Raw genomic sequence first — 121,896 nt, forward strand, 5'->3', positions numbered from 1 at the left:
CAACGCAGGAGTCAGATACACGGCAGTGTTATATTCTGTGCTACGTTCCCAGAACAATCAGTGCACCACATTCACCCCTGTTTGTTGCAAGAATATTAATGTAGTTGTTTAAAGGGATTTTCATGGCTCTGTGGCCCCTGAGCTAATGTTGGTACGGGCAGTGGTGGGATTCATCTGGTTCGTGGGAAGCGGTTCTTGGAATTTAACGACCTAAGCGAACCGTTTGTTAACAAGCGTATGTGTAGGCCTATGTTTCACTTCAGCATTGTAATCCCACGGTTACTACGACATGCTTTTAGTGAGAGAACCGGATGCTAAAGTATTTAAAACCCACCACTGGTCTGGAGGGGGGGGGGGGGGGGGTTCATTGGAACATTTTTCGTCTCATGACCCTTGGGTTTGTTAAACTTGGATAATTTAATAGTTTGAAACTTTTTTCTAAAAACTCTTATTTTGTTGCTGAAAATGTTAAGAATATACCGTATTTCATTCTCTGTTTGACATACAAAATAGAAAACACAACTAATGCTTTCATGTTCTGCACGCAACTGATAAACATACTTGAACAAGCAAAAAACTGACCTGGCAGGTTTCCCACCAACAATCCCAAGTTATAAACAATATGTAACTTGCTTGTTTCTTACAAAGGAAAATAATCTTATTCACTTTTTCCCAACAAAATTAATGTATTCCCATTCTCAAACGATATCACAACAATTTTCATTATTTACAAATCATTGCAAGGATAAAATTCACATTTAGTGACACAATATTTACGCAAATCATCAATATTTGTTTTGCTTTGAGTAAAATTGTACAAAGTTATGTGACGTCACAATGCCCACTGTTGTAACAATCCTGTAACTTCTTGCAAATTGTTTTCACTTATTTCAATCCACTCCTCTCTTTCCTTTTCAGTTATGTCTGTTGCCATTCTGTAAGCCTGGATTGCTTGTTGATAAAAATTCATGCTTTCATTCAGTCGATGTGTTTCCTTGCAAACAACACCAAGGTTGTTTAACAAGTGTCCGAACACTTCATACTTTGCTGAGTTTTCACCAAACTGTTTCCTCATCATTTCAAGTCCAAGTTTAATTGTTGATTCCATCGACGAATAATCTCCAATTGAAAGTTGACTCACATCAATCTCATGCAAACACTGCACTTCAAAAATGCATTTTATTTCATCTTCCACGTTTTGATTATTTTGTATTTTGAGTCTCATCTTTTCCATGAGCGGTATCGCATGATCATGAATCATTCGTTTGTTTCCAAGTTTTTGATTCGAATCCGATGTTTTCATCAAATCTTCGCATGTCAGTCTCAAACCCCTAACGCAATCCCAAACACCATTCACCCCTCTCACGTTATCGTAATGCCTTGCATAAAATTCACCTCCAAGGTCGCACAATAAAATCGATTCAAAAAATTTTCCATCTTCTCTCTTTTTATTTCCAGTTGTTTCCAAATCTTCTGCAGTTGCCCCACGACCTTCAAGTGACCTTGAAAGTTGGTTTCTTGTTTCATTTGCTTCAGGATATTTTTGCTTTTCCAACAAATCCGCGTATTTTTTTGTCAGGGAATTAAGGTTGATATTTTCATCTGAAACAGAAACAATTAAATTAAACAACGCGAAACAATTCAATTCCCAACATAAAAATATTTTTTGCAACTTGTTTCTCGTTATGGCGAAAACATTAGTGGCGCAAGAGAGCTGTAAAATATACATACTTTAAATGTGGGGTTTTCATTCAATTTAACGTCTAACTTATGTTGGTAATAACTGGTAGATTACCGTTTTCGTTTGCACCCATTTTTTTTTCACTAACGCACCATAGACATATCACTTGAGTAGGTTTACCAAATAACCTGCATCAAAACACTGAAGGTTGAAGTATTTGTTTCATGTTGATGCGGTAATTGTATTTTTATCAATAAAACGATGCTGCATAATCTGTAATATTACATGGCAAGAATGTTTTAAATGGGAGGTTGTTTAGAAACACTACGGTATCTATGGTTTGTATTTAATGTAATTGTCACGGAATCATTTCGGCAGCGCAGGAATTGAGCCTAGTGTTCTTCTCCCCTCGCTTATAATACATGGGATGGACTTGGGACAAAGCATGAATTACTTTATTTACATATTTGGACATTTTATTGTCCATACACTTTTTTTACGGCGCCACTCATTTTGATTTGTTTACCACTAGTGTCTAGAGTGGCTGTCACTGATTTAAGGCAAGCTTGAGGTGATGAACCAAATTTAAATGCACGAAGTCAGTATTATAACATTTTACCTCATAATAGGAATCTCTGGGTACCTGATTGGTGAACCGTTCTCTGCACGATCTGCTCGTTTGTTTCACCGCTAGATGGCCGAAGGTGAGTGACGTCATGGGAGGTGGTTGCAAGCTCGTCAGTACCTCGAATTGCTGCAACAACAAATTATTACCTATAATAGGACAACTTTCATCATATGAAGTTATGTCATAGTTACAACACCATACCAAATATATTAAATCAACTCCTGTTTACGCCGTTCAACAGATCAATAAATTCTTGTGGCAAATTTTCGGGCATGAAAATTACTGTGGAGGACAATGTTAGACTTGACAAGAAAACTTTATGTATCCCTGTCTCACAGCATGTTTAAAAATCCCCACATTGTTAACAAAAAGTATTCATGTACTGAAAAAGAAATTAGCAAGCGAATATACAAACTAACGATTTAGTAATTCCCAATAAAATATATCAATAATTGCACTGACTCAACACTGTTTTAACTCCTATCCAAAATTTTTCATTGCGTTGAATCCACTCTTTCCTTTTCTCTTCAGTTATGTCTGTTGCCATTCTGTAAGCTTGAGTTGATTTTTGAAAAAAATCCACGCTTTTATTCAGTCGATTTGTTTCAAGGCAAACAACACCAAGGTAGTTTAACAAGTGTCCGAACACTCGATGCTTTGCTGAGTTTTCACCAAACTCTTTCCTCATCATTTCAAGTCCAAGTTTAATTGTTGATTCCTTCGACGAATATTCCCCGATTAAAGATTGACTCGATTGAATCTCGCACAAACACTTTACTTCATGCAGAGATTTTATTTTATCTTCCACGTTTTTAATATTTTGTATTTTGAGTCTCATCGTTTCCATGAGCGGTATCACGTGATCACGAATTATACGCTTGTTTTCAAGTTTTTGATTCAAATCCGATGTTTTCATCAAGTCTTTGCATGTCAGTCTCAAACCCCAAACACAATCCTTTACACCTTCCACCCCTCTCACGTGATCGTGATGCCTTGAAAAAAATTCACCTCCAACGTCGTACAATAAAATCGATTCCAAACATTTTCCCTCTTCTCTCTTTTTATCTCCAGTTGTTTCCAAATCTACTGCAGTTGTCCCAAGACCTTCAAGTGACCTTGAAAGTTGTTTTTTTGTTTTATTTGCTTCGGAATATTTTCGCTTTTTCAACAAATCCACATAAATTTTGGTGCTTTCATCTGAAATTAAAACATTTGAAATTATGAAAAGAGAAAAATATTCTCATTATTTCTAAATATTCTGATGCGACACTACGTCACTACAGTGCTATACGTCACTACAAATAATACTTTTAACTTTGGGCTCATGTGTTGTAAATATCGGTGACAATTTGTACGAAATGTTAATTTTTCATGGCAGTCTTACATTACTCATGAAGGCACTGTTATTACGCCAGTTTTTAAATATTTAATCTAGGCGTGTTGATGAAACTTTGACGTGGCAAAACTTATGTATGAAGTTATCTTCAACTACTTTCATGTGTAATTGTTTTGTTAATGTTAACGGTATATATTTCGCCTATTCACATACATCGTCTGATGACGCACGAAAAAATACTTGCAGACAGTTTTGGAAAGTTCATGGTCGTTAAAAACGTACACACACCTTGTAAAATCACCTTGACATGCAGCAACCACTGTTTTCTCTGAGCTTAGGTGTGCCTTAACGTTAATTCACAACATGCTATCAGTGTAAAAAGTGTTTTCTTTGTTAAATTTAACGTCAGTAGTATATAGGTGACAGAGGAGAGAATCCCAGAGACTTCCTTCCTGTCTCTGAGATTCTCTTTCCGATTGGGAGACATAAAAGAGTACACTCTAAGTTTCTTACGTATGTATTGTAGAGGGTGAAATGTCTCAGGGAGACACTCACAGATACTCTATGTTTTCCAGTCTTGATTGGGAGTACGATACAATTCTCCCTGAAGCGGAATGAGAGCGCAGAGAGAGAGAGAGACTCTATTTTTAGTCATGACCCCGGTTTGACCCTTCGAGTTGTTTTTTTCGAGTCCATCGAGTTGTTAGCCGTTTTTGTCTCGGTGTGCTTAGGTTTTTTTGATTTCGGCCATTGCAAAGCTAAATCGTTTTAATGGCGGTTGAATTTGCTTCCTGTATAATTCGGACGACGTCTAAAATTCTTGTGCACCGATCCGATGACGTCGGGCGAACAGGAAATTGCAACTTGTACATTAGAGTGTGATGAGCGGTAAGTGTGTTTTTACCGAACGACAAGCGATCCCGTTTGATTAAAAACCACATCTTCGCGCATCCCCAACCAAAACACGACTTTGCCGAATTTACAACCGGTCAACGGCGAAAGTAGGTGCGTTTGTAAAATTAACTCTTGCGTGCTACGGACTGACATCGTTTTCTCATTGGTAGATGTTTGCAAACAGACGGCGGTGCGAACCGACAATTATATGTTTCCGGTGAGCAACCGCCGGCAGACCGCTTAATGGCCCAGCGCTGGTACGCAGTCCGCACCAACGCACGAATTGGACGTGTGACGTCATTGTACAATTGTTCGCTGCGGATCGTTTGGTCACGTGTCGACCATATGGTCCACGCAATATCAGGCGACGGCCAGAGAATCTACAAAATTAATTGCAGTTTCAGTTTCACGTCAGAAACCATTCTGGGGAACGACGATATTTCACGAGTCATACAACAATGCAATACTTTTCCCCACGCCTTTTCTGATCCGCTCGCAGTCCGTTTACCGAGGTGTCTCACTCGCAACACGGGTCTCATCATATTTCATAAAACGATTGACGGTCGACCGATCACAGACAACCTATGTGTTTTTCGATGTATCGCACCTAAAGATGCCACAGGGCGGTGGCCTTGGTCGCATCGTCACCGAGTTATGTCGGAAATTCACAGGCGGAAAATGTGTTGATAACTTCCGAAGTGTACGCTTGGGTGCTCTACCTTAAATCGAAGCGTGCTTTGTTTAAAAAATCAACCTCTTCAGGCTATAAGTGCTGGGGGCGTGCGAAATTTTATACCGTTATTTTCAACGGCTTAAGAATAAGCGCACCACGATCATGAACCTGGATTTAACAAGCAATCATTTCTGTCCCATCGCGATTTTCCTACCTACGCATCGAACTTTGCTTGCTCGATGAGCAAAGTAACTCGGGAGCGGTTTGTCGAATATATGACGTCACAAGGGGATTTCGTGCAAGGTGACTGCTGGCGCGCGCGCGAGCGCCACTGCCAACGCGAACCGGGAAAGTTTGAAGTTGAATTTTCTGGTCATTCCCTAGTGGCGCTGTCCGCCAAAACATATAACTGCGAAGTTGATACCGTTAAACGAGCCGCCAAGGGTTTGCCCAAGGCTCAGAACCCGCTCGCCATGACTGATTGCACGGATGTGTTGAAAACAGACCGACCACGCAAAGGGTCAATGCAAATTTTCAAGTCGTCAATCAAAACGTGTTTACACGCCGTGGGGAACGTACAGGCCTAAATTACTTCTATGCTAAGCCTAGAAAACGCTAAAGTTCGAGAGCCCCGTGGTGGCCATTTTCCCCAAGAAATAGTGATGACGGCTTCGAGCGTTTATTGCTTATTTACTACGCCACTTAGGACGAGGACTGCGATTGTCTTATTGCATCGCGTATTCGCCAAAAAAACGCCGAACTTTTGCACAATGGTTTTGCTGTTTTCTTAGCCGATAAATATTTGTCCCTCATTGTGGTAGATAGCCAGTATTATAAATGATTCGGCTCCGGAGTGCTCGCCGACACTATCACAATTCAACCTTGTATAACGTGGGAGACTTACCACTAGTGGTTTCAGTGGCTGCCACTGATTTAAGACAAGCTTGAGGTGATGAGACAAATTTAAATGCACGGAGTCAGTATTATAACATTTTACTTCATAATAGGAATCTCTGGTTACCTGTTTGGTGAACCGTTCTCTGCACGATCTGCTCGTTTGTTTCACCACTAGATGGCTGAAGGTGAGTGACGTCATGGGAGGTGGTTGCAAGCTCTTCAGTACCTCGAATTGCTGCAACAACAAATTATTTTACCTATAATAGGACAACTTTCATCATGTGAAGTTATGTCATAGTTAAAACACCACACCAAATATATTAAATCAACCCCTGTTTATGCCGTTCAACAGATCAATAAATTCTTGTGGCAAATTATCGGGAATGGAAATTACTGTGGAGGACAATGTTGGACTTTATGTATTTGACAAATCCCTGTCTCAAAGCATGTTTAAAAATTCCAAACCACACTTTCTTAACATAAAGCATTCATGTACTGAAAAAGCACTCCGGACGAGGACGGAGATTGTCCTATTGCATCGCGAATTCGCAAAAAAAACGCCGAGCTCTTGCATAATAGTGTTGCAATGTGCTTCAAACCGAAAGCTGTTTGCTCAGTCGGTAAATATTTGGCCCCCATTGTAGTAGATTGCCAGTATTATACATGTTTCGGCTCCCAGAGTGCTCGCTGACACTATATCTCATCACAGGTGGACACAGTTGAAAAAAAATTGTTCGTCGTTCGGTGCAATTCGTATGATGGATGAAGACGAACTCATGTTTAGCCGTATTTTCTCCCACCCACAACCCCAATTTTTTTTAATTCGATTTTTTCACGCCTCGTGGGCCGGAATAAAGACGGTATGGCGCAGAACGGACGCAGATAATTTCCCTTTATCTCAGAATTAACTTTCGCGCCCTGTTTTTGTGTGCTCGTGTTTTTTCGTGGCAAATGGCCTCGAGGGCGGGAATGAAATGCGCAGAACGGAAAACCTTTTTTCGGGTATTGTTTATGTGTTCTGTTTTCTCGCTTCTTTCTTATGCATGTGTTTTTCGGCAGATCGCACTTTTTTTTGCCAGGAATAAAAAGATCGCCTGTCCAGGCGTATTAGCCGCAAAGCACTTCTCGAATAAATCTTTCACTACAGGTTAGCCACAAAACGCTCCACAAACAGATCATTTCCATATAAGAACTCTTGAAAGTAGGGCGGTCTCGCGAAAGTGTCAAACATCTCACTATGCCCGAGAGCATCAAATTAAATTACAAGCCAATGGGTTCCGGGTCGTTAAAAACAAGTCGCTGTGAACAATATGCAAAGCCGGCGATTGCTGTCAAATCGATATGTTACGCTTCTTAAATAAACGCTTTCCAAGGTCCTTAGGACGCTGCATTAATGGCCAACCACAAGCCTGTTCCAGCAAAACGGTTAAACCATTCAATTCAGTCTTGTTCATAAAAACTCTAAAAATGCCACAGACGAATCACAATCTGCCAAAAACGGTCTGTCTCGCGATTTTCTCTTAGAGTCTCGTGTTAGCCCGGTTTATCTTTTGTCTCCCCCGTCATTGGCCCAACCGTGTCTCGTGAGAGGAAGGGAGCTAGCGCTGCGATATAAAATCAATGTGCGGTGACTGGTGCGTTCGAGACACTTCGTAAATAAAAATATAAATGAACACAAAACATTTAAATGAACAGGTGGAAGGTGAAATAACAAAAGGTGAAAAAGAACGTGGCGTAAAAGAATACGTGATATAACAAAGCGTGCAACTTGAAAATGAAACGGAACAAGTGGGCAAATTATTTTGCGCTACAGATGCATCACATCACGTGCGTAAACACCGCGAAACACGCGTGATGCTGCAGGGTCACTTGCCAGCAAGCCGCCGATTCTCAATTCGTCCGTCCGTTCACGAGAGGAAATCCGTAATTACGTTTCGAAAGCGGTCCAACTCAATGAGTGTCAAATTCGCATTTTTTTATGAAGCAATTGCAGCCACTGGTGTTGCTGCGTTCGCACTTCCAAGCACAAAGAACCGGAATGTCGGAGGTCAAACATTGCCAAGTCACTGTGATCAGGCGTCAAATACACACAGAAAAGGCAGTATCCGCGCGGGTATGAGCGGTATGTTATTCCTGATTTGATTCGTGTAATGAGTGTTTGTCCTTATAAACAGCGAAAAATAGCTTCACTGTATCGGCCGTTTTAAAAATCCGGTTGGAATGCTTTTGCCGGATGTGTACGTCCGCCCACGTGCAACGATAAGTAATTAAAGTTCATAAGCTTGAACTCGAATGGATTTTGTTCCCAAGCGCCGTTGTAAGCAGCGCCGTCCACAAAGCCCAAGACAACTCTGACCGGAACCTGCACGGTCACGAATGTATCGCACACGGTCGTTAAACTCCCGCCGGCGATTGTGAATACGCGAACTTCCGAACGACGCAGTGGGTATACACGGCCTAGTGAGATTGGAGCGTTTTCTGATGCGCCAAAGTGATGGCGGCGGAGGGCTTCATTTTGCGAAGGAATAATCGGACATCGACAACTTTTATTTTTAGATCGGCGTCGGCGGCCGCCATGACGACGAATTGATCTTTGCCACGCATGAGACGAAGGCGTTCGTCAATAACGTTTAACACATAACGCTGCTGCTGACATATATCGCAATGAAGTTTAGACAGCATTTCGATGGGGCGACTCTCTGCCGCCTACGCGCGATGTATTTGAAACCTGCTATTGCAACGCGTCAGGGCGCTCATTTGTCCCGCGTCAACCGCGTACCAAACCGACGTGGTCAGCTGCGTGTTCTTCGCTTCGGATCCAAAAGATAAGAGGGTTTCGATGTACGCTTGGCATGCATAATTTTTGCTGGCTGGAGTCACTGTCTTATTATTGAGAGACAGTTCTATTTGACTGATTTCTATTTGTACCATCTGCTTTGACCGTACAAGATAATAGCGTGTCGTTCAAGTCGATGTAGTGATCCCCGTCGGCGGCAATGTACAAAATTATACAGTCCAATGTCTGTTACCGTGGCTAAAGGAGGATATTTGACCAGGAGCGACGACGAAACACTAGTCTGGGTGGGCTTCATCGAATAAATCCAACTCACGCACAGCTCATCGAGCACTCGTTGATCAGAGCCATCTTTCAAGCGTTAAGTATCGCCACGGGTGCGCTTGCGTTAGCCAGCCGCCTTCTTGCGTTTGCGATTCTTGACCGGTTCACCGGGTCGACTTTAGGCTGCGACTCGCGGTGGCTAATAAACGACGACCCGCCTGACGCAATCTCTTTATAGCGGCTTCCCGCGGTGGGCGACCCGCCAAGAAGTCGTCTGCAAAGCCCAAAACCGAATTTAAAACCTGTTTTTCTACGTGTCGTGCGTTCTACTTCAGAACAGGCAACACGGAACGCCCCAAAGTCGCGAACAACCCGCCCAGTCCATGGCCGCGTTGCAAATGCGAAGAACCGGCTTAATGAGGCAAGCCGCCGCCCACCTTGCGGCGGTAATAGTTCTCACGTGTGCATAGGTTGCTCACAACGTGTGCAGATGTGCGTTGCGTTGATTCATTCAACGTACGTAAATACACCGTGACCGGTCAGATCTTGAAATCATCCTGCTTTCGCATTCGTTGCACCAGAATCCCACCCGTTTTGTGTTGGCCGGCTTCGAGCGTGTATCGAATCGTGCTTCCACTGTTCGAAATATCAAACCAGCCCCCAAATTCGTGTATATTCCATGAACTTGGGAATATTATTTCGCTGAGGCCGATCTCTCATTTACCGGGCACCAAGGAAGAGACCGTCGGTAGTTTCTTTGTGAAATTGGACGGGCTATTGTTCGGGAAGTGTTCTGGGGGGTTATTAGACGGAAGGGTAAGGTACATTGCGCATTTTCTTCAATTTAGGTGCCGGTAATATGTAACCCACCGAGCTGGAAAGCTGGGCGGTCCACAGGGTTTGGTAAGGCCTCCCCACCGCTAATAAGCAAGCTCGTCACAACCACGGAATATATTATGATAATCTGAAACACAAACACCACCTCCGATCGAGGAACGTCCCTGCCTAAAAATCACCACTCAACGCGTCTTCTTGGGTTTACTTCTGAAAGCTTGTCCATCGATCCAGGAATTAAACTACTCGCAGTAATGTCGTCACTTCACCAGGTATTGTTGACGCCACGCCTTTTACTTGTTCGTAAAATTTTCTCCATCTCGAATGTATGTCTCCTTTCCACACGCTGTAATTTTTGCTCGTAAAACGTCCCCTTTATAAATGTCATCGCTGTAATCACGCATATTGTAAATCGGTGGGCGCCCACCACGCCGCTAATAGATAAAAATAGTTCCTGACTCCACTGGACCACGTAGCCCTTTTTAATGTGAGTTGTGGCAGAAGTAACGCGAACAGGTGCATCGATCGGAAGCTCACAGATATCCGGACATGACTGCTCGCCGTACAAATTATTCCAAACTTCTTCCTCGTTCGCATGACTGACCGCGACCAGGGTCATGCCAATGGTACGATGATGGATATGATTGTAACTCGTCACTATTTGCGGCAATTTCAAAAACTCACGACCCGCATCGCTTTGCAGCTGATCTGGTCAACGTCCGCGCTCGCAGCACGTGATCGAGCTTCAATACCCGATACAATAACGCGCGAACGTTTGAAATGCTTACGACGCGCGGGATGTGCGGAGTGGAGGGGATCGGCGCCGGCGCAGATGTTTTACCCAAAAGCGTCATGCCTGTGCGCGTTCGCGTTGTTTAGTGCTGCGATAAATTCAGCCTCACCGGTCGGTTTCAAGTCTTGCGGTGCCCTTTTGCGCAGCACACTGTGTATCAGGTTCTCGATATTACTATTATCGACGCGTTGTCCTTTCACAACTAGTTAGCCCGACGACAAACAATCAATAACGGGCGCTTTGCGAAGAAACGAAACTACGACCCACATCCGTAAAAAACTTACGACCCACATCCGTAAAAAACCGCTCCACAGGTGTCATAGCCATGGGCGCCCTGTCACGCATTGTCTTTAAAACATTGGGATCAACCAGAGCAGTTTTTAGCATGGATTCCATCAGCGAGGAGCGAATAAATCCGCTAGAGCAGGGACCGCTGTTCCAATGAGAGGCCCCAGGAGTGCGGACAGGAATCCACAGAGTTGAATCAACTTCCGCTTCCGTGCCATTGTTGTCTTTTTCTTCACCTATTCACGCAGAGCGTGCTTATGCCGCAGCAACTTCTGTCATCGATCAAAGTTGCCTTTCAAAACGTTATGGCTGCATTCGGAAATTCACTTCATCAAATCGGGTCCGGCCGCGTTTATGATCGCGCGCGCGACTTTTGGTTGAGCCTTGCAGAGCGTATTTGAAACAGGCGCGTGTTTGTCGAGACGACGGGACATTTCAAAAGATTTTCGGAACGTAAGCGAACGAAGTTTCGACCACAAACACTCCGGCTCGCATTCGACGCTTGTCAGGTGTTTGCTGCCGACAATAGAACACCAAATAATCATGCGGCGACGGCGTCTATATACGCCTCTTGCACGGCTTTCACGTGAGAGGGGAATACTTGCCTCGCGAGATGTGCGATTTGGAAAGAATCTCGGAGATTCTTAAACACAACAAAATAATGCGCATTCTAACTGATTGTGCGATGCTCGTTGCCCTTTAGAAAAAGGTTCTGCACGATGTAAATTATACTCGTATCTTTATGATGACTGCCCTGGGTGAACAAACGCGAAACGATTTTGCTTCTTTCACACATCAAGTCATCTGTATCAAAAGGGTTCCCACGCCTGTCTCGACAGAGGCAATAGCGCCCGGCACGAATTTAATTCTGTCCGGTAGGGTCTTGTACGCAGACCCCACCTGCCATTGACCATAGTACCAAATAATGCGACAAAACAAGTCTTTCCACTCACTGTTGGTCCAGAAATAAGGCATGTAAACGGGTGCGCATATTAATGCAAAAACGAACAAGGCAAATCGAATGATTTCCACCTGTCGTCGCATTTTTAAAAATTCACGCCCGTAACCCGCACACGACAAGGCCAAACTGATAATGGTACGAATCGGTAATTGAGCCCAATCATACCAACATTAATTTCAAACGCAATGCCAAAAAACCCACACCGTGATCAGCTTCAAAAAGCGATACATAAAATAAATTTAATTTACGCATGGGACATCAAAAACATTGACGAATCACACTTTTTATTGCCACTGAGCGGTGAACATAATTCACGCAATTATTTAACTCGCCCGCCTGCACGCGACGTTTGTAATGACATAATCATGACGCCGTTTAGACGTCGTCCGAATCATACAGAAAGCAAATTTAAGCCATTAAAACGATTTGGCTTTGCAATGGCCGAAATCAATCAAGCTTAGGTCAAACCGGGGTCATGACTAAAATAGAGTCTCCTCTCTCTCTCTCTCTGCGCTCTCATGCCGGTTCAGGGTCTCACCTATATACTACTGACGTCTAACTGAGGTTGGTAAAATTGGTAGATTGATGTTTTCTTTTGCAGACCTACTGTTTTTACTAACATACCAAAGATACACAAGCAGCGCTCCAGGACCGTTTATGTCCCCTCCACAACATGCAATAATGCAGTTGACCTTGGAAACTGAATTTTATAGATTTAATTGCCATAAACATACATGTTATAATGACTTGGCCATCAGCCAATAATAGATTAGAATTACCATTCAGTGTAGAGTGGCCATTCTTAATGTTGCCAGGGTAGTTGGGGGAGTCTTTCTTTCCAAACCGAGGGATGATCTTTCTCAAAAAGCTAGACCTGGATCTAGTTGAGCCTGAACAATTGCCAAAGTTACAGATTAATTATCTCAAAGTTTAGTTTTGTAAATAATTTTATTTAAACCGTTAAACCTGTGTTTGTTGACCCTTGGTCTATGGTGAAAATAGTTTCATTTTCTACAGCTCACATGTGGGAGTTTGTTATTGCTCCAATATTTTTATGACACCAAGATTTTGTTACTTTGTATTTTGTAACAAATAAATATTCCACAAAAAGTTCCAATAAGAACAAAACCAGGAATGCAAGTTTACAAAATTTAATTTGGTAAACAAACTGTTTTTCATAAAGTTTTGCTTCACTTGTGATGAGTCAGAATATGTTTAAAAGCGTTAGGATAAATTGACCAGCTTGATTGACACATTACATTGTACCATGAAATGCAGACACTAGTGCACACTGCTTGACATGATAGGTCTCATCACTGCAGCTAATGACTGTAACAGAAAACTAGCTTTTAAACTAGCGGAGAATTTTCCACTTGTCCTTGGTCAAACAGCTCCAATGGTCTACTGTCTGAAGCTTAATTGTTATTATTGCTCTTTTGCTACTGTTATGTACCTTGTTCTTGTTGACGATTCTCTTTAGCATGGGATTGTTGTTGCACTTTAACACCAGATGAACTTTGACCTCCATCAGCACCTAGTGAAGAAAAAATGTTAGAATAAACGTTTGAAGACAATTATTTTCTGGCATAAGTCTGTTTTAAGTTTAAGTAGAGACTGCAAGCATGATAATCTGAAGGCCACAAAGGGTAGATATTGACTCTTACATGAATGTATTTCCTATAAAATGGATTGCCATTAGCCAATAATAGATTAGAATTACCATTCAGTGTAGAGTGGTCATTCTTAATGTTGCCTGGGTAGTTCGAGGAGTCATTCTTTCCAAACCGAAGGAAGATCTTTCTCAAAAAACTGGGCTTGGATTTTGTTGCTGTGTTAAAAAAAAAATGTTAAACTAATGTTACACTTGGGGTTAAAGTTAATAGTAAACTAAAATAAGTGTGTAAACTATGTTTACAAAAAGCCAATAATGTGAATTCGATGCAGTAGCCATCTGTATGCAGCTTACACAATTCATATTAATGGCTCTACTTTGCTTATCATATGATTATTGTGACACGGTGCCTGACCGTCGGTAGTTTCTTTGTGAAATTGGACGGGCTATTGTTCGGGAAGTGTTCTGGGGGGTTATTAGACGGAAGGGTAAGGTACACCGCGCATTTTCTTCAATTTAGGTGCCGGTAATATGTAACCCACCGAGCTGGAAAGCTGGAAAATTTACGCATGGGACATCAAAAACATTGACGAATCACACTTTTTATTGCCACTGAGCGGTGAACATAATTCACGCAATTATTTAACTCGCCCGCCTGCACGCGACGTTTGTAATGACATAATCATGACGCCGTTTAGACGTCGTCCGAATCATACAGAAAGCAAATTTAAGCCATTAAAACGATTTGGCTTTGCAATGGCCGAAATCAATCAAGCTTAGGTCAAACCGGGGTCATGACTAAAATAGAGTCTCCTCTCTCTCTCTCTCTGCGCTCTCATGCCGGTTCAGGGTCTCACCTATATACTACTGACGTCTAACTGAGGTTGGTAAAATTGGTAGATTGATGTTTTCTTTTGCAGACCTACTGTTTTTACTAACATACCAAAGATACACAAGCAGCGCTCCAGGACCGTTTATGTCCCCTCCACAACATGCAATAATGCAGTTGACCTTGGAAACTGAATTTTATAGATTTAATTGCCATAAACATACATGTTATAATGACTTGGCCATCAGCCAATAATAGATTAGAATTACCATTCAGTGTAGAGTGGCCATTCTTAATGTTGCCAGGGTAGTTGGGGGAGTCTTTCTTTCCAAACCGAGGGATGATCTTTCTCAAAAAGCTAGACCTGGATCTAGTTGAGCCTGAACAATTGCCAAAGTTACAGATTAATTATCTCGAAGTTTAGTTTTGTAAATAATTTCATTTAAACCTGTAAACCTGTGTTTGTTGACCCTTGGTCTATGGTGAAAATAGTTTCATTTTTTATAGCTCACATGTGAGAGTTTGTTATTGCTCCAATATTTTTATGACAGCAAAGATTTTGTTACTTTGTATTTTGTAACAAATAAATATTCCGCAAAAAGTTCCAATAAGAACAAAAACAGGAATGCAAGTTTACAAAATTTAATTTGGTAAACAAACTGTTTTTCATAAAGTTTTGTCTCACTTGTAATAAGTCACAATATGTTTAAAAGCATTAGGATAAATTGACCAGCTTGATTGACACATTACATTACATTGTATCATGAGATGCAGACAGTAGTGCACACTGCTTGACATGTTAGGTCTCATCACTGCAGCTAATGACTGTAACAGAAAACTAGCTTTTAAACTAGCGGAGAATTTTCCACTTGTTCTTGCAGGTCAAAACAGCTCCAATGGACTACTGTCTGAAGCTTAATTGTTATTATTGCTCTTTTGCTACTGTTATGTACCTTGTTCTTGTTGTCGATTCTCTGTAGCATGGGATTGTTGTTGCACTTTAACACCAGATGAACTTTGACCTCCATCAGCACCTAGTGAAGAAAAAATGTTAGAATAAACGTTTGAAGACAAATATTTTCTGGCACAAGTCTGTTTTAAGTTTAAACTGCAGTAGAGACTGCAAGCATGATAATGTGAAGGCCACAAAGGGTAGATATTGACTCTTACATGAATCTATTCCCTATAAAATGGATTGCCATTAGCCAATAATAGATTAGAATTACCATTCAGTGTAGAGTTGTCATTCTTAATGTTGCCTGGGTAGTTCGAGGAGTCATTCTTTCCAAACCGAGGGAAGATCTTTCTCAAAAAACTGGGCTTGGATTTTGTTTCTTCTACACAAATGTTAAACTAATGTTACAGTTGGGGTTAAAGTTAATAGTAAACTAAAATAAGTGTGTAAATTATGTTTACAAAGTTTACAAAAAGCCAATAACATGAATTCGATACAGTAGCCATCTGTATGCAGCTTACACAATTCATATTATTGGCTCTACTTTGCTTATCATATGATTATTGTGACACGGTGCCTGACGACACTATTGGTTGAGCTTTGCTTGGCCATAGTGTTTCCACCTTGTTTTCTCCGTAAGGTTGCACCTAGTTTGGTGCCCAACGGATGGCAGTGATTGTATAGTCACCACAAAGTGGAAGTCTTTGCTTTCGTCGGCAAAGTCGTCTGACAGTCACACCAGTTACACTAATAAGACATTGTAGGTCGAAACAGTGGCCATCTGTATGCAGCTTACGTCAGTCATGAACATCACAGTAGCCACCCTACCCCATTCCAGGGTTGTTTATACCCCACCCCCCTCCTTGTTGGTCACAAGATCTTCCAGGAGGCTCAACAAATTTTTGCTGTGTGCTGTCCCATCCAGGTGCAAATTTTATTTTTTAAACTCTGAAGAATATTAGATCCCTATATAAGTCACAAGACCAGTCAACGGCTATTGGGAAATAAGCGAACAGTCGTCAGTTGCATTATTGCAGAGGGCCTTGAAAACAGGATTTCCATTGGTTTAATTGGCATATAGGTCCTTCAGATAAATGTTGTAGTGTTTTGTTTCATAATCTTTGTGTTTTCAATATATACTGCAAGTAGTTGAATTTTCATTTAAATTCTAGCTCGCCATGTCCTAGCTCGCCAAGCAGGCAAGTAAACACTTACACTATGTGGTAATTATACAATCACTGTCATCCGTTGGGCACCAAATGAAATACCTCAATGGTTTCCTAACCTTTGTGTTGGAGATGATCTGTTTGTCCCAATGCAGAATTAGAACTCAATTGGTTGTCGGTGACATCATGAAGTGCTGAGGATCGATCCCTCCCACTTGTTCCTTTAAAAACACAATTGTTGTCAATAAAATCAGCGACTTGATGCAACACCAACACATGCTGGTAATAAATACTTCAAGGGAATGTTGGGTCAGTGCTTCCACAAGGTGGAGCTATGGAGCAGTATCATCAACCAGTGAAAGCAATAAAAGCATTTTTTTTAAAGCACAGTTTTTTTTTAAAGCACAATTTTTTTTAATTTTAAAAGATAATATCATTATATTTATATGTTTGTACTGAGTGTGCAAACACCCCTACCCCCAACTCCATGATTGAGACTTTGTGATGGGCCTGACCATAAACTTTTTGTAGCAAAAAGTAGATGTTTTAACCAGTGACTTTTAACAAGGGCAGTTGGAGGAGTGCGGTCCAGGACAACCAAACCAGTTTATTCATCCACCAATTAACACGATTTGGTCATGACTAAACAAATATGTATGATGACAATGGTGTTACATACAATTGTGTGTGTGACATCATAGGCTTTCTATAAGTTCCCTCAGTAAGTACAATTATCCTGGCTTGTACGACTGCAACATGCAACAAATTTATGTGTACCTGGTTGTTGTTGATCTTCCTCTTCAAGGTGCGGATGTTGTTCTGTTGTTAAACCAGATGAAGATGCACTTTGTCCACCTGGTTGTTGACGGTCTTCCTCTTCAAGATGAGGATGTTGTTCTGTTGTTAAACCAGATGAAAAGGCACTTTGTGTACCTGGTTGTTGTTGATCTTCCTCTTCAAGGTGCGGATGTTGTTCTGTTGTTAAACCAGATGAAGATGCACTTTGTGTACCTGGTTGTTGTTGATCCTCCTCTTCAAGGTGCGGATGTTGTTCTGTTGGTAAACCAGATGAAAAGGCACTTTGTCTACCTGGTTGTTGACGGTCTTCCTCTTCAAGATGAGGGTGTTGTTCTGTTGTTAAACCAGATGAAGATGCACTTTGTCTACCTGGTTGTTGCTGATCTTCCTCTGCAAGATGCGGATGATGTTCTGTTGTTAAACCAGATGAAAAGGCACTTTGTCTACCTGGTTGTTGACGGTCTTCCTCTTCAAGATGAGGATGTTGTTCTGTTGTTAAACCAGATGAAGATGCACTTTGTGCACCTGGTTGTTGTTGATCTTCCTCTTTAAGGTGCGGATGTTGTTCTGTTGTTAAACCAGATGAAGATGCACTTTGTGCACCTGGTTGTTGTTGATCTTCCTCTTCAAGGTGCGGATGTTGTTCTGTTGTTAAACCAGATGAAAATGCACTTTGTGTACCTGGTTGTTGTTGATCTTCCTCTTCAAGGTGCGGATGTTGTTCTGTTGTGAAACCAGATGAATATGCACTTTGTCTACCTGGTTGTTGACGGTCTTCCTCTTTAAGATGAGGATGTTGTTCTGTTGTTAAACCAGATGAAGATGCACTTTGTCTACCTGGTTGTTGCTGATCTTCCTCTGCAAGATGCGGATGATGTTCTGTTGTTAAACCAGATGAAGAGGCACTTTGTCTACCTGGTTGTTGACGGTCTTCCTCTTCAAGATGAGGATGTTGTTCTGTTGTTAAACCAGATGAAGATGCACTTTGTGCACCTGGTTGTTGTTGATATTCCTCTTCAAGGTGTGGATGTTGTTCTGTTGTTAAACCAGATGAAGATGCACTTTGTGTACCTGGTTGTTGGTGATCTTCCTCTTCAAGATGCGGATGTTGTTCTGTTGTACCTGGTTGTTGCAACAAAAATTTGAACAAAATTGTTGAAGCATAAGGCACTATTTAAGGAAGCCAATATGTCTGTTTATTCAGATCAATGATAATCATAATAAAACAAAATCTAACTAAGAATATGAAGTGCAATCAAATGGCACTACATAGATACACATACAAGGAAATTAGATTTTCTTTATGAGCAATGCCTTCCAACCAGTGGTCTGCAAATTTCTTTCGGGTGGGCAGTAAAGCATGGAGCAAGTTACCACACAAATAGACCAAGTTCACAATTAATATGAACACATTTTCGGTATAAGTGTTTAAACCATGCTCCCAAAGTGGGTAAACCACCAAAATACACCGCCATAAAAGTCGAGACAAGCCGTACAAACACACAATCAATGACGTCATTGTGACATCACAGACTGAGGTTGTGCGCAGAGGCATGTCGGCAAAAAGTACACAGAAATGAAAAACTATTTTAGAGATGGAGTTAATAGTAAACTAACCCCCTAAAAACAATTTAGTATCTGCTCAGTTTGTATAAAACTACACTTCTTGAGTGTTAAACCATTGAGTTGTTATTTCATTGCTGTTGTGCCGTACGCCACCATATGCTCTTACATGAGAACCATTAACAGGCCAGGGTAAGTATGTTTTTCCGATAGCTGGTAACTCTGCTTCATGAAGTGATGTTAAATGTAATTTAAGATTTGATATCATAATTTCACCATGACCAATTATCAACTAGACCCATCATTTTTGCATGTACAAATACAAACTACTTAAGTTTAGTTACACTATTTTACCTGTTTCCTGCGGTGAACTTTGCACAACATTTCCTTGCTGTTGTACGTTAACAAAAGTGGTTGTTTCGGGCGATGCGTCAACAACTGCTGGAATTTCACCCTCCCCACTTCTTGCTGTCACCTCTAAAATTTAATCCGGTTTTTTATTTCGGCAAATGTAAGATTTAGTGGTGCAAGTCAAAGAAATAGAAATATTGAATCATGGTTCACTGTGGATAGTTTTACAGAAGCAACACACAGTGATATCCAAACTTTACCATTGCCTTCTGATCCATTCACTTGTTTATGTTCGCCAAACTCGTCCGACTGAAGCTTCGGATTCTGCACAGAAATAAATACAACATCAAAACAAATTATATTTCACTTTAAAGTGCATGCAACACCGAAAAATAAAACATGTTAATAATTAAACTAAGAGATAGTCATAACTGTACGACGACTGGTTTCTGAGATACAGCTGATCAAAGTCTCATTTTTACCGTTGCGAACGAAATCGTGCGAAAGCGCGATTAGTGTTGCGTGACGTCATAGAAGGCGCTTTGGTCGTGCGAGTGCTGGCAGCAAGCCTTATGCGCAGGTATGGAAAACATTGTAAAACTGGTTTAGTATAGTATTGCAGTAAACAGGAGCACAACAAGTGCAACAAACTGATTTTGATGTTAATTTGAGCTGTATAGACAGGTGGTCTCTGTTTCGACCTATTATGTCCTATTTAGTTTTGGAATAATACAACAGTTACTGGGACAGGGTGTTCTTGTTGTTACAGCATTTATGATCGCTAACGTGATACATGAACTTTTGGAAACACGACAGGGACAAACCGTCAATATAGCATTGTCGTTTAGTCAACTGACAGCAAAAATAGAAGTAGTTTAATTGAATTTTGTCCGACAATGACCAACGAGACGCTAGTCGACAAAACTCTGAACGCCCATAACTTTGCCGTTTCTCAATAGATTTCGATGATTTTCGTACAGGTTGCATGGATGGCACGTAGGTTTAAAAGATATAAAAAATAAAAAAATTCAACGATTTATGGGACGAATATTAATGTACATTGTCATAAATCGGTCATAGCAACCTTATTTGAACCGCGGCCACGACCATTCATACACCGTTGGAAACTACATTAAAAACCCTTTCCAACCATACCAAACTTGTCTAATTATCGCATCTGAATGTTAAAGACTTAATAACGAAAATCTGTATTTTTTTATGACGGTTATGAATAATATTCGGTCAGTATAGGCGTTCAATAATGCCTCCGGCTTGTTGCTCGTTGTTGCTGCTGCTTCCCTTAATTCTGCCTTTCAGTCCCTTATTAACTCGACGCTTTTCTGCAACCTGCTGTAGTAGTATTGATGATGAACCAAGTATAAGTTCGAAACGTTTACTGAAAATGATTAACAGCATCTTAGCTTTGGCTTTTTTATTCGAAGTTATTAACTCCACTTATTTTGCACCCAAGTATTCTGTCATACTTTTCCTGATTTTGCGTTGTAGCCTACATATTAAGATGTAAAATAAATTATGAAAAGCATTAGGCTAAGTAACTAACATAAATTCTCGAATTCAAAAAATGTACTTACCTCTGATTGATTGTCCATTGTTATGTGAGCAAAGCAGTCTGGTTACAAATGTTCAGCTTTAACTTTCAGGCTTCGCATCAGCAATGATATTAACATTTAAGCTGTACCAGCTTTGTAGCGAAACTTTGTTTGACTTTCGTTGCTGTGTTAAAGGCTGATGCCCACTGCCGTCGTAAGCGCGTCGTAAAGGCCTTACGATACGACGGTTACGACCGTCGGAGCAGTTGTATGCCCACTGCGTCGGAGCGCCGTCGGAGAAGCAATCGGCGGCGCCGCTTACGACGAAAGACGCTACAATCAAGTAGAATTTCGCGTCGTAGCGAAAATGGTTTATTGTAGAGTTGAAAATATGATTCGCTGTGCTGTTCAGAAGTGTTTTAGGATTGTTTTAATGCTCACTACTGGTGAATAATAATTAAAGTTTGTATATAAAAAAAAATTGTTCCTGTTTTTTTTTATAATATTTACAGCAAATTTGTAATGATTCATGTGTGATTAGTGAATATTTGTCACATTAAATAAATTATCATTATAACAATTGTAATAGCTTACAAATAAATGCAAGTTTAGGAGTGAATATATGTAAGAGTGAATATGTACAAGATGTAAGCATGTAGCAGCAGTAGTTTATCAAAAAGTGCTTTTGTTTTATTACATATACATCCTATCACATAGGACCAGGAATTTGACAGGGCATCAACTGCATATACCTGTAATTGAATTTTTGACACGGAATGTGAGTATAATTTGCTTAAGTTATATAAAGTTTAGTATTGTAGTGTCAGTAGCTGTTTGTGGTTTTGGCACGAAGCTGCGTTTTGTCAGTAATAATTAAACACTGTCACTTCAAAAAAATAAATCATCTTGTGGCACAGTGATTGCTTGCAGAATACTTATAATTTAGATTGTACTTGATGCTTAAGCACTTATATTGTCGGATATTCATAACAAATTCCTGATAACACCTTTAGTTCTTTATTGAATTGACATATTTATTGTGTACAGAAGAGAAAAAGCAAAATATTTTATTTTCAAGCAGTTGGCAATGAAGTGACCCACTTTATAGTCTGGAAATTGGGTTGTTTTTCACATAATGTATGTTCTGTGTGAGAAAAGTTATGTCATATCTCTTAATTTTATTAGAACTCACATTCGAAAACCAACAAATTGTTTTTTGTGAAAATAATAGGAGCAAACTATTTGTAATTGTTTCATGTTGTTGATCATGTGTTTTGAAAAGGTGAATAAATTTTGAATGCATCAACATTGTGGTTTTGGAGCTCTATCAAATATTTCTCTATAAACAAGATGGTTTAAGGTAGGTTTGCACGCGAACTTTTAACGTTACTGGAACTACACAAAACACACCGAAGCACTTGCGTAACATACGATCGTTCCAGTGTGCATGCGCCGTCGCAGCGTCGTATCAGAGACGGTTTGCGAAATTGGGCGAGGCGCGGGTATTTCCCGATCGTTGTCGTATCTGACACGCAAACGCATTATCACCCTTCAATAAAATGGTTGACGCTTTCAACAGTTATGTTACAAATTTACAATGCATATTAACAGAGAGTGTCCTGATAAAATGTAGTTGTGTAAAGTCATAATTATTGATACGCGTGTTTCAGGTCAAGTCGGTGCCTGAATGTTGCGGGACATAATTCCTACCGAAAAAACAGATGATTTTATTTAATGGAAGGAAGAGTTTTACTACTAAACATTTCGCAGCAAGGTTATAGGGGCTTTAAGCTTGACAAACACATCTTGATTACTTTGTTAGCTTCCCAAACAAGGCTCAGCCGATCCAAGAGATGGTAAAATGACACTGGTTCATATTAGGCTAGGTCGACACGCGCCGACGGAATATTGGTTTGTTTCTTCGTACGTCCACCCGCAGCTGATTTGCACCAAGCACTGCTTGATTACTGAAACTGGTATTTCGATAGTTCTAAAACTGTCGCAACAGTCGTTGACAATTTCAACAAAATATTGGAGTTTAACTGCTACACAAAACATAAATACAGTCAATTTGTGAGGTAAAGTAATGTAAAACATACAAATTGGCGAATATGAGAGGATTTGAACACAATTAAATGTAATTTAGCTGATGTGTTTGGAACATGAGTCAACGCAGCATGGTCTTCGTTTACACGGACGTTGTTAGCACACGTTGCTATGTTGCGAACAAACATGCATTGTTATTGTAGAATGCAACAATCCAGAAATCGCTGCAGAATGCAACGATCCACAAAACGCTGCAGAATGCAAAAATCCACAAAACGCTGCAGAATGCAACAATCCACAAATCGCTGCGGAATGCAACCATCCAGAAATCTCTGCAGAATGCAACGATCCACAAATCGCTGCAGAATGCAACAATCCACAAATCGCTGCAGAATGCAACCATCCACAAATCGCTGCAAAATGCAACGATCCACAAATCGCTGCAGAATGCAACCATCCACAAATCTCTGCAAAATGCAACGATCCAGAAATCTCTGCAGAATGCAACGATCCAGAAATCGCTGCAGAATGCAACAATCCACAAATCTCTGCAGAATGCAACGATCCACAAATCGCTTGGAAAAACAATTTTCCAAAGCAAATTCCAACAAAACGTAAACGGTTGGAAACATTGGCGGAGTTGGCCGACCTCCATATATCAAGCGGAAATTAACTTATTTACACTTGCATTAAATATTTGTTTCGTGGGTTGGGGTAAGCGGCCAGGGTTAAGTCAGTGAATAAGTTTCTCAACCACACCTGGATTCGAACCCTCGATATTCTGGCCACGAATCCTGATCAAGTATTCTTCATACATGTGTCGGGCGCTTAACCGAGGTTGCGGATCGAATTCCCAATATACAGTTTAACAGCGAGATCTTGTGGTTGTCGGTTACCCGAGCGCATACACCGAGAAAACCATTATCACATTCCACCAAATGCTCACAACGTTCCACGTTAAACCATGGTCCAGGATTCTCCACACATAAGAAGCGCTGACTTGTTGTTCAGTTTCGACAAACATTGCTATGAGAACTTTGTACAAGCAAACACGGTCGACGCGGTAATGGATTCAGGCACGTACGCTTTATTTACTCAGGTTAAACGTAGGCAACCAGTGTGCGATATCACTTGCCGTATTGAAAACGATCAATGGATTTGTTGAAAACATTAAAGTGTTCAGAGCAAGCTAACGGTGTTTCTTGGTGAACTGCAGACTGGGCCACTGTTTCGACTTAATACATATGTGTTACTCGTGCAATTTTGTTGACTTGCATTAATCTTGTTGCCAAATTCACGAGCAAACGTGGGCTAAGGCAACGAACCCTCCCACGGTTTTAAACCAGGCTATGGGAAGATGATACAAATATACCAGGTCTCATCAGTGCAGCTATGGTGTGACTTATCTTGCCAGCTAAATAGCAAAGCAAGACTGTTACTTTGTGGTAGCTATACAGTCTCCGTCAACCGTTGAATACCAACTCCATGGCACCACCTCGTGGCATAGATTGATATGACGCACACACAGATTACAAGTAAATCAGTAACCTTAATTCGAGCGGTTCAAGGCAAAGCGGCCGGATTTAGCGGCAACGAAGTCAACGTTTGTTCGCCGAGAAAAGTTTGAACAAACACAGCTCTTTGGCGCCCACTGCCTACGAATAATGACTATTCATACACCGTTGGAAACTACATTAAAAACCCTTCCCAACCATACCAACCTTGTTAATTATCGCATCTGAATGTTAAAGACTTAATAACGAAAATTTGTATTTTTTTATGACGGTTATGAATAATATTCGGTCAGTATAATAGGCGTTCATTATAGGCGTTCAATAATGCCTCCGGCTTGTTGCTCGCTGTTTTGCTGCTGTTTCCCTTCTGCCTTTCAATCCCTTATTAACTCGACGCTTTTCTGCAACCTGCTGTAGTAGTACTGATGATGAACCAAGTATAGGTTCGAAACGTTTACTGAAAATGATTAACAGCATCTTAGCTTTGACTTTTTTATTCAAAGTTATTAACTCCACTTATTTTGCACCCAAGTATTCGGTAATAATTTTCCTGATTTTGCGTTGTAGCCTACATATTAAGATGTAAAATAAATTATGAAAAGCATTAGGCTAAGTAACTAACATAAACATTCTCGAATTCGAAAAATGTACTTACCTCTGATTGATTGTCCATTGTTATGTGAGCAAAGCAGTCTGGTTACAAATGTTCAGCTTTAACTTTCAGGCTTCGAGTCAGCAATGATATTAACATTTAACCTGTGCCAGCTTTGTAGCGAAACTTTGTTTGACTTTCGTTGCTGTGTAAGCAACACCTGGTATAATGTGGATTATGACACGCAAACGCATTACCACCCTTCAATAAAATGGTTGACGCTTTCAAAAGTTATGTTACAAATTTACAATGCAAATTAACGGAGAGTGTCCTGATAAAATGTAGTTATTTTTATTCAGTGAATGTTTATTAATTGATGTCACACTACTTAGTGTAAAGTCACAATTATTGATACGCGTGTTTCAGGTCAAGTCGGTGCCTGAATGTTGCGGGACATAATTCCTACCGAAAAAACAGAGGATTTTATTTAATGGAAGGAAGAGTTTTACTACTAAACATTTCGCAGCAAGGTTATAGGGGCTTAAGCTTGGCAAACACATCTTGATTACTTTGTTTGCTTCCCAAACAAGGCTCAGCCGATCCAACAGATGGTAAAATTACACTTGTTCATATTAGGCTGGGTCGACACGCGCTTGGCGCCGATAGAATTTTGGTTTGTTTCTTCGTACGTCCACCCGCAGCTGATTTGCACCAAGCACTGCTTGATTACTGAAACTGGTATTTCGATAGTTCTAAAACTGTCGCAACAGGCGTTGACAATTTCAACAAAATATTGGAGTTTAACTGCTACACATAACATAAATGCAGTCAATTTGTGAGGTAAAGTAATGTGAAACATACAAATTGGCGAATATGAGAGGATTTGAACACAATTAAATGTAATTTAGCTGGTGTGTTTGGAACATGAGTCAGCGCAGCTTGGACTTCGTTTACACGGACGTTGTTAACACACGTTGCTATGTTGCGAACAAACATGCATTGTAGTTGTAGAATGCAACAATCCGCAAATCGCTGCAGAATGCAACGATCCACAAATCGCTGCAGAACACAACAAACCACAAAACGCTGCAGAATGCAACAATCCAGAAATCGCTGCAGAATGCAACCATCCACAAATCGCTGCAAAATGCAACGATCCAGAAATCGCTGCAGAATGCAACGATCCAGAAATCGCTGCAGAATGCAACCATCCAGAAATCGCTGCAAAATGCAACGATCCAGAAATCGCTGCAGAATGCAACGATCCTGAAATCGCTGCAGAATGCAACGATCCAGAAATCGCTGCAGAATGCAACGATCCTGAAATCGCTGCAGAATGCAACCATCCAGAAAACGCTGCGGAATGCAACCATCCAGAAATCGCTGCAGAATGCAACGATCCTGAAATCGCTGCAGAATGCAACGATCCAGAAATCGTTGCAGAATGCAACGATCCTGAAATCGCTGCAGAATGCAACGATCCAGAAATCGTTGCAGAATGCAACGATCCTGAAATCGCTGCAGAATGCAACCATCCAGAAAACGCTGCGGAATGCAACCATCCAGAAATCGCTTGGAACAACAATTTGCCAAAGCAAATTCCAACAAAACGTAAACGGTTGGAAACATTGGCGGAGTTGGCCGACCTCCATATCAAGCGGAAACCTAACTTATTTACACTTGCATTAAATATTTGTTTCGTGGGTTGGGGTAAGCAGTCAGGGTTAAGCCAGTGAATAAGTTTCTTAACCACACCTGGATTCGAACCCTCGATATTCTGGCCACGAATCCTGATCAAGTATTCTTCATACATGTGTCGGGCGCTTAACCGAGGTTGCGGATCGAATTCCCAATATACAGTTTAACAGCGAGATCTTGTGGTTGTCGGTTACCCGAGCGCATACGCCGAGAAAACCATTATCACATTCCACCAAATGCTCACAACGTTTCACGTTAAACCATGGTCCAGGATTCTCCACACATAGGAAGCGCTGACTTGTTGTTCAGTTTCGACAAACATTGCTATGAGAACTTTGTACAAGCAAACACGGTCGACGCGATAATCGATTCAGGCACGTACGGCTTTTACTCAGGTTAAACGTAGGCAACCAGTGTGCGATATCACTTGCCGTATTGAAAACGATCAATGGATTTGTTGAAAACATTAAAGTGTTCAAAGCAAGCTAACGGTGTTTCTTGGTGAACTGCAGACTGGGCCACTGTTTCGACTTAATATATATGTGTTACTCGTGCAGATTTGATGACTTGCATTAATCTTGTTGCCAAATTCACGAGCAAACGTGGGCTAAGGCAAGGAACCCTCCCACGGTTTTAAACCAGGCTATGGGAAGATGATACAAATATACCAGGTCTTATCAGTGCAGCTATGGTGTGACTTATCTTGCCAGCTAAATAGCAAAGCAAGACTGTTACTTTGTGGTAACTGTACAGTCTCCGTCAACCGTTGAATACCAACTCCATGGCACCACCTCGTGGCATACATTGATATGACGCACACACAGAATACAAGTATATCAGTATACTTGATTCGAGCGGTTCAAGGAAAAGCGGCAGGATTTAGTGGCAACGAAGTCAACGTTTGTTCGCCCAGAAAAGTTTGAACAAACACAGCTCTTTGGCGCCCACTGCCTACGAAAAAAAATTGTTTGCAAAAACCAATGTAAATGTTGCTTGAATTTAAAGATACGTCACACATCCTCAGTGTGTAAACATCAACGGATGAGCGGAAAGTTGTCGGAAATTGATATAAGTACTATCAATACTGAAAAAAACTAAACACAATTAATTTAAGATTATTACGTAGTAAATGCAAGCAAGATTTCTCGTTTTCCTTTTTGGGTGATCAGTTGTTAATTTGAAAGTTTAAAACCTGGTGTTGTGATTGCCAGGTGGCGTTAAATGTGAAAAACCTCACTCTCGGAACAACGCGGGTTGGCAAATCATATTGGCAAATTTGGCGAATAATCTGCTTTCAAGTGCATTACACCATAGATTTTTGAATACGGTAAGTGTTATGTCCAGATGCCATGTTTCTAATATTTTCTTATTATTTCGGTTTCACGTCGATGTCGGCCCTTGTTCAAAACCAACAAGTAAACTAGAGGTTTATAACGTTCCGCTAGACGTCGCTCATGAGTTAAGGATGTTTGTCACGAACCACGTCGTCTCACTGTCAGGTGAACCCTCACCTAAATCCTTGAGTGATTTTATCGAATGACGTGACGTCATCGGAATTGTAGATTGGCAGTTCGTTCGGTTTGCTAACACACATCTGTGCTCGCATTTAACCTTTACCTTTGTTGTTTTTTTGTTTACAAACAATGTAAAGATATGTTATGTCATAATGTTATGACGTGAGGGATTTTTCCTTGATATCCGAAAATGATTCGAATCCCGCACTGGTTTGCATCAACTTGTAGGACAATGAGCTAATATTAGTTGATAGTCGGCAATATTTGTGAACTAAAACAAGAACCAACGTCCAATACTGGTTTTATTTTTGATATTTTAAAAAGTATACTATTGCAGCAGTGGTTAAATCGTATTGTACCAGTAAATAAAACTTTCCGCTAGACGTCGCATACGAGTAGAACCAGATCGCAGCCGGGTTGATGGTTAACTTTGCGGCTAACTTTAACCTACACACAACCAATTACAAGACCGGGTTTCAGTTTATGTGACAAACTGCATTCACATGTTTGAAAAGTGTATCTGCGCGATTCTGGTCTGACCAGCGTTGGCGCCAAACACCCATCTAAGTAGATTAAACTCCGAAAGAAGCCAGTAAGCGACTTGATGGAAATCAATAAAACAAAGGAAACGTTGCAAATTTTACAATTCTAACTTCTGTTGTGGGTTGAGAGAAGTATTTGCTTAGATTTCGTTGCCATGACAACTGAGTTTTATATCATTTTGTTGTTTAAATGGAGCTTCTCAGTCTTTCCGACAACCGCCTGACGGATAAAAATGCTGAATCATTGGCTGACTGTGTTCACAACATTAAAGTGTTGGAGGCAGTTGGATTCGGTTTCACTCAAGCAGGGAAAAATCGCATCGAATCCAAAACAAGGGTAAAAGTTTACCTTTTAGCTACAAATTGAGGGAAGAGTGAGAAAAAGAATCATTTCATGAACAGTTGAGCGACTGCATCATCGATGTTCCACAATGCAGCGTTCTAGTGTTATTGTGACGTCACAACTTTGCTTAACATGTCTCTGTGTCAAATTACTTGGCATTTGAGATTGATGACCTATCGTTTTGCTCAAGCGCATTAAAAATAAGTTCAAATTTGTTGTGTGACCTCATAATATTGGTGATGCTGTGCCTCTAGTTCATGTTGCAAGAGTTACTGTTCTGGATGAATATATCGGCTTAACACATTGATTATAAAACCAGATCCTGTGGATTATGTATTCGGCAATCTTGTTTTTACAAGTTCGTTTATGATTTTTTGTTTCATGATTAATAGTGTGTTGAAAAGGTAAATACATGGATGCAGTCCAACAAACTAACAGTTAATTGCCAGAAAACCAAGTTCATGCTCTTCTCCAGATGTAAAAAATTAAACAACAAGTCATTTCACCTGAAAATCAATGACATCACACTTGAACAAGTTGAGACAGCGAAATACCTTGGCATAGAGTTTGATAGCCAACTTTTATGGGGTCCGCACATTAGCATGGTCTGTATAAAAATAGCTAAAAGCATCGCTATCATGTAAAAGCATAAGCACCACATAGGCCAAGACACACTACGAACTGTGTATCATGCGCTAATACACTCTCGCTTAATATATAGTCTTCTTGCATGGGGTTTTGCTAGTCCATCACTGCTACATCCTCTAGTACAGTGCTTTTCAACCTTTTCACAGACTGTCCTCACTTTTTTGTGGCACGAAAGTTTTATCCGCACAACTAGCCAAGCATTAACATTTTTTAATTTTTAAACCTCTTGTTAAGGAAAAACGAATAATAACAGACAAGAAATAACAAAATATTTTGAAAACGTTTTGAAAAAAGGAGCATACATCGACATTTATTTATTCAAAATGTTTAATCAAATCAATGACTAGCCTCCTGCTGAATACTTGTCGCTATTTCAGTCCAATTTGGGACAATGTCTTGCTCCAATGCTCCGCTCATTAAGTCATCTAGTGTCCAACCAAGAAGGCAACTCCTCAGTTTGGCCTTGTCGTGTGCGGGTTACAGGCGTGAATTTTTATAATTACAACTTCCGTAAGCAGTGTTTCTGCCCTCTCTGCAAGACGAAGATGTACAAAGATTGCAGAGTAAGTGTCGCGTCTGACCCTAGACTGTTTTTCTTGGGCGACGCTGTCGGGTTAGTTTAATTGGCGTGTTTTTGAAACTGGCTTTACTGCTGCAGAATACTCGGTTGACAGTCTGCTCACTTTTTTAACAAAGATTCCGTTACCACTGTGCAGTAATTAACACATCACATTTACACTATGACGTCACAATATAACGTAACTTGACGTGTAACCACGTAATTTGTGACAGTAGAATCTAAAAACATTTGCAAGCAATTTAATTGTGTAGCGGATGAACATTACTCTGCGCTAAAGACTGAGTCATCAACGCAGAAATATGTGCGAATGCGCACTAGCTTTGTGACATCAAACCGCAATAATAGGGGATTATCTCAAGTGAATTGCGATTATGACGCACGAATAATAATAGTTGGCGTTATAGAAAAGTGTGGATAGTTGTGATTGTCTCAACTTTCCAACTTCTGCCGCATGGGCTAAAATGAACCAAAATATTAATAACAAGAAACAGACGAGCTACAAGATACCAACAAGGTTGGACACATACGTGGCTGCACGAGCTTACATCATTGCATCAAATAATTTGCACACAACATACCCAACGAGAATGAGTGTATATTTGTTAGTGATGTGTTGCGCCGGATCCGGGTACCCGGACCCGGCCGGATATTGACCAATTTTCAATACCCGGACCCGGCCGGATAATACACTTAATTTAACCGGATAGTTGGGAAAGCATTTTTGTCCTAAAAGCGGACAAACATTTCGCAAATTACTCGTTTTTGGGACCCAGTCTGTTATACTCGCCGACGTAAGATTTTTCTGTTATTTGTTATTAAGGTTTTTCGTGACGTGTTATACCTTATTAATAAACACCCACGTTTATTTGTTCCACTCATGACAGGCTAACCTTAACATAGCATTCTGTTTGGCAATCAAACATTTTTGCCGTAATACACGAATCGGTGTTAACAAACTGCCGGATCCAAATTATCCGGCCGGATTTGATTAATAACTATCTGAATCCGGCCGGGTCGGATAATTTGGAACTGGGAACATCACTAATATTTGTTAACATACGAGCAATTGTGATTGATTGTCATGTTAGTTAAAGTATTTAGTTTTATTATTCACCAACATATTTTACATTAAGTCACGTGTTAAAGGGTGCAAGGAACATATTCCGAACCTTTGTTTAGTGGGTTCCGTCTGGAGGGAATGACGTAACAATGCCGCGGTTTCCCACAGGAGATACCACTTGATTCGGCATTCCATAACAGCAAGTGGCGTTAAGTTTAATGCAGTTGCAAGCATGTTGATGTGGAGTAGTTATCAGGTGTTCGAATGAAGGCAGGAAGATATTATTAAAAACGGTTGTTGTGTCTTACGTCATGTTTAAAACCGGGGGTTTCTAGTGTAAGTGTAGAGTGGGTGCGTATTCCCCTGTTTTGCAAGAACACTCGTGTTTAAATGAATGGTTACATAGCGACGTTGGATTAGCTTATTGCCTGACATACGAACGACTGCTTCTATGCTTGTTGCAAAATGTGTATCTAATGAATATCTAAAACATGGGATGAACCTCCCCTACGTGAATGTTTCAAACTTAAAATGCAAATATTGATATAAATCGAGTTTAACTAAAAACATTGTTGAGGTTAAGGGATAGCGTCCGAGGTGTCAATATGGCACTACAGGGATTTGGACGGCAGCTTTCCAATAATATGGATAAAAGACAGTCAGTTACGTGAACAAACCTTTCTGTGACGTTGTTTGAACGACGCCCTATTTGATCAGTTGTGAAACATATGTCTCCAAATCATTATGTAGTTGCAGGCGGTGGTAGTGCTGTGTACGCCCTGAAGTTGAAGGTCAGCTGTTGTTGTGATTAACAAACGTCTGTTCTGGCATGCTGGTATCACTGTATGGTACCAAGTGTTCTATAACTAAATGTGAGAAGAACTAAACATTTGGGTGCAAAATATTTGGAGTTGATAACTTTGAAAATGAAAGCCAAAGCTAAAATGCTGTTAATCATTAGTAAACGTTTCGAACACTAACTGCGTTCATCATCAGTACTACCATGAGCGCATGGAAGAAAAGCGTCGGGGTGACATGCCTCAAGCCTGTTGCTCGTTGTTGCTGCTGCTGTTTCCCTTCTGCCTGCTCTGTCCTTTATTACCCCGACGCTTTTCTTGCATGCGCTCATTGTAGTACTGATGATGAACCCAGTAAGTGTTCGAAACGTTTACTAATGATTACCAGCATTTTAGCTTTGGCTTTCATTTTCAAACTGAACACTGTTTTCAAACTTGGCCATTGTTTGTCGTAAGCTATTGTTTGTAAAGGAAAGCCAAAGCTAAAATGCTGTTAATCATTAGTAAACGTTTCGAACACTAACTGGGTTCATCATCAGTACTACAATGAGCGCATGCAAGCGCATGCCGAAACAAACGTTTCAAACACCACTGTGTTCAAGACCGCACACCTAACCAGTAAGCTGCTGTGCTGTAACCACGTTTGTACACTTCGATAAACGCTTTATTCCGGGGCCAATCAAAACGATCATAAACAATACAAACCTCTTTCTAAAACAGAGCAAACTATTTTTACCTCACAGAGAATCAGCAACAAAATGGAACAGAAAATCAATGTGACGCGAAATATAACACAGATAAATATGTACAAATGTCCTCAGAGGGATAATGCACTGAATACGGAATCTCATAGCAAGTGCAAAGCAGCGTTGGAGCAACGCGACCAATAAAATCTTTGTCAACATCTATCCTAGGGATCAATGTCCACTCAGAAAACCGGATCGAGACAAAGGAAACGGACTTGGAAGTCTCCGCATCGCCTTCCGTCAGGTTGATGTTTATTAATACATATAAGTCCCTCCTCAGCACTTATCGTTACGTTGTTACCAGACATGGTTGACGGTCTGCAAGAAAAATTCCTAGTTTAAAATAGGCTTTTGCGTTGTACAGTGAGTGTAAACACTGTTTTAATCAAATCGTCCTTCAGTATTTTTTTTCTAGAATGGTTTGATGAATGAATTTGTGACATCTAAAATGCCGCTGACTATTGTTTCTAGATTTATAAGGGAAGTCCCAAGAGGAACAACTGATACTCCTGTACATCAAGTTGTGTACGACTCGTATTAAGTGTAAGTTTATGGATCATGAATCATAATACTCATAAGAATATACCGTATTTCATTCTCTGTTTGACAAACAAAATAGAAAACACAACTAATGCTTTCATGTTCTGCACGCAACTGATAAAAAGATACTTGAACAAGCAAAAAACTGACCTGGCAGGTTTCCCACCAACAATCCCAAGTTATAAACAATATGTAACTTGCTTGTTTCTTACAAAGGAAAATAATCTTATTCACTTTTTCCCAACAAAATTAATGTATTCCGATTCTCAAACGCTATCACAACAATTTTCATTATTTACAAATCATTGCATGGATAAAATTCACATTTAGTGACACAATATTTACGCAAATCATCAATATTTGTTTTGCTTTGAGTAAAATTGTACAAAGTTATGTGACGTCACAATGCCTACTGTTGTAACAATCCTGTAACTTCTTGCAAATTGTTTTCACCTATTTCAATCCACTCCTCTCTTTCCTTTTCAGTTATGTCTGTTGCCATTCTGTAAGCCTGGATTGCTTGTTGATAAAAATTCATGCTTTCATTCAGTCGATGTGTTTCCTTGCAAACAACACCAAGGTTGTATAACAACTGTCCGAACACTTCATACTTTGCTGAGTTTTCACCAAACTGTTTCCTCATCATTTCAAGTCCAAGTTTAATTGTTGATTCCATCGACGAATAATCTCCAATTGAAAGTTGACTCACTCCAATCTCATGCAAACACTGCACTTCATAAATGCATTTTATTTCATCTTCCACGTTATGAATATTTTGTATTTTGAGTCTCATCGTTTCCATGAGCGGTATCGCATGATCATGAATCATTCGTTTGTTTTCAAGTTTTTGATTCGAATCCGATGTTTTCATCAAATCTTCGCATGTCAGTCTCAAAACCCTAACGCAATCCCAAACACCATTCACCCCTCTCACGTTATCGTAATGCCTTGCATAAAATTCACCTCCAAGGTCGTACAATAAAATCGATTCAAAAAATTTTCCATCTTCTCTCTTTTTATCTCCAGTTGTTTCCAAATCTTCTGCAGTTGCCCCACGACCTTCAAGTGACCTTGAAAGTTGGTTTCTTGTTTCATTTGCTTCAGGATATTTTTGCTTTTCCAACAAATCCGCGTATTTTTTTGTCAGGGAATTAAGGTTGATATTTTCATCTGAAACAGAAACAATTAAATTAAACAACGCGAAACAATTCAATTCCCAACATAAAAATATTTTTTGCAACTTGTTTCTCGTTATGGCGAAAACATTAGTGGCGCAAGAAAGCTGTAAAATATACATACTTTAAATGTGGGGATTTCATTCAATTTAACGTCTAACTTATGTTGGTAATAACTGGTAGATTACCGTTTTCGTTTGCACCCATTTTTTTTTTCACTAAAGCACCATAGACATATCACTTGAGTAGGTTTACCAAATAACCCGCATCAAAACACTGAAGGTTGAAGTATTTGTTTCATGTTGCTGCGGTAATTGTATTTTTATCAATAAAACGGTGCTGCATAATCTGTAATATTACATGGCAAGAATCTTTAAATGGGAGGTTGTTTAGAAACACTACGATATCTATGGTTTGTATTTAATGTAATCGTCACGGAATTATTTCGGCAGCGCAGGAATTGAGCCTAGTGTTCTTCTCCCCTGGCTTATAATACATGGGATGGACTTGGGACAAAGCATGAATTACTTTATTTACATATTTGGACATTTTATTGTCCATACACTTTTTTTACGGCGCCACTCATTTTGATTTGTTTACCACTAGTGTCTAGAGTGGCTGTCACTGATTTAAGGCAAGCTTGAGGTGATGAACCTATATTAAATGCACGGAGTCAGTATTATAACATTTTACCTCATTATAGGAATCTCTGGTTACCTGTTTGCTGACCGGTTCTCTGCACGATCTGCTCATTTGTTTCACCGCTAGATGGCCGAAGGTGAGTGACGTAATGGGAGGTGGTTGCAAGCTCTTCAGTACCTCGAATTGCTGCAAAAACAAATTTTTACCTATAATAGGACAAGTTTTATCATATGAAGTTATGTCATAGTTACAACACCATACCAAATATATTAAATCAACCCCTGTTTACGCCGTTCAACAGATCAACAAATTCTTGTGGCAAATTATCGGGCATGAAAATTACTGTGGAGGACAACGTTGGACTTGACAAGAAAACTTTATGTATTTGACAAATCCATGTCTCACAGCATGTTTAAAAATCCCCACATTGTTAACATAAAGTATTCATGTACTGAAAAAGAAATTAGTAAGTGAATATACAAACTAACGATTCAGTAATTCCCAATAAAATGTATCAAAAATTGCACTGACTCAACAATGGTTTAATTCCTCTACAAGATTCTTCATTTATTTTAATCCACTCTTTCCTTTCCTCTTCAGTTATGTCTGTTGCCATTCTGGAAGCTTGAATTGATTTTTGAAGAAAATCCACGCTTTCATTCAGTCGATTTGTTTGATGGCAAACAACACCAAGGTTGTTTAACAAGTGTCCGAACACTCCATACTTTGCTGAGTTTTCACCAAACTCTTTCCTCATCATTTCAAGTCCAAGTTTAATTGTTGATTCTATCGACGAATAATCCCCGATTGAATGTTGACACATTTGAATCCCGCACAAACAATTCACTTCATTCAGAGATTTTATTTTATCTTCCACGTTTTTAATATTTTGTATTTTGAGTCTCATCGTTTCCATGAGCGGTATCACGTGATCACGAATTATACGCTTGTTTTCAAGTTTTTGATTCAAATCCGATGTTTTCATCAAGTCTTTGCATGTCAGTCTCAAACCCCAAACACAATCCTTTACACCTTCCACCCCTCTCACGTGATCGTGATGCCTTGAAAAAAATTCACCTCCAACGTCGTACAATAAAATCGATTCCAAACATTTTCCCTCTTCTCTCTTTTTATCTCCAGTTATTTTCAAATCTACTGCAGTTGTCCCAAGACCTTCAAGTGACCTAGAAAGTTGTTTTTTTGTTTTATTTGCTTCGGAATATTTTCGCTTTTTCAACAAATCCACATAAATTTTGGTGCTTTCATCTGAAATCAAAACATTTGAAATTATGAAAAGAGAAAAAAATTCTCATTATTTCTAAATATTCTGATGCGACACTACGTCACTACAGTACTATACGTCACTACAAATAATACTTTTAACTTGGGGCTCATGTGTTGTAAATATCGGTGACAATTTGTACGAAATGTTAATTTTTCATGGCAGTCTTACATTACTCATGAAGGCACTGATATTACGCCAGTTTTTAAATATTTAATCTAGGCGTGTTGATAAAACTTTGACGTGGCAAAACTTATGTATGAAGTTATCTTCAACTACTTTCATGTGTATTTGTTTTGTTAATGTTAACGGTATATATTTCGCCTATTCACATACATCGTCTGATGACGCACGAAAAAATACTTGCAGACAGTTTTGGAAAGTTCATGGTCGTTAAAAACGTACACACACCTTGTAAATCACCTTGACATGCAGCAACCACTGTTTTCTCTGAGCTTAGGTGTGCCTTAACGTTAATTCACAACATGCTATCAGGGTAAAAAGTGTTTTTCTTTGTTAAATTTAACGTCAGTAGTATATAGGTGACAGAGGAGAGAATCCCAGAGACTTCCTTCCTGTCTCTGAGATTCTCTTTCCGATTGGGAGACATAAAAGAGTACACTCTAAGTTTCTTACGCATGTATTATCGAGGGTGAAATGTCTCAGGGAGACACTCACAGATACTCTATGTTTTCCAGTCTTGATTGGGAGTACGATACAATTCTCCCTGAAGCGGAATGAGAGCGCAGAGAGGAAGAGAGACTCTATTTTTAGTCATGAGGTGTGCTTAGGCTTTTTTGATTTCGGCCATTGCAAAGCTAAATCGTTTTAATGGCGGTTGAATTTGCTTCCTGTATGATTCCGACGACGTCAAAAATCACAGTGCACCGATCCGATGACGTCGGGCGAACAGGAAATTGCAACTTGTACATTAGAGTGTGATGAGCGGTAAGTGTGTTTTTACCGAGCGACAAGCGATCCCGTTTGGTTAAAAACCACATTCTCGCGCATCCCCAACCAAAACACGACTTTGCCGAATTTACAACCGGTCAACGGCGAAAGTAGGTGCGTTTGTAAAATTAACTCTTGCGTGCTACTGACTGACATCGTTTTCTCATTGGTAGATGTTTGCAAACAGACGGCGGTGGGAACCGACAATTATATGTTTCCGGTGAGCAACCGCCGGCAGACCGCTTAATGGCCCAGCGCTGGTCCGCAGTCCGCACTAACGCACGAATTGGACGTGTGACGTCATTGTACAATTTTTCGCTGCCGATCGTTTGGTCACGTGTCGACCATATGGTCCACGCAATATCAGGCGATGGGCAGAGAACCTTCAAAATTAATTGCAGTTTCAGTTTCACATTAGAAACCATTCTGGGGAACGACGATATTTCACGAGTCAGATAACAATGCAATACTTTTCCCCACGCCTTTTCTGATCCGCTCGCAGTCCGTTTACCGAGGTGTGTCACGCTCAACACGGGTCTCATCACATTTCATAAAACGATTGACGGTCGACCGATCACAGACAACCTATGTGTTTTTCGATGTATCGCACCTAAAGATGCCACAGGGCGGTGGCCTTGGTCGCATCGTCACCGAGTTATGTCGGAAATTCACAGGCGGAAAATGTGTTGATAACTTCCGAAGTGTACGCTTGGGTGCTCTACCTTAAAACGAAGCGTGCTTTGTTTAAAAAATCAACCTCTTCAGGCTATAAGTGCTGGGGGCGTGCGAAATTTTATACCGTTATTTTCAACGGCTTAAGAATAAGCGCACCACGATCATGAACCTGGATTTAACAAGCAATCATTTCTGTCCCATCGCGATTTTCCTACCTACGCATCGAACTTTGCTTGCTCGATGTGCAAAGTAACTCGGGAGCGGTTTGTCGAATATATGACGTCACAAGGGGATTTCGTGCAAGGTGACTGCTGGCGCGCGCGCGAGCGCCACTGCCAACGCGAACCGGGAAAGTTTGAAGTTGAATTTTCTGGTCATTCCCTAGTGGCGCTGTCCGCCAAAACATATAACTGCGAAGTTGATACCGTTAAACGAGCCGCCAAGGGTTTGCCCAAGGCTCAGAACCCGCTCGCCATGACTGATTGCACGGATGTGTTGAAAACAGACCGACCACGCAAAGGGGTCAATGTAAATTTTCAAGTCGTCAATCAAAACGTGTTTACACGCCGTGGGGAACGTACAGGCCTAAATTACTTCTATGCTAAGCCTAGAAAACGCTTAAGTTCGAGAGCCCCGTGGTGGCCATTTTCCCCAAGAAATACTGATGACGGCTTCGAGCGTTTATTGCTTATTTACTACGCCACTTAGGACGAGGACTGCGATTGTCTTATTGCATCGCGTATTCGCCAAAAAAACGCCGAACTTTTGCACAATGGTTTTGCTGTTTTCTTAGCCGATAAATATTTGTCCCTCATTGTGGTAGATAGCCAGTATTATAAATGATTCGGCTCCTGAGTGCTCGCCGACACTATCACAATTCAACCTTGTATAACGTGGAAGACATACCACTAGTGGTTTGAGTGGCTGCCACTGATTTAAGACAAGCTTGAGGTGATGAGACAAATTTAAATGCACGGAGTCAGTATTATAACATTTTACTTCATAATAGGAATCTCTGGTTACCTGTTTGGTGAACCGTTCTCTGCACGATCTGCTCGTTTGTTTCACCACTAGATGGCTGAAGGTGAGTGACGTCATGGGAGGTGGTTGCAAGCTCTTCAGTACCTCGAATTGCTGCAACAACAAATTATTTTACCTATAATAGGACAACTTTCATCATGTGAAGTTATGTCATAGTTAAAACACCACACCAAATATATTAAATCAACCCCTGTTTATGCCGTTCAACAGATCAATAAATTCTTGTGGCAAATTATCGGGAATGGAAATTACTGTGGAGGAAAATGTTGGACTTTATGTATTTGACAAATCCCTGTCTCAAAGCATGTTTAAAAATTGCAAACCACACTTTCTTAACATAAAGCGTTCATGTACTGAAAAAGCACTCCGGACGAGGACGGAGATTGTCCTATTGCATCGCGAATTCGCAAAAAAAACGCCGAGCTCTTGCATAATAGTGTTGCAATGTGCTTCAAACCGAAAGCTGTTTGCTCAGTCGGTAAATATTTGGCCCCCATTGTAGTAGATTGCCAGTATTATACATGTTTCGGCTCCCAGAGTGCTCGCTGACACTATATCTCATCACAGGTGGCCACAGTTGAAAAAAAATTGTTCGTCGTTCGGTGCAATTCGTATGATGGATGAAGACGAACTCATGTTTAGCTGTATTTTCTCCCACCCGCAACCCCATTTTTATAAATTCGATTTTTTTGACGCCTCGTGGGCCGGAATAAAGACGTTATGGCGCAGAACGGACGCAGATAATTTCCCTTTATCTCAGAATTAACTTTCGCGGCCTGTTTTTGAGTGCTCGTGTTTTTTCGTGGCAAAAGGCCTCGAGGGCGGGAATGAAATGCGCAGAACGGAAAGCCTTTTTTCGGGTATTGTTTATGTGTTCTGTTTTCTCGCTTCTTTCTTACGCATGTGTTTTTCGGCAGATCGCACTTTTTTCTGCCAGGAATAAAAAGATCGCCTGTCCAGGCGTATTAGCCGCAAAGCAATCTTCGAATAAATCTTTCACTACAGGTTAGCCACAAAACGCTCCACAAACAGATCATTTCCATATAAGAACTCTTGAAAGTAGGGCGGTCTCGCGAAAGTGTCAAACATCTCACTATGCCCGAGAGCATCAAAATAAAATACAAGCCAATGGGTTCCGGGTCGTTAAAGACAAGTCGCTGTGAACAATATACAAAGCCGGCGATTGCGGTCAAATCGATGCAACATCACGTGCGTAAACACCGCGAAACACGCGTGATGCTGCAGGGTCACGTGCCAGCAAGCCGCCGATTCTCAATTCGTCCGTCCGTTCACGAGAGGAAATCCGTAATTACGTTTCGAAAGCGGTCCAACTCAATGAGTGTCAAATTCGCATTGTTTTATGAAGCAATTGCAGCCACTGGTGTTGCTGCGTTCGCACATCGAAGCACAAAGAACCGGAATGTCGGAGGTCAAACATTGCTAAGTCACTGTGATCAGGCGTCAAATACACACAGAAAAGGCAGTATCCGCGCGGGTATGAGCGGTATGTTATCCCTGATTTGATGCGTGTAATAAGTGTTCGTCCTTATAAACAGCGAAAAATAGCTTCACTGTATCGACCGTTTTGAAAATCCGGTTGGAATGCTTTTGCCGGACGTGTACGTCCGCCCACTTGTAACGATAAGTAATTAAAGTTCATATGCTTAAACTCGAATGGATTATGTTCCCAAGCGCCGTTGTAAGCGGCGGCGTCCACAAAGCCCAAGACAACTCTGACCGGAACCTGCACGGTCACGAATGTATCGCACACGGTCGTTAAACTCCTGCCGGCGAATGTGAATACGCGAACTTCCGAACGACGCAGTGGGTACACGGCCGAGTGAGATTGGAGCGTTTTCTGATGCGCCAAAGTGATGGCGGCGGAGGGCTTCATTTTGCGAAGGAATAATCGGACATCGACAACTTTTATTTTGAGATCGGCGTCGGCGGCCGCCACGACGACGAATTGATATTTGCCACGCAAAGGACGAAGGCGTTCGTCAATAACGTTTGACACATAACGCTAATGCTGACATATATCGCAATGAAGTTTAGACAGCATTTCGATGGGGCGACTCTCTGCCGCCCGCGATTTGAAACCTGCTATTGCAACGCGTCAAGGCGCTCATTTGTCCCGCGTCAACCGCGTACTAAACCGACGTGGTTAGCTGCGTGTTCTTCGCTTCGGATCCAAAAGATAAGAGGGTTTCGATGTATGCTTGGCATGCATAATTGTTGCTGGCTGGAGTCACTGTCTTATTATTGAGAGACAGTTCTATTTGACTGATTTCTATTTGTACCATCTGCTTTGGCAATGTGCACCGTACAAGATAATAGCGTGTCGTTCAAGTCGATGTAGTGATCTCCGTCGGCGGCAATGTACAAATCATACAGTCCAATGTCTGTTACCGTGGCTAAAGGAGGATATTTGACCAGGAGCGACGACGAAACACTAGTCTGGGTGGGCTTCATCGAATAAATCCAACTCACGCACAGCTCATCGAGCACTCGTTGATCAGAGCCATCTTTTAGGCGTTAAGTATCGCCACGCGTGCGCTTGCGTTAGCCAGCCGCCTTCTTGCGTTTGCGATTCTTGACCGGTTCACCGGGTCGACTTTAGGCTGCGACTCGCGGTGGCTAATAAACGACGACCCGCCTGACGCAATCTCTTTATAGCGGCTTTCCGCGGTGGGCGACCCGCCAAGAAGTCGTCTGCAAAGCCCACAACCGAATTTAAAAACTGTTTTTCTACGTGTCGCGCGTTCTACTTCAGAACAGGCAACACGGAGCGCCCCAAAGTCGCGAACAACCCGCCCAGTCCATGGCCGCGTTGCAAATGCGAACAACCGGCTTAATGAGGCAAGCCGCCGCCCACCTGGCGGCGGTAATAGTTCTCACGTGTGCATAGGTTGCTCACAACGTGTGCAGATGTGCGTTGCGTTGATTCATTCAACGTACGTAAATACACCGTGACCGGTCAGGCGCCTGATATTGAAATCATCCTTCTTTCGCATTCGTTGCACCAGAATCCGACCCGTTTTGTGTTGGCCGGCTTCGAGCGTGTATCGAATCGGGCTTCCACTGTGCGAAATATCAAACCAGCCCCCGAATTCGTGTTTATTCTATGAACTTGGGAATATTATTTTGCTGAGGCCGATCTCCCATTTACCGGGCTCCAAGGAAGTGACCGTCGGTAGTTTCTTTGTGAAATTGGACGGGCTATGGTTCGGAAAGTGTTCTGGGGGGGTTATTAGACGGAAGGGTAAGGTACATCGCGCATTTTCTCCAATTTAGGGGCCGGTAATATGTAACCCACCGAGCTGGAAAGCTTGGCGGTCCACAGGGTTTGGTAAGGCCTCCCCACCGCTAGGTTAAGCAAGCTCGTCACAACCACGGAACATATTATGATAATCTGAAACACAAACACCACCTCCGATCGAGGAACGTCCCTGCCTAAAAATCACCACTCAACGCGTCTTCTTGGGTTTCCTTCTGAAAGCTCGTCCATCGATCCAGGAACTCGCCGTAATGTCGTCACTTCACCAGGTATTGTTTGACGCAACGCCTTTTACTTGTTCGTAAAATTTTCTCCATCTCGAATGTATGTCTCCTTTCCACACGCTGTAATTTTTGCTCGTAAAACGTCCCCTTTATAATGTCATCGCTGTAATCACGCATATTGTAAGTCGGTGGGCGCTCACCACGCAGCTAATAGATAAAAAATATATCCTGACTCCACTGGACCACGTAGCTCTTTTTAATGTGAGTGCATCGATCGGAAGCTCACAGGTATCCGGACATGACTGCTCGCCGTACAAATTATTCCAAACTTCTTCCTCGTTCGCATGACTGACCGCGACCAGGGTCATGCCAATGCTACGATGATGGATATGATTGTAACTCGCCACTATAGGGCAGCACTTCGATAAACTATTCACTGTCGACACTCACCAAACACTCGATCTTTCTGCGTGCGATTAAATCGTTCCACGACCGACGCTTATGTTTCCTGATTGTAAGTGACGTAAAATCGAATTCGACGCCTGGAAAGCTATTTCTGATAGACCCCGTACAAAAACTCACGACCCGCATCGCTTTGTAGCTGATCCGGTCAACGTCCGCGCTCGCAGCACGTGATCGAGCTTCAATACCCGATACAATAACGCGCGAACGTTGGAAATGCTTACGACGCGCGGGATGTGCGGAGTGGAGGGATCGGCGCCGGCGCAGATGTCCAAAAGCGTCATGCTTGTGCGCGTTCGCGTTATTTAGTGCTGCGATAAATTCAGCCTCACCGGTCGGTTTCAAGTCTCGCGGTGCCCTTTTGCGCAGCACACTGTGTATCAGGTTCTCGATATTACTATTATCGACGCGTTGTCCTTTCACAACTAGTTAGCCCGACGACAAACAATCAATAACGGGCGCTTTGCGAAGAAACGAAACTAAAGAATCCGCTTTAACTTGAAGTGTTTTGGGCATCGTCCGGATGACGCGTTGTGCAATCACATGCTTTCCAACGGTCGCGTTGTCCGCTGTGCGCTCGATTTATCTCCATGGGTTTATTCGCCTGCTCTTTGCTGATGTATCGATAGCGCTGCAGGGCTTGAACATAAAGCTTTACCTTTTCCTGATATAGCTCCGTGTCATTTGGGATATTCGATATTTTTCGACCCACATCCGTAAAAGGTGTCATAGCCATGGGCGCCCTGTCACGCATTGTCTTTAAAACATTGGGATCAACCACAGCAGTTTTTAGCATGGATTCCATCAGCGAGGAGCGAATAAATCCGCTAGAGCAGGGACCACTGTTCCAATGAGAGGCCCCAGGAGTGCGGACAGGAATCCACAGAGTTGAATCAACTTCCGCTTCCGTGCCATTGTTGTCTTTTTCTTCACCTATTCACGCAGAGCGTGCTTATGCCGCAGCAACTTCTGTCATCGATCAAAGTTGCCTTTCAAAACGTTATGGCTGCATTCGGAAATTCACTTCATCAAATCGGGTCCGGCCGCGTTTATGATCGCGCGCGACTTTTGGTTGAGCCTTGCAGAGCGTATTTGAAACAGGCGCGTGTTTGTCGAGACGACGGGACATTTCAAAAGATTTTCGGAACGTAAGCGAACGAAGTTTCGACCACAAACACTTCGGCTCGCATACGACGCTTGTCAGGCGTCTATATACGCCTCTTGCACGACTTTCACGTGAGAGGGGAATACTTGCTTCGCGAGATGTGCGATTTGGGAAGAATCTCGGAGATTCTTAAACACAACCAAATAATGCTCATTCTAACTGATTGTGCGATGCTCGCTGACCTTTGGAAAAAGGTTCTGCACGATGTAAATTATACTCGTGTCTTTATGATCACTGCCCTGGGTGAACAAACGCGAAACGATTTTACTTCTTTCACACATCCAGTTATCAAGTATCAAAAGGGTTCCCACGCCTGTCTCGACAGAGGTAGGAGCGCCCTGCACGAATTTAATTCTGTCCGGTAGGGTCTTGTACGTTGACCCCACCTGTCATTCACCATAGTACCAAATAATGCGACAAAACAAGTCTTTCCACTCACGGTTGGTCCAGAAATAAGGCATGTAAACGGGTGCGCACAGTAATGCAAAAACGAACAAGGCAAGTCGAATGATTTCCAGCTGTCGTCGCATTTTTAAAAATTCACGCCCGTAACCCGCACACGACAAGGCCAAACTGATAATGGTACGAATCGGTAATTGATCTCAATCATACCAACCTTAATTTCAAACGCAATGCCAAAAAAACCCACACCGTGATCAGCTTCAAAAAGCGATACATAAAATAAATTTAATTTACACATGGGACATGAAAAACATTGACGAATCACACTTTTTATTGCCACTGAGCGGTGAACATAATTCACGCAATTATTTAACTCGCCCGCCTGCACGCGACGTTTGTAAAGGAAGCAAATTTAAGCCATAAAAACGATTTAACTTTGCAATGGCCGAAATCAATCAAGCTTAGGTCAAACCGGGGTCATGACTAAAATCGAGTCTCTCTCTCTCTCTCTCTCTCTGCGCTCTCATTCCGGTTCAGGGTCTCACCTATACACTACTGACGTCTAACTGAGGTTGGTAAAAATTGGTAGATTGATGTTTTCTTTTGCAGACCTACTGTTTTGCTAGAGACAGGAAGGAAGTCTCTGAGATTCTCTCCTTTGTCACCTATATACTACTAACGTCTTGCTGTTTTCTTTTGCAGACCTACTGTTTTCACAAATATACCAAAGATACATAAGCAGCGCTCCAGGACCGTTTATGTCCTCCACAACATGCAATAATGCAGTTGACCTTGGAAACTGAATTTTATAGATTTTAATTGCCATAAACATACATGTTATAATGACTTGGCCATCAGCCAATAATAGATTAGAGTTACCATTCTGTGTAGAGTGGCCATTCTTACTGTTGTCTGGGTAGTTGGGGGAGTCTTTCTTTCCAAACCGAGGGAAGATCTTTCTCAAAAAGCTAGACCTGGATCTAGTTGAGCCTGAACAATTGCCAAAGTTACAGATTAATTATCTCAAAGTTTAGTTTTGTAAATAATTTTATTTAAACCGTTAAACCTGTGTTTGTCGACCCTTGGTCTATGGTGAAAATAGCTTCATTTTCTACAGCTCACATATGGGAGTTTGTTATTGCTCCAATATTTTTATGACACCAAGATTTTGTTACTTTGTATTTGTAACAAATAAATATTCCACAAAAAGTTCCAATAAGAACAAAAACAGTAATGCAAGTTTACAAAATTTAATTTGGTAAACAAACTGTTTTTCATAAAGTTTTGCCTCACTTGTAATAAGTCACAATATGTTTAAAAGCATTAGGATAAATTGACCAGACACATTACATTACATCGTACTATGAGATGCAGACAGTAGTGCACACTGCTTGACATGTTAGGTCTCATCACTGCAGCTAATGACTGTAACAGAAAACCAGCTTTTAAACTAGCGGAGAATTTTCCACTTGTCCTTGCAGGTCAAAACAGCTCTAATGGACTACTGTCTGCAATTAAATTGGTATTATTGCTCTTTTGCTACTGTTATGTACCTTGTTCTTGTTGATGATTCTCTGTAGCATGGGATTGTTGTTGCACTTTAACACCAGATGAACTTTGAGGTCCATCAGCACCTAGTGAGGAAAAAATGTTAGAATAAACGTTTGAAGACAAATATTTTCTGGCATAAGTCTGTTTTAGGTTTAAACTGCAGTAGAGACTGCAAGCATGATAATCTGAAGGCCACAAAGGGTAGATATTGACTCTTACATGAATCTATTTCCTATAAAATGGATTGCCATTAGCCAATAATAGATTAGAATTACCATTCATTGTAGAGTGGTCATTCTTAATGTTGCCTGGGTAGTTGGGGGAGTCTTTCTTTCCAAACCGAGGGAAGATCTTTCTCAAAAAACTGGGCTTGGATTTTGTTGCTTCTACACAAATGTTAAACTAATGTTACAGTTGGGGTTTTAAGTTAAAGTAAACTAAAATAAGTAAAATAACTATGTTTACAAAGTTTACAAAAAGCCAATAATATGAATTCGATACAGTAGCCATCTGTATGCAGCTTACACAATTCATATTATTGGCTCTACTTTGCTTATCATATGATTATTGTGACACGGTGCCTAACGACACTATTGCTTGAGCTTTGCTTGGCTATAGTGTTTCCACCTTGTTTTCTCCATAAGGTTGCACCTAGTTTGGTGCCCAACGGATGACGGTGATTGTGTAGTCACCACAAAATGGAAGTCTTTGCTTTCGTCGGCAAAGTCGTATAAGAGTCACACCAGCTACACTAATGAGACATTATAGGTCGAAACAGTGGCCATCTGTATGCAGCTTACGTCAGCCATGAACATCACAGTAGCTACCCTACCCCATTCCAGGGTTGTTTATACCCCGCCCCCCTCCTTGTTGGTCACAAGATCTTCCAGGAGGCTCAACAAATCTTAGCTGTGTGCTGTCCCATCCATGTGCAAATTTTATTTTTTAAACTCTGAAGAATATTAGATCCCTATATAAGTCACAAGACCCGTCAACGGCTATCGGGAAATAAGCAAACAGTCGTCAGTTGCATTATTGCATAGGGCCTTGAAAACAGGATTTCCATTTGTTTAATTGGCATATAGGTCCTTCAGATAAATGTTGTGGTGTTTTGTTTCATAATCTTTATGTTTTCAATATATACTGCAAGTAGTTGAATTTTCATTTAAATGTCTTTTTGTGACAGTTACAAAATTATTATTTGCATCTTATTTTTACATTTCAGATCAAGAAAATTGACAATCAAAACAACTATATCTAAATGGATTCTGTGTGGTGCAGACAAATAGGAACTGTTTTAATTTACTTGGTCACTTTAGTGCAGCTTGGTGATTGTAAATGTTCTAGCTCGCCAAGCAGGCAAGTCGCCGAGCAGGTATACAATCACTGTCATCCGTTGGGTACCAAATGAAATACCTCAATGGTTTCCTAACCTTTGTGTTGGAGATGATCTGTTTGTCCCAATGTAGAATCAGAACTCAATTGGTTGTCGGTGACATCATGAAGTGCTGAGGATCGATCTCTCCCACTTGTTCCTTTAAAAACACAATTGTTGTCAATAAAATCATGGACTTGATGCAACACCAACATATGCTTTACTTTAACATACTTTAAGGGAATGTTGGGGCAGTGCTTCCACAAGGTGGAGCTATGGAGCAGTATCATTAACCAGTGAAAGCATCAAAAGCATTTTTTTTAAAGCACAGAACAAATTTTTTAAACTTTAAAACATAATATCATTAGATTTATATGTTTGTACTGAGTGTACACATCCCTACCCCTAACTCCATGATTGTGACTTTATGCCTGACCTGACCATAAACTTTTTGTAGCAAAAGTAGATGTTTTAACCAGTGACTTTTAACAAGGGCAGTTGGAGGAGTGCGGTCCAGGACAACCAAACCAGATTATTCATCCACCAATTAACACGATTTGGCCATGACTAAACAAATATGTATGATGACAATGGTGTTACATAAAAATTTGTGTGTGACATCATAGGTTTTCTATAAGTTCCCCCAGTAACTACAATAACCCTGGCTTGTACGACTGCAACACGCAACAAATTTATGTGTACCTGGTTGTTGTTGATCTTCCTCTTCAAGGTGTTGATGTTGTTCTGTTGTTAAACCAGATGAAGATGCACTTTGTCTACCTGGTTGTTGACAGTCTTCCTCTTCAAGATGAGGATGTTGTTCTGTTGTTAAACCAGATGAAGATGCACTTTGTCTACCTGGTTGTTGCTGATCTTCCTCTACGAGATGAGGATGTTGTTCTGTTGTTAAACCAGATGAAGATGCACTTTGTGTACCTGGTTGTTGCTGATCTTCCTCTTCAAGATACGGATGTTGTTCTGTTGTTAAACCAGATGAAGATGCACTTTGTGTACCTGGTTGTTTCTGATCTTCCTCTACAAGATGCGGATGTTGTTCTGTTGTTAAACCAGAGGAAGATGCACTTTGTGTACCTGGTTGTTGGTGATCTTCCTCTTCAAGATACGGATGTTGTTCTGTTGTTAAACCAGATGAAGATGCACTTTGTATACCTGGTTGTTGCTGATCTTCCTCTACAAGATGCGGATGTTGTTCTGTTGTAAAACCAGATGAAGATGCACTTTGTGTACCTGGTTGTTGGTGATCTTCCTCTTCAAGATACGGATGTTGTTCTGTTGTACCTGGTTGTTGCAACAAAATTTGAACAAGATTGTTGAAGCATAAGGCACTATTTAAGGAAGCCAACATGTCTGTTTATTCAGATAAATGATTATCATAATAAAACAAAGTCTAACTTAAGGCCCGTTTACACTACAGACGATTCCGTGTTTGTTTTATTGTGCGCGCGTGCTGAGTTGTGTTGGGATGGGATGTGCCGGTCTGTGCTAGGATGTGCTCGCTTTTGCTCGACGAGCATAAATTCGGGCACAGTTGGGCACATTTCGGCACACATTGATGCGAGAGTGCAAGGCGACTGCTTGAAAGGAGAGGACATATATTATTTTAGTGGTGGTTGTGTGATGCGGCCGCGTTTGACATATGAGCGATTGTTTTTAAGAGTATGAAATGGTGCCGTAACTGAATTACAAAGTGGTGTGTGGAACGGCGTCTCAGCGGGATGCTGCTGTGGAACCTTTGTCTTGTTTCAATTATAGGCTACCATCTTGTTTTTTATAATCTGTGATGTTTGGTTCAGCATATTGTAGTGTTACCTTGCGTCGTAAAAAATTATGCAAAACATTACATGCCTTAACTGTGTAAAACAGTACATGCTTTTTGTTGAAGAATATGTACAGCCAATAGCAACAACTTCAATTTGTACTTATAATAACGCTGGCGGGGCCGAGAAATGCAAGGCAAGACTGACATCCTTCAAAAATTATCAACGTAACTTGTCACTTGCACTTGCCAGTTTCGTGGTTATTACAGGGAAATCCCTGTAGTCGTGTTCGATTATTCCAGTAGTGTAAACGCCGTGTGTGCCATACTGTGCTGTGCTGTGCCGTGCCAAACTGTGTTCGTGTGTAAACGGGCCTTAAGAATATGAAGTGCAATCAAATGGCACTACACAGATACACATACAAGGAAATTAGATTTTCTCTGAGAGAAATGCCTTTCAACCAGTGGTCTGCAAATTTCTTTCAGGTGGGCAGTAAAGCATGAAGCAAGTCACCACACTAATAGGCCAAGTTCACAGTTAATATGAACACATTTTGGGTATAGGTGTTTAAACTATGCTCCCAAAGTGGGTAAACCACCAAAATACATCGCCATAAAAGTCGGGACAAGCTGTACAAACACACAATCAATGACGTCATTGTGACATCACAGACTGAGGTTGTGCGCAGAGACATGTCGGCACAATGTAAACAGATATGAATAACTATTTTAGAGATGGAGTTAATAGTAAACTAACCCCCTAAAAACAATTTAGTGTTTGCTCAGTTTGTATTAAACTACACTTCTTGAGTGTTAAAGGCCGCATCTCTCAATTAAATCCCAAAAATTGAGTTTTAGAAGTCATTTGTTATTGTGCACCTGGTTACAGTTTCTCTTGTTTGCCAAAAACAATTGCCGGGTCTGATGACTCATGAAGGGTTACTACTATTGCTGAACAGAAAAAAATTGATTGCAGCTGCATTAAGACAGCACATTGGGGGGTTTTGCAAAGGCTAACTGCTAAATTGTCAGTCCTAGGGGGTGTACAAACAGCCCCGGTGGGGCCCCAAGACAATTACAAAACATCTAATTCTTCATGAATTGTGTAGAGGAGGGTTGGTGGCTTCACTTAATCGCAAATGGAGGTGACTTTCTGTGATTCATTTTTTCACAAAACAAACCTACACTTTTTTCTGCTTTTTTGACCAAAATAATGGCCAACAGAGGGTCAAAATGCCCCCGGGGGAGCAGTTTAAGTAGTTATTTCGATTATAAATTTGGCCACAATTCCTTGCCAAGGGTCCGCACTGACAGAAAATCACAAATTGAACATACTTTCTGTGATTCATTTTTTCACAAAATCAACCTCAATATTTGGGTAGTTTTTCAGCTACATGTACAACAGCACCCTCTACCAATTTACTGCCTGACTAATAACCCTGAAAAACAAACTAAAACTGCCCCAAACACGCTGAAAATCGCCCTGGCAACAGCCTGTTCATCTGCGCTCATTCAACCAAAACACTGGCGCCCATGCATGACCCATTGCATTGTTACACATAATTTTACACTGTTACGCAGGACAGAGTTCGAGAAGGGCAATTCCCAACCGGGAAAGTCTTTTCCATAGAAATACAGAGATGCGGCCTAAAACATAGTTGTTATTTCATTGCTGTTGTGTCATACGCCACCTTATGCTCTCACATGAGAACCATTAACAGGCCAGGGTAGGTATGTTTTTCCGACAGCTGGTAACTCTGCTTCATGAAGTCATGTTAATGTAATTTAAGGTTTGATATCATAATTTGACCATAACCAATTATCAACTAGACCCAACATTTTTGCATGTACAAACTACTTAAGGTTTAGTTACACTATTTTACCTGTTTCCTGTGGTGAACTTTGCACAACATTTCCTTGCTGTTGTACATTAACAACACTGGTTGTTTCGGGCGATGCGTCAACAACTGCTGGAATTTCACCCTCACCACTTCTTGCTGTCACCTCTAAAATTTAATCAGGTTTTTAATATTTTTCGGCAAATATAAGATTTAGTGGTGCAAGTCAAATAAAATAGAAATATTGAATCACGGTCCATTGTGGTCAGTTTTACAGAAACAACACACAGTGGTATCCAAACTTCACCATTGCCTTCTGATCCATCCACTTGTTCATGTTCGCCAAACTCGTCCGACTGAAGCTTCGGATTCTGCACAGAAATAAATACAACATCAACACAAATTATATTTCACATTAAAGTGCATGTGACACGGAAACATAAAATATGTTAATAATTAAACTAAGAGATGGTCATAACTTTAAAACATTTTTGGCGTAAAAAGTAGCTTGATACGACGACTGGTTTCTGAGATACAGCTTATCAAAGTCTCATTTTTACCGCTGCGAACGAAATCGTGCGAAAGCGCGATTATTGTTGTGTGACGTCATAGAAGGCGCTTTGGTCGTGAATCGTGCGAGTGCTGGCAGCAAGCCTTTGCGTAGGAGTGGAAAACATTGTAAAACTGGTTTAGTATAGTATTGCATTAAACAGGAGCACAACAAGTAAACAAGTGCAACAAACGGATTTTAATGTTAATTTGAGCTGTAGACAGGTGGCCGCTGTTTCGACCTATTATGTCTTATTTAGTTGTGGAATAATACAACAGTTACTGGGACAGGGTGTTCTTGTTGTTACAACATTTATTATCGCTAACGTGATACATGAACTTTTGAAAACACGACAGAGACAAACCGTCAATTTAGCATTGTCGTTTTGTCAACTAACAGCAAAAAACAGTTTAATTGAATTTTGAGGCTGGCAAAGACCGCCGAAAAAAACCGACCAAATTAGCTGATTATGCATCACAACGTAATTCTGTCGTAGTACCACTTTTTGTCCGACAATGACCAACGACACGCTGGTCGACAAAACTTTTTTTTTAGTCGACAAAACTCTGAAGGCCTATAACTTTGCCGTTTCTCAATGGATTTCGATGATTTTTAAACAGGTTGCATGGAATGGCATGTAGGTTTAAAAGATATAAAAAATAAAAAAATTCAACGATTTATGGGACGAATATTAATGTACATTGTCATAAATCGGTCATAGCAACCTTATTTGAACCGCGGCCACGACCATTCATACACCGTTGGAAACTACATTAAAAACCCTTTCCAACCATACCAAACTTGTCTAATTATCGCATCTGAATGTTAAAGACTTAATAACGAAAATCTGTATTTTTTTATGACGGTTATGAATAATATTCGGTCAGTATAGGCGTTCATTATAGGCGTTCAATAATGCCTCCGGCTTGTTGCTCGTTGTTGCTGCTGCTTCCCTTAATTCTGCCTTTCAGTCCCTTGTTAACTCGACGCTTTTCTGCAACCTGCTGTAGTAGTACTGATGATGAACCAAGTATAAGTTCGAAACGTTTACTGAAAATGATTAACAGCATCTTAGCTTTGGCTTTTTTATTCAAAGTTGTTAACTCCACTTATTTTGCACCCAAGTATTCTGTAATACTTTTCCTGATTTTGCGTTGTAGCCTACATATTAGGCTAAGTAACTAACATAAACATTCTCGAATTCAAAAAATGTACTTACCTCTGATTGATTGTCCATTGTTATGTGAGCAAAGCAGTCTGGTTACAAATGTTCAGCTTTAACTTTCAGGCTTCGCATCAGCAATGATATTAACATTTAATCTGTACCAGCTTTGTAGCGAAACTTTGTTTGACTTTCGTTGCTGTGTAAAAGGCTGATGCCCACTGCCGTCGTAAGCGCGTCGTAAGCGCGTCGTAAAGGCCTTACGATACGACGGTTACGACCGCAGCAGTTGTATGCCCACTGCGTCGGAGCGCCGTCGGAGAAGCAATCGGCGGCGCCGCTTACGACGAAAGAAGTCGATCTAACGACGCTACATCAATCAAGTAGAATTGAGTTCTACTTCGTCGTGCGTCGTAAGCGCGTCGTAGCGAAAATGGTTTATTGTAGAGTTGAAAATATGATTCGCTGTGCTGTTCAGAAGTGTTTTAGGATTGTTTTAATGCTCACTACTGGTGAATAATAATTAAAGTTTATATAAAAAAAAATTGTTCCTTTTTTTTTATAATATTTACAGCAAATTTGTAATGATTCATGTGTGATTAGTGAATATTTGTCATATTAAATAAATTATCATTATAACAATTGTAATAGCTTACAAATAAATGCAAGTTTAGGAGTGAATATATGTAAGAGTGAATATGTACAAGATGTAAGCATGTAGCAGCAGTAGTTTATCAAAAAGTGCTTTTGTTTTATTACATATACATCCTATCACATAGGACCAGGAATTTGACTGGGCATCAACTGCATATACCTGTAATTGAATTTTTGACACGGAATGTGAGTATAATTTGCTTAAGTTATATAAAGCTTAGTATTGTAGTGTCAGTAGCTGTTTGTGGCTTGCCACGAAGCTGAGTTTTGTCAGTAATAATTAAACACTGTCACTTCAAAAAAATAAATCATCTTATGGCACAGTGATTGCTTGCAGAATACTTATAATTTAGATTGTACTTGATGCTTAAGCACTTATATTGTCGGATATTCATAACAAATTCCTGATAACACCTTTAGTTCTTTATTGAATTGACATATTTATTGTTTACAGAAGAGAAAAAGCAAAATATTTTATTTTCAAGCAGTTGGCAATGAAGTGACCCACTTTATAGTCTGGAAATTGGGTTGTTTTTCACATAATGTATGTTCTGTGTGAGAAAAGTTATGTCATATCTCTTAATTTTATTAGAACTCACATTCGAAAACCAACAAATTGTTTTTTGTGAAAATAATAGGAGCAAACTATTTGTAATTGTTTCATGTTGTTGATCATGTGTTTTGAAAAGTTGAATAAATTTTGAATGCATCAACATTGTGGTTTTGGAGCTCTATCAAATATTTCTCTATAAACAAGATGGTTTAAGGTAGGTTTGCACGCGAACTTTTAACGTTACTGGAACTACACAAAACACACCGAAGCACTTGCGTAACATACGATCGTACCAGTGTGCATGCGCCGTCGCAGCGACGGTTTGCGAAATCGGGCGAGGCGCGGGTATTTCCCGATCGTTGTCGTTATATCGTTAGCCAGTGGGAATCAGCCTTAAGCAACACCTGGTAATGTGGATTATGACACGCAAACGCATTATCACCCTTCAATAAAATGGTTGACGCTTTCAACAGTTATGTTACAAATTTACAATGCATATTAACAGAGAGTGTCCTGATAAAATGTAGTTATTTTTATTCAGTGAATGTTTATTAATTGATGTCACACTACTTAGTGTAAAGTCATAATTATTGATACGCGTGTTTCAGGTCAAGTCGGTGCCTGAATGTTGCGGGACATAATTCCTACCGAAAAAACAGAGGATTTTATTTAATGGAAGGAAGAGTTTTACTACTAAACATTTCGCAGCAAGGTTATAGGGGCTTTAAGCTTGACAAACACATCTTGATTACTTTGTTAGCTTCCCAAACAAGGCTCAGCCGATCCAAGAGATGGTAAAATGACACTCGTTCATATTAGGCTAGGTCGACACGCGCCGACAGAATATTGGTTTGTTTCTTCGTTCGTCCACCCGGAAGCTGATTTGCACCAAGCACTGCTTGATTACTGAAACTGGTATTTCAGTAGTTCTAAAACTGTCGCAACAGTCGTTGACAATTTCAACAAAATATTGGAGTTTAACTGCTACACATAACATAAAGGCAGTCAATTTGTGAGGTAAAGTAATGTAAAACATACAAATTGGCGAATATGAGAGGATTTGAACACAATTAAATGTAGTTTAGCTGATGTGTTTGGAACATGAGTCAGCGCAGCATGGACTTCGTTTAAACGGACGTTGTTAGCACACGTTGCTATGTTGCGAACAAACATGCATTGTAGTTGCAGAATGCAACAATCCACAAATCGCTGCAGAATGCAACTATCCAGAAATCGCTGCAGAATACAACAAACCACAAAACGCTGCAGAATGCAAAAATCCACAAAACGCTGCAGAATGCAACAATCCAGAAATCGCTGCAGAATGCAACCATCCACAAATCGCTGCAAAATGCAACGATCCAGAAATCTCTGCAGAATGCAACGATCCATAAATCGCTGCGGAATGCAACGATCCATAAATCGCTGCAGAATGCAACGATCCATAAATCGCTGCAGAATGCAACGATCCACAAATCGCTGCAGAATGCAACGATCCAGAAATCTCTGCAGAATGCAACGATCCAGAAATCGCTGCGGAATGCAACGATCCATAAATCGCTGCAGAAGGCAACGATCCACAAATCGCTGCAGAATGCAACGATCCATAAATCGCTGCAGAAGGCAACGATCCACAAATCGCTGCAGAATGCAACGATCCACAAATCGCTGCAGAATGCAACGATCCAGAAATCGCTTGGAAAAACAATTTGCCAAAGCAAATCCTAACAAAACGTAAACGGTTGGAAACATTGGCGGAGTTGGCCGACCTCCATATCAAGCGGAAATTAACTTATTTACACTTGCATTAAATATTTGTTTCGTGGGTTGGGGTAAGCAGCCAGGGTTAAGTCAGTGAATAAGTTTCTTAACCACACCTGGATTCGAACCCGCGATATTCTGGCCACGAATCCTGATCAAGTATTCTTCATACATGTGTAGGGCGCTTAACCGAGGTTCGAATTCCAGATATACAGTTTAACAGCGAGATCTTGAGGTTGTCCGTTACCCGAGCGCATACACCGAGAAAACCATAATCACATTCCACCAAATGCTCACAACGTTCCACGTTAAACCATGGTCCAGGATTCTCCACACATAGGAAGCGCTGACTTGTTGTTCAGTTTCGACAAACATTGCTATGAGAACTTTGTACAAGCAAACACGGTCGACGCGGTAATGTATTGACGCACGTACGCCTTTATTTACTCAGGTTAAACGTAGGCAACCAGTGTGCGATATCACTTGCGGTATTGAAAACGATCAATGGATTTGTTGAAAACATTAAAGTGTTCAAAGCAAGCTAACTGTGTTTCTTGGTGAACTGCAGACTGGGCCACTGTTTCGACTTAATACATATGTGTTATTCGTGCAGATTTGATGACTTGCATTAATCTTGTTGCCAAATTCACGAGCAAACGTGGGCTAAGGCAAGGAACCCTCCCACGGTTTTAAACCAGGCTATGGGAAGATGATACAAATATACCAGGTCTCATCAGTGCAGCTATGGTGTGACTTATCTTGCCAGCTAAATAGCAAAGCAAGACTGTTACTTTGTGGTAACTGTACAGTCTCCGTCAACCGTTGAATACCAACTCCATGGCACCACCTCGTGGCATAGATTGATATGACGCACACACAGATTACAAGTATATCAGTAAACTTGATTCGAGCGGTTCAAGGCAAAGCGGCAGGATTTGGCGGCAACGAAGTCAACGTTTGTTCGCCCAGAAAAGTTTGAACAAACACAGCTCTTTGGCGCTCACTGCCTACGAATAAAATTCGTTTGCAAAAACCAATGTAAATGTTGCTTGAATATAAAGATTCGTCACATATCCTCAGTGTGTAAACATCAACGGATGAGCGGAAAGTTGTCTGAAATTGATATAAGTACTATCAACACTGAAAAAACTAGACACAATTAGTTCAAGATTATTACGTAATAAATGCGAGCAAGATTTCTCGTTTTCTTTTTTGGGGGATCAGTTTTTAATTTGAAAGTTTAAAACCTGGTGTTGCGATTGCCAGGTGGCGTTAAATGTGAAAAACCTCACTCTCGGAACAACGCGGGTTGGCAAATCATATTGGCAAATTTGGCAAATAATCTGCTTTCAAGTGCATTCCACCATAGATTTTTGAATACGGTAAGTGTTATGTCCAGATGCCATGTTTCTAATATTTTCTTATTATTTCGGTTTCACGTCGATGTCGGCCCTTGTTTAAAACCAACAAGTAAACTAGAGGTTTATAACGTTCCGCTAGACGTCGCTCATGAGTAAAGGATGTTTGTCACGAACCACGTCGTCTCACTGTCAGGTCCTTGAGTGATTTTATCGAATGACGTGACGTCATCGGTATTGTAGATTGACAGTTTGTTCGGTTTGCAAACACACATCTGTGCTCGCATTTAACCTTAACCTTTGTTGTTTTTTTGTTTACAAACAATGTAAAGATATGTTATGTCATAATGTTATGACGTGAGGGATTTTTCCTTGATATCCGAAAATGATTCGAATCCCGCACTGGTTTCCATCAACTTGTAGGACAATGAGCTGATATTAGTTGATAGTCGGCAATATTTGTTAACTAAAACAAGAATCAACGTCCAATATTGGTTTTATTTTTGATATTTTACTCTTTCGCAATAAAAAGTATAAATTACCTTCATATGCAATAGTGAACAGACATTATTAGTTGGTAATGCTGTTATATATATATATTCCACAGTTTAACATTTACTATTGCAGCAGTGTTTAAATCGTATTGTACCAGTAAATAAAACTTTCCGCTAGACGTCGCATACGAGTTGAACCAGATCGCAGCCGGGTTGATGTCAGGCGAGAACCACATCGTATGACTTTGCGGCTAACTTTAACCTACACACAACCAAATACAAGACCGGGTTTCAGTTTATGTGACAAACTGCATTCACATGTTTAAAAAGTGTATCTGCGCGATTCTGGTCTGACCAGCGTTGGCGCCAAACACCTATCTAAGTAGATCAAACTCCGAAAGAAGCCGGTAAGCGACTTGATGGAAATCAATAAAACAAGGAAACGTTGCAAATTTTACAATTCCAACTTCTGTTGTGGGTTGAGAGAAGTATTTGCTTAGATTTCGTTGCCATGACAACTAAGTTTTATATCATTTTGTTGTTTAAATGGAGCTTCTCAGTCTTTCCGACAACCGCCTGACGGATAAAAATGCTGAATCATTGGCTGACTGTGTTCACAACATTAAAGTGTTGGAGGCAGTTGGATTCGGTTTCACTCAAGCAGGGAAAAATCGCATCGAATCCAAAACAAGGGTAAAAGTTTACCTTTTAGCTACAAATTGAGGGAAGACTGTGAAAAAGAATCATTTCATGAACAGTTGAGCGACTGCATCATCGATGTTCCACATTGCAGCGTTCTAGTGTTATTGTGACGTCACAACTTTGCTTAACATGTCTCTGTGTCAAATTACTTGGCATTTGAGATTGATGACCTATCGTTTTGCTCAAGCGCATTAAAAATAAGTTCAAATTTGTTGTGTGACCTCATAATATTTGTGATGCTGTGCCTCTAGTTCATGTTACAAGAGTTACTGTTCTGGATGAATATATCGGCTTCACACATGGATTATAAAACCAGCAGATCCTGTCGATTATGTATTAGGCAATCTTGTTTTATCAAGTTCGTTTATGATTTTTTGTTTCATGATTAATAGTGTGTTGAAAAGGTCAATACATGGATGCAATCCAACAAACCAACAGTTAATTGCCAGAAAACCAAGTTCATGCTCTTCTCCAGATGTAAAAAATTAAACAACAAGTCATTTCACCTGAAAATCAATGGCATCGCGCTTGAACAGGTGGAGACAGCTAAATATCTTGGCATAGTGTTGGATAGCCAACTTTTATGGGATCCGCACATTAGCATGGTCTGTAAAAAAATAGCTAAAAGCATCGCTATCATGTAAAAGCATAAGCACCACATAGGCCAAGACACACTACGAACTGTGTATCATGCGCTAATACACTCTCGCTTAATATATGGTCTTCTAGCATGGGGTTTTGCTAGTCCATCACTGCTACATCCTCTAGTGCAGTGCTTTTCAACCTTTTCACAGACTGTCCTCACTTTTTTGTGGCACGAAAGTTTTATCCGCACAACTGGCCAAGCATTAACATTTTTTAATTTTTAAACTCCAAGTTAAGGAAAAACGAATATTAACAGACAAGAAATAACACAAAATTTAAAAACGTTTTGAAAAAAGGAACATACGTCGACATTTATTTATTCAAAATGTTTAATCAAATCAATGACTATCCTCCTGCTGAATACTTGTCGCTATTTCAGTCCAATTTGGGACAATGTCTTGCTCCAATGCTCCGCTCATTAAGTCATCTATAGTCCCACCAAGAAGGCAACTCCTTAGTTTGGCCTTGTCGTGTGCGGGTAACAGGCGTGAATTTTTAAAATATAATTACAACTTCCGTAAGCAGTGTTTCTGCCATCTCTGCAAGACGAAGATGTACAAAGATTGCAGAGTAAGTGTCGCGTCTGACCCTAGACTGTTTTTCTTGGGCGACGCTGTCGGGTTAGTTTAATTGGCGTGTTTTTGAAACTGGCTTTACTGCTGCAGAATACGCGGCTGACAGTCTGCTCACTTTTTTAATAATGATTCCGTTACCACTGTGCAGTAATTAACACATCACATTTACACTATGACGTCACAATATAACGTAACTTGACGTGTAACCACGTAATTTGTGACAGTAGAATCTAAAAACATTTGCAAGCAATTTAATTGTGTAGCGGGTGAACATTACTCTGCGCTAAAGACTGAGTCATCAACGCAGAAATATGTGCGAATGCGCACTCGCTTTGTGACATTAAACCGCAATAATAGGGTATTATCTCAAGTGAATTGCGATTATGACGCACGAATAATAACAGTTGGCGTTATAGAACAGTGTGGATAGTTGTGATTGTCTCAACTTTCCAACCTCTGCCGCATGGGCTAAAATGAACCAACATATTAATAACAAGAAACAGACGAGCTACAAGATACCAACAAGGTTGGACACATACGTGGCTGCACGAGCTTACATCAGTGCATCAAATAATTTGCACACAACATACCCAACGAGAATGAGTGTCTATTTGTTAACATACGAGCAATTGTGATTGCTTGTCATGTTAGTTAAAGTGTTTAGTTTTATTATTCACCAACATATTTTACATTAAGTCACGTGTTTAAGGGTGCAAGGAACATATTCCGAACCTTTGTTAAGTGGGTTCCGTCTGGAGGGAATGACGTAACAATGCCGCGGTTTTCCACAGGAGATACCACTTGATACGGCATTCCATAACAGTCAGTGGCGTTAAGTTTAATGCAGTTGTAAGCATGTTGATGTGGAGTAGTGATCAGGTGTTCGAATGAAGGCAGGAAGACATTATTAAAAAACGGTTTTGAAACCGGGGGTTTCTAGTTTAAGTGTAGAGTGGGTGCGTATTCCCCTGTTTTGCAAGAACACTCGTGTTTAAATGAATGGTTACATAGCGACGTTGGATTAGCTTATTGCCTGACATACGAACAACTGCTTCTATGCTTGTTGCAAAATGTGTATCTAATGAATATCTAAAACGTGGGATGAACCTCCCCTACGTGAATGTTTCAAACTTAAAATGCAAATATTGACATAAATCGAGTTTAACTAAAAACGTTGTTGAGGTTAAGGGATACCGTCCGAGGTGTCAATATGGCACTACAGGGATTTGGACGGCACCTTTCCAGTAATATGGATAAAAGACAGTCAGTTACGTGAACAAACCTTTCTGTGACGTTGTTTGAACGACGCCCTATTTGATCAGTTGTAAAACGTATGTCTCCAAATCATTATGTAGTTGCAGGCGGTGGTAGTGCTGTGTACGCCCTGAAGTTGAAGGTCAGCTGTTGTTGTGATTAACAAACGTCTGTTCTGGAATGCTGGTATCACTGTATGGTACAAAGTGTTCTATAACTATATGTGAGAAGAACTGAACATTGTTTCAAACTTGGCCATTGTTTGTCGTAAGCTATTGTTTGTGAAGGAAAGCCAAAGCTAATATGCTACGCATGCCGAAACAAACGGTTCAAACACCCCTGTGTTCAAGATCACACACCTAACCAGTAAGCTGCTGTGCTGTAACCACGTTCGTACACTTCGATAAACGCTTTATTCCGGGGCCAATCATAACGATCATAATCAATACAAACCTCTTTCTAAAACAGAGCAATTATTTTTACCTCACAGAGAATCAGCAACAAAATGGAACAAAAAATCAATGTGACGCGAAATATAACACAGATAAATATGTACAAATGTCCTCAGAGGGATAATGCACTGAATACAGAATCTCATAGCAAGTGCAAAGCAGCGGTGGAGCAACGCGACCAATAAAATCTTTGTCAACATCTATCCTAGGGATCAATTTCCACTCAGAAAACCGGATCGAGACAAAGGAAACGGACTTGGAAGTCTCCGCATCGCCTTCCGTCGGGTTGATGTTTATTAATACATATAAGTCCCTCCTCAGCACTTATCGTTACGTTGTTACCAGACATGGTCGACGGTCTGCAAGAAAAGTTCATAGTTTAAAATAGGCTTTTGCGTTGTGCAGTGAATGTAAACACTGTTTTAATCAAATCGTTCTCCTGTATTTTTTCTAGAATGGTTTGATGAATGAATTTGTGACATCTCCATGCAGTGCACTGATTGGATCCTGTATATAGTCGAGATTCAACCACCAACCTTCCATCCGCCATTCGCGATTCTATAGCAACTGGATTAGCGCATAGGAGATGTGGATATTCGCGACGAAGTTGGACGAATGTCTCCTCGTCTCCCAGGCCACCGGGACCGTCTCTATCCAACCACGGTGTCCATTGTGATCCGCACACTTCAAATACAAGTCGACATGTTTTTTCTAAGTACAGTCTGGCTTCTGTGAGATACTTACACAATAAGCGGCTGACATACACCTCCTTTAACTGTTCTAAAGCTTATAACAGAGAATCATTTAATTGTTGCTCTGTTGGTCATAAATTTACTATAGATTTTACAAAGAAAACGACGTTTCGTTAACAACAACAAACGTTATTAAACTGCAAGTCACTAATAAACCTTATTTAAATTGGACTAATTGTTCTAGTAGACCTTTTCAACACATTGCATGGAGGAAAAATTTGGGTAATTAACGGTACTACAAAATTTTATCAATTAAGACTATAAACGACATCGTCTGTGTCCAAATCAAATACAATACATCTCTCTCTCAGCAATTCCGGCTAAATTTTCTGTTTCTTTTATGAATATGTCACACTTTACACTTACTTGATGATATGGTCGCGCCGTTCGCGTTATTTTGTACAAGAACCATATACTTTTCCAGTTTCATCATCCATTCTCTAATCGCCCTCTCTCGCCAAGTGGAGTATCGTTGCTCCTCAGTTTGCCCGTCTTCGCAAAATATGTCCACAGAGGCTAACAAAAAGTTGCGGAAAATAAAAATGTTGCAGACAACGCCTAAGCATGTAGGAAATCATTCGATAAAATTTTGAACAAACTTTTGCTATTGGTGCCTGCAGTAAACTGCTTTGTACAGAAAAGACATAAATTAACTCATAGTCATGTCTTGCTTGGCTATTTAGTTGTGAATAAGTCACAGCGATGAGACTTATTACATCGAAACAGAGGCCATGTCTACAGCCCACTATAAAAACATTATTGACACAGTTGCTTGGAGAAAGTTATGTGTTAGGTTTGCTGCATACCTTCCGGTAAGTTGCACGTTTTACCGTCATCGCTCATAGTGTAACCGTTCGGACAATTGCACACTGTCGTGTTGCCTTCCATCTCACAAGTATGACTGCAACCCCCGTTGTTGTACTCGCATTCATCTGCAAGGCAGTAAAAAGTTACTTCAAGTTGTAAAGGCAGGTAAGAACATAATCTTTACTTTTTTTGGTTGCAGTAAATATGGCTACGTACGCTAAAAGGTGTTCATTGCAGTAATTGGCCTACCTTTTTCAGTGTGAAAATTAATAAAGTTTGCCTTTACGCCGCATTGAGCTTTACATATACGTTTTTTTACGATATCCAATAAAGCAGAAACCGTAGAAAGAATTGTCACCTATCCAATGACATCCGTGCACGTCATCTCTGATTCCGCAATACTGGTCGTCATAACAAGATGATGACGAACAAGTTAGAATACCCATGATGCAATCGCACATTTTTGAACACGAATTAATGTAACCAGTGCCGTTCGCCTGCAATGAAAGACCAGTTCATCCACAATGTTTACCACTCCGTTTTTCCGCGGCACCACCAAAACCATTTCAATTGCGGAGTTGGTCATATTGTGGTCATTTGACAGTTTAGGATGCGTACAATTTGTTGCAGTTAAGTTTAGCATTCTTGTGGTAGAAATGTTCATATCCTATATGAATTTGTGCATTTTGATCTATGGAAATGGCTTTTCCAATAAAACAATCCTTCGCGGCAATTTTGCCTTTACTTTGATGTCACATCAAGGGAAAAATGGGAGAAGACAGTATTGATTACTGCTTACCGGTATGTAAATATCGCCTGGAGCCAGACATCCACATTCTTGCATAGGAATACATTCCTTTCCATCTCTCACGTAACCATCGATACACTGACAACCTGTATGTCACAAAACCAATTTAAAGTACAGAACAGTTGCGATGAATACATAGAGATTTAAAGTGCTTCGCGTCCGTTTTAGTGTTTAGTTATGTGATGGTGGTTGCCGTATTAGAAAATTTTCTGTTTGAATGATGTGTGACATTTCCAAGGCAGCAGTCTCAACCGTTTTGTCACAAACGGCAACATCAACACGGAAAAAACGCCTTTTCAGGCTCTTTAATCCTCATGCAACTCTACTTGGTTTGTACGAACATTTACAAACCAGCTAACCGCCATTACACTAAAACACATTCAAACAAAGAACAGAAAAAAGATACACAGCACCTTCTACACATTCCTCGCCAAGCAGGGTGATTGCCTGACACGAGGTGGCGCCACGGTCCGAGCACATCGGCTGACATTGAGACATGCAGTTGTTGTAGAAACTGTGCGCGGGACAGTCAAGCACTGCGCACATGAAAGTAAGGTAATGTGGATACCCAAAGGGGCGAATTCCACACCCATGGCTACACACTCTGTAGCGAATTTCATATTGCTTCGCACAGTATGATCTCATTTTGTTGTTACTCAATGAGGTTTGAAAGTTAATGCAAACACTACTCTACAGGACATAACGCGCAGTGAGGCTTGATTGCTATTTCAAATAAAGCCTTAAACTGGCGTTACGCCACGACATACGCATGCAACGAACATTATCTACTCTCATTTAACAACATGCACCTCTATCTTCAACGTCATTTCGCCACTTGACAACGTCACTGCTTTCTTCGCGGCAATCTTGGGCGTACGCTTCCATCACCCTGTTCTCTTCCGTCGAATCTAAATCACTTGCGCAAGAATCGAATACGCAGTCATTGTAAGCTTGATGAAGGTCAACATGTTGGTGGCAATCTTCAAACGGCCCTTCTCGATCGAGCAAAATATTGCAGCGGGTCCTGGCAGTCGCTAAATCGTCATGCGTCGGACACGGTGGCGGCTCTAGGCCCTTGACGCGGTCATGGCACCTATAGGTTACCAAAATGATGTTTGACATAGTTGAAAATTTGGTAAGACAAAAAACTGTAAAGTGCAATAGTGAAGCCTGGGAGACAGGCACAATTTACACAGTACGCAATTTTCTGCAACCAACACTTTAGCTACAACAAATTCAGCTCCGTCACTGCGTCTAAAACCTTTTCTTTAGATAACTTTGTGCAAAAATTGTTTTTACCCATTAGCGCATCGATCATTAAATTTCAAGTGACCTTTTAAAAGATTGGTCGTCACCTACCCGGTGTTATTGTGATCTGTGATTTTCCAATCATTGAAGAAAGATGCCACGTCGTCACTGATGGTTCCATCTTGCAACACGAAATCATTCAGTGGAAGATCGTCGAAATCTCCACATAAACCTTCCACCTTGCTGTGCAGTTGTCTCCAAGCGTCGATACGCAGACTTTAAAAGTGATTCAGGTTTTAATAATTTTGGATTCAATTTCAATTAAATGAATTTAAGGCCAAGACAGCATTGGAGATTGTTATGTTGCTCATAATAAAGTCACGTTTACCATCAGGCAAATAACAAAAAGACTAGATTAACTTTGTTCCCAAAGAACAGAAACAAGATACACAGCACCTTCTCATATATCTTATTGAATTATGTTGTTGCTTACACTCTGTGCCCGTTCCAGCGTATCACCAAACCGAAGTCGAATGCAGCTACCAGGTACTCGCCAACGTGAGTTATAGCGACGCCATGCAGAGATGTTCCGGCTATCACCAGTAAGCCATCGATCTGCAATTACACACAACCTTGTATCTTGCGACAAACCGCATGGCTGAATCATATAAAACTTTTCAGTTTTTAAACGATTTGTCCAATCAAATAGTTTTTAAACAATTACCCAATCATCTTCTTGTAACGCATTAATTTTTTTTTAGATTTTTTATGATGATTGCATAGTTTCATTGACAAAAGATCACTGTAAGAACATTTTAGACTTTCGCTGAAAATACAAGCACAGTGGTGCTGAAAGAAGTTTAGAAGGTTACCAAGGTAAAGTGTAACGCGTCGAATAAATAGTTTTTATTTGAAAGACTTCTTTAGAAAGGATAAACAAATACAAACAACTCCATTTTTCGAAATGGTAACAACCTGCATTCGGATTAAATCGGGACGGTTTATGATAATGCTGTAAAGTCAATGTGATTAGTAAATCAAATCTGGATCCAAAAAAAACCAAAGGCCCCTCGATCGCACACCGTATCAATAATAATATATTAAAATCCAAACACAGCGATCTTCAAACAGCTCAGATCGATTTATTTAGAGAAAAATATATTTCGCCTAAAACGGCATCATCAGTTTCTCCATTTACCAAAAGCTGTAAAGTCAACGTTTTTGTTTTTCCAAACTCACCCTCACTACAACGCCCGGTTTCATCACAAGTTCATGTCGTCCTCCGTCGTAAATGACCTTTATTTCAGTGATGGTGGATCTATGAGCGTGAGTGTCCATACGTTGTTGCATAACGACAACACTAAATGGCTCCACATCTTTCGCGTTTAGAATTGACCTGAAATGTTGTCAAAATATGGCGTATGGAAGAAATTCAAGACACTTCATCAGATCATTTACAGAATGTATTGACGCATGAGGGTGGTTCAAAAATAGAAAAGGTACATGCTGGGCAAAAGAAACTTATTAGAAATTACATTGAAATGAGATTATCAATATAAAGCAGAAAAAGGATGAATGATAAACAATTAAACAAGATTAAAAGTTAAATTTTGTACTCGAACAAAGCACAGTTTAGTTTACAGGGAGAAAGAAGAAGTAGGTTTTGCCAACCCACTCCTATTGCCACTCTGGTTGATTTTTATGATATATGGAGGTGCAAAGATGTATCAAAATGTTTGGAAGTCTTACCTGACCATCGTGTAGGCACAAGTTGTTTGTGCGCGATACGACGTGTCGTCAAACGTTCTGTACCGAAGCCCGTTCACTACTTTGCATGAAACACGTCTCTGAAAAATTTATTCGAAACATTTTATTGCACAGAAGTTTTATTTCATATATGTTTGGTACAAAATGCTGAAACTTGACAAATATATTTGTGAAGAAACGAATTTGCATTTCTTTTTTGAGAAAAATGTTGAATAACATAACATTATGACAAATATCATTATAACATCATTATCTGTGCGTAATATGAGCAACAAACATAAGCGTTCCTTGCAACTGTTCCTTAATTTTCAGCAAAACTCACCCGTGGCTTTCGGACGCATGTGTAATTTCCAGTCCGCACGAGAGCGCAAATTTCGCTTTCCAAACATCCGGTCGTGTTCTCGCATCTTATCTTTCCGTCTCCATAGCAAGTGCAAGTATGCTCGCACCCATCCGGAGTGTACGACTCGCCTGGAAGGAAAATGCGTTTTGAACAGGTGTTTTACCACATCTTGTATTATAGAAAAGTATTGTGTAAAGGCTTTCAAATCACATCGAACAATGTGTCGTGGCGATACATTACACCCGAAATCTAGTGTTGCTCAATTACAGTAAAGTCTTTTCCTGAGGGTATCAAAATACGCAAGGTTATTTTAAACAGAACTTCTCAAACAAATTACATCTGCTCAAGTCTTGGTTGAGCGACTCTGAATTATATTTGGTGACTCCAGGGTCGCGACCCATAGTAGTTGATGGTGTAGAAGTTCAGAACAAGCTATTCACATACCGTATGACCACATTCGACCATTAGCTTGGCAACCGCAAGCCTCTACTGGCATACATTCTCCATCCTTCAGTACGTAACCGTCGTTGCAAGCGCAATATTCCGCGAAAGTGCAGCTGAAAAAGTTTTTCAGTCAATCTAAACCGATACTAAATTGAGGTAAAACAGAACAACATACTGCTATACTAAGGAACCTAAATACTTTCATGTATTTAACAAGGACTTAAATAAATAAGTGCTCACTCGTCATCATCTACATCTGGGATGTTGCCGCAAGTCGGAGGACATGCGGGTCCGCAACCTTGGTAGTGGGTGTTTGGAGGACACAGGTCATAGGTGTTGTTGAGATTCTGGCGCCAATCGCAGATTTGAATGCCTCCACTCAAACATTCGTAGGAGAACGAGTCCAGAGTCTGTGGTATTAAAAGTAATCGTTTAAATCCGCAGATAATTCACCACTCGTATAGGATTTCCTTGGTAATAAATAACGAGGATGTGTTGCTTGGGATTTGTTAAAAAAACAAAGCGAAACCTGCGCGATTTAAGTTTTTTAGTCATGTTTGTTACTAGCCTGTTAAAACAAAAATGAAAATGGGAAGACACCCTTTTATTTTGCGAGGCCATTTTTATTTTATGTTTTTTGCCTTCTTACCAATCTCACATCATTTGTGATGTAAAAATATGTTGCATAAAACACACAGATTTTCCCATTCTTTTTGCAACAAAACACTATCGTATTCACTATTTATGACCACATTGCTCTTGTGATCATGATACAACGGAGGCACAAGTGTTTCAATTGAAATTAAATTTTTGCTTAGGAAATCCTACTCCCACATAACTACAAGAACAAAAATATAATTACTTGTTGGAGAACAAGGTTAGCCCCGCTGGTGTCGCACAAATCCTGTACACATTGTTCCTCATAACGTCTAGTCACTGAGGTCCTAAGGACGGTGTTGCATGGACCCAGAGGACCGTGAATGTCGCTGATCACCGCGCACTGATCGGTCTGACGCCTGTAATGGACACAAATGTAGCGAAATTATGTGAGAATAAAGCAGTTTGGGAATATTCTGCTCACTCTTATAAATACCCAGATTAAACGATAAATCATTTGTATTTTAGGAGAATGACACACTTAGCACCGCAGAGGTAAAACAACGTATTTTTCATCACGTTTTAAAGACATGAGCACTTATTGAAAGAACATGAAGCTTGTTATCTTGGTGAATTATAACAATTACCATTACCACTATTCGAAAGTTACAATAGACACATACCTTACAATTCATCTTAGCCTAAACTCCTGATGTACTTACCACATGTTCAGTTGATCGTCAGTGCAAATGTTGTACACAATCGGTGTATCGCAATCCTTGGTCCTGTAGCTGGCAGCAAACGCTTCCACATCGGTGGTAATGTATTTGCCTATCGTGCTCATATCGTCACTGGGGTCACCATTAAAGTTTCCGCAAAGCCCATGGATCTAAGGGAACGTTATGTTGGTTGATGAAAAGTCTTTTTCTACAATGCTAAATGTGAAGCACACTCCGTATCAGCTTTTTACAGTAAATTAATATTTTGCTTTGGTGAATCAACGAACGCCTCAACCGATGTAGCGAATATATTCGACTTTGAAGACGTATCGAAAAATACATTTGTTGCACATTTTAACATTTCAAAACGTTCCGTGTACAAAATCTCAAATACAGTTCTACAAAGGTTGACGCCATTTATTTTGCAACGACAGTTACGCTTTGACTAATTCGAATGGACCTTTGCATGTTATTTTTTTCGTGTAAGCCGCAGTACTTTCAACAAATGCGCTTATGTGCACCAAAAGCAGTACATTTTCAAATTCTTACCAGCCCAAAATACGTGACGGGAAGTTTCAGGAGCAGCTGAACACCATCGAACTCCACACGGTGACCTTTGCTCGTTACCACGACAACGAAACGACCTCTATGACGCGCTACCATCCTCTGGTTCATGTTGTTTACCTCCTTCCACTTTTTGTCATACACAACTCCATTCACCTAAACAACAACAAATGTAACAAATATCAAACGTCAATTTCAAATTAACAAAGCTTTTTTTACTCTTTCTATAAGATATAAAAACTTACAGTCGAATAATAGTTTTTAAATAGAGAACTACTTTCTGTTCATTCAAAGTTGAAATTATTAGCACAAAAAGTTGCTGTGTAAAATTCAGATATTTAAGGAGGGTTTCAAACGAAGACCCATCAGTGTTACTTTGGAACCGTAATTAAAGCGCTATATTAAGTAAGCAAAATCTGGGGCAAGTTTGCATTTCTATCGTCACCGCACGTCACATCTGTGCACGTAACCACTGTTTCACTACAGGTACAACGTGATTTGCATCCGTCAGTCATAAACCTTTCGCTATCCTGAGAGATAAAGGTGTTTTTTACACAAACCAATATATAACCTTTTGTTATGACTACTTTGTGTTAATATTTATCATTAGAACATACATTATAGGACAGACCTAACATGTCAGTTTTCACGCAGTAAATATTTTTAAATTTACACATTTTGAAATGCACGTTTACCAGACGACGTGTGTGCATATGAAACTGCCATCATTAAACAGTCGATAGCACATCTTTTCTAGGTGCATTAAACACAACAGCTTCTAAATATGATAACATGTAACCAACCAGGTAATATTTTCCTTCGTACATGCAACCGCAGTGATTGAGCTTCACAAATCGATCCCCAGACAAAACGTATCCAACATTGGCTTCACAACCTACGAATCAATAATACGACATTTGTTCAGACTATTTTGAACTGTTTGAAACCACGAGTCGTTTTTCAACAACAAGGCGTGGCCCTGTTAAATAGGATGACGCACTGATGTGCAACTACTGACTAAGATATCACTTTAGTAATAACGAACAATAACTTGTAAGAGTATACATATATGAATACCTTCGCCAATTTATACAAATATTTAATATAGATTTTTATGTGAAAACAATATCAAACAAATTTCACCTTCTACGCATTCGTTAGTTGTGTGGGGATTGCTCCGACATATTTCTCCGAACGGATCGTCGCATGTTGGTTGACATTGAGTCAAACAGGTCACAAAGTGACTGTGAGGTGGACATTCGGGGTTGGCTGGAACAATAGAGCATTATGTAGCTTTTAGTAACTTTTTTATCAATGTATTTCTCTTGTTGGTTTTTGTAAAAAGTGGTTGTGATGATAAACGCATTAAGCAAGCAACAGCGGTACCCGAGAGAAGATTTTAAACTTGGTCGGTTGAACGAGCATAAACAATGTGTGGTTACAGTGGATGGTATAAAATATGCCCTTGCTGCACAGAAAAACGTTGCACCTGAGCAAAGATTAGATGCAAAGCAATTATTAGCACTCACAAGCAATATGCATTTTTTAGTTAGCAATACTTACTTACGTTGTCAACTGGCCTCCATTCTGGAACCTTAACAGTTGTGTTGCCGTCGTTTTCCTCCTCGTCCTCATCCAGACACGATGTTATGTAAGAAGACATCAGTCGATCCTTCTGATCCGGAGCGCCACCGTAAGCACACTGGTCGTACACGCATGCTTGGAAAGCGGATTCAGCTTCTATAATCGACTGGCAATCCTTCATCGGACCATTGGGATCGATTATGATGTAACAAGCGTTTCTGTGGCTCTCCAGAATATCTTTATCAGTGCAGGGTGGAGGAACGATATCGGATTTAAGGCCTTCCGGACATCTAAACAAATACAGTCATTTTATTTTGCCGATAAAACTACAAAGGTAATGGTATGAAAGGTCCAGTTCAGAAAGATATTTCTTCACATAGAATCACACGTCTTCTGTATAATCGCAGCCTGTCGCACTATGAGGTACTATGGGCTTGGTGGTTACTGACGATATAAAATCACACAAAATCAAACCAAAACCTACTTGTACAAACTACAAGTAGAATTTCAAATGGAATCTACCGTAGACATGAACATGCCTAATCATTGTACCTTAAACAGTACGATACAAGAAACAGGTTCACACATATCCCATTGCTTTTTAATTCAACGCCTGCTTGCGGAAGTATATTTCTATCCAGAAATAACAACTAAAGTTTTAAAGTAAGCAAATGCCAGCTTATTGCGTTCAAAGTACAAGGAGAGATGTAATCACTCGTCTGGTTATATTCCAGCTTACCCTTCTGCTCCATAACCTTCAATAATCCAAGAGTTGACGAATGAATTGATATTACTGATGATCGTCCCGTTAGGAGCCGTCAGATCATTTGAATTGTTGTCGTCGAAATTACCGCATAATCCTTCCACCTGGTATCGCAAAGGACTCCAAGCCGATATTCGGAGTCTATATAAATTATATCTTAAAAACTGTTCGGTAAACGGAAAGTTCTTTAGATGTAGATTAACTTTTTTAAAATGGTAAGGTTTTTTCTTTCGTAAGAAAACATTGGGTCAGAATATGCTGTACATTCAGATGCAGCATATTTTTGAACTATTGTAAACATTTCCCACCTGTCATCTCCGTCCCATCTCACCATCAAGCCGAAATCCCAGTCAACTACAGTAAATCTTCCAGCTTTCCTCACCACTATTCCATCCCGTTTATAACCAGGATTTACCGTAACGCCGTTTAACTAAAGACAAATAACGAAATGTAAACAGCGACGAATGTGGATAATGTTCCTGTTTTAATGCTATGGCGGTGCACGAGGCCTCTTTTTGTATTAGTGCAACAAAGAGACACTTTTGGACAACAATATACATACCCCTCGAGAGGGAGGGTGCTGCACAGCGGCCTTAATACTAATCTAAGGGTCCCATAAATTGTTTGCCTCAAAACAAAAAGATTTCTATCGTAAAGGCTGGGTTTTCGCTATAAAAATTTAAAACAAAAATGTCTTCACGCCAGAACATTTTTTCTCTCTAAGGACCCCGCAGAAATAATCCCAGCAAAATTATAGGAAAGAAAAAGCAGTGGGAAACCCACATGAGGCATAAACTGTGTGCAAATTGCTGACCCCTTGTGTATCTATTTTCCCACCTGTACAACAGGACCCTGCATAAACCTCATAGTGTTGCCGGCGAAATGCACGTAGACTTCCTTCACGTGGGAAACTATCCGGTGTGCTTCGGGCTGTTGATTGACGGCAACCACCGTAAACTCTGCTCCCGTGTAGTTTGCTTTGTTTCTGTGTGAATAAGAGGGTTGTAGTATTCTATAGTGTGATATACAACACGGAAACAATCGCCGAAATCCCATGATTTATCAATATTTGTTCGTCACATGAGTAATCGTGAATATTGTTTACCTGACCATGATGTAAGAGCACATGCCCATTGAATCGTATGCCGTGCCATCAAAAGTCATGTAATGGGGATCCGTTACAGCTTTGCATGTTGCACGCCGCTAAATACAATTATGTAAATGCAGATACAACGGCAAATATTTTTTAATAGGTGATCATCTTTTAACTTAAACGACATTCAGTTCAGCACAAAGTACAAAAAAATTCGAAACGTTTAATCAGTTTGCATGTCTACACTTTTACCAGTTTATTGAAACTTTATTTTTACATATAAATAGGCATGCACATGTGTCCCTTTACATTAAAATGTTTTTAAAAAAGTTTTACTGAATACATTCGTTTGTTAAGTAATTGGATCAAGTAGACTACTAGTGTGAGTGTATAAATCGTTTTAATTTATGCCAAGCAAAACTATTTACCCTCAGTCGTTTGACGCAGCGTTTGAAACCGTCTGAATCCAACATGCACTTGGATCGTACCGGACACGGAGGAGCATCGTAGCAAGTCACGTTGTTGCCTCCAAGACACGTGCACTCTGTGTCGCACCCCCGATTTCGATACACGAAACCTTTTAAGATGGTTGTAAGTACATTGGTTAATTGAACTTAATTTTTTAATTAAAATTTAGCGAATATAAAATTCACTATCACGATGCTGTAACTAATTTGCATTAAACAACTCCAAGAGTGTAGCGTCCACTACCAACGCATTAAAAAATTAAAAATGTCTGGCGTCAGACTCGCTGCACTTGATCTGGGCATATCGAAAACGATGCGTATTTACTTTTTCAGCAAAGTAAAATCATTTGATTGCGAAACACTCACCTTTCTGGTGATATCTGCCATCAATGATGCAGCCACAGTCACTGACAGGTACGCAGTCATTTCCAGACAGAATGAAACCCGCATTGCAAACACAACCTAATAAAGAATAGGAAAAATAATGGCAATTGGCAAAAGCACTAGATTTTAAAATCATGTGCCATCGGATGTTTGCGTGTCATATCTAAAATATTTAACTTATATCTGGTGGTTTTATGAGAAATGAACAACTTGTGCTTTCAATATTCCACCTTCTCTGCTATGTTTTAGGATTAAATAATGACACTGTTGACGTCACAGTTGGCACATCAAGAGCCCTATATTGAAGAAAAGCTTGTACATTTCACAAACAACTTCCCGTGATAAATCATTTTCGTGAGCATCAACCACAGGAAATGCTGACGAAACATAAAATTGCGACCTACCGTCAACTAAGGTGTTGTTCTCGTCGGTGTTGGGACTCCCGAGACATTTACTGCCATCAGGATCTGTACAAGTGCTTGGACATTCGGTTGCCTGCGGGTCGTAATGCTGGTTTGCTTTGCATTCGGTTGCTGAATAAAACAGTTAAAACAGAGTATGGTGAAGTCATGGCTACACATAGTAGGTTTAGTTTTACACATGCATCAGGAAAGTCAATTTTTTTGTGTTGGTGCTTCAAACGACGATATCATGCAGGTGTTCCTTATTTTCATTTATTGAGTAATACGTTGGTGTGCGTTTTATTCCCCCAAAAACAGCACATTTCAAGGTTATACAGTTTTTCTCCAAACCCATTGGTTTGAACATATAAAAGAGCACGCGGCGACTGCTGGCCATACAACTTGTCCACTTACATATGTTGAAGATGTCGCGCCACCTTCTCTCCGGGGGAATACCCGCCTCCAGGCACTCAGCACTGTAGGTTTCAACGATTCGTGACATCATCTCGGTGCTGCCGTTATACGCGCACAAGTCGTACACACAGTCCCGGAAACTTTCCACCGGTGACACAACACTGTGGCATTCGGCAAAAGGGCCGTTGGGGTCCAAGATGCCTGAGCACTCGTCGCCGTACACTGCTACTGCGTGCTCATCAACGCAAACGTCAGACGCGTTGGCGGGGGGCGGTAAAACACATCTGCAATGAGAGATGAAATTCAATGTGACGTTGGGTGTTTAAATTTTACTTCCGGGCGTTGTTTTGTGAGTTTGCCGCACCTTAAAAGGGCAGATTAGGAGTGAAGCGAGTCATAGTTTTCTGCCATGACGAAGGTGATTATGTGAGGTTGGCTGATTTTTTTTCTGGCTGTACAGTTTGTTTTTCGACTTGAAAAGTCCGCGATAGCACACAATAAAAAAGCTGAAGATGTTGTTTCCAATTGCATTTTCACATGACAAAAAAACTCTTACACTGCGTACTATTAGCCTGACCGCCAAAAAAACTGCCCAATACAAATTTCTTCAACCAGTTAAATTTTTCTCACCCTTCAGTTCCATATCCGGGAATCTCCCAACTTCGAACGAACGTTGTGAGATCGTTGGTAATTTGACCCCAGCTCGTGCGGAAGTCGTTGCTTCCGTCGTCATCAAAATCACCGCATAAACCCTCAACCATATTACGCAACGGTTGCCAGGCAGTCACACGCAGTCTGTAACATTAATTAAATATTGTTGGATTGTTGAACCGCCATATATAGATCATAACGCAAGATATTAATATCGTGTGATGTTACCTGTCTTGTCCGTCCCATCTAACAACGATGCGAAAGTCGAAATCAACAACTATAAAATTACCAGCTGTTCTCACAACAAATCCAAGCATTTCGGTTCCAGGAAGTATTTCAACACCATCCAACTGCAACACACATGTACCATTGTGAAAACGGTGTGTAAGTGATTATTATGACATAGGGAATGTATGTTGCTGTGAAAAGCAATCAACATGGTTATTATGTTCAAGGTATGCGGGATTTACTATATTTAATTAAGAAGAAGTCTAAAGATAAACGAATATTACAAGTTGCCAACCACGGAAGTTTTTATTGTTTTGTTACCACATCCACAGATGCAGCAAATTCACATCCGCAGAGAAGACAGCTAAGCATTAAATGTTGACAACGCCTTGAGATTTATGTAGAATCGAAACAAAACAAATAAACCGAGCGCTTACAGTGACAGATGGACCTTTGCGGAAAATCATGGTCTTGTTGCCAAAATGCACGTGAACTTCTTTGACGTGCGAAATTCGGTATCCTGGGACAGGGTTTTCGTTTACTGCCACCACGCGGAAGTTTGGAGCCGACGTTCCCGCACGATTCCTGCGTTCCAAAAATAACTCTTCGTAACTCTAGTCACGTTTTCTTGTTTCGGTAGCAGTTTTTGCGATTTTGACAAGTACTTACTGGACCATGATATACGCACAAGTTCCCATAGAGTCGAATGCGATGTTGTCGAACGTTTTGTAATGGGGATCGGTGACAGCTTTGCAGGTAGCTCTCCTCTGAAAAATGGGTAGTAAAAATACATCAGAAGAGATTGGTAAGATATTATTAAGGCATGTGAAGTAAGTATGTAGGGTGTGAACATATTAATCACAAAACTGGTCACCCAGCATTGGCGATTGAAATGCTAAGATATAAGCTTAATCTCATTTCATAACTAGGATTTTAAAATATAACCAAATGTTTTGTTTACGTGATTATTTAATCATTTTTGCAACTGGCATATTACTGTGGATTTATAAATATAACAAATATAACTGGATATGTTTTTAATCCAAAAGCTGTTAGACTTCATCCAAAAGCGTTTTTAACACATACCCGAAGTCTCCCCGCGCAGGTTTGGTATCCGGCCCCATCCTCTTCGCACTTCAGGTTGATTTTACATTTAGGAACAGTTGAACATTCAACGACATTGTCACCGATACATACACACTCTTCAGTGCAATAAAATTTATTATCTTGGGTTTATGGTATGCAGCTATTATGAACAATACAAGAGTTGGAAAAAAAAGTGTATATAACTGAGTTATACACCTTAGCACAGAGTTGCCAATACTTTTGAAGGATTTGTTTATTTTGAATCATAAAAGTAAAAAATTTTAAAGGTAGCACATGCACCATTGTACACATGATTCCTACAAAAAACTTGAATGTAGTTACTATACCTGTTTTAGGCTTTGAGAATGAAGAGTTTGTACTTTCGAAAAACCAGAATTCAGTAAAAATGATGCTAAAGAGTTGAATTGCTTGCATACCTGCAATAAACAAGAAATGCTTTAATTTTGAGCAAGCATACCTAGTTAGTTTGTGAATATGAATCACTCTGAAAAATAAATTTGTTCCTGTCAATTGCATTCTATGGTGTAGTGGGACAAAAGAGCCATATTAAAAAATTTAAAAAATCCTTCAATTACAAACTTGAGAATATACACTACATGCCGGTTTGGAAAGTTTTTGATTTGCGTGAAAGATTTTATTGAGGGTAAACGTTGATTGTGCAGAAAAAGTGTTGTTTTGCACATGTTTTTTGCATTAGCTAATTGTTTTTGTGCAGATTTCCCATAAAATTCCGAAAAATTTAAATTCCCGTGCATGGCATTCTTTCCAATCAGGTATACCTCTCTATATATAGCCTACATCAATACATGCATCGTACCTACCGATCTAAGCTTGCTGATGTCATCATAGGTGGTATATAAAAATATTTTATACAGGATTTCTGATGGCAAGTTAATTTGCATGCTGTTTTCATCAAGGACATTATCACTCATTTTTGCAGTTGAATTACTCTTTTTAATCAGTAATTAAAACAAATAACACCTGGAACGTGGAAATTTTCAGATGTTAGACACATTATTTGTAACGATACATTGTCACCACGAGGTGGTCATACATACTCGCTCCAAAAATAACGAAAACCTTGCATCTGCGCTTTTTGTTTTCTGTGCTAGCATTAGAGTACTTTCTCCAAACTAGAAATTCGTCATGCGTAAAGCCAAAACATATTGGATAGAAATAGTACCTGCTTTATATTATTCTGATCAATGATCAATGTTTCAACTGACTTGTGAAATAATTTGCAGTTGCAGATGCATATATTCAGTCCATTTATTGTAGGCTATCAGAGAAATGTTTTAAGACCAATATTTACGTTTTTCCATTATTTGCGAAAAATATTTACGAAGGTTTAGCATAAACGGACGCTTCTTTAATTTTCCCAATTCTTGTGAATATTATGTGTAGGCCTTATGTACTGAATATAAGTAAGTACCAGAAGAAATAAACTACATACTACTTACATATGGAAGGGCTGTCAAATATTTTTCAATTTGGGACAATTTTCGTTAGGTAAACGATGCCTGGACACGCGCTTTTTTCTGATTCCTTGACCGCAAAGTAATATTTACAATTACGTTTATTTACAAAATTTCATACCTTGTGTTCAGCTTTTTGGATTTGTGTTAGGTCAGTACCATATGCTTCACTTTCTTCTGGCCAATAAATAAAGCTGCATGAATAAACTAGTTTGTGAAATCGCTTGACTCCCAACATTTTAATCCGAACTTAGACGCGCCATGTGCAACACAATTTCAAATCACAGCCACTCGTCACGTGAAATGCCGCTGCGGGCCATATTTGGCCCAAAAGCTTTTGGAAATTTCTGGTAATATGGTTTGTAGGTATTATAATAATTTTTCCAACAATTACGGCTACATTTCCACATTTCCACGTATTAAATAAATTTCATGTCGATGTATGCATGCACTTAAATTTTTCTACCGAAATGCATATCAATAACTTTGCTAGTTCATGTACACGAGAGTGCGCTAATGTGTAGGAAATTTTTGTGAGGCGGGTGATTGGCAGCATTGGTCAAGCGCCCGACCCATATACCAAAAGTATAAAGCCTGATCGAGATTCGTGCCCAGGATATCCTGAATTCAAATACCGGTGTGGTAAAAAAAAATCTGATTCGACTTGGAATTTGCTTATTTGACAGGGATGCGTTTAAATTAAATTAAATTGAAGGAAATTTATAGTTGCCAAAAATGTCGTTGTGTATTACAAATGTACTACGATTTTAATCGAGAAAAATGGAATGCTTTTAAAATCTATTTTCTTTATATTTTAGGGGCGCAAATAAAAATTCAATAGGATTATAAGCACTACATTTTCAGTTTATGCTTTCTTTCTTCTTTGCTGGGATTTTGGCTTCTTGCTTCAGGTAGTTCTTGTGTTGGTTTAAATGTTTTTTCCCACAATTGTGTTCTAACTTCAAATGCTAGATTTTGTACAGATTTTAATACTAATTGTTTTGATTTGCCAATTGTATGGATTTCTGGGGATATATGCGTTGTCCAGTGCTATGAAACGAGTATGAGTTAAATTATTAACATTTTTTGTGTTTAAACTTTATTTTACCTGTGTACCGAAAACCCGTGTTGTTTTCCCAGTTGACTGCAGACAAAAATATTGCATCTATGGCCACTGCGTGCGGTATTACGGTGGACGACACGGTTGCAAGTAAGTAACTCCTGTAAAAGAAGACCATTAATTTCGGTAATGATTATATAGGTTACATTAATTGCAAAGTGTACATGACAAAACAGTCACCCAAATCGTCCGAAGCTTCTGTTTTCGAGTATTATCCCACAAATCAGAGCGAAAAATTTCGTAAAAAGCGTCGCGAAAACTCAGTAAAACTTAACGAAGATTTTGCTGGTCGGCGATGTGAAAAATTCGTGGGAGTGGAATGTCCAACAAATCCTGCAACGGCGGCATCTGCAAGAAAACAAACACAACCCGGGAATTTTTCTGTTACTGTACAGTTTAAGTTAGAGGTTAACCCTTTTAGCTTTAAAACAGCTACTCACTCAATATGTAGTTTGTTCCAAAAATAACTTTTTGCCTAATTGCGTTGTTAATTTACTTTACTTTAACGTTGCATTGTTTTCAGGCTCCAATTGCCTTGTGGGCATTGACGAATGCGCAGTTGGTCTTCACGCGTGCGAGAATGGCGGAATGTGCTTGAACACATATGGTAGGTGGTTTCTATAGTTATGATGGCGGCTTCTGCATTAACTTCTCACAAATCAAATGTCTCAAATGTTACAGGTCGTTGTTTTTCATAGTCAGGGGCCACCAAACTACGCCCAGCGGACCGGGTTCGGACCCCACGGCTACTTTACCAGACCCACCAAACAGTTATTTACACAGCTTTTCACATTAGATATCGATTTATTTTGTTCATCTCTCCATGTGTTTTGTTTGTTTAGATCCCGTTTTTTCAGACACTGAAATTAAGAAATATTGCTTATAAATCCCCGGAACATGAAGATCATTTTGGTAAAAATTTTGTGGAAAAGTTTTGTAACCCCAGATGATAATCATCAGTCAGTTGCTACAAAATTTTCACGAAATGTAATTATTCATTGACACAAAAGGCATTGCCAAATAAATAAACACAAGCAAAAAGTGAATTTACGATTCGTGCTTTTTTTTGTTTCTCTGGTTTTTACCGCTGTGTTTGTGTGGGAGGTTGAACAGGTGACCATTGTTCCGACAAACTAGACGCATGTGAGAACAACTTATGCTTTGTATGCTTTGTATGCTTTGTAGGTGCCACGTATATCAAGGAGATTGGCACGTTTCGTTGCATATGCCCACGTGGCAAAACTGGTAAGCATTTCGAATCCAAACTGCCAACCTTCTCAACCCACTGGATTTGGGAATATATCTGACTAACTTGAAACACACACTTCTTTCGTGGATGTGTATTTATTTTCAAATGCTTTATTCCCACAAAATCTATACGTGTCTACTGCAAAACAACGTGGCTTACAAACCTCTTTTTTGTCATAGTTTTTTCAATTTGTGTACGTGACTTCAACTGTTATGGATTGCTCGCAAAGTTGTGTAGGTAAAACTCAAAAGGGCCCTAAAAAGCAAAGTGCCGCGGGCCTAAAATACTGCCATCTCTTTGAGGTCCGAGTCCTAGAGATGGAGGAGGACCACACAAAATATATATTTCTGTAAACGCTCCACATTCACAAGAACAACCATTGTGTGAATGACAAGGAGCAATGCGTCTACTTTCCAGCTGTTTGCAACAACTTGTTGTAATTGTTACGCTTCGTTACATATCCGGTCACGTGACGACACAAGCGGTCCCATTGTTATCGATTCCCCCTTTTCTTTTCTTTCCTTGTGTTTTTCTTGCGTTTTTAGTTTTTAATGCGCTTGATGCATTATCGTTGTGACATAATCTTGAGGAAGTCTCGCCGGATGGTGAACGAAACGTTGGTTACAATAAACACTTTCGAAACTTAAGTGCCAGAAGAGGAATTCCTATTAACTACTATGCCTGGCAGCAAGAAAAGCACTGGAAATATACTTTCTTTAAACAAAAGGGGATGTTGCCTTGATTGAAAGCTGCGTCGACTATCTGGGCATGGTCAGTCCATTAAAATAATTTAAAACAACAACTGCATACCCACATTTCCTGTCTTTAAATGTACGCTGACCAAAAAAAGTCTGGCATTGGCTAACGCTATTGAAATTGAGATTCCAGAATCTATTTAATCTTTTCAAATCGTGAAGCTAATTAAAGATGGCCTTGAACATGTATAGATTTAAATAGCACAGAAACTGAAGATGTCATTTCTAGGAAAATTTATTATTTCTGTTTATCAAAATAAATAATGAAAAGTATCGTATATTTTATTTGGCGGTTATTCTTTTTGAAAATTTTTTTATATTTGACAAGTCAAAAGAGACCCGACGGCCACCACCGAACAGAACCGGTCTTGATAACATTTTTTCTTGATTTTGTGCAAAGCTTTAAATGAAATTCAAGCAGTTCCGTCCTTAATGTTTCAAAATATGTGGATGGTTTCAAATATAACGAGCCACAATGAACTTTTTCACCGTGTATCACCTTACGGGTGAAAAATTGACAATAAGTCATGTGAAAAATTCGTGGGAGTGGAATGTCAAACAAATCCCTGCAACGGTGGCATCTGCGAGAAAACAAACACCACTCGTGGATATTTCTGTTACTGCCCAGTTGGATTTAGAGGTTAACCCTTTCAGCTATAAAACACATTTAGGTACAAAATTTAGAAGCAGTCTCAACTGGTTGGATAGAAAAGCAGTTACTCACTCACTATGTTCTATTTAGATCTTTTTGCTTTGTGTTTCATTTAAAATACACCAGAACACATATAACAAACAATATCAGGTGGTTGATCACGCCTAACCGTTAACATTCGCACAGATTTCTATATTACACAGTCTTGTGGTTCAAGTTTGCTGACGAATTTGTGTCCCAATGTAATAATATTTTTCTTGTATTTCTTCTTGTATTCACTCAGCATCGAGAGTTGTATCATTGCGACAAAGAAACCATCGAAGAAGCTGCCGCGAGACATAACGGTGATTCCCCTTCATTATTCCACTATTTGAAACGAGTCGCTGTTAAAAACTGTTAATTTATTTACGTCACTTCCCGCACAAAATCGATAAAAATACAACCTTAGTTTATATAATTTCTATGCCATCGAACCATAACATAAAAAGAATTAGGAGGGAATTCCCTATCCAAGACATGAAAACTGGGATCGAAGGTTACTCCAGGTCACTTTGGATGGGGTTTATCTAAAGTTCATCAACAGTCAGGTAACTTAAGGTCATTTAATCCAATGGTGCCTCTGCATTTAGTCACTGGAGTTACCACGTTCAAGTTCTCACATAATTATCTTAGTGTATTTAAATTATGTTTAGAGCAGTGTCTGTAGTTGTACGCCGCTACAAACCAGTATATGATAATTGTGTTCCGAATCTATAACATTACATCCGAAAAGTGTTAAAAAACCTGTTGTAGCTTCTAGCTTTGTGGTTAAATTATTACAAGTTAAACTGCTTCAATTGTGAGTGATTCGCTTTTTATTGTTAAATTTCCCGACTTTTTTGTATTTCAGGAAGTTAACGCGGTATAGCATGACATGACTCTATTATTCCTGTTGTTATTGTTGTTGTGTCTTTTTGTTTGTTGTTTGCGATAATAATGGGTGGACAGAAGTTTATATTTTTATGCTGATGATATTCTTTTTTTACAAATCAATGTTTGCATGTTGTTGTGACATCACTGCATATTTTCTTATTTTTTCTTAGTTTTTAATCCTGTGGAATCAGCTCATATTTGTTTTGAGTTCTTTAAAGTTGTGGTAATTAACCTTGAGATAAATGACTTTGAAAACCACGTGGACTGACATAGAAATCGTATTTTTTTCCATGTTTTTCCCGGGTTGAAAACGATCCCCAAATGCAACACAGTAAAGGTAATATTTTCTTGAAGAATGCAGTAGGAATCCTTTGTTGCATCATAAGGTTTTATTCAATCGCTAAATGTGTTGTTGTTACGTCACAGACCGCAACACCTACGAGGTGACGATACACAAATTCAAGACGTCGCTCGCAGATGCGATTTGTTACTGAGCTGTGCCTCTTCTCTTACGTTGCTGCTGCGAGACGCGCGGACAGATGAAGCCTTACCATGCGGTTGGCTTGATACGATTACGCCTACCGCTGGATAGTGCTATTGATCTTGCCACTGAGTATACTCGTGTAGATTGGTGCAAGGTTTGCGTTTTGTTGGAAATCTGTTTATGTGAAGACAGTTTGTTAAACTTCACCAACTTATTGTTGTTGACGTGCCGGTTTTTAAAGTAACTTGTTGTTGATTTTGTAAAAGATTTCGTGGAGTTTCTGTTTTGTAAACTCGAGATAACAGTTGAAACTTTGTTGAATCTGCTTCTACCCCAACTCTTTACATAGTTTCTTTGTTCATGTGTAATTTCATCACTGTGTATTCTGTGTTCAACCAACATGTTGTAACATCAAGGTTCCTGTCGATCTGTGTGAGTAACACAGGGTAGTTCGGTGGGAATAAATACACGTTCTTAAATCATACAAATTCGGTGGACGTCCATTTTTAAGTTTTTTTATATACGCACCTTACACCACTGCATCTATCAAGTCATTTCATCATTCATGCATCATGAACAAGCCTCCTGTCTACCTCATCAAGAAATGTGACAACAATCTAATCATCACCTTTTCGGCAACGCAGGAGTCAGATACACGGCAGTGTTATATTTTGTACTACGTTCCCAGAACAGTCAGTGCACCACATTCACCCCTGTTTTTTGCAAGAATATTAATGTAGTTGTTTAAAGGGATTTTCATGGATCTGTGACCCCTGAGCTAGTGCTGGTACGGGCAGTGGTGGGATTCATCTGGTTCGTGGGAAGCGGTTCTTGGAATTTAACGACCTAAACGAACCGTTTGTTAACAAGCGTATGTGTAGGCCTATGTTTCACTTCAGCATTGTGAAACCGCGGTTACTACGACATGCTTTTAGTGAGAGAACCGGATGCTAAAGTATTTGAAACCCACCACTGGTCTGGGGGTTTTTCATTGGAACATTTTTTTGTCTCATGACCCTTGGGTTTGTTAAACTTGGATAATTTAATAGTTTGAAACTTTTTTCTAAAAACTATCTTATTTTGTTGCTGACAATGTTAAGAATATACCATATTTCATTCTCTGTTTGACAAACAAAAAAGAAAACACAACTAATGCTTTCATGTTCTGCACGCAACTGATGAAAACATACTTGAACAAGCAAAAAACTGACCTGGCAGGTTTTCCACCAACAATCTCAAGTTATAAACAATATGTAAATTGCTTGTTTCTTACAAAGGAAAATAATCTTATTCACTTTTTCCCAACAAAATTAATATATTCCCATTCTCAAACGATATCACAACAATTTTCATTATTTACAAATCATTGCATCGATATAATTCACATGTAGTGACACAATATTTACACAAATCATCAATATTTGTTTTGCTTAAAGTAAAACTGTACAAAGTTATGTGACGTCATAATGCCTACTGTTGTAACAATTCTGTAACTTCTTACAAATTGTTTTCACTTATTTCAATCCACTCCTCTCTTTCCTTTTCAGTTATGTCTGTTGCCATTCTGTAAGCCTGGATTGCTTGTTGATAAAAATCCATGCTTTCATTCAGTCGATTTGTATTCTCGCAAACAAAACCAAGGTTGTTTAACAAGTGTCCGAACACTAAATACTTTGCTGAGTTTTCACCAAACTGTTTCCTCATCATTTCAAGTGCAAGTTTAATTGTTGATTCCTCGGACGAATATTCTTCGATTAAACCTTGACTCACTTCAATCTCAAGCAAACACTTCACATCATTCATGCATTTTATTTGTTCTTCCACGTTTTGAATATTTTGTATTTTGAGTCTCATCGTTTCCATGAGCGGTATCGCATGATCATGAATCATTCGTTTGTTTTCAAGTTTTTGATTCGAATCCGATGTTTTCATCAAATCTTCGCATGTCAGTCTCAAACCACTAACGCAATCCAAAACACCTTCCACCCCTCTCACGTTATCGTGATGCCTTGCATAAAATTCACCTCCAAGGTCGTACAATAAAATCGATTCAAAATATTTTCCATCTTCTCTCTTTTTATCTCCAGTTGTTTCCAAATCTTCTGCAGTTGCCCCACGACCTTCAAGTGACCTTGAAAGTTGGTTTCTTGTTTCATTAGCTTCAGGATATTTTTGCTTTTCCAACAAATCCGCGTATTTTTTTGTCAGGGAATTAAGGTTGATATTTTCATCTGAAACAGAAACAATTAAATTAAACAACGCGAAACAATTCAATTCCCAACATAAAAATATTTTTTGCAACTTGTTTCTCGTTATGGCGAAAACATTAGTGGCGCAAGAGAGCTGTAAAATATACATACTTTAAATGTGGGGATTTCATTCAATTTAACGTCTAACTTATGTTGGTAATAACTGGTAGATTACCGTTTTCGTTTGCAGCCATATTTTTTTCACTAAAGCACCATAGACATATCACTTGAGTAGGTTTACCAAATAACCCAGATCAATAAATACTGAAGGTTGAAGTATTTGTTTCATGTTGCTGCCGTAATTGTATTTTTATCAATAAAACGGTGCTGCATAATCTGTAATATTACATGGCAAGAATGTTTTAAATGGGAGGTTGTTTAGAAACACCACGATATCTATGGTTTGTATTTAATGTAATTGTCACGGAATTATTTCGGCAGCGCAGGAATTGAGCCTAGTGTTCTTCTCCCCTGGCTTATAATACATGGGATGGACTTGGGACAAAGCATGAATTACTTTATTTACATATTTGGACATTTTATTGTCCCTACACTTTTTTTACGGCGCCACTCATTATGATTTGTTTACCACTAGTGTCTAGAGTGGCTGTCACTGATTTAAGGCAAGCTTGAGGTGATGAGCCAAATTCAAATGCACGGAGTCAGTATTATAACATTTTACCTCATAATAGGAATCTCTGGTTACCTGTTTGGTGAACCGTTCTCTGCACGATCTGCTCGTTTGTTTCACCGCTAGATGGCCGAAGGTGAGTGACGTCATGGGAGGTGGTTGCAAGCTCGTCAGTACCTCGAATTGCTGCAACAACAAATTATTACCTATAATAGGACAACTTTCATCATATGAAGTTATGTCATATTTACAACACCATACCAAATATATTAAATCAACTCCTGTTTACGCCGTTCAACAGATCAATAAATTCTTGTGGCAAATTTTCGGGCATGAAAATTACTGTGGAGGACAATGTTAGACTTGACAAGAAAACTTTATGTATTTGACAAATCCCTGTCTCACAGCATGTTTAAAAATCCCCACATTGTTAACATAAAGTATTCATGTAATGAAAAAGAAATTAGTAAATGAATATACAAACTAACGATTTAGTAATTCCCAATAAAATATATCAAAAATTGACTCAACAATGGTTTAACTCCTCTCCAAGATTTTTCATTGCGTTGAATCCACTCTTTCCTTTCCTCTTCAGTTACGTCTGTTGCCATTCTGTAAGCTTGAATTGATTTTTGAAAAAAATCCACGCTTTCATTCAGTCGATTTGTTTCATGGCAAACAACACCAAGGTTGTTTAACAAGTGTCCGAACACTCCATACTTTGCTGAGTTTTCACCAAACTGTTTCCTCATCATTTCAAGTCCAAGTTTAATTGTTGATTCCATCGACGAGTAATCCCCGATTGAAAGTTGACTCAATTCAATCCTGTACAAACACATCACTTCATTCAGAGATTTTATTTGTTCTTCCACGTTTTTAATATTTTGTATTTTGAGTCTCATCGTTTCCATGAGCGGTATCACGTGATCACGAATTATACGTTTGTTTTCAAGTTTTTCATTCAAATCCGATGTTTTCATCAAATCTTCGCATGTCCGACTCAAACCCAAAACACAATCCTTTACACCTTCCACCCCTCTCACGTGATCGTGATGCCTTGAAAAAAATTCACCTCCAAGGTCGTACAATAAAATCGATTCCAAACATTTTCCCTCTTCTCTCTTTTTATCTCCAGTTATTTTCAAATCTACTGCAGTTGTCCCAAGACCTTCATGTGACCTTGAAAGTTGTTTTTTTGTTTTATTTGCTTCGGAATGTTTTCGCTTTTTCAACAAATCCACATAAATTTTGGTGCTTTCATCTGAAATTTAAACATTTGAAATTATGAAAAGAGAAAAAAATTCTCATTATTTCTAAATATTCTGATGCAACACTACGTCACTACAGTACTATACGTCACTACAGATAATACTTTTAATTTGGGGCTCATGTGTTGTAAATATCGGTGACAATTTGTACGAAATGTTAATTTTTCATGGCAGTCTTACATTACTCATGAAGGCACTGATATTACGCCAGTTTTTAAATATTTAATCTAGGCGTGTTGATGAAACTTTGACGTGGCAAAACTTATGTATGAAGTTATCTTCAACTACTTTCATGTGTAATTGTTTTGTTAATGTTAACGATATATATTTCGCCTATTCACATACATCGTCTAATGACGCACGAAAAAATACTTGCAGACAGTTTTGGAAAGTTCATGGTGTTGAAAACGCACACACACCATGTAAAATCACCTTGACATGCAGCAACCACTGTTTTCTCTGAGCTTAGGTGTGCCTTAACGTTAATTCACAACATGCTATCAGTGTAAAAAGTATATTTCTTTGTTAAATTTAACGTCAGTAGTATATAGGTGACAGAGGAGAGAATCTCAGAGACTTCCTTCCTGTCTCTGAGATTCTCTTTCCGATTTTCAGATATAAAAGAGTAGTCTCTCAGTTTCTTAAGTATTCATTTAAAGGGTGAAATGTCTTAGTGAGACACTCACAGGTACTCTCTGTTTTCTGGTCTTGATTGGGAGTACGATACAATCCTCCCTGAACCGGAACGAGAGCGCAGAGAGAGAGACTCTATTTTTAGTCATGACTCCGGTTTGACCCTTGTCCACCGAGTTGTTAGCCGTTTTCGTCTCGGTGCGCCTAAGCTTGTTTGATTTCGGCCATTGCAAAGCTAAATCTTTTTAATGGCGGTTGAATCTGCTTCCTGTATGATTCGGACAATGCCAAAATCACAGTGCACCGATACGATAACGTCGGGCGAACAGGAAATTACAACTTGTACATTAGCGTGTGATGAGCGGTAAGTGTGTTTTTACCGAGCGACAAGCGATCCCGTTTGGTTAAAAACCACATCTTCGCGCATCCCCAACCAAAACACGACTTTGCCGTATTTACAACCGGTCAACGGCGAAAGTAGGTGCGTTTATAAAATCAACTCTTGTGTGCTACTGACTGACATCGTTTTCTCATTGGTAGAAGTTTGCAAACAGACGGCGGTGCGAACCGACTATTATGTGTTTCCGGTGAGCAACCGCCGGCAGACCGCTTAATGGCCCAGCGCTGGCCCGCAGTCCGCACCAACGCACGAATTGGACGTGTGATGTCATTGTACAATTGTTCGCTGCGGATCGTTTGGTCACGTGTCGACCATATGGTCCACGCAATATCAGGCGACGGCCAGAGAACCTTCAAAATTAATTGCAGTTTCAGTTTCACGTTAGAAACCATTCTGCGGAACGACGATATTTCACGAGTCAGACAACAATGGAATACTTTTCCCCACGCCTTTTCTGATCCGCTCGCAGTCCATTTACCGAGATGTCTCACGCTCTACATGGGTCTCATCATATTTCAGAAAACGATTGACGGTCGACCGATCACAGACAACCTATGTGTTTTTCGATGTATCGCACCTGAAGATGCCACAGGGCGGTGGCCTTGGTCGCATCGTCACCGAGTTATGTCTTTCACAGGCGAAAATGTGTTGATAACTTCCAAGGTGTACGCTTGAGTGCTACCTTTATCAAAGCGTGCTTTATTTTAAAAATCAACCTCTTCAGGCTATAAGTGCTGGGGGTGTGCGATATTTTATACCGTTATTTTCAACGGCTTAAGAATAAGCGCACCACGATCATGAACCTGGATTTAACAAGCAATCATTTCTGTCCCATCACGAATTGTCCTACCTACGCATTGAACTTTGCTTGCCCGATGTGCAAAGTAACTCGGGAGCGGTTTGTCGCATATATGACGTCACAAGGGGATTTCGTGCAAGGTGACTGCTGGCGCGTGCGCGAGCGCCACTGCCAACGCGAACCGGGAAAGTTTAAAGTTGAATTTTCTGGTCATTCCCTAGTGGCGCTGTCCGCCAAAACATATATCTGCGAAGTTGATACCGTTAAACGAGCCGCCAAGGGTTTGCCCAAGGCTCAGAACCCGCTCGCCATGACTGATTGCACGGATGTGTTGAAAACAGACCGACCACGCAAAGGGGTCAATGTAAAATTTCAAGTCGTCAATCAAAACGTGTTTACACGCCGTGGGGAACGTACAGGCCTAAACTATTTCTATGCTAAGCCTAGAAAACGCTTATGTTCGAGAGCCCCGTGGTGGCCATTTTCCCCAAGAAATAGTGATGACGGCTTCGAGCGTTTATTGCCTATTTACTACGCCACTTAGGACGAGGACTGGGATTGTCTTATTGCATCGCGTATTCGCCAAAAAAACGCCGAACTTTTGCAAAATGGTGTTGCTGTTTTCTTAGCCGATAAATATTTGGCCCCCATTGTGGTAGATAGCCAGTATTATACATGTTTCGGCTCCCAGAGTGCTCGCTGACACTATATCTCATCACAGGTGGCCACAGTTGAAAAAAAATTGTTCGTCGTTCGGTGCAATTCGTATGATAGATGAAGACGAACTCATGTTTAGCCGTATTTTCTCCCACCCACAACCCCAATTTTTTTAAATTCGATTTTTTTGACGCCTCGTGGGCCGGAATAAAGACGGTATGGCGCAGAACGGACGCAGATAATTTCCCTTTATCTCAGAATTAACTTTCGCGACCTGTTTTTGTGTGCTCGTGTTTTTTCGTGGCAAATGGCCTCGAGGGCGGGAATGAAATGCGCAGAACGGAAAACCTTTTTTCGGGTATTGTTTATGTGTTCTGTTTTCTCGCTTCTTTCTTATGCATGTGTTTTTCGGCAGATCGCACTTTTTTTGGCCAGGAATAAAAAGATCGCCTGTCCAGGCGTATTAGCCGCAAAGCACTTCTCGAATAAATCTTTCACTACAGGTTAGCCACAAAACGCTCCACAAACAGATCATTTCCATATAAGAACTCTTGAAAGTAGGGCGGTCTCGCGAAAGTGTCAAACATCTCACTATGCCCGAGATCATCAAAATAAAATACAAGCCAATGGGTTCCGGGTCGTTAAAGAGAAGTCGCTGTGAACAATATGCAAAGCCGGCGATTGCTGTCAAATCGATGTGTTACGCTTCTTAAATAAACGCTTTGCAAGGTCCTCAGGACGCTGCATTAACGGCCAACCACAAGCCTGTTCCAGCAAAACGGTTAAACAATTCAATTCAATCTTGTTCATAAAAACTCTAAAAATACCACAGACGAATCACAATCTGCCAAAAACGGTCTGTCCCGTGATTTTCTCTTAGAGTCTCGTGTTAGCCCGGTTCATCTTTTGTCTGCCCCGTCATTGGCCCAACCGTGTCACGTGAGAGGAAGGGAGCTAGCGCTGCGATATAAAATCAACGTGCGGTGACTGGTGCGTTCGAGACACTTCGTAAATAAAAATATAAATGAACACAAAACATTTAAATGAACAGGTGGAAGGTGAAATAACAAAAGGTGAAAAAGAACGTGGCGTAAAAGAATACGTGATATAACAAAGCGTGCAACTTGAAAATGAAACGGAACAAGTGGGCAAATTCTTTTGCGCTACAGATGCATCACATCACGTGCGTAAACACCGCGAAACACGCGTGATGCTGCAGGGTCACGTGCCAGTAAGCCGCCGATTCTCAATTCGTCCGTCCGTTCACGAGAGGAAATCCGTAATTACGTTTCGAAAGCGGTCCAACTCAATGAGTGTCAAATTCGCATTTTTTTATGAAGCAATTGCAGCCACTGGTGTTGCTGCGTTCGCACTTCCAAGCACAAAGAACCGGAATGTCGGAGGTCAAACATTGCCAAGTCACTGTGATCAGGCGTCAAATACACACAGAAAAGGCAGTATCCGCGCGGGTATGAGCGGTATGTTATTCCTGATTTGATTCGTGTAATGAGTGTTTGTCCCTATAAACAGCGAAAAATAGCTTCACTGTATCGGCCGTTTTGAAAATCCGGTTGGAATGCTTTTGCCGGATGTGTACGTCCGCCCACGTGCAACGATAAGTAATTAAAGTTCATAAGCTTGAACTCGAATGGATATTGTTCCCAAGCGCCGTTGTAAGCGGCGCCGTCCACAAAGCCCAAGACAACTCTGACCGGAACCTGCACGGTCACGAATGTATCGCACACGGTCGTTAAACTCCCGCCAGCGATTGTAAATACGCGAACTTCCGAACGACGCAGTGGGTATACATGGCCGAGTGAGATTGGAGCGTTTTCTGATGCGCCAAAGTGATGGCGGCGGAGGGCTTCATTTTGCGAAGGAATAATCGGACATCGACAACTTTTATTTTTAGATCGGCGTCGGCGGCCGCCATGACGACGAATTGATATTTGCCACGCATGAGACGAAGGCGTTCGTCAATAACGTTTAACACATAACGCTGATGCTGACATATATCGCAATGAAGTTTAGACCGCATTTCGATGGGGCGACTCTCTGCCGCCAACGCGCGATGTATTTGAAACCTGCTATTGCAACGCGTCAGGGCGCTCATTTGTCCCGCGTCAACCGCGTACCAAACCGACGTGGTCAGCTGCGTGTTCTTCGCTTCGGATCCAAAAGATAAGAGGGTTTCGATGTACGCTTGGCATGCATAATTTTTGCTGGCTGGAGTCACTGTCTTATTATTGAGAGACAGTTCTATTGGACTGATTTCTATTTGTAACATCTGCTTTGGCAATGCGCACCGTACAAGATAATATAAGCGTGTCGTTCAAGTCGATGTAGTGATCCCCGTCGGCGGCAATGTACAAATCATACAGTCCAATGTCTGTTACCGTGGCTAAAGGAGGATATTTGACCAGGAGCGACGACGAAACACTAGTCTGGGTGGGCTTCATCGAATAAATCCAACTCACGCACAGCTCATCGTGCACTCGTTGATCAGAGCCATCTTTAAAGCGTTAAGTATCGCCACGGGTGCGCTTGCGTTAGCCAGCCGCGTTCTTGCGTTTGCGATTCTTGACCGGTTCACCGGGTCGACTTTAGGCTGCGACTCGCGGTGGCTAATAAACGACGACCCGCCTGACGCAATCTCTTTATAGCGGCTTTCCGCGGTGGGCGACCCGCCAAGAAGTCGTCTGCAAAGCCCACAACCGAATTTAAAACCTGTTTTTCTACGTGTCGTGCGTTCTACTTCAGAACAGGCAACACGGAGCGCCCCAAAGTCGCGAACAACCCGCCCAGTCCATGGCCGCGTTGCAAATGCGAAGAACCGGCTTAATGAGGCAAGCCGCCGCCCACCTTGCGGCGGTAATAGTTCTCACGTGTGCATAGGTTGCTCACAACGTGTGCAGATGTGCGTTGCGTTGATTCATTCAACGTACGTAAATACACCGTGACCGGTCAGATCTTGAAATCATCCTGCTTTCGCATTCGTTGCACCAGAATCCGACCCGTTTTGTGTTGGCCGGCTTCGAGCGTGTATCGAATCGTGCTTCCACTGGGCGAAATATCAAACCAGCCCCCAAATTCGTGTATATTCCATGAACTTGGGAATATTATTTCGCTGAGGCCGATCTCTCATTTACCGGGCACCAAGGAAGAGACCGTCGGTAGTTTCTTTGTGAAATTGGACGGGCTATGGTTCGGGAAGTGTTCTGGGGGGTTATTAGACGGAAGGGTAAGGTACATTGCGCATTTTCTTCAATTTAGGTGCCGGTAATATGTAACCCACCGAGCTGGAAAGCTGGGCGGTCCACAGGGTTTGGTAAGGCCTCCCAAACGCTAGGTTAAGCAAGCTCGTCACAACCACGGAATATATTATGATAATCTGAAACACAAACACCACCTCCGACTGAGGAACGTCCCTGCCTAAAAATCATCACTCAACGCTTTTTCTTGGGTTTACTTCTGAAAGCTCGTCCATCGATCCAGGAATTAAACTACTCGCAGTAATGTCGTCACTTCACCAGGTATTGTGTGACGCCTTTTACTTGTTCGTCAAATTTTCTCCATTTTGAATGTATGTATTCTTTCCACACGCTGTAATTTTTGCTCGTAAAACGTCCCCTTTATAATGTCATCGCTGTAATCACGCATATTGTAAATCGGTGGGCGCCCACCACGCCGCTAATAGATAAAAATATTTCCTGACTCCACTGGACCACGTAGCCCTTTTTAATGTGAGTTGTGGCAGAAGTAACGCGAACAGGTGCATCGATCCGAAACTCACAGATATCCGGACATGACCGCTCGCCGTACAAATTATTCCAAACTTCTTCCTCGTTCGCATGACTGACCGCGACCAGGGTCATGCCAATGGTACTATGATGGATATGATTGTAACTCGCCACTATAGGGCAGCACTTCGATAAACTTTTCACTGTCGACGCTCGTCAAATAGCGCCTAACTCGATCTTTCTGCGTGCGATTAAATCGTTCCACGACCGACGCTTATGTTTCCTGATATGTGACGTATGTGACGTAAAATCGAATTCGACGTCTGAAAAGCCATATCTGACACACCCCGTACAAAAACTCACTACCCGCATCGCTTTGCAGCTGATCCGGTCAACGTCCGCTTGCTCGCAGCACGTGATCGAGCTTCAATACCCTATACAGTAACGCGCGAACGTTTGAAATGCTTGAAATACGACGCGCGGGATGTGCGGAGTGGAGGGGATCGGCGCCGGCGCCGATGTTTTACCCAAAAGCGTCTTGCTTGTGCGCGTTCGCGTTATTTAGTGCTGCGATAAATTCAACCTCACCGGTCAGTTTCAAGTCTCGCGGTGCCCTTTTGCGCAGCACACTGTGTATCAGGTTCTCGATATTACGACGAATTGCGAAGTAACGACAGAACGACGACAAACAATCAATAACGGGCGCTTTGCGAAGTAACGACAGAATCCGCTTAACTTGAAGTGTTTTGGGCATCGTCCAGATGACGCGTTGTGCAATCACCTGCTTTCCAACGGTCGCGTTGTCCGCTGTGCGCTCGATTTATCTCCATGGGTTTATTCGCCTGCTCCTTGCTGATGTATCGATAGCGCTGCAGGGCTTGAACATAAAGCTTTAACTTTTCCTGATATAGCTCCGTGTCATTTGGGATATTCGATATTTTACGATCCACATCCGTTAAAACCCGCCCCACAGGTGTCACAGCCATGGGCTCTCTGTCATGCATTGTCTTTAAAACATTGGGATCAACCAGAGCAGTTTTTAGCACGGATTCCATCAGCGAGGAGCGAATAAACCCGCTAGAGCAGGGACCGCTGTTCCAATGAGAGGCCCCAGGAGTGCGGACAGGAATCCACAGAGTTGAATCAACTTCCGCTTCCGTGCTATTGTTGTCTTCTTCTTCACCTAATCACGCAGAGCGTGCTTATGCCGCAGCAACTTCTGTCTATCGATCAAAGTTGCCTTTCAAAACGTTGTGGCTGCATTCGGAAATTCACTTCATCAAATCGGGTCCGGCCGCGTTTATGATCGCGCGCGCGAGATTTTTGGTTGAGCCTTGCAGAGCGTATTGAAAACAGGCGCGTGTTTGTCAAGACGACGGGACATTTCATAAGTTTTTCGGAACGTAAGCGAACGAAGTTTCACCCACAAACAGTTTTTCACCCACAAACCGGCTCGCATACCACGCTTGTCAGGTGTTTGCTGCCGACAATAGAATACCAAATATTCATGCGGCGACGGCGTCTATACGCCTCTTGCACGGCTTTCACGTGAGAGGGGAATACTTGCTTCACGAGATGTGCGATTTGGGACGAATGTCGGAAATTCTTAAACACAACAAAATAATCCGCATTCTAACTGATTGTGCGATGCTCGCTGCCCTTTAGAAACAGGTTCTGCAGGATGTAAATTATACTCGTATCTTTATGATGACTGCCCTGGGTGAACAAACGCGAAACGATTTTACTTCTTTCACACATCCAGTTATCAAGTATCAAAAGGGTTCCCACACCTGTCTCGACAGAGGTAGGAGCGCCCTGCACGAATTTAATTCTGTCCGGTAGGGTCTTGTACGCAGACCCTACCTGCCATTGACCATAGTACCAAATAATGCGACAAAACAAGTCTTTCCACTCACGGTTGGTCCAGAAATAAGGCATGTAAACGGGTGCTCACTTTAATGCAAAAACGAACAAGGCAAATCGAATGATTTCCACATGTCGTCGCATTTTTAAAAATTCACGCCCGTAACCCGCACACGACAAGGTCAAACTGATAATGGTACGAATCGGTAATTGAGCCCAATCATACCAACATTAATTTCAAACGCAATGCCAAAACACCCACACCGTGATCAGCTTCAAAGAGCGATACATAAAAAAAAATTTAATTTACGCATTGTCCATCAAACACATTTACGAATCACATTTTTATTACCGCTCAGCGGTGAACATAATTCACGCAATTATTAACTCGCCCGCCTGCACGCGACATTTGTAATGATATTAATCACGACGCCGTTTAGACGTCGTCCGAATCATACAAGAAGCAAATTCACGCCATTAAAACGATTTAGCTTTGCAATGACCAAAATCAATCAAGCTTAGGTCAAACCGGGGTCATGACTAAAAATAGAGTCTCTCTCTCTCTCTCTCTCTCTCTCTCTCTCTCTCTCTGCGCTCTCATTCCGGTTCAGGGAGAATTGTATCGTTCTCCCAATCAAGACCAGAAAACATAGAATATAGTGTCTCCCTGAGACATTTCACCCTATAAAATAAATAGGTAGGAAACTGAGAGAGTACTCTTTCCTGTCTCCAAATCGGAAAGAGAATCTCAGGAAGGAAGTCTCACCTATATACTACTGACGTCTAACTGAGGTTGGTAAAACTTGGTAGATTGATGTTTTCTTTTGCAGACCTACTGTTTTCACTATCATACCAAAGATACATAAGCAGCGCTCCAGGACCGTTTTATCCACAACATGCAATAATGCAGTTGACCTTGGAAACTGAATTTTATAGATTTAATTGCCACAAACACAAATGTTATAATGACTTGGCCATCAGCCAATAATAGATTAGAATTACCATTCAGTGCAGAGTGGTCATTCTTAATGTTGCCTGGGTAGTTAGGGGAGTCTTTCTTTCCAAACCAAGGGAAGATCTTTCTCAAAAAGCTAGACTTGGAACCAGTTGAACCTGAACAATTGCCAAAGTTACAGATTAATTATCTCGAAGTTTAGTTTTGTAAATAATTTCATTTAAACCTGTAAACCTGTGTTTGTTGACCCTTGGTCTATGGTGAAAATAGTTTCATTTTTTATAGCTCACAGGTGAGAGTTTGTTATTGCTCCAATATTTTTATGATATCAAAGATTTTGTTACTTTGTATTTTGTAACAAATAAATATTCCGCAAAAAGTTCCAATAAGAACAAAAACAGGAATGCAAGTTTACAAAATTTAATTTGGTAAACAAACTATTTTTCATAAAGTTTTGTCTCACTTGTAATAAGTCACAATATGTTTAAAAGCATTAGGATAAATTGACCAGCTTGATTGACACATTACATTACATTGTATCATGAGATGCAGACAGTAGTGCACACTGCTTGACATGTTAGGTCTCATCACTGCAGCTAATGACTGTAACAGAAAACTAGCTTTTAAACTAGCGGAGAATTTTCCACTTGTTCTTGCAGGTCAAAACAGCTCCAACGGACTACTGTCTGAAGCTTAATTGTTATTATTGCTCTTTTGCCACTGTTATGTACCTTGTTCTTGTTGACGATTCTCTTTAGCATGGGATTGTTGTTGCACTTTAACACCAGATGAACTTTGACCTCCATCAGCACCTAGTGAAGAAAAAATGTTAGAATAAACGTTTGAAGACAAATATTTTCTGGCATAAGTCTGTTTTAAGTTTAAACTGCAGTAGAGACTGCACGCATGATAATGTGAAGGCCACAAAAGGTAGATATTGACTCTTACATGAATCTCTTCCCTATAAAATGGATTGCCATTAGCCAATAATAGATGAGAATTACCATTCAGTGTAGAGTTGTCATTCTTAATGTTGCCTGGGTAGTTCGAGGAGTCATTCTTTCCAAACCGAGGGAAGATCTTTCTCAAAAAACTGGGCTTGGATTTTGTTTCTTCTACACAAATGTTAAACTAATGTTACAGTTGGGGTTAAAGTTAATAGTAAACTAAAATAAGTGTGTAAATTATGTTTACAAAGTTTACAAAAAGCCAATAACATGAATTCGATACAGTAGCCATCTGTATGCAGCTTACACAATTCATATTATTGGCTCTACTTTGCTTATCATATGATTATTGTGACACGGTGCCTGACGACACTATTGGTTGAGCTTTGCTTGGCCATAGTGTTTCCACCTTGTTTTCTCCGTAAGGTTGCACCTAGTTTGGTGCCCAACGGATGGCAGTGATTGTATAGTCACCACAAAGTGGAAGTCTTTGCTTTCGTCGGCAAAGTCGTCTGACAGTCACACCAGCTACACTAATAAGACATTATAGGTCGAAACAGTGGCCATCTGTATGCAGCTTACGTCAGTCATGAACATCACAGTAGCCACCCTACCCCATTCCAGGGTTGTTTATACCCACCCCCCTCCTTGTTGGTCACAAGATCTTCCAGGAGGCTCAACAAATTTTTGCTGTGTGCTGTCCCATCCAGGTGCAAATTTTATTTTTTAAACTCTGAAGAATATTAGATCCCTATATAAGTCACAAGACCAGTCAACGGCTATTGGGAAATAAGCGAACAGTCGTCAGTTGCATTATTGCAGAGGGCCTTGAAAACAGGATTTCCATTGGTTTAATTGGCATATAGGTCCTTCAGATAAATGTTGTGGTGTTTTGTTTCATAATCTTTGTGTTTTCAATATATACTGCAAGTAGTTGAATTTTCATTTAAATGTCTTTTTCTGACAGTTACAAAATTATTATTTACATCTTATTTTTACATTTCAGACAGACCAAGAAAATCGACAATCAAAACAACTATATCTAAATGGATTCTGTGTGGTGCAGACAAATAGGAACTGTTTTAATTTACTTGGTCACTTTAGTGCAGCTTGGTGATTGTAAATGTTCTGGCAAGTGGCAAGCAGGCAAGTCGCCGAGCAGGTATACAATCACTGTCATCCGTTGGGCACCAAATGAAATAGCTCAATGGTTTCCTCACCTGTGTGTTGGAGATGATTTGTTTGTCCCGATGTAGATTCAGAACTCAATTGGTTGTCGGTGACATCATGAAGTGCTGAGGATCGATCTCTCCCACTTGTTCCTTTAAAAACACAATTGTTGTCAATGAAATCATGGACTTGATGCACCACCAACATATGCTGGTAATAAATACTTCAAGGGAATGTTGGGTCAGTGCTTCCACAAGGTGGAGCTATGGAGCAGTATCATCAACCAGTGAAAGCAATAAAAGAATTTTTTTGAAAGCACAGAACGATTTTTTTAAATTTTGAAAGATAATATCATTATATTTATATGTTTGTACTGAGTGTGCAAACAACCCTACCCCTAACTCCATGATTGTGACTTTATGCCTGACCTGACCATAAACTTTTTGTAGCAAAAGTAGATGTTTTAACTAGTGACCTTTAACAAGGGCAGATGGAGGAGTTCGGACCAGGACAACCAAACCAGATTATTCATCCACCAATTAACACGATTTGGCCATGACTAAACAAATATGTATGATGACAATGGTGTTACATAAAAATTTGTGTGTGACATCATAAGTTTTCTAAGTTCCCCCATTAAGTACAATAACCCTGGCTTGTACGACTGCAACACGCAACAAATTTATGTGTACCTGGTTGTTGCTGATCTTCCTCTTCAAGATGCGGATGTTGTTCTGTTGTTAAACCAGATAAAGATGCACTTTGTCTACCTGGTTGTTGACAGTCTTCCTCTTCAAGATGCGGGTGTTGTTCTGTTGTTAAACCAGATGAAGATACACTATGTGTACCTGGTTGTTGCTGATCTTCCTCTACAAGATGCGGATGTTGTTCTGTTGTTAAACCAGATGAAGATGCACTTTGTGTACCTGGTTGTTGCTGATCTTCCTCTACAAGATGTAGATGTTGTTCTGTTGTTAAACCAGATGAAGATGCACTTTGTGTACCTGGTTGTTGCTGATCTTCCTCTTCAAGATGGAGATGTTGTTTTGTTGTTAAACCAGATGAAGATGCACTTTGTGTACCTGGTTGTTGCTGATCTTTCTCTACAAGATGTAGATGTTGTTTTGTTGTTAAACCAGATGAAGATGCATTTTGTGTACCTGGTTGTTGCTGATCTTCCTCTACAAGATGTAGATGTTGTTTTGTTGTTAAACCAGATGAAGATGCACTTTGTGTACCTGGTTGTTGCTGATCTTCCTCTACAAGATGTAGATGTTGTTCTGTTGTTAAACCAGATGAAGATGCGATTGGTGTACCTGGTTGTTGCTGATCTTCCTCCACAAGATGGAGATGTTGTTCTGTTGTTAAACCAGATGAAGATGCACTTTGTGTACCTGGTTGTTGCTGATCTTCCTCTACAAGATGCAGATGTTGTTTTGTTATTAAACAAGATGAAGATGCACTTTGTGTACCTGGTTGTTGCTGATCTTCCTCTACAGGATGTAGATGTTGTTCTGTTGTCAAACCAAATGAAGATGCACTTTTTGTACCTGGTTGTTGCTGCTCTTCCTCTACAAGATTCGGATGTTGTTCTGTTGCTAAACCAGATGAAGATGCCCTTTGTGTATCTGGTTGTTGCTGATCTTCCTCTCCAAGATGCGGATATTGTTCTGTTGTTACACCAGATAAAAATGCGCTTTGTCGACCTTTTGCAAATTTTGCAAGTTACACTACAAATTGTTTGAAGCATTAGGTACTTTTTAAGGAAGCTAACATGTTTGTTTATTCAGATAAATAATAATATTAAATCATTAAATTAGGAATATTAAGGGCAATCAAAATAATACAACACAGACGAAAATTAAAGGAAATTGTTTTTTTCTTAAGTAGTGCCCTACCATGGTCTGCACACTTCTTTCAGGTGACAGTGAAGCATGAAGGAAATTACCATACAGATAGGCCAAGTACACAGTTGATATGAACTTATTTTGGGTCTAATGTACAATTGTACGTAACTATGTACCAGAAGTTTCTCTGACTATTGACAAAAGGTACAACAACAATTTAAATTTTTTTTCAACAAAGATACCTATTTTAGTGTTAGAGAGTTGGGGTTAAAGTTTTTATTAAATTAGATTCTTTAAATGTTAAGTATAGGCTATATGGATTGCCCAAAATTCACAAGCCAGGTGTCCCTTTACGGCCGATAGTTTCGTTTATCGGATCGCCAACATATAATCTGGCTAAACACGTGACACAGTTTTTGGTGCCCCTGGTGGTGAAGACGGATAAAACCGTTAAGAATTCTGCCAGTTTTGTTACGCAGATTAAAGAGATGTGTGTGCATGAAGAAGAGGAAATGGTGTTTTTTGATGTGGTTTCCTTGTTTACCAACGTACCGGTAAAGCTAGCGGTGGACGAAGCAGCGGAGAGATTACGCATGGACAGGACATTGGAACAACGTTGCTCGTGGCCGCTGTCAGACATTGTACATTGCCTTAGGTTGTGCCACGATGCAACCTATACCTTGCCTTTAGAGGTAAATTTTACAAACAAATTTTTGGTATTTTTGGATCGTTTTTTCACTTCTTCTTTTCTTTTGTGGTGTTTTTTTGTTTATTTGCCTCAAATGCGTCCACCTTGTTGAACCTACATTCTTACCTCCTGATGAAGGCTGTTGTATAACAGCCGAAACGTTAAAAAACGTAAATAAAATAAAGTTTGCCAGAAGGGCAGTATTCAGCAATATAATATGCCTGGTAGCATCAGTAACAATTTGTAGGTTTGTTATTTCGTTGCTGTTGTGCCGTACGGCACCAAATGCTTTTGCACGAGAACCGTTCATAGAGCAGGGTAGCCCGATCGCGATACGATAGCTGTGATCGCCAAGCAAGGACCTGCGCAGTGGGGCGATCCTGCCTATCATGCCATTGCATGTACTATATTACTGCGTTAGGGCAGGGTATGTGTGTTTTTTTGTGATGTGTAACTTTGCTTGATAATATCACCGTGACTTAATTTTTTAAGTAATGTCATAATTTGACTCTACCTTAGTGGTGATGTAATTTGGGTTTCTGTTTTTTTTTTCCAGAACATAGTTACGTACAACTGTACACTGGACCCAACATTTCACACAGAAACAACAGACATTGACATCCAAACTTTACCATTGCCTTCTGATCCGTTCACTTGTTCATGTTCGCCAAACTCTTCCGACTGAAGCTTCGGATTCTACACAGAAATAAATACAACATCAACACAAATTATATTTCAGGTGATTTGTTTATTAAGTTATGTAAGGTTTAAATAGTCAACATAGGTATCAGTTAAAAGTAAAAGGCAATATTTAACAAGTCATAATAAATTACGTATCACGTGCGTTGATAATTCGCAACAACTTGTATACTATATTTTATAATGTGCCATATTTTATAATATCCTGTATTGTTCCTGTATTACATTATTTTAAGCGTCACATAACAGCACATGACATAAACTACCAATCAGCTTCCAAGCATAAATACTCATGTGTTCCTGTAACTACATTCTTTTATGAATCATCATTATGATCTAATCAGCCTACAGTTCTATGCTATTTTGGAATCAACGTTCTACTTGTAAGTTATAACTGCAACCTTACAATTCGACCGAAGAATTTGTAATGTACAGTTTTGAAAAGCAAAATTAACGAATAAAAAAATTTATCCCGAGAACTTTCTGAGGCCTGTACCAGAAGAAGCAGAATACGTCAGAACAGGTCTATAGCTACGCGCTAGCGCTATCGAGACAATGTTAAATATCTCTGAAATATTTGGTGACACTTACACTACATTGACTTTACTTACATCTGAATGAATTTCCATGATTATGTGAGACGAGTAATCTGTTTGCAAATATGCAACTGTAGCATTCAGACTTGTAACACCAAAGCAGGCTATACGTATAGGCTACGCAAACTCTCTTGTGAAACTTTTGTGTTGCTTCGCCATCAATTGAATGTGAAGCCGGCGTTTGTAGTTGTATTATGACGTAGACTATTCAAGCTTTCTTGTGTGACGGAAGCTCCTTTTGTTTTAGCGCAGGGAGGTGCGTGGAGTCTCTCCCGCACGCATTCCGTTCCGATTCACTGAATTCGCTTCGCATTTGTTTGTGCCAACAGGTGTTTCGAATGAAGTCTGGGCGTTTATTGTTAAAGTTCTAATGAATATTATTCAGAAACGGAAACAACATCAATCCGGTAAATATATGAAAAAGCAAACAAAACACCATCTCCAGACGCACAATTGGATAATCAGAATACACTAGCAATTCCGTTGAAATACCCACTGCGAAAGTTTCTTGTGTTGCCTCAGTTGCAGGAGTTTTTCCAGTAATATTTTGTAACACGTGTATTTCATTTGGAATCCGACTCGACGAGAGACCTTTTTTATTGCACCTAGTTATAAATACCTTTTGTGTTTTCTGTTCGTATTCCTTAAAATTAAGCCCGATATTTACTCACTAATCAGCTAGCACTGCAGATCCTCGTTTAGTCACTCTAATTACTTCCTGATTTCGCGCTAAGAAATTCGCTTGCCAGAAGTGTCATAACCAAGCATTCTTCCAGCTTGGTTATGATAAGGCGCTAAAGTCCATTAGACCTGTTTTTACCTGTAAGGACAGGTGGAAAATTCTCCGCTAGTATAAAAGCCAGTTTTCTGTTACAGTCATTAGCTGCAGTGATGAGACCTAACATGTCAAGCAGTGTCTGCATCTCATGGTAAAATGTAAATTAATGTGTCAGTCAAGCTGGTGAATTTATCATAACGCTTTTAAACATATTGTGACTTATCCCAAGTGAGACAAAACTTTATGAAAAATAGTTTGTTTACCAAATTAAATTTTGTAAACTTGCATTCCTGTTTTTGTTCTTATTGGAACTTTTTGTAGAATATTTATTTGTAACAAAATAGAAAATAACAAAATTTTGCTGTCATAAAAATATTGGAAAAATGTGAGCTGTAGAAAATGCCACTATTTTCACTTCACCATAGACCAGGGGTCAACAAACACAGGTTTACAGGATTAAATGAAATTATTTACAAAACTAAACTTTGAGTTTATTAATCTGTAACTTTGGCAATTGTTCAGGCTCAACTAGATCCAGGACTAGGTTTTTGAGAAAGATCTTCCCTCGGTTTGGAAAGAAGGACACCCCCAACTAACCAGGCAACATTAAGAATGACCACTCTACACTGAATAGTAAAATTATAATCTGTTATTGGCTGATGGCCAAGTCATTACAGCATTTATGTTTATGGCAATTAAATCTATGAAATTCAGTTTCCAAGGTCAACTGCATTATTGCATGTTGTGGAGGGGACATAAACGGTCCTGGAGCGCTGCTTGTGTATCTTTGGTATATTAGTGAAAACAGTAGGTCTGCAAAAGAAAACAGCAAGACGTTAGTAGTATATAGGTGACAAAGGAGAGAATCTCAGAGACTTCCTTCCTGTCTCTGAGATTCTCTTTCCGATTTGGAGACAGTTTCTTACATATTCATTTTAAAGGGTGAAATGTCTTAGGGAGACACTCACAGGTACCCTCTGTTTTCCGGTCTTGATTGGGAGCACTTTACAATTCTCCCTGAACCGGAATGAGAGCGCTGAGAGAGCGAGAGAGAGAGAGAGAGAGAGAGAGACTCTATTTTAGTCATGACCCCGGTTTGACCCTGGTCTATCAAGTTGTTAGCCGTTTTTGTCTTGGTGTGCCTAAGCTTGATTGATTTCGGCCATTGCAAAGCTAAATTGTTTTAATGGTTTGAATTGCGTTCTGTAAAATTCGGACGACGTCTAAACGGCGTCGTGATTAATGTCATTACAAAGGTCGCGTGTAGGCGGGCGAGTTAAATAATTGCGAGAGTTATAAAATTCATGTTGGTATAATTGGGCTTAATTACCGATTCGTACCATTATCAGTTTGGCCTTGTCGTGTGCGGGTTACGGGCGTGAATTATTAAAAATGCGACGACATGTGGAAATCATTCGATTCGCCTTGTTCGTTTTTGCGTTTATGTGCGCACCCGTTTACATGCCTTATTGTGGACCAACCGGAAGTCGAAAGACTTGTTTTGTCGCAAAATTTGGTACTATGGTCAATGGCAGGTGGGGTCTGCGTACAAGACCCTACCGGACAGAATTAAATTCGTGCAGGGCGTTCCTACCTATGTCGAGACAGGCGTGGGAACCGTTTTGATACTAGATGACTTGATGTGTGGAAGAAGTAAAATTGTTTCGCGTTTGTTCACCCAGGGCAGTCATCATAAAGACACGAGTATGTTGTTCCGTTTCTGTTACCTTTTGAATCATAAAAGGTTTAGGGGAAATTCATTTAGGTTGCATTCGATAAGCGAACTTAAGCTCTATATCGCCACCACGTGACGTAAACCAACTGCCGTTGATTTCTGCTTGTGTATTGTGTTGGACTCGCAGCGTGAAAGCTTTCATTTTCAAACTGAACATTGTTTTCAAACTTGGCCATTGTTTGTCGTAAGCTATTGTTTGTATAGGAAAGCCATAGCTAAAATGCTGTTAATCATTAGTAAACGTTTCGAACACTAACTGGGTTTATCATCAGTACTACAATGAGCGCATGCAAGCGCATGCCGAAACAAACGTTTCAAACACCACTGTGTTCAAGACCGCACACCTAACCAGTAAGCTGCTGTGCTGTAACCACGTTTGTACACTTCGATAAACGCTTTATTCCGGGGCCAATCAAAACGATCATATACGATACAAACCTCTTTCTAAAACAGAGCAAACTATTTTTACCTCACAGAGAATCAGCAACAAAATGGAACAGAAAATCAATGTGACGCGAAATATAACACAGATAAATATGTACAAATGTCCTCAGAGGGATAATGCACTGAATACGGAATCTCATAGCAAGTGCAAAGCAGCGTTGGAGCAACGCGACCAATAAAATCTTTGTCAACATCTATCCTAGGGATCAATGTCCACTCAGAAAACCGGATCGAGACAAAGGAAACGGACTTGGAAGTCTCCGCATCGCCTTCCGTCAGGTTGATGTTTATTAATACATATAAGTCCCTCCTCAGCACTTATCGTTACGTTGTTACCAGACATGGTTGACGGTCTGCAAGAAAAATTCCTAGTTTAAAATAGGCTTTTGCGTTGTACAGTGAGTGTAAACACTGTTTTAATCAAATCGTCCTTCAGTATTTTTTTTCTAGAATGGTTTGATGAATGAATTTGTGACATCTAAAATGCCGCTGACTATTGTTTCTAGATTTATAAGGGAAGTCCCAAGAGGAACAACTGATACTCCTGTACATCAAGTTGTGTACGACTCGTATTAAGTGTAAGTTTATGGATCATGAATCATAATACTCATAAGAATATACCGTATTTCATTCTCTGTTTGACAAACAAAATAGAAAACACAACTAATGCTTTCATGTTCTGCACGCAACTGATAAAAAGATACTTGAACAAGCAAAAAACTGACCTGGCAGGTTTCCCACCAACAATCCCAAGTTATAAACAATATGTAACTTGCTTGTTTCTTACAAAGGAAAATAATCTTATTCACTTTTTCCCAACAAAATTAATGTATTCCGATTCTCAAACGCTATCACAACAATTTTCATTATTTACAAATCATTGCATGGATAAAATTCACATTTAGTGACACAATATTTACGCAAATCATCAATATTTGTTTTGCTTTGAGTAAAATTGTACAAAGTTATGTGACGTCACAATGCCTACTGTTGTAACAATCCTGTAACTTCTTGCAAATTGTTTTCACCTATTTCAATCCACTCCTCTCTTTCCTTTTCAGTTATGTCTGTTGCCATTCTGTAAGCCTGGATTGCTTGTTGATAAAAATTCATGCTTTCATTCAGTCGATGTGTTTCCTTGCAAACAACACCAAGGTTGTATAACAACTGTCCGAACACTTCATACTTTGCTGAGTTTTCACCAAACTGTTTCCTCATCATTTCAAGTCCAAGTTTAATTGTTGATTCCATCGACGAATAATCTCCAATTGAAAGTTGACTCACTCCAATCTCATGCAAACACTGCACTTCATAAATGCATTTTATTTCATCTTCCACGTTATGAATATTTTGTATTTTGAGTCTCATCGTTTCCATGAGCGGTATCGCATGATCATGAATCATTCGTTTGTTTTCAAGTTTTTGATTCGAATCCGATGTTTTCATCAAATCTTCGCATGTCAGTCTCAAAACCCTAACGCAATCCCAAACACCATTCACCCCTCTCACGTTATCGTAATGCCTTGCATAAAATTCACCTCCAAGGTCGTACAATAAAATCGATTCAAAAAATTTTCCATCTTCTCTCTTTTTATCTCCAGTTGTTTCCAAATCTTCTGCAGTTGCCCCACGACCTTCAAGTGACCTTGAAAGTTGGTTTCTTGTTTCATTTGCTTCAGGATATTTTTGCTTTTCCAACAAATCCGCGTATTTTTTTGTCAGGGAATTAAGGTTGATATTTTCATCTGAAACAGAAACAATTAAATTAAACAACGCGAAACAATTCAATTCCCAACATAAAAATATTTTTTGCAACTTGTTTCTCGTTATGGCGAAAACATTAGTGGCGCAAGAAAGCTGTAAAATATACATACTTTAAATGTGGGGATTTCATTCAATTTAACGTCTAACTTATGTTGGTAATAACTGGTAGATTACCGTTTTCGTTTGCACCCATTTTTTTTTTCACTAAAGCACCATAGACATATCACTTGAGTAGGTTTACCAAATAACCCGCATCAAAACACTGAAGGTTGAAGTATTTGTTTCATGTTGCTGCGGTAATTGTATTTTTATCAATAAAACGGTGCTGCATAATCTGTAATATTACATGGCAAGAATCTTTAAATGGGAGGTTGTTTAGAAACACTACGATATCTATGGTTTGTATTTAATGTAATCGTCACGGAATTATTTCGGCAGCGCAGGAATTGAGCCTAGTGTTCTTCTCCCCTGGCTTATAATACATGGGATGGACTTGGGACAAAGCATGAATTACTTTATTTACATATTTGGACATTTTATTGTCCATACACTTTTTTTACGGCGCCACTCATTTTGATTTGTTTACCACTAGTGTCTAGAGTGGCTGTCACTGATTTAAGGCAAGCTTGAGGTGATGAACCTATATTAAATGCACGGAGTCAGTATTATAACATTTTACCTCATTATAGGAATCTCTGGTTACCTGTTTGCTGACCGGTTCTCTGCACGATCTGCTCATTTGTTTCACCGCTAGATGGCCGAAGGTGAGTGACGTAATGGGAGGTGGTTGCAAGCTCTTCAGTACCTCGAATTGCTGCAAAAACAAATTTTTACCTATAATAGGACAAGTTTTATCATATGAAGTTATGTCATAGTTACAACACCATACCAAATATATTAAATCAACCCCTGTTTACGCCGTTCAACAGATCAACAAATTCTTGTGGCAAATTATCGGGCATGAAAATTACTGTGGAGGACAACGTTGGACTTGACAAGAAAACTTTATGTATTTGACAAATCCATGTCTCACAGCATGTTTAAAAATCCCCACATTGTTAACATAAAGTATTCATGTACTGAAAAAGAAATTAGTAAGTGAATATACAAACTAACGATTCAGTAATTCCCAATAAAATGTATCAAAAATTGCACTGACTCAACAATGGTTTAATTCCTCTACAAGATTCTTCATTTATTTTAATCCACTCTTTCCTTTCCTCTTCAGTTATGTCTGTTGCCATTCTGGAAGCTTGAATTGATTTTTGAAGAAAATCCACGCTTTCATTCAGTCGATTTGTTTGATGGCAAACAACACCAAGGTTGTTTAACAAGTGTCCGAACACTCCATACTTTGCTGAGTTTTCACCAAACTCTTTCCTCATCATTTCAAGTCCAAGTTTAATTGTTGATTCTATCGACGAATAATCCCCGATTGAATGTTGACACATTTGAATCCCGCACAAACAATTCACTTCATTCAGAGATTTTATTTTATCTTCCACGTTTTTAATATTTTGTATTTTGAGTCTCATCGTTTCCATGAGCGGTATCACGTGATCACGAATTATACGCTTGTTTTCAAGTTTTTGATTCAAATCCGATGTTTTCATCAAGTCTTTGCATGTCAGTCTCAAACCCCAAACACAATCCTTTACACCTTCCACCCCTCTCACGTGATCGTGATGCCTTGAAAAAAATTCACCTCCAACGTCGTACAATAAAATCGATTCCAAACATTTTCCCTCTTCTCTCTTTTTATCTCCAGTTATTTTCAAATCTACTGCAGTTGTCCCAAGACCTTCAAGTGACCTAGAAAGTTGTTTTTTTGTTTTATTTGCTTCGGAATATTTTCGCTTTTTCAACAAATCCACATAAATTTTGGTGCTTTCATCTGAAATCAAAACATTTGAAATTATGAAAAGAGAAAAAAATTCTCATTATTTCTAAATATTCTGATGCGACACTACGTCACTACAGTACTATACGTCACTACAAATAATACTTTTAACTTGGGGCTCATGTGTTGTAAATATCGGTGACAATTTGTACGAAATGTTAATTTTTCATGGCAGTCTTACATTACTCATGAAGGCACTGATATTACGCCAGTTTTTAAATATTTAATCTAGGCGTGTTGATAAAACTTTGACGTGGCAAAACTTATGTATGAAGTTATCTTCAACTACTTTCATGTGTATTTGTTTTGTTAATGTTAACGGTATATATTTCGCCTATTCACATACATCGTCTGATGACGCACGAAAAAATACTTGCAGACAGTTTTGGAAAGTTCATGGTCGTTAAAAACGTACACACACCTTGTAAATCACCTTGACATGCAGCAACCACTGTTTTCTCTGAGCTTAGGTGTGCCTTAACGTTAATTCACAACATGCTATCAGGGTAAAAAGTGTTTTTCTTTGTTAAATTTAACGTCAGTAGTATATAGGTGACAGAGGAGAGAATCCCAGAGACTTCCTTCCTGTCTCTGAGATTCTCTTTCCGATTGGGAGACATAAAAGAGTACACTCTAAGTTTCTTACGCATGTATTATCGAGGGTGAAATGTCTCAGGGAGACACTCACAGATACTCTATGTTTTCCAGTCTTGATTGGGAGTACGATACAATTCTCCCTGAAGCGGAATGAGAGCGCAGAGAGGAAGAGAGACTCTATTTTTAGTCATGAGGTGTGCTTAGGCTTTTTTGATTTCGGCCATTGCAAAGCTAAATCGTTTTAATGGCGGTTGAATTTGCTTCCTGTATGATTCCGACGACGTCAAAAATCACAGTGCACCGATCCGATGACGTCGGGCGAACAGGAAATTGCAACTTGTACATTAGAGTGTGATGAGCGGTAAGTGTGTTTTTACCGAGCGACAAGCGATCCCGTTTGGTTAAAAACCACATTCTCGCGCATCCCCAACCAAAACACGACTTTGCCGAATTTACAACCGGTCAACGGCGAAAGTAGGTGCGTTTGTAAAATTAACTCTTGCGTGCTACTGACTGACATCGTTTTCTCATTGGTAGATGTTTGCAAACAGACGGCGGTGGGAACCGACAATTATATGTTTCCGGTGAGCAACCGCCGGCAGACCGCTTAATGGCCCAGCGCTGGTCCGCAGTCCGCACTAACGCACGAATTGGACGTGTGACGTCATTGTACAATTTTTCGCTGCCGATCGTTTGGTCACGTGTCGACCATATGGTCCACGCAATATCAGGCGATGGGCAGAGAACCTTCAAAATTAATTGCAGTTTCAGTTTCACATTAGAAACCATTCTGGGGAACGACGATATTTCACGAGTCAGATAACAATGCAATACTTTTCCCCACGCCTTTTCTGATCCGCTCGCAGTCCGTTTACCGAGGTGTGTCACGCTCAACACGGGTCTCATCACATTTCATAAAACGATTGACGGTCGACCGATCACAGACAACCTATGTGTTTTTCGATGTATCGCACCTAAAGATGCCACAGGGCGGTGGCCTTGGTCGCATCGTCACCGAGTTATGTCGGAAATTCACAGGCGGAAAATGTGTTGATAACTTCCGAAGTGTACGCTTGGGTGCTCTACCTTAAAACGAAGCGTGCTTTGTTTAAAAAATCAACCTCTTCAGGCTATAAGTGCTGGGGGCGTGCGAAATTTTATACCGTTATTTTCAACGGCTTAAGAATAAGCGCACCACGATCATGAACCTGGATTTAACAAGCAATCATTTCTGTCCCATCGCGATTTTCCTACCTACGCATCGAACTTTGCTTGCTCGATGTGCAAAGTAACTCGGGAGCGGTTTGTCGAATATATGACGTCACAAGGGGATTTCGTGCAAGGTGACTGCTGGCGCGCGCGCGAGCGCCACTGCCAACGCGAACCGGGAAAGTTTGAAGTTGAATTTTCTGGTCATTCCCTAGTGGCGCTGTCCGCCAAAACATATAACTGCGAAGTTGATACCGTTAAACGAGCCGCCAAGGGTTTGCCCAAGGCTCAGAACCCGCTCGCCATGACTGATTGCACGGATGTGTTGAAAACAGACCGACCACGCAAAGGGGTCAATGTAAATTTTCAAGTCGTCAATCAAAACGTGTTTACACGCCGTGGGGAACGTACAGGCCTAAATTACTTCTATGCTAAGCCTAGAAAACGCTTAAGTTCGAGAGCCCCGTGGTGGCCATTTTCCCCAAGAAATACTGATGACGGCTTCGAGCGTTTATTGCTTATTTACTACGCCACTTAGGACGAGGACTGCGATTGTCTTATTGCATCGCGTATTCGCCAAAAAAACGCCGAACTTTTGCACAATGGTTTTGCTGTTTTCTTAGCCGATAAATATTTGTCCCTCATTGTGGTAGATAGCCAGTATTATAAATGATTCGGCTCCTGAGTGCTCGCCGACACTATCACAATTCAACCTTGTATAACGTGGAAGACATACCACTAGTGGTTTGAGTGGCTGCCACTGATTTAAGACAAGCTTGAGGTGATGAGACAAATTTAAATGCACGGAGTCAGTATTATAACATTTTACTTCATAATAGGAATCTCTGGTTACCTGTTTGGTGAACCGTTCTCTGCACGATCTGCTCGTTTGTTTCACCACTAGATGGCTGAAGGTGAGTGACGTCATGGGAGGTGGTTGCAAGCTCTTCAGTACCTCGAATTGCTGCAACAACAAATTATTTTACCTATAATAGGACAACTTTCATCATGTGAAGTTATGTCATAGTTAAAACACCACACCAAATATATTAAATCAACCCCTGTTTATGCCGTTCAACAGATCAATAAATTCTTGTGGCAAATTATCGGGAATGGAAATTACTGTGGAGGAAAATGTTGGACTTTATGTATTTGACAAATCCCTGTCTCAAAGCATGTTTAAAAATTGCAAACCACACTTTCTTAACATAAAGCGTTCATGCACTGAAAAAGCACTCCGGACGAGGACGGAGATTGTCCTATTGCATCGCGAATTCGCAAAAAAAACGCCGAGCTCTTGCATAATAGTGTTGCAATGTGCTTCAAACCGAAAGCTGTTTGCTCAGTCGGTAAATATTTGGCCCCCATTGTAGTAGATTGCCAGTATTATACATGTTTCGGCTCCCAGAGTGCTCGCTGACACTATATCTCATCACAGGTGGCCACAGTTGAAAAAAAATTGTTCGTCGTTCGGTGCAATTCGTATGATGGATGAAGACGAACTCATGTTTAGCTGTATTTTCTCCCACCCGCAACCCCATTTTTATAAATTCGATTTTTTTGACGCCTCGTGGGCCGGAATAAAGACGTTATGGCGCAGAACGGACGCAGATAATTTCCCTTTATCTCAGAATTAACTTTCGCGGCCTGTTTTTGAGTGCTCGTGTTTTTTCGTGGCAAAAGGCCTCGAGGGCGGGAATGAAATGCGCAGAACGGAAAGCCTTTTTTCGGGTATTGTTTATGTGTTCTGTTTTCTCGCTTCTTTCTTACGCATGTGTTTTTCGGCAGATCGCACTTTTTTCTGCCAGGAATAAAAAGATCGCCTGTCCAGGCGTATTAGCCGCAAAGCAATCTTCGAATAAATCTTTCACTACAGGTTAGCCACAAAACGCTCCACAAACAGATCATTTCCATATAAGAACTCTTGAAAGTAGGGCGGTCTCGCGAAAGTGTCAAACATCTCACTATGCCCGAGAGCATCAAAATAAAATACAAGCCAATGGGTTCCGGGTCGTTAAAGACAAGTCGCTGTGAACAATATACAAAGCCGGCGATTGCGGTCAAATCGATGCAACATCACGTGCGTAAACACCGCGAAACACGCGTGATGCTGCAGGGTCACGTGCCAGCAAGCCGCCGATTCTCAATTCGTCCGTCCGTTCACGAGAGGAAATCCGTAATTACGTTTCGAAAGCGGTCCAACTCAATGAGTGTCAAATTCGCATTGTTTTATGAAGCAATTGCAGCCACTGGTGTTGCTGCGTTCGCACATCGAAGCACAAAGAACCGGAATGTCGGAGGTCAAACATTGCTAAGTCACTGTGATCAGGCGTCAAATACACACAGAAAAGGCAGTATCCGCGCGGGTATGAGCGGTATGTTATCCCTGATTTGATGCGTGTAATAAGTGTTCGTCCTTATAAACAGCGAAAAATAGCTTCACTGTATCGACCGTTTTGAAAATCCGGTTGGAATGCTTTTGCCGGACGTGTACGTCCGCCCACTTGTAACGATAAGTAATTAAAGTTCATATGCTTAAACTCGAATGGATTATGTTCCCAAGCGCCGTTGTAAGCGGCGGCGTCCACAAAGCCCAAGACAACTCTGACCGGAACCTGCACGGTCACGAATGTATCGCACACGGTCGTTAAACTCCTGCCGGCGAATGTGAATACGCGAACTTCCGAACGACGCAGTGGGTACACGGCCGAGTGAGATTGGAGCGTTTTCTGATGCGCCAAAGTGATGGCGGCGGAGGGCTTCATTTTGCGAAGGAATAATCGGACATCGACAACTTTTATTTTGAGATCGGCGTCGGCGGCCGCCACGACGACGAATTGATATTTGCCACGCAAAGGACGAAGGCGTTCGTCAATAACGTTTGACACATAACGCTAATGCTGACATATATCGCAATGAAGTTTAGACAGCATTTCGATGGGGCGACTCTCTGCCGCCCGCGATTTGAAACCTGCTATTGCAACGCGTCAAGGCGCTCATTTGTCCCGCGTCAACCGCGTACTAAACCGACGTGGTTAGCTGCGTGTTCTTCGCTTCGGATCCAAAAGATAAGAGGGTTTCGATGTATGCTTGGCATGCATAATTGTTGCTGGCTGGAGTCACTGTCTTATTATTGAGAGACAGTTCTATTTGACTGATTTCTATTTGTACCATCTGCTTTGGCAATGTGCACCGTACAAGATAATAGCGTGTCGTTCAAGTCGATGTAGTGATCTCCGTCGGCGGCAATGTACAAATCATACAGTCCAATGTCTGTTACCGTGGCTAAAGGAGGATATTTGACCAGGAGCGACGACGAAACACTAGTCTGGGTGGGCTTCATCGAATAAATCCAACTCACGCACAGCTCATCGAGCACTCGTTGATCAGAGCCATCTTTTAGGCGTTAAGTATCGCCACGCGTGCGCTTGCGTTAGCCAGCCGCCTTCTTGCGTTTGCGATTCTTGACCGGTTCACCGGGTCGACTTTAGGCTGCGACTCGCGGTGGCTAATAAACGACGACCCGCCTGACGCAATCTCTTTATAGCGGCTTTCCGCGGTGGGCGACCCGCCAAGAAGTCGTCTGCAAAGCCCACAACCGAATTTAAAAACTGTTTTTCTACGTGTCGCGCGTTCTACTTCAGAACAGGCAACACGGAGCGCCCCAAAGTCGCGAACAACCCGCCCAGTCCATGGCCGCGTTGCAAATGCGAACAACCGGCTTAATGAGGCAAGCCGCCGCCCACCTGGCGGCGGTAATAGTTCTCACGTGTGCATAGGTTGCTCACAACGTGTGCAGATGTGCGTTGCGTTGATTCATTCAACGTACGTAAATACACCGTGACCGGTCAGGCGCCTGATATTGAAATCATCCTTCTTTCGCATTCGTTGCACCAGAATCCGACCCGTTTTGTGTTGGCCGGCTTCGAGCGTGTATCGAATCGGGCTTCCACTGTGCGAAATATCAAACCAGCCCCCGAATTCGTGTTTATTCTATGAACTTGGGAATATTATTTTGCTGAGGCCGATCTCCCATTTACCGGGCTCCAAGGAAGTGACCGTCGGTAGTTTCTTTGTGAAATTGGACGGGCTATGGTTCGGAAAGTGTTCTGGGGGGGTTATTAGACGGAAGGGTAAGGTACATCGCGCATTTTCTCCAATTTAGGGGCCGGTAATATGTAACCCACCGAGCTGGAAAGCTTGGCGGTCCACAGGGTTTGGTAAGGCCTCCCCACCGCTAGGTTAAGCAAGCTCGTCACAACCACGGAACATATTATGATAATCTGAAACACAAACACCACCTCCGATCGAGGAACGTCCCTGCCTAAAAATCACCACTCAACGCGTCTTCTTGGGTTTCCTTCTGAAAGCTCGTCCATCGATCCAGGAACTCGCCGTAATGTCGTCACTTCACCAGGTATTGTTTGACGCAACGCCTTTTACTTGTTCGTAAAATTTTCTCCATCTCGAATGTATGTCTCCTTTCCACACGCTGTAATTTTTGCTCGTAAAACGTCCCCTTTATAATGTCATCGCTGTAATCACGCATATTGTAAGTCGGTGGGCGCTCACCACGCAGCTAATAGATAAAAAATATATCCTGACTCCACTGGACCACGTAGCTCTTTTTAATGTGAGTGCATCGATCGGAAGCTCACAGGTATCCGGACATGACTGCTCGCCGTACAAATTATTCCAAACTTCTTCCTCGTTCGCATGACTGACCGCGACCAGGGTCATGCCAATGCTACGATGATGGATATGATTGTAACTCGCCACTATAGGGCAGCACTTCGATAAACTATTCACTGTCGACACTCACCAAACACTCGATCTTTCTGCGTGCGATTAAATCGTTCCACGACCGACGCTTATGTTTCCTGATTGTAAGTGACGTAAAATCGAATTCGACGCCTGGAAAGCTATTTCTGATAGACCCCGTACAAAAACTCACGACCCGCATCGCTTTGTAGCTGATCCGGTCAACGTCCGCGCTCGCAGCACGTGATCGAGCTTCAATACCCGATACAATAACGCGCGAACGTTGGAAATGCTTACGACGCGCGGGATGTGCGGAGTGGAGGGATCGGCGCCGGCGCAGATGTCCAAAAGCGTCATGCTTGTGCGCGTTCGCGTTATTTAGTGCTGCGATAAATTCAGCCTCACCGGTCGGTTTCAAGTCTCGCGGTGCCCTTTTGCGCAGCACACTGTGTATCAGGTTCTCGATATTACTATTATCGACGCGTTGTCCTTTCACAACTAGTTAGCCCGACGACAAACAATCAATAACGGGCGCTTTGCGAAGAAACGAAACTAAAGAATCCGCTTTAACTTGAAGTGTTTTGGGCATCGTCCGGATGACGCGTTGTGCAATCACATGCTTTCCAACGGTCGCGTTGTCCGCTGTGCGCTCGATTTATCTCCATGGGTTTATTCGCCTGCTCTTTGCTGATGTATCGATAGCGCTGCAGGGCTTGAACATAAAGCTTTACCTTTTCCTGATATAGCTCCGTGTCATTTGGGATATTCGATATTTTTCGACCCACATCCGTAAAAGGTGTCATAGCCATGGGCGCCCTGTCACGCATTGTCTTTAAAACATTGGGATCAACCACAGCAGTTTTTAGCATGGATTCCATCAGCGAGGAGCGAATAAATCCGCTAGAGCAGGGACCACTGTTCCAATGAGAGGCCCCAGGAGTGCGGACAGGAATCCACAGAGTTGAATCAACTTCCGCTTCCGTGCCATTGTTGTCTTTTTCTTCACCTATTCACGCAGAGCGTGCTTATGCCGCAGCAACTTCTGTCATCGATCAAAGTTGCCTTTCAAAACGTTATGGCTGCATTCGGAAATTCACTTCATCAAATCGGGTCCGGCCGCGTTTATGATCGCGCGCGACTTTTGGTTGAGCCTTGCAGAGCGTATTTGAAACAGGCGCGTGTTTGTCGAGACGACGGGACATTTCAAAAGATTTTCGGAACGTAAGCGAACGAAGTTTCGACCACAAACACTTCGGCTCGCATACGACGCTTGTCAGGCGTCTATATACGCCTCTTGCACGACTTTCACGTGAGAGGGGAATACTTGCTTCGCGAGATGTGCGATTTGGGAAGAATCTCGGAGATTCTTAAACACAACCAAATAATGCTCATTCTAACTGATTGTGCGATGCTCGCTGACCTTTGGAAAAAGGTTCTGCACGATGTAAATTATACTCGTGTCTTTATGATCACTGCCCTGGGTGAACAAACGCGAAACGATTTTACTTCTTTCACACATCCAGTTATCAAGTATCAAAAGGGTTCCCACGCCTGTCTCGACAGAGGTAGGAGCGCCCTGCACGAATTTAATTCTGTCCGGTAGGGTCTTGTACGTTGACCCCACCTGTCATTCACCATAGTACCAAATAATGCGACAAAACAAGTCTTTCCACTCACGGTTGGTCCAGAAATAAGGCATGTAAACGGGTGCGCACAGTAATGCAAAAACGAACAAGGCAAGTCGAATGATTTCCAGCTGTCGTCGCATTTTTAAAAATTCACGCCCGTAACCCGCACACGACAAGGCCAAACTGATAATGGTACGAATCGGTAATTGATCCCAATCATACCAACCTTAATTTCAAACGCAATGCCAAAAAAACCCACACCGTGATCAGCTTCAAAAAGCGATACATAAAATAAATTTAATTTACACATGGGACATGAAAAACATTGACGAATCACACTTTTTATTGCCACTGAGCGGTGAACATAATTCACGCAATTATTTAACTCGCCCGCCTGCACGCGACGTTTGTAAAGGAAGCAAATTTAAGCCATAAAAACGATTTAACTTTGCAATGGCCGAAATCAATCAAGCTTAGGTCAAACCGGGGTCATGACTAAAATCGAGTCTCTCTCTCTCTCTCTCTCTCTGCGCTCTCATTCCGGTTCAGGGTCTCACCTATACACTACTGACGTCTAACTGAGGTTGGTAAAAATTGGTAGATTGATGTTTTCTTTTGCAGACCTACTGTTTTGCTAGAGACAGGAAGGAAGTCTCTGAGATTCTCTCCTTTGTCACCTATATACTACTAACGTCTTGCTGTTTTCTTTTGCAGACCTACTGTTTTCACAAATATACCAAAGATACATAAGCAGCGCTCCAGGACCGTTTATGTCCTCCACAACATGCAATAATGCAGTTGACCTTGGAAACTGAATTTTATAGATTTTAATTGCCATAAACATACATGTTATAATGACTTGGCCATCAGCCAATAATAGATTAGAGTTACCATTCTGTGTAGAGTGGCCATTCTTACTGTTGTCTGGGTAGTTGGGGGAGTCTTTCTTTCCAAACCGAGGGAAGATCTTTCTCAAAAAGCTAGACCTGGATCTAGTTGAGCCTGAACAATTGCCAAAGTTACAGATTAATTATCTCAAAGTTTAGTTTTGTAAATAATTTTATTTAAACCGTTAAACCTGTGTTTGTCGACCCTTGGTCTATGGTGAAAATAGCTTCATTTTCTACAGCTCACATATGGGAGTTTGTTATTGCTCCAATATTTTTATGACACCAAGATTTTGTTACTTTGTATTTGTAACAAATAAATATTCCACAAAAAGTTCCAATAAGAACAAAAACAGTAATGCAAGTTTACAAAATTTAATTTGGTAAACAAACTGTTTTTCATAAAGTTTTGCCTCACTTGTAATAAGTCACAATATGTTTAAAAGCATTAGGATAAATTGACCAGACACATTACATTACATCGTACTATGAGATGCAGACAGTAGTGCACACTGCTTGACATGTTAGGTCTCATCACTGCAGCTAATGACTGTAACAGAAAACCAGCTTTTAAACTAGCGGAGAATTTTCCACTTGTCCTTGCAGGTCAAAACAGCTCTAATGGACTACTGTCTGCAATTAAATTGGTATTATTGCTCTTTTGCTACTGTTATGTACCTTGTTCTTGTTGATGATTCTCTGTAGCATGGGATTGTTGTTGCACTTTAACACCAGATGAACTTTGAGGTCCATCAGCACCTAGTGAGGAAAAAATGTTAGAATAAACGTTTGAAGACAAATATTTTCTGGCATAAGTCTGTTTTAGGTTTAAACTGCAGTAGAGACTGCAAGCATGATAATCTGAAGGCCACAAAGGGTAGATATTGACTCTTACATGAATCTATTTCCTATAAAATGGATTGCCATTAGCCAATAATAGATTAGAATTACCATTCATTGTAGAGTGGTCATTCTTAATGTTGCCTGGGTAGTTGGGGGAGTCTTTCTTTCCAAACCGAGGGAAGATCTTTCTCAAAAAACTGGGCTTGGATTTTGTTGCTTCTACACAAATGTTAAACTAATGTTACAGTTGGGGTTTTAAGTTAAAGTAAACTAAAATAAGTAAAATAACTATGTTTACAAAGTTTACAAAAAGCCAATAATATGAATTCGATACAGTAGCCATCTGTATGCAGCTTACACAATTCATATTATTGGCTCTACTTTGCTTATCATATGATTATTGTGACACGGTGCCTAACGACACTATTGCTTGAGCTTTGCTTGGCTATAGTGTTTCCACCTTGTTTTCTCCATAAGGTTGCACCTAGTTTGGTGCCCAACGGATGACGGTGATTGTGTAGTCACCACAAAATGGAAGTCTTTGCTTTCGTCGGCAAAGTCGTATAAGAGTCACACCAGCTACACTAATGAGACATTATAGGTCGAAACAGTGGCCATCTGTATGCAGCTTACGTCAGCCATGAACATCACAGTAGCTACCCTACCCCATTCCAGGGTTGTTTATACCCCGCCCCCCTCCTTGTTGGTCACAAGATCTTCCAGGAGGCTCAACAAATCTTAGCTGTGTGCTGTCCCATCCATGTGCAAATTTTATTTTTTAAACTCTGAAGAATATTAGATCCCTATATAAGTCACAAGACCCGTCAACGGCTATCGGGAAATAAGCAAACAGTCGTCAGTTGCATTATTGCATAGGGCCTTGAAAACAGGATTTCCATTTGTTTAATTGGCATATAGGTCCTTCAGATAAATGTTGTGGTGTTTTGTTTCATAATCTTTATGTTTTCAATATATACTGCAAGTAGTTGAATTTTCATTTAAATGTCTTTTTGTGACAGTTACAAAATTATTATTTGCATCTTATTTTTACATTTCAGATCAAGAAAATTGACAATCAAAACAACTATATCTAAATGGATTCTGTGTGGTGCAGACAAATAGGAACTGTTTTAATTTACTTGGTCACTTTAGTGCAGCTTGGTGATTGTAAATGTTCTAGCTCGCCAAGCAGGCAAGTCGCCGAGCAGGTATACAATCACTGTCATCCGTTGGGTACCAAATGAAATACCTCAATGGTTTCCTAACCTTTGTGTTGGAGATGATCTGTTTGTCCCAATGTAGAATCAGAACTCAATTGGTTGTCGGTGACATCATGAAGTGCTGAGGATCGATCTCTCCCACTTGTTCCTTTAAAAACACAATTGTTGTCAATAAAATCATGGACTTGATGCAACACCAACATATGCTTTACTTTAACATACTTTAAGGGAATGTTGGGGCAGTGCTTCCACAAGGTGGAGCTATGGAGCAGTATCATTAACCAGTGAAAGCATCAAAAGCATTTTTTTTAAAGCACAGAACAAATTTTTTAAACTTTAAAACATAATATCATTAGATTTATATGTTTGTACTGAGTGTACACATCCCTACCCCTAACTCCATGATTGTGACTTTATGCCTGACCTGACCATAAACTTTTTGTAGCAAAAGTAGATGTTTTAACCAGTGACTTTTAACAAGGGCAGTTGGAGGAGTGCGGTCCAGGACAACCAAACCAGATTATTCATCCACCAATTAACACGATTTGGCCATGACTAAACAAATATGTATGATGACAATGGTGTTACATAAAAATTTGTGTGTGACATCATAGGTTTTCTATAAGTTCCCCCAGTAACTACAATAACCCTGGCTTGTACGACTGCAACACGCAACAAATTTATGTGTACCTGGTTGTTGTTGATCTTCCTCTTCAAGGTGTTGATGTTGTTCTGTTGTTAAACCAGATGAAGATGCACTTTGTCTACCTGGTTGTTGACAGTCTTCCTCTTCAAGATGAGGATGTTGTTCTGTTGTTAAACCAGATGAAGATGCACTTTGTCTACCTGGTTGTTGCTGATCTTCCTCTACGAGATGAGGATGTTGTTCTGTTGTTAAACCAGATGAAGATGCACTTTGTGTACCTGGTTGTTGCTGATCTTCCTCTTCAAGATACGGATGTTGTTCTGTTGTTAAACCAGATGAAGATGCACTTTGTGTACCTGGTTGTTTCTGATCTTCCTCTACAAGATGCGGATGTTGTTCTGTTGTTAAACCAGAGGAAGATGCACTTTGTGTACCTGGTTGTTGGTGATCTTCCTCTTCAAGATACGGATGTTGTTCTGTTGTTAAACCAGATGAAGATGCACTTTGTATACCTGGTTGTTGCTGATCTTCCTCTACAAGATGCGGATGTTGTTCTGTTGTAAAACCAGATGAAGATGCACTTTGTGTACCTGGTTGTTGGTGATCTTCCTCTTCAAGATACGGATGTTGTTCTGTTGTACCTGGTTGTTGCAACAAAATTTGAACAAGATTGTTGAAGCATAAGGCACTATTTAAGGAAGCCAACATGTCTGTTTATTCAGATAAATGATTATCATAATAAAACAAAGTCTAACTTAAGGCCCGTTTACACTACAGACGATTCCGTGTTTGTTTTATTGTGCGCGCGTGCTGAGTTGTGTTGGGATGGGATGTGCCGGTCTGTGCTAGGATGTGCTCGCTTTTGCTCGACGAGCATAAATTCGGGCACAGTTGGGCACATTTCGGCACACATTGATGCGAGAGTGCAAGGCGACTGCTTGAAAGGAGAGGACATATATTATTTTAGTGGTGGTTGTGTGATGCGGCCGCGTTTGACATATGAGCGATTGTTTTTAAGAGTATGAAATGGTGCCGTAACTGAATTACAAAGTGGTGTGTGGAACGGCGTC

General features: G+C 40.5%; 4 protein-coding genes across 4 annotated transcripts; all 4 read right to left on the minus strand.

Annotated features, from left to right (window-relative positions):
• Positions 1–33,810: 33,810 nt before the first annotated feature.
• On the minus strand, positions 33,811–46,616 carry LOC145888928 (uncharacterized). The gene is made up of 7 exons (XM_082979799.1): positions 46,610–46,616; positions 46,337–46,417; positions 45,663–45,773; positions 39,236–39,346; positions 35,836–36,570; positions 35,380–35,490; positions 33,811–34,657 (listed from the first exon to the last, which is right to left on the minus strand). The coding sequence occupies exons 1-7, from the start codon at positions 46,614–46,616 to the stop codon at positions 33,897–33,899; spliced, it is 1,917 nt and encodes a 638-aa protein (XP_082835925.1). The 3' UTR covers positions 33,811–33,896.
• A 14,843-nt stretch (positions 46,617–61,459) lies between these two features.
• Positions 61,460–77,557, minus strand: LOC145890197 (zonadhesin-like). Its single transcript, XM_082981224.1, has 36 exons — positions 77,443–77,557; positions 76,952–77,041; positions 76,605–76,720; positions 76,188–76,285; positions 75,956–76,103; positions 75,519–75,640; positions 75,270–75,434; positions 74,640–74,923; positions 74,229–74,357; positions 73,807–73,902; positions 73,402–73,550; positions 72,986–73,083; positions 72,718–72,865; positions 72,189–72,310; positions 71,857–72,021; positions 71,097–71,407; positions 70,677–70,802; positions 70,337–70,428; positions 69,519–69,689; positions 68,973–69,139; positions 68,516–68,669; positions 67,894–68,063; positions 67,654–67,766; positions 67,189–67,337; positions 66,849–66,946; positions 66,339–66,495; positions 65,593–65,714; positions 65,211–65,375; positions 64,661–64,944; positions 64,265–64,387; positions 63,843–63,937; positions 63,402–63,540; positions 63,043–63,168; positions 62,603–62,752; positions 62,021–62,168; positions 61,460–61,843 (listed from the first exon to the last, which is right to left on the minus strand). Exons 1-36 carry the CDS (start codon positions 77,555–77,557, stop codon positions 61,708–61,710), a joined length of 5,241 nt encoding a protein of 1,746 aa, XP_082837350.1. The 3' UTR covers positions 61,460–61,707.
• Positions 77,558–84,598: 7,041 nt separating this feature from the next.
• Positions 84,599–102,558, minus strand: LOC145890198 (uncharacterized). Its single transcript, XM_082981225.1, has 11 exons — positions 102,430–102,558; positions 101,752–101,815; positions 100,057–100,254; positions 99,277–99,999; positions 98,635–98,736; positions 97,472–97,582; positions 97,199–97,279; positions 96,515–96,625; positions 86,679–87,413; positions 86,228–86,338; positions 84,599–85,503 (listed from the first exon to the last, which is right to left on the minus strand). The coding sequence occupies exons 1-11, from the start codon at positions 102,445–102,447 to the stop codon at positions 84,770–84,772; spliced, it is 2,988 nt and encodes a 995-aa protein (XP_082837351.1). The 5' UTR covers positions 102,448–102,558; the 3' UTR covers positions 84,599–84,769.
• Positions 102,559–106,269: 3,711 nt separating this feature from the next.
• Positions 106,270–111,836, minus strand: LOC145890722 (uncharacterized). The gene is made up of 4 exons (XM_082981866.1): positions 111,695–111,836; positions 108,295–109,029; positions 107,839–107,949; positions 106,270–107,116 (listed from the first exon to the last, which is right to left on the minus strand). The coding sequence occupies exons 2-4, from the start codon at positions 108,746–108,748 to the stop codon at positions 106,356–106,358; spliced, it is 1,326 nt and encodes a 441-aa protein (XP_082837992.1). The 5' UTR covers positions 108,749–109,029; positions 111,695–111,836; the 3' UTR covers positions 106,270–106,355.
• Positions 111,837–121,896: the final 10,060 nt, after the last annotated feature.

Source organism: Ascidia mentula, chromosome 2, assembly GCF_947561715.1.
Source record: "Ascidia mentula chromosome 2, kaAscMent1.1, whole genome shotgun sequence".
Lineage (NCBI taxonomy): Eukaryota > Metazoa > Chordata > Ascidiacea > Phlebobranchia > Ascidiidae > Ascidia > Ascidia mentula.

What these genes read in the sequence shown, in the direction of transcription:
- LOC145888928 (XM_082979799.1), bottom strand. An exon ending in GAGAACGGTTCACCAAACAG is followed by an intron (nt 36,571 to 39,235) that starts GTAACCAGAGAT and finishes TTTTGATTTCAG; the next exon opens with ATGAAAGCACCAAAATTTAT. An exon ending in GAGAACCGGTCAGCAAACAG is followed by an intron (nt 34,658 to 35,379) that starts GTAACCAGAGAT and finishes TTTCTGTTTCAG; the next exon opens with ATGAAAATATCAACCTTAAT.
- LOC145890197 (XM_082981224.1), bottom strand. Translation starts at nt 77,557, where the DNA reads ATGAGTGATAATGTCCTTGATGAAAACAGCATGCAAATTAACTTGCCA. An exon ending in CCGTCACGTATTTTGGGCTG is followed by an intron (nt 69,140 to 69,518) that starts GTAAGAATTTGA and finishes ACGTTCCCTTAG; the next exon opens with ATCCATGGGCTTTGCGGAAA. An exon ending in AACGTGCAACTTACCGGAAG is followed by an intron (nt 62,753 to 63,042) that starts GTATGCAGCAAA and finishes ACTTTTTGTTAG; the next exon opens with CCTCTGTGGACATATTTTGC.
- LOC145890198 (XM_082981225.1), bottom strand. An exon ending in GGAAGATCAGCAACAACCAG is followed by an intron (nt 100,000 to 100,056) that starts GTACACAAAGTG and finishes TGCATCTTGTAG; the next exon opens with AGGAAGATCAGCAACAACCA. An exon ending in AGGAGTTAAACCATTGTTGA is followed by an intron (nt 86,339 to 86,678) that starts GTCAATTTTTGA and finishes TTGTTGTTGCAG; the next exon opens with CAATTCGAGGTACTGACGAG.
- LOC145890722 (XM_082981866.1), bottom strand. Translation starts at nt 108,748, where the DNA reads ATGAAAACATCGGATTTGAATCAAAAACTTGAAAACAAGCGTATAATT. An exon ending in AGGAATTAAACCATTGTTGA is followed by an intron (nt 107,950 to 108,294) that starts GTCAGTGCAATT and finishes TTGTTTTTGCAG; the next exon opens with CAATTCGAGGTACTGAAGAG. An exon ending in GAGAACCGGTCAGCAAACAG is followed by an intron (nt 107,117 to 107,838) that starts GTAACCAGAGAT and finishes TTTCTGTTTCAG; the next exon opens with ATGAAAATATCAACCTTAAT.